Below are 116,840 nucleotides of genomic sequence, written 5' to 3'. Positions count from 1 at the left end.
GCAAAGCCTCAAAGAAAAATTAGAATTTGACACAGGCCTAACAGGAATTCCTGAAAGAGCTAAAAATTGATTTTAAAAATCAGATAAGAGTGATAGAGAAAAAAGTGGGAAAAGAAATGAGAGTGATGCAAGAAAATTATAAAAGAGAGGCGCACGCGCGCGCACACACACACACGCACACACCCTGAAGAAAATAACTTCTTAAAAAACAGAATTGATTGAATAGAATAAGATATACAAAACTTCACTGATGAAAATAATTGCTTAAAAATTAGAATTGGACAAGTGGAAGTTAATGACTCTATGAGATATCAAGAAACAATTTAAAAAGCCCAAAGAACAACAAAAGTAAGAAAATGTTAAATATCTCATTGGGACAACAACTGACTGGAAAATAGATCAAGGAGACAGAATTTCAGAATTATTGGACTAACTGAAAACTATGATCAAAGAAAGAACCTAGACATCATATAAGAAATTATAAAAGAAAACTTCCCCAGAACTGAACCAGAGGGTAAAATAAAATTTTTTTAAATCCACTGATTACCATCTGAAAGAGATCCTAAAATGAAATCCCCCAGGAATATTATAGTCAAATTCCAGAGCCCCCAGGTCAAAGAAAATACTTCAAGCAGCCAGAAAGAAATCATTCAAATATTGTGGAGATGGCTTGGAATATGATGTTCCAGAAAGCAAAGGAGTTGGGATTACAATCAAGAATAATCTGCCCAGGAAAACTTCCTTCAAGGGAAAAGTCCTTCAAAGGAAAAATAGATATTTAATAAAATAGAGGGCTTTCATGCATTTCTGATTTTTTCTAACTGAGATGAATAGAAGATTTGACTTTCAAATACAAGAGATGCATGAAAAGGTAAACATTAAAGAGATACCATAAGGAATTCAATAAAGTCAAACTATTTACCTTTCTATGTCGAAAGATGATATATAAAACTCCTAAGAACATTGTCATTATTAGGGCAGTTAGAAGGACTCTACATAGGTAGAAGCCATAGGAACGAGTCGATTATGTTGGGATGATCTTAAAAAAATATGAATGAGAAAGAGGGATGTACTAATAGAAGGGGGAAGGGAGAGGAAGAATTCAGAAAATTATCTTACACAAAAGAGGTAGGCAAAGAAGAGCTTTTACAGTGGAGGGGAAAATGATGTGTGTGGATGCGCAACATTTGAACCTTACTCTCATCAGAATTAAAATAAGGAGGTGGAGCATAATCTATTATGCTGCAGCTAAAGGTAAAAAAAAAAAGGCAAGATTAGAAATCATGATATCAGACAAAGCAAAAGCAAAAATTGACCTAATTAAAAGAGATAAGTGAGGAAACTACATCTTGCTAAAGGAATCACAGACAATGAAGTGATATTAATACTAGATATATATGCACCAAATGGCAAAACATACAAATTTTTAGAGGAAAAGTTAAATGAGTTACAGGAGGAAATAGTAAAACTATACTAGTGGTAGACCACAACTTTCCCCTCTCAGAGTCAAATAAATCTAACCTATAAAATAAATAAGAAAGAAGTTAAAGAGATTAATTGAATTTTAGAAAAGTTAGATATGATAGACTTCTGGAGAAAATTAAATGGCAATAGAAAGGAGTATACATTTCCTCAACTGTACATAGTACCTTTACAAAAATTTAACATGTAAGAGGGCATAAAAACTTCACAAATAAAGCAGAAAAGTAACAATATTAAATGCACACTTTCCAGACCATAATGCAATAAAACTACATTCAATAAAGGGACATGGAAGTATAGATTAAAAAGTAATTGGCAACTAAATAATCTAATCCTAAAGAATAAATGGCTCAAAGAATAAATCATAGAAACAATAATTTTGTTAAAGATAATGACAATAATATGACACTTCTCACACAAACAAAGTTAGATTGAAACAATTGGAGAAATATTAATTGCTCGTGGGTAGGCCAAGCCAGTAGAAAAAAAATGACAATTCTATCTTAATTAATTTACTTATTTGGTGCCGTATCAATCAAACTACCAAAGAATTATTTGGAGCTAGAAAATATAATAAAATTCATCTTGAAGAACAAAAAGTCAAGAATATCAATATGTGAAAAAATATGTGAAGTCAGCCTAGCAGCACCAAGTTTCAAACTATATCACAAAGTGGCAATCATCAAAACAATCTGGTAATGACTAAGGAATAGAGTGATGGATCAGTGGAATAGATTAGGTACATAATAAACAGTAGTAAATGATCACAGTAATCTAGTGTTTGATAAATCCAAAGATCAAAGCTTTGGGGTCACTTTTTCAGAAAAAAAATTGCTGAGAAAACTAGAAAACATTTCATACCATTTACTAAAAATGCTACCCGTCAGGTCCATGGATAAAGGGAAAGTTTATGACCAAACAAGAGATAGAGAGGTTCATAGGAAATAAACTGGATCATCTTTATACAAGAAATTAAAAAGCTTTTCCACAAAGAAAACTAATGCAGCCAAAATTAGAAGGAAAGAAGGAAATTGGGAAAAAAAATTATAACTAGTTTTTTTTTTCTGATAAAGGCCTCATTTCTCAAGTATACAGGAAACTGAGCCAAATTTATGAAAATAAGGGTGATTCTGCAATTGATAAATCATCAAAGGATATCAACAAGAATTTTCAGAAGAAAAGTTATCAATAATAACATGAAAAAATGCTTAGATTGGAGAAATGCTCATTAAAACAACTCTGAGGTACCACCTCATGTGTATTAGATTCGCTAACATGATAGAAAAAGAAAATGACAAATGTTAGAGGGGAAGTGGAAAAATTATGACACTGATGCACTATTGGTGTAGTTGTTAACTGTTCTGACCATTCTAGAGAACAATTTAGAATTCTGCCCAAATGCCGCCAGCAGCTGTGGTGCCAAAATGGCCGGAGATGGCCGAATGCCGTGGAGAGTGAAAAGAAAACATGGGCCAGGCAGAGGAGCAAAGAATAGCTCCGTTTATTTAACTGAGGGACAGGGCTTATATACGTTTTAGGCAAGCAGAATCAACAAATCCACATGTGAGGCATTTGTTATAATGAATGACTTCCTCGTGCTTAGTTCCCCTTTGCATGACTTCCTCAAGCTTTTGTTCCCTTTTGCCGTAAACAATATTGTGTTAATAGCCCACAGGTGGTGTTTAGTACATGTGTGTCATAGGGGTATTGGAGAGAGCACATGTATACCGAGGAGGCTTTGAGAGCCTTCATCCTGAGCAGCACGTGTATGCCGAGGAGGGGTATGGAGAGCCCACGTACCGAGTTATCAGCCCAAGGGCAAGAACAGGCATCAGGGAAAACCTGGCCTGTATCTATATCCCAGAATGGACTTTTGCAGAGCAGGCCCTCTACACCTAAACAGCCATAAAACCATGCATACCCTTTGACCTGGCAATATATTTATTAAATTTGTATCCCAGAGAGCTCAAAGAAAAAGGAAAGGTACATATGCGAAAATATTTATAGCAGCTTTCTTGTGGTGGAAAAGAATCAGAAATTGAGGGGATGCCCATCAATTAGGGAGTGGCTGAACAAGTTGTGATATATGATTGTTATGGAATACTTTAATACTGCAAGAAAGAATGCTCTCAAAAAAACCTGGAAAGATTTATATGAACTGATGCAAAATGAATGAGCAGAACCGGGAGGATATTGTACACAGTAACAGCAATATTGTAAGAATGATCAGCTATTAAAGACTTAGCTTCTCTGATCGATACAATGATCCAAGAGAATTCCAAAGAACTCATGATGAAAAAGGCTGTCTACCTCCAAAGAGAAAACTGATGAACTCTGAGTACAGATTGAAGTATGATTTTTTTCACTTTATTTTTCTTGCTTTATTTTTTGCAACATAATTAATATGGAACTGTTTTACATGATTTCACATGTATAATTGATATCATATTCTTGCCTTCCCAAGAGGTGGGGGAAGGACTATGGAGAAGGAGAGAATTTGGAACTCAAAAGTTTTAAATAGATGTTAAAAATAAATAATAAATTTATTAGAAAAAAAATTTTTTAATGTGGAGGAAGGTAGTCTAGGAGTGCTAAATTTCAAACTATATTACAAAGTGGTAATGATCAAAACAATCTGGTGCTGGCTAAGAAATAGAGCAGTAGATCAGAGGAATAGATTAGATTAGGTACAAAATTCACAGTAGTAAATGACTATAGTAATCTAGTATTTGATAAACCCAAAGATCCAAGCACTGAGAGCAAGAACTCACCATTTGACAAAAATTGCTGGGAAAGCTGGAGAGCAGTTTGGCAGAAACTAGGCATAGATCACCATCTTACACTGCATACCAAAATGAGGTTAAAATGGTTACAAAATTTAGACCTAGAGGGTGATACCATAAGCAAATTAGGGAAGTAATGGAAAATTTTACTTGTCAGATCCATGGTTTAGGGAAGACTTTATGACCAAACAAAAGTTACAAAGGATCATAGGAAATAAAATGAATAATTTTGATTACATTAAATTAATAAAGCTTTTGCACAAACAGAATCAATGTAGCCAAAATTAAAAAGAAAGCAGGACACTAGTGCAGGGTGGAGCTCCATTGAGGAAAAAAAAGGAAAGAAGAACAAATGTCAGTTAATAACAAACAAGACAAATACCCTCAACAACTTTTTACAAAATATATAAACTAGCAAATAATTATCAAGCTCATTCTTTTTTTTAAAAAATTAGATTTTTTATTTTTAGTTTACAACACTCAGTTCTATATGTTCTTGAGTTTCAAATTTTCTTCCCTTCCTTCCCTCCCCCCTTCCACCAAGAGGGCATGTAGTGTGATGTAGATTCTGTATATACCTTCTCATTAAACTTATTTACACAATAGTCAAGTTGTAAAGAAGAATTATGACCAATGGAATGAATCATGAGAGAGAAGAAATAAAACCAAAAATGAAGAGAAAAAAAAGAGAGCAAATAGTTTGCCTCAATCTGCATTGAGACTCCACAGTTCTTTCTCCAGATGTAGCTAGCTTTTCCCATCATGAGTCCTCTGGAGCTGTCTTTGAGCCTTGTATTGCTGAGGAGAGCCAAGTCTATCAAAGTTAGTCATCACAGAATCAATATGTCTGTAGTTGTGTACAGTGTTCTCCTGGTTCTGCTCCTCTCACTCAGCATCAGATCATGTAGGTTTTTCAAGGTTATTATGAAGTCTGTATCTTCCCCATTTCTTATAGCACAAAAGTATTCCATTACATTCATATACCACAACTTGCTCAGCCATTCCCCAATTGACAGGCATCCCCTTGATTTCCAATTATTTGCCACCACAAAAAGAGCTGCTATAAACATTTTTGAACATACAGGTCCCTTTCCCTCTTGTGTGATCTCTTTGGGATATAGCCTTAGGAGTGGTATTGCTGGGTCAAAGGGTATGTACATTTTTATAGCCCTTTGGGCATAGTTCCAAATTGCTCTCCAGAATGGCTGGATCTGTTCACAACTCCACCAACAATGTATTAATGTTCCAATTTCCCCACATCCCCTCCAGCATTTATTATTTTCCTGTTTTGTCATGTTAGCCAATTGGACAGGAGAGATGTGGTACCTAAGAGTTGTTGTGATTTGCATTTCTCTAATCAATAGTTATTTAGAGTATTTTTTCGTATGACTATAGATATCATTAATTTCTTCCTCTGAAAACTGCCTGTTCATATTCTTTGACCATTTCTCAATTGGAGAATGACTTTTATTCCTATAAATTTGGCTCAGTTCCCTATATATTTTAGAGATTAGGCTTTTATCAGAAACACTGGTTGTAAAGATTTTCTCCCAATTTTCTGCTTCCCTCCTAATCTTTGTTGCATTGGCTTTCTTTATACAAAAACTTTTCAATTTAACATAATCAAAATTATCCATTTTGCATTTTGTAATGCTCTCTTATCTCTTGTTGTGTCATGAATTCTTTGCTTTCCCATAAATCTGATAGGTAAACTATTCCTTGCTCTCCCAAACCACTTATAGTATCAGCCTTTTTTTCTAAATCATGAACCCATTTTAACTTTATCTTGGAACACAGTGTATGATATCGGTCTATGTCCAGTTTCTGCCATACCATTTTCCAATTTTCCCAGAAGTTTTTGTGGAATAGTGAACTCTTAGCCCAGAAGTTCAATTCTTTGGGTTTACCAAAGAGTAGATTGCTATAGTGATTGGCTACTGTATCTTGTCTACCTAACCTATTCCACTGATTCACAACTCTGTTTCTTAGCCAGTACAAGGTAGTTTTGATGACTGCTGCTTTATAGTACAGTTTGATATCTGGTATGGGTAGGCCACCTTCCCTAGCATTTCTTTTCATTAATTCCCTTGATATTCTGGATCTTTTGTTCTTCCAGATGAATTTTGTTATTATTTTATCCAGCTCTGTAAAATAATTTTTGGTAGTTAGATTGGTATGGTACTGAATAAGTAAATTAATTTAGGTAAAATTGTCATTTTTATTATATTAGCTCAGCCTAACCATGAGCAACTGATGTTATTCCATTTATTTAGATCTGACTTTATTTGTGTGAGAAGTGTTTCATAATTGTGTTCATATAGGTCCTGGATTTGTCTTGGCAGATAGACTCCCAAATATTTTATAGTATCTACAGTAACTTTAAATGGAATTTCTCTTTCTATCTCTTGCTGTTGGGCTTTGTTAGTAATGTATAGGAATGCCAAGGATTTATGTGAGTTTATTTTATATCCTGCAACTTTACTAAAGTTTTTTATTACTTCAAGTAGTTTTTTTAACTCAATTCTCTAGGATTCTCTCAGTAAATCATCATATCGTCTGCAAAAAGTGATAATTCAGTTTCTTCTTTACCTATTCTAATTGCTTCAATTTCTTTTTCTTTTCTTAATGTTAAAGCTAACATTTCTATTACCAACTGAATAATAGGGGTGATAATGGACATCCTTGTTTCACCCCTGCTCTTATGGGGAATGCATCTAGTTTATCCCCATTACATATAATGCTTGCAGATAGTTTTAGGTAGATGCTGTTTATAATTTTAAGGAAGACTCCCATTTATTCCTATGTTTTCTAGTGTTTTTAATAGGAATGGGTATTGTATTTTGTCAAAAATTTTTTCTGCATCTATTGAGAAAATCATATGGTTTCTGCTAGTTTTGTTACTGATATGATCAATTATGCTGATAGTTTTCCTAGTATTGAACCAACCGTGCATTCCTGGAATAAATCCTACCTGGTTGTAGTGTATTATTCTCCTGATAAGTTGCTGTAATCTTTTTGCTAATATTTTATTTAAAATTTTTGCATCAATATTCATTAGGGAATTTGGTCTACAATTTTCTCTCTCTGTTTTTACTCTTCCTGGTTTAGGTATTGGTACAATATTTGTGTCAGAAAAAGAATTTGGTAGGACTCCTTCTTTGCCTATTTTCCCAAATAGTCTATAAAGTATGGGAATTAATTGTTCTTTAAATGTTTGATAGAATTCACATGTAAAACCATGTGGCCCTGGAGATTTTTTCCTAGGGAGTTCATTGATGGCATGCTCAATTTCTTTTTCTGAGATGGGGTTATTTAGGTAATTTACTTCCTCTTCTGTTAACCTGGGCAATTTGTATTTTTGTAAATATTCATCCATTTCCCTAAGGTTGTCAAATTTATGGGCATACAATTGGGCAAAATAATTCTTAATTATTGTTTTAATTTCTTCTCCATTGGAGGTGAATTCACTCATCATTTTTGGTATTGGTAATTTGGTTTTATTCTTTTTTTAATCAAATTAACCAAGGGTTTATCAATCTTATTGGTTTTTTCATAAAACCAGCTCTTAGTTTCATTTATTAGTTCAGTAGTTTTCTTGATTTCAATTTTATTAATCTCTCCTTTGATTTTCAGTATTTCTAATTTGGTATCTAATTGGGGATTTTCAACTGTTCTTTTTCTAGCTTTTTCAGTTGCATGCCCATTTCATTGATCTCCTTTTTATCTGTTTTATTCATGTATGCATTTAGAGATATAGATATAAAACTTCCCCTAAGAACTGCTTTTGCCATGCATCCCATAAGTTTTGGTATGTTTTCTCATCATTATCATTCTCTTGAATGAAGTTATTAATTGTTTCTATGATTTGTTCTTTGGCCCACTCTTTCATTAGGATTAGATTATTTAGTTTCCAATTAATTTTTAATTTATCTTTACATGGTCCTTTATTACAAATAATTTTTATTGCATCATGATCTCAGAAGGATGCATTGATTATTTCTGCCTTTCTGCAGTGGATTGTGAGGTTTTATGCCCCAGTACATGGTCAGTTATTGAGTATTTGCCATGTACTGCTGAGAAAAAGTATATTCTTTTTCATCCCCATTCAGTTTTCTTCAGAAGTCTATCATATCTGCCTTTTCTAAAATTCTATTCACCTCCTTAACTTCTTTCTTGTTTATTTTGAGGTTAGATTTATCAAGTCCAGAGATGGGGAGGTTAAGGTCCCCCACTAGTATGGTTTTGCTGTCTATTTCTTCCTGTAACTCCCTTAACTTCTCCTCTAAGAATCTGCATGCTATACTACTTGGCGCATATATGTTAAATAATGATATTGCTTCATTGTTTATGGTTCCTTTTAGCAAGATATAGTGTCCTTCCTTATCTCTTTTAATTAGATCTATCTTTGCTTTTGCTTTGTCTGAGATTAGGATTGCTACTCCTTCTTTTTTTACTTCAGCTGAAGTGCAATATATTCTACTCCAGCCTTTTACTTTTACTGTGTGTGTATCCCCCGTTTCAAATGTGTTTCTTGTAAACAACATACTGTAGGATTGTGGTTTTTAATCCATTCTGCTATCTGCCTCTGTTTAATGGGAGAGTTCTTCCCATTCACATTCACAGTTATGATTATAAGCTGTGTCTTTTTCTCCATCCTATTTCCCCCCCCCCATTTATGGTTTTATTTCTCCCTTCTCCCACTCCTCAAAACTGTTTTGCTTTTGACCACCACCTTCCTCAATTTGCCCTCCCTCTTAATTCCCCTCATTTATCTTACCCTTTTCCCCTTGCTACTTCTTCCTTCCCTTCTGACCACCCCCCCTTTCCTTTCCCCTTTCCCCTTTCCCCTCCTACTGCCTGTAGGACAAGTTTGATTTCTATACTTAGCAGAGTATGTTATTCTCTTCTCGAACCAAATCCAATGAGAGTAAAGCTCATATACTACTCTTCTCCCTCCCTTCTTTCCCTCTATTGTCATATATTTTTGTGCCTCTTCATGTGATGTACTTTACCCTTTTCTACTACTTCCATACCTCTTCTCCCAGAACTCTCCCTTTATATCTTTTAATTATGTTTTTATCATTATATTGGTTATTTTATACTGACACCCACGGTCTATGTGTATCCCTTTCAGTTGTCATAATAACTGTACTATTCTCAAGATTAACACACACACACATATACATATATGTATGTATGTATATATATATATATGCGTGTATATAGATATAAAAAAACATATATAAAATAATATAATCCTATATAAGGATGTAAACAATTTACCCATATGCATTAACAAGGTTTGTGGGGAGTCTTTCCCCATTTCCATTTTTATATCTCTCTTGAGTTTTTTATTTGGGGATCAAATTTTCCACTGAGTTCTGGCCTTTTCATCAGGAAGGTCTGGAATTCCCTTATTTCATTGAATGTCCATCTCCTTGCCTGAAAAATTATGCTCAGTTTTGCTGGGTAGTCTGTCCTTGGTTGTAGTCCAAGCTCCTTTGCCTTTCAGAATATCATATTCCAATTTCTCCTGTCATTCAATGTAGAAGCTGAAAGATCCTGCGTGATCCTGACTGTAGTTCTATGATATTTGAATTCTTTCTTTTTGGCTGCTTGCAGTATTTTCTGCTTGACTTGATAATTCTGAAATTTGGCTATAATATTTCTTGGCGTTTTCAATTTGGGATCTCTTTCAGGGGTGATCAGTGAATTCTTTCAATGACTCTTTTCCCCCCTTGTTCTAGGACCTCAGGGAAGTTATCTTTAATAATCTCTAGGAAGGTACTGTCCAGGCTCTTTTTTCATCATGGCTTTCCAGTAGACCAATAATTCTTAAATTGTCTCTCCTGGATCTATTTTTCAGGTCAGTTGTTTTTCCAATCAGATATTTCACGTTTTCTTCTATTTTTTCATTCTTTACATTTTGTTTGACTACTTCTTGACGCCTCATAGAGTCATTAGCTTCCAGTTGCTCAATTCTAATTTTTAATGAGTTGCTGTCTTCATTTCGCTTTTGAGTCTCCTTTTCCACTTGGTTGATTTTATCTTTCAGGGTGTCATTTTCTCTATTTAGATTCTGAATCTCCTTAGCCATTTTGCCAATTTTACTTTTTAAAGATTTGATCTCATAAGTGGTTTTTTTTTCCATTTTTTCTTTTACCTCCCTAATTTGGTTTTTAAAATTCTCCTTTAGCTCTTCCAGGAATGCTTTTTGGGCTTGAGACCAGTTCTCATTACCTTTTGAGGTATCAGATGTGGGTATGGTGTCAATGCTGTCCTTTTCAGAATGGGCATTTTGATCTTCCCTGTCTCCATAAAAAGAATCAATGGTCCTCGGTTTTTTTTGTGTGCTTCTTCATGTTGGTTAGCTTTTTTCTGGATTTAAAATAGATTTCTTCTTTGGGGGCTCAGAGAGCTCTGTCCCAGGTTTCTTGTTCTGGGAATTGTGAGCCTAGTTATTCTCTTTGTCTGCCATGGCCTCGTTTCCTGAGGTGTGGGGGAGGGGTTGTCTGGCTGCCAGGAATCTCCTCTTCCCCTGGGGCTGCTCTCTAGCATGGGTGGTCTCAGCTGTTGTCTGTGTTGGTATCTGCCACTTCCCCTGCTTGTGCAAAGGTACCTCTGGGTTCCTGGTGTTGACACTTGCTGGCTCCACCCTTCTGCGTCTCAGGAGCTCCTGCTATATGGCTACTGAAGCCCCAGTTCTGGCTCTTCTATTTCAGGGTTTTCCTCGCAGTATTCTCTATGTCAGGGAGGGAGGGATGAAAGCCATTTACCTGCCCATTATGGCTCCCAGAAGTTCAAGAAGGCAAGTTTCCAACCTTTGGGCTGCAAGCCTTAGGAGTAGATGTCTAGTGGCCACAGGCGCTGTGCTGCTGCCTCCCATGGCTTCAACAGACTCCCATCCTGTGTTGGGAGGCCTGGGCATCTCTACTGGTTTCAGCACCTAGCCTTCTCCCAGCCTGGTTGACTGGCTGGTTTCCGCAGCTGCTTCCACTTTGGTGTGTTCTGGTGCAGCGACTTGGGCCGGATGCTCTCCCAGCCCACAGATCGGTCCCGTCAACCTTGTGGACTGTCCTGGCTTGGAAATTCGCCCCACTCAGTCTACTAGTGGCTTCTAACTCTCTCAAATCTGCTCAGATTCACTTTTTTAGAGGTATCTGACAGAACTTATGAGAGAGCTCCGATAAGACGCTGTTTTCTCACAGCAATCTTGGCTCTACCCTGTCAAGCACATTCTGAACACTGAATCTATCACCTCTCTATCATGACTCACATATTTCATCATTGGACCTCTGGAATCATGAAGGTTCATTGTATTGATCATAGTTCTTACAATTTTCAAAGTTGTTTGTTTATACAGCATTGTACAAATTCTTTTGGTTCTGCTCATTCTGCTCTTCGCCATTTATAAAAATCATCAAAATTGTTCATTTTTATAATATTGTTAAAGTATAAATGGATATTCTGATTCTGATTACTTCTTTCTATTCATAAAAGTCTTCCCATATCTTTTTTTTGATGGTCTGCAGCACATGGTGTTCTTTACTGAGGTGCTCAAGGTGGCTGCAACATACACTGAGGCACTTTTCTTGTATAAAAAATGGGCAGGGCTTTAATCAATTTCTCTGTGACAACCACTGGGACCTGACTGCAGAGCTTTAAGGCATAGTGTAGCTTTATATATTTAATGGTCTGTGGGGCTGATGATGTTTTTTTATTTTAAAGTTTTCTTTGCTCACAGGTAGGTAAGTCTCAGTAATACAGCACATATGATACAATTAAGAATACAGGTAAGTACAGCAACCAGTGTACAGTAGAGAAAAAGACTGCTCCCTAGAACCACAGTCCCAGTGGGAAGGCAGTGATAAAGACCTTTCTTTTATGCTTGAGAGAGAATATCTTTTTGCAATAATCTGTTGCCTCATTTCCTAGAGTACAATAGTATTCCATCACATTTGCATACCATAACTTACTCAGCAATTCCTCAATTGATGGACATCCCTTTTGTTTCCAGGGTTGTTGTTTGTTTGTTTGTTTGTTTGACAACACAATTTTCCCAGTTTAAAAAATTGTTTTAACATGTAATTGGGTAAAAAAAACCCTAATATTTAAAAATAACTACTAGAGAATCTTTTGAGAAGGGTTTTATTTTTGTCTTTTTGGTGCTTTGGCCTAGTGTTTTCTAGTTTTAGAGTTTCTGATTGTTCATTAGATTTACTCTAGCCCAGAAGCTATAACCAAGCAAGAGTAGTGCCTTGATCTGCTTTTAAGGCATTTCCAAGCTTGTAGTGGTCAAAAGACCATTTATGAACAGAGAGTCCTCAAAAGAAGAAGTCTAAGTTATCTATAGGTGTATGAAAAAGTATTCTAAATCATTAATAGAGAAATGCCCATTTAAACAACTATAAACTTCCACATTACCTATCACATCACCAAAGTTGGCAAAAGGGAAAATGGTAAGTATTGTGGTTGTTTGGTTGTTCTTTGTGCTTGAAGAGGACCAACATGACATCATTATTTGGGGTCAAGGTAGAGTATGTCCAACTGTGGTTGATCAGGCCAATACAAACTCAGAAGGTCTACCACAGGTCAGGCACAAAGAGTCCACATGAACATTTGGAGAGGAGATGTCTCCAAATTTGTGTGTCTCACATTTCTTTTTAGCTACTGCAATTCTATTTTGCTTGTAGAGCACAGCACCTTCTTTGATGCGAGCATGCCATGCTGAATGGTTCTGTGCCAGTGTCTCCCGTATCTCACAATCAATTCCAAAGTTCTTCAGCGTGACCTTGAGAGGGTTCTTATATTACTTCTTTTGACCTCCATGTGAGTTCTCTGTAAAATAGTCTTTTAGGCAAGTGTATATTTGACATTGGAACAACGTGACCACTCTATTGGAGTTGCAATTTCTGTAGTAGAGTTTAAAGGCTTGGCAGTTCAATTCAAGAGAGGACCTCAGTGTCTGGTACCTTATCCTGCCAGGTGATCTTCAGAAACTTCCTAAGACAATTCAAACGGAAGTGATTCAGTTTCCTGGCACGGTATACAGCTCTTTACAGTCAGTTAAAACAAGACCTAGAGGTAACTGTGGTTCAGATCATGAGCTTCTTATAAAATTCAGACTTAAATTGAAAAAAGTAGGGAAAACCATCAGACCATATAGACATGACCTAAATAACATCCCTTATGAATATGAAGTAGAAGTAATAAATAGATATAAGGTATTAGATCTGGTAGATAAAGTGCCTGAAGAACTATGGATAGAGGTTTGCGATATTTTACAGGAGGCAACAATGAAAATGTTCCAAAGAAAAATAAGAGTAAGAAAGCAAAAATGGCAGTTTGATGAGGCTTTACAAATAGCTGAGGAAAGAAGAGCAACGGGGAAAGGAGAAAGGAAAGATATACTTGACTGAATGCTGAATTCCTGAAAATAGCAAGAAGAAATAAGAAGGCTTTCTTAAATGAGTGATGCAAAAAAATAGAAGAAAACAACAGAATGGGAAAGCCAAGAGGTCTCTTCAAGAAAATTGGAGATATCAAGGGAAAGTTTAATGCAAAAATGGGCATGGGTAGGAACTTAACAGGAACAGAAGAGATTAAGAAAAAATGGCAAGAATACACAAAAGAATTATGTAAGAAAGGTCTTAACATAGCCTACAATCACAATGATGTGGTTACTGATGTAGAGCCAGAAATCCTGGAGAATGCAATCAAGTGGACCTTAGGAAGCATTGCTAACAATCAGTGGAGGTGATGGAATTCCAGCTTAGCTATTTAAAACCTAAAAAGATGATGCCGTTAAAAGTACTGCACTCAATATGCCAGCAAATTTGGAAAGCACAAGAGTGGCCACTGGAAGGTAAATGCCAAGGAATGACTAAATTGCAGAAAAATTGTGCTCATTTCACATGCCAGCAAGATTAATGCTTAGGTAATATGTGAATTGAGAATTATCAGAAGAGCAGAGGTTTTTGAGGAGGCAGAGGTACTAGAGACTAAATTGCAACATTCACTGTATTATGGAGGAATCGAGGGAATTCTAGAAAAAACATCTACTCCTACTTCATTGACTACACTAAAGCATTTGACTGTGTGGATCACAACAAAACATGGCAAGTCCTCAAATGTGAGTACCAGATCTTCTTACTTGTCTCTAGAGGAACCTGTATGAGAGACAAGAAGCACCAGTGAGAACTGATCATGGAATAATTGATTGTTTTAAGATTGGAAAAGGAGTATAACAAGGCTGAATATTGGCTCCTTATTTATTTAACTTACATTATGCGAAATGCCGGGCTGGATGAATCAAAAGCTGGAATTAAGTTTTCCAGGAGAAATATGAATAGTCTCAGATAAGCAGATGATACTACTCTAATGGCAGAAAGTGATAAATTAAGAAGCGTCTTGATGAGGGTGAAAGAGGAAGGAGAGTATAAAAACTGGCTTGAAGCTGAACATCAAAAAAAGAAGAAGAAGAAGAAGAAGAAGAAGAAGAAGAAGAAGAAGAAGAAGAAGAAGATCATGATGATCACGATGATTTTGACAACTGGTCCCTTCACTTCCTGGCAAATAGAGGAAGAATAAATGGAAGCTGTGTCAGATTTTATATTCTTGGGCTCAAAGACCACTACAGACGGCTATTGTAGTCATGAAATTAAAGATACTTGCTCCTTGGAAAGAAAGCTATGGCAAATCTGGATAGCATACTAAAAAGCAGAGACATCACCTTATTGACAAAGGTCCATATAGTTGTTTAAACAATCCGGCTAGCAGCTGCTGTGGGAGTGTAAAACCAGCAGCAACCAGCTCACAGAACACTGCAAGCCCAGGTTCTTTTGATCTGCTTTACTAAGGAAAGCAGCATTAAGGGGTTAACAATCTTACTTTAATCCAACATACAAATATCATTCACTTAGTTCAGGGGAAAAAGCCAGCACCCTGAAATTCAGAGAAAATGCAATCAAATTACAAACAGACCCAATACAATTCATAGTTACCAAGAAAACCATCAACATCTGAGTTCAGTCAGAAGGCCCTTAGAGTGGCTGCCCAGAGTCCTGTGCCTCCAGGAGTGAGACCCTTAAGCAAATAGCTCTGTGTTCCCTTTATGCTCTCACCTGTGGCTCTAAGAAGCTATAGCATGCACAGCAGCTGCGCCACAGTAAACCATTTTGGCAGATGGGCTAAACCAGGTGGAGGGTAATCAAGGGGTCTCAAACCATTGGTGTGTTGGGGGGTGTCTACCCCAAATTTGTGAAGACTTCCTCTGGTGGAATGGGCAGATGAGGACAATTTGTTTCAATGGCCATGAAGGCAGCTAAAGCAGGCACTATGTAGGGCTAAGAGGTTGGTTAGACATCAAAGATGCCAAGGTCATCCACTGCATCTCCAGACATCACCAGTCATATTGATTCTGTTTTGCCCCTGGACTGTGATGACTCTGGAGAAGAGAGTGAAGCCAACGACTTTGTGCAACTCTGCCTTACATAAATGCAATTTATGCATGAATCAAAAGATATCACCCATACCATTTTACCATTTTTACCTATCTCAAAGTCCTGTGGCAACCGTCAAGTGATGAAACAGCAGGTGCAGATACGTCTGCAATAGTCACAACCATGCACACAGAGGGCCCAGGCCGTAGGGTTGTCTTCTTACTGGAAACAGCAGTGGGATTTAGCAGCCCCCTGGGTATCTGAGCAACCTTTTAAGGATCACACTGCTTACCTCCTGGTGTGAGGAAGGGGCTAGAAAGGTGCCTTAAAAAGTGTCTGCTTACCCGATGCTGGCCTGATCACCTCAGCAGGGGATCCCACCCTGTGGTTGAAACAAAAACAAAAACAAAATGTACAAAAACTTCTGCAAGGATGATTCCACTTGATTTGACTCAGTACCATATATGTTTAAGAAATGAGGTATCAGAAAAATTTGTTGTGAAAATTTTTTATATTATTTCATCACCTACAATATGCTTTAGCAAAATGTACTTTCCCTGATTATCTCTTTTAATTAAGTCTATTTTTGCTTTTGCTTTGTCTGAGATCATAATTACTACCCCTGCCTTTTTTTTTTACTTCAACTGAAGTATAATAGATTCTACTCCAGCCCTTTAGTTTAATTTTTGTGTGCCTTTCTGTTTCAAGTATGTCGCTTATAAACAACATATTGTTGGATTCTGGTTTCTAATCCATTGTGCTAGCTGCTTCCATTTTATGGGTGAACTCATTCTATTTACATTCACAGTTATCATTACTATGTATTTCCCTCCTTCCTATTTTCTTCCATTTATTCTCCTCTATTTTTATTCTATCCCTCCTCAGAAGTCTGTTTTGCTTTTGACCACTGCCCCCCTTAATCCACCCTCACTTGTATCATCCCCCATGTCTTATTTCCTTCCTATTTCCCTATTAAGTAGATTTCTATACCCAACTGTGTGTGTGAGTGCATGTGTGCATGCGCACATGTGTGTGTGTGTGTGTGTGTGTGTGTGTGTGTATTCTTCATTTTTTGAACCAATTCTGAGGAGAGTGAAGTTTGAGCATTGCCTGCCACTCCCATTTATGCCTCCAATATAAAAGCTCTTCCTTATATGCCTCTTTTATGTAAGGCTATTTTCCCCATTCTACCTCTCCTTTCCCCTTTCTACCAGTGCATCCCTGTTTTTTATTGCTTCATTTTTATTTTTGAGATCATTTCAACATAATCAGCTCACACTCATGCCCTCTGTCTATGTAAACTCCTTCTTACTGTCCTAATAATGATAAAGTTCTTTGAAGTTACATCTATTATCTTTCCATATAAGAATGTAAACAGTTTAACTTTATTGATTCCCTTACAATTTCTCTTTTATGTTTACTTCTTTATTGTTTTCTTCAGTGAGTTTTTGTACCTCTTTTTCTTTTGGCCAATTCTGCTTTTTAAGGAGTTCTTTTCTTCAGTGAATTTTTGTGCCTCTTTTAAAATCTTATTTTCTTCAGTATTTTTGTACCTCTTTTACCAAGCTGTTTATTCTTTTTTCATAATTTTCTTGCATCACTCTCTTTTCCTAACTTCTCCTCTACCACTCACATCTCTCTTTTACTCTTTTGAGGAATTCTTGCTGGGCGTGGGCTTAATTAGCATTTTTCTTTGAGACTTTGGTTTCCCCACTGTTGTCTTCTTCTGAGATTGTGTCTTGGTCTTCCCTGCCACCTTAGTAGTTTTTTATGGTCAAATTCTTTTCGTTGTTGTTGTTGCTTCCTCATTTTTTCAGCCTATTTCTTGACTTTGAACTTTATGTTACTGTTGATCTCTGCACACTTTCTTCAGGCTTTTTCATGCTGCTGTTTTCAGAGCTCTCTCTGGGGGGCCGCAAATTTTCAGTGCTTCTGAGGTGGTGTGATCCAGAGAGAGGTGTGGTCACTGCTCTACTGATCTATGCTCTGGTCTTTACCTAGGAAGTGTCCTTGCTCTCCTGTAGTCCCAAGTGCTAGCATTCCTCTTGGCCTTGGAACTCTGACCAGGTCTCCTGTTCCTCTGCAGCCACAAGTGCTAGCACTCCTCTCCACCTTGGAACAGTGACCAGGGCCTCTATTCCCCCTTTTTTTTTTTAAATTGATATAAGGAATTAGGTTTAAGTTGTTCAGAAGGAAATGTTGGGAGAGTTTGGATGGATTGCTGCCTGTTCTCCACCATCTTGGATCCCCTCTCTCTGATTTTCTTTCCAATAATGTTTCAAATGCCTCTTTATTGTTTAATGTCATTTTTTTCTGTGTAATTAAGATCAGATTTGCAGGGTAGGCATCCTGGGCTGCCTCCTGAACTTCATTCTGTTCATTTCACTTTTCATCAATTCATGTAAGTCTTTACATGTTTTTCTAAAATAAATTTACTCATCATTTTTTACAGCACATATAGTATTCCATCACAATCATATACCACAACTTGTTTAGCCATTTCCCAATTGATGAACATCCTCTCAATTTCCAGTTCTTTGCTTCCACAAAGAGCTGCTATAAATACTTTAGAACATATGGGTTCTTTTCCTTTCCCCTGACCACCTTGGGAAACAGATTTAATAGTGGTATTGCTGGGTCAAAGAGCATACACAGTTTTGTAACTCTTTGGGCATAATTCCAGATTGCTCTTAAAAATAGTTGGATCAGTTCAAAGTTCCACCAACAGTGTATTAGTGTCCCAATTCTTCCACACTACCTCTAACATTTATCATTTTCCCATTCTAGCATTTTAGACAATCTAATAGGTGGGAGATGATATTTCAAAGTTGTTTTACTTTGTATTTCTCTAATTAATAATGATTTAGAGCATTTTTATGTGATCATATATAGCTTTGATTTTTCATCCAAAAATTTCCTGTTCATATCATTTGACCATTTATCAATTGAGGAAGGACTCATATTCTTACAAATTTGACATAGTTCTCTATATATTTGAGATATTAGATCTTTAACCAAGAAACTGTCTATAAAATCCACCCCCACCCCCGCCCCCACCGCATTTTCTGTTTTCTTTCTAATCTTGGCTACATTGTTTTTATTTGTGCAAAAACTTTTTAATCCTTTTTTCCTTGTGAGAAGTGTTCCTTCCTGCCCTGGAACTGTGACCCAGAACTATGTATGGGCAATAGTTGACAATTAGTGCCAGCTGTACCCAGTGTCAGCAAAGAGTCCCCTGTAATCTCTTTCTGGCCAATGGACCAATCTCTTTATTGTCTCTGGGCTGAGAGCTCCTGAAGCTGTTGCTACTGCCACCACCACTGTCATAGTTACCATCATTACCCACCACTGGTGCTACTTGTGCTCTGGACTGGCATGACCCTCAGTGTCACAGAACTCTCCTGCTGACCTCCTAAGTTGTCTTAGGCTGGAAAAATGTCTCAGTGTGACCTTTTGTTGGCTCTGTCATTCCAAAATTTGATATAAGGAATTAGATTTAAGTTGTTCAGAGTGAAATGTTGGAAGAGTTTGGATGGATTGCTGCCTGTTCTCCACCATCTTGGCTCCCCTCTCTCTGATTTTCTTTCTAATAATGTTTCAAATGTCACTTTATTGTTGAATGTCACTTTTTTCCTGTCTAATTAAGATCAGATTGGCAGGGTAGGTCATCCTGGGCTGCCTCCTGAACTTCATTGCTCTTTGAAACATATTATTACATTCCCTCCTAAAATCTCTGGTGGGTACAGAATAGTCTTCCCCTATTTTAATTTTCTTTTCTTTTGTATTTGAAGATTTTTCCCCTGATTGCTTACAAAACTTATTAAATTTTATCACTGCGTGTCTTAGCGTTTTCAGCCTTGGGTATTATCTGGAAGGAATCTATGAATCCTTTTAATTGGTATTTCATTATTTGGGCAGTTCCCTTCTATTACTTGCTGCATTGTGGTGTTAAGGTTTTTTGTCCTGTAATGTTCTGTGAATGACATTGCCTGTATACATCCTATTTTTGAGATCAGTGTGTTTTACTTGCATATAGTGAGCATATTTTTAAAAATATTATTTTTTGCTTCTCTTCTAGATCATCCTTCACTTCTGTGTATTTGCACTCTCAATCTATTATTCTTTCTTTTGTTTCTTTGGCTTCAACTTGCCATTGAAGATTCCAGTTTTTCTATTCTGCTCATTATTTTTGCTGGCAGGCCATAAATTCTGCTCTCATAATCCTCCTTTATCTTTTAAGCCGCTCAAAAACAGTGTATTGTAATTCCATGTTCTCACATTCCACGAGGTTCTTTGTCTCAACAATTGTTTTATTTTGAAGTACTTATTCATAGATACCTAAATTCATTTAGGCCATATTTCTTTCTGTTTTCAGCGTTTTCCCTGTTGATTTATCTGCTTATGTACAAAGTCTTTCAGTTTTCTTCTTCCTGAGATCTTGGTGATTTCGTTATTTCCCTCCTCCCCCTTATTTTTCCCTATTGCTTACTCTCTGACACCCTCACATCTGATGTTGGTTTCCCTGGAACTGGATCTCAATGCATCTCAAATTCCTGATGCCCTGCACAATTCATGGTTCACCAGTCTGTTTCTCTGCTCCAAATGACTTCTGGAGTGCCAGAACTAGCCCAAATGGATTCCTAGCTCTTTCCCTCAGGCTTATTGGAGTGCCTCATATGCCTCATACCCTACTTCCATCTCTCCTCCCCCAGCCCCAACAACTTGTTCCAGGGGCCTATCCCACTCTTTTTCTGTTTTCTGGCCCAGCACTAGCAGTTCTGAGAGCTGCCATGATGGCACTACAGGGTTGGTTTCTATACTTAGGGTCTCTTAGCTTCTGGGAGGAGAGTGGGATTGTGTCAGGTATTGAGCTTTATTTCAAGCCCAAACACATATCCTGCCCCTTTCTCTCTGTTTCTGGCTCTTTTACCAAGATCTTTTGCAACATAGATTGCTGTTCTCCCCCACAAGCTTCTGCTCTTGGAGTACTACTACAATGTTGGTGCTGGCTAACTGTCAGGGCCCCAGAAAACTTCTGCTCTGGGAGTGCTGCCACTTGTTAGCTCTCACTGCCTGAGCAAATTTCTGTACTTAGAGACCCAGTGTGGTAGGTCAGGTTCTTGGGTTGGCTAACTACAGCCTTGATGCCAATAGCATGGGAGGTTGGGGAGAGGTGTAGAGATAGTTCAGTGTAGAAGTTGGTTCATGAGTTCTTTTTGTTTTTACCTTCTTTTGGATTCTGGCTATTCTAAACCACAGAAACACCTGCCTTATTTTTTGCTGCATAATTTCATTTTAGAGAATTTTTAAAAGTCAGAAGGGATCAAAGAAAATGTCTAGTCTTTCATCTTGTTGATCACATGACTAGGAAGAGCTAATCTGATTTTAAAAAAGAAAAACAAATTCTAAAATAAATGACCGACTAGTATCAAAAATAAAAAAGCTGAATTAACAATCAATGAAGAAAAGAAGTTAGTATTAACAATTTCACACAACTACATATCAACAAAACAGATGATCTAAATTAAATGAATGGATATTTACAAAAATATAAAATGTCCAGATTAACAGAACAAGAAATAGAGGATTTAAATAATACAGGCTCAGAAAAGAAACTGAACAAGCCATAAGTAAGCTTTCAATGAAAAAATAAGTGCAGTACCAGAAGGATTTACAAGTGAATTCTATCAGACAAATAAAGAACAATGAACTTTAATGATTCCAAAGCTATTTGGAAAAAAAAAAACCAGGAAATTCCTATTTTTCAATTATTGTTAAAAAAATACTAGAGTCCTTTTGTAATACAAGGAAAATTAGGAACCCCTGAGAAACCCGTAGCTACTGACAAGCACCCCCAGAAAGAATGGACTCAGATATCTTTGGCATTTAGCAAACCCCCTGGGACTCCATGACTCCACCAAGGAATGTCAATAGATAAGACCATCCCACTGAAGGATAATCTGGCAGACCCTTTCTAGCAGATATCCCTGGGGCTCCATGACTCCACCAAGGAAGGGAAATGAGATTATCCCATTAGTATGATAACTTGACTGAATCTTTTGATCAGCCAGGACCTTTGTTCCTGTTCCCCCCACCCAGTGACCTGGCCTGTAGGTTCCAGGAGATAATTAATCACTGTACCCCCACATGTCCTATATAAGTCAAGCCATCACCCCAATACGTGGCCATTGATTTGTGGTTGCAGTACCCCAATGGCCGCCGGCTAATAAATTCTCCACTTAAAACTTATACTCTGTGGTGTGTCTCGCTTGCTTCTGGTACAACACTTTTATGATATAAATATTTAAGATGATAATGATTTCTTAGCTACCTTATTCCAGATATCCCTGACTTGTGACAAGGGTGGGTAACTTTTTCAGAAGTATCCTGTTGGTTGGGGCCTTCATCACTTGTGATTTATATCAATAAACCCTTTGTGAATTTCAAATACCTGGCAACATCCATCACATGGACCAAAATTTTAAGATCTGGGGGTCAATTCTTTCCAAGGTAGAAGGGAAACCTAAGAATTCTGGCCTTTATTCCTCTCCATTTTCCATCATCTTGGTATGGTACTACTTTAAGGGACCATTATATTTCTTGGAGTTCATTTGTTTGCCTGCCCTAAGCTATTACTTCAGTACTGCCTACACAGGGCTTTTTTAATCCTTCGGAATGGTCTAGTAATAGACTTAAGGCCAATTAAATGGTATAAAGTCCTCTGGAAGTTTTTTAGAACCTTGCCACAAAGGGATGGGATGTAGTAGAAGCAGCATCTCTCGCACATGGGCCAGGTCAGTTTCACAACATCCACCAAAGCCATTGCAACAAAGGCCAGACTAGTCTTTCCCTAAATAGGCAATGAAACTATCCTTGAGACTTAATTGTTCCAGGAAACTAAAGCTCATACAATTGAAATAGCTTCCTGTTCACCCAGGGCATAAGAATTCCAGTATATAAGGAATCAGACCCTCAGGCTTTATGGACTCCCAGCTGCTGTGCAAGCCAATACACCCTCCTCCCTATGGGGGTCAGAAGGAGGAGGTACATTTTTCAGAACCAAATGTCCTTCTCATGCTGTTACATAAACTTCTTTTGTTATATCCTATATAGTCTACATGCGTCACATTTTGTTTCAATCTTGAATGACTGACTAAATGACTGACGCAAACTATTTATTAAGCACTACTAATTGTAAAACACTGTGCTGAGCATTGAGGATACAAACAGAAAAGCAAGACAATTCTTGCTCTCAAGGAGCTCACAGTCCAAAGGAAATAAAACATAGACGTTTCAGCTTAAAAGTCATACAGAAAGGCTCCATGACTCTTAGGGTGCAATGGCAAAGAAGATGGCAATGTACTTTCTTGAATACATATCTATCGATAACACATCCTTTTCTGATGGTGAACCAGTTGACAATGCGAAGGTGTCTTTGATGGTGAGAATTTTCTTTTCTACTTTTTCAATAGCCATGACTGCAGAGGAAGCAGGGGCAGGAGCATCCACAGAAACATCTGCTGGGTTGTATCTCTAGAGATTGCTTCTGAGAGATGTGATTATTAAATAATCAATTATTGGGGAGATCCAGATTTTTTTTTTGCCACTTCCTAGATCCTCATGCTCTACTAGGCCAAGCCGGCATCTGAAGGACATTGTTGATGGATGAGATTGCCCAAATCCCCAGGGTATATGCCTTTTCATCTGGGGGAGGAGACCCCCACCCAAGCAGAGAACCTTACAAAGGATTTAATCTAAGGTGAATTCTGGTCCACTGTGTTTCACTCAGCCCGGTCTGAGCAGAGTTGGACCCCCTTTTGTCTAGACTGCCCTAGTTGGGGGTAGTCTGGATAAGAGAGAAGTCTGTTTGTCCAAGACTGAGGGATCAGAGTCCTGTCCCTCAGCCCCTCATTAGAATAAGCTCACCTCTCATTACGATATTCATTCTTTTCATTGTTAACCAATCAGAGTTGATTACCACTTTCAGGAATTCTCCCTCTTCCAAGGGCATATAAGTGTCGAGTGGGTTCCATGAGGGGTCTTTGGCATTGGAGAGTGCCACTGACTCCTTTTATCATTTATTGGCTAGCATGATTAATAAAATGACTAATTGCCCAGAAACTATATCTCTTGAACTTTCTATAGGTCACACTTCTCAGGATTATGACTATGGGGATTGTATTAGAAGCAGGACTTCAGGTCCAGGAGGTGTTGCCGTTCCCAAGACTCTCAGGCTTCCCTGCTTGATGACGGCAGTTGGTCATCAATTGGTGTTGGTGATGTTTGTAAAGCAAGGGAGACCGTTCTGCAGCATGACTTTTCTACTCTGTGACAGCTATGGGTATCTTGGGCTACTGCTATTCCCAGGGCTCTTGGGTTTAGTGTCCTGGGCTACGGCCATCGAAGTCTAAAAAGAGGTGGTAGTAGTACCTCACAGCTTGCAGATTGGCTTGCCTGCCCCATATGTAGCAGCTGGTAGCTCTTAGGGATGACCACTAGGCTCTTCTTTAGAGAAATTATTTCCCTACATGATGGCAGCAGGGACCAGTCAGTATTTGTTTTCTTCCTCCTGACCCCTTTCTCCCTATCCCATTTTAAACTTCTTGAGAACAGGGTCTTTTCCTTCTTTCCTTACTGAACTAACACTGTACCTTGCACAAAATTATTTAATGATTGTTGAACTGACTGAACACACTTTTACTTTTTTCACAATCCTTTGAGATCCACAGACAGAAGCGACTGAGGCCGAGAGAGGTCACGTGAAGATGTTCAGTCACATAAGCAGAATGGTAAGTTTCTCAAATCCAATGCTCTTCTGTACCGTTGGTTGCTTAAGTATAGACAGGGCACCCCCCCCCCCAAAAAAAAAATGGAAAGGAGAAACAACAGAGATGTACCAAGGTATTAAGGAAAACTTCCCTACTTTTGTGACTTGGACTAAATCACTTCTTTCTAGAATTCTTATTATTCATCTGTAAAATAAGAGCATTGGAGGGAATGATTTCCAAGACTCCTTGCCAGCTCTGAATCCTGTGGAATGAAAACAGCCCTGGAGAAGCAAAAAGAACCCATCACTTGGGTGCTTCCTATTGATTACTCATGCCAATATGAAAACTCTCGTCCTGCGTGACTCCGGGGCTGGTTGACTCCTGGGGTGAATACACAAATACCAAAGCTGCTGAAATCCTCGGAGATGAGAGAAAAGGTGGGGTCGTTCCCAGAAGGTGATGAGTCCGAGTCTGAGGCCCAGCTCTGACGCATTCCAGGGTGGGCGGGAAAACACGGCGTTACGCTAGTCCCGGGCTTCGCAGCAGCTCCAACCTCGACCCCACCCGCGCCCTCTTGCTTTGCCTCCTCTCTTCTGCCCTTCCCCCACGCCCTCAGGTCCGGGTCGGCAGCCCGGGTTCCGTCAGGACACTGCCCTCCTGTCGGCCCATGCGTCAGGGGGCGGGGGCACTACCGCTGCCACGTCGGGGCCGCCACGGCGCCGCCGGGGCGCGGGAGAAGCGCGGGGAGGGGAAGCCGGAGCTGAAGCGGAAGCCGGATGCGGATTTGACGCCTCGCAAGCGGGTGAGCTGCGCGGCCGGGCCGGTGTGCGGGACCGGACTGGTGTGCGGGACGCGGTTATGCCGGAAGGGTCGAGGCCGAGTTGGATCGGGGCTGGTTCGTCGTTCGCTCCGTGAGGTTAGGCATAGGGAGGATGCCGGGCCGGGGCCGAGAGGCGGCTTTAGGACCGTGTGGCCGCTTCTTGTTCTTCCCCCAGGCGCGGGGCTTGGTGGAACAGCCCTGAGGGCCGGGCGCGGACCGGGCTGGGAGCGGAGCCGAGGTTCCCAGCGCCCCCGGAGCTTCCGTCGGACGTTAACGACCCACGGCGCCGGTGTCGCTTAGACCGGAACTCTCAGAGACTTGGCCCGGAGCTGGGGGAGATCCGGAAGGGACCCGGGCGGGCGGGTTTCCCTGTCTGGAGGGAGGCTTCTCTGCCCCTCGGTAGAGCTGTGCCCTGTGCCCCGAAGCGCGGCTGTTTGTCCGGGGGGAGGCTTAAGTGGGCTGATCCGTGGGCGACCTCGGGAAGCCAGCCTGGTCAGTCGCTGACCCCAAGCTGTGCGGGCTGTGTTTCCCGTGGGGTCGGTCTGAACCGCGTTCATCTGCCGGGGGTTGGGGGTGGGGGGTGGGAAGGACGGGAATTGCCCGGGGTGGGGGGTTGGGATACGTGAGGCAGGATACCCTTTGTTCATTTTCACCGGCTGTTGAAACCACCCTGCAGACCCTCCAGCCAGCGCCTTTCCTCCATCAAAGGTGCTCTGTTTAGAAGGACCAACCTTTTCTAAGATTTTTAAAAAAGCAAATTGTATACATTGTAGGGGATGGGAGATATTCTCTTATATAAAGGAATATGCTCACCCGTTATTTAGTCATATTCCGGAATACAAGTTCCAGATGAATGAAGTTTATTACTTTAAGTGAAAGCATTAAAATCGTTTTAGAGATAGGAGGTATGTTATAAATATTCTAATCCAATCCCCGTATTTTACCAAGGAAACCGACCAGAAAGCTTTAGTGACTTGCCCCAATTTCACAGCTAGAGGCACAGATGGAAACAGAATTCAAGGATTTCCAATCTTTCTCAAATACCACTTTTCAAGACCGAGTAACAAATACCTAAACCAAGATTAAATATAGGCAGAGCTTCCCTGGTGAGGTGTTATTTGAAGTTGGCAGTATGATATATTGGAAGAAAAGCTTGACTGTTCACGGACTTTTTCTTCTCAGTTTTTGTATGTAGAGAGTCACCTTAGGGTAGTGTGTAGATTACTGGGTTTAGGGAAATCACCAGCCCTTTACTTAGTCTAAGTTCTTACCTGTGGTTGTTGGATGAATGACATGTGGGTTCTAGTTCTAGCCCTGCCACTAGCTAGCAGTGTTAAAGTGGACAAGTTATTTGACTAATGCATTGTGGTAAAACTGAGATAAAAATTCATGTTTTGTATATTATCTAAGTTATGGAAAACAAGACAGTGAATATTATTTGAAAAATATATAGTAATTAGAGGCAAGACCAATGGCCCATTAAATGCAAGACTGGCAGGAATTACAGGTGAAGGGAAGAACGGTATAGATATGTCAGAAGTAGATAGGAGTATATTGTAGGGGTATCTTATAGAATAAGTTTGAGCTAGTCTATGCTCCAGTAACTTTTCCTTTGGGGTTATGGTTACACATAATAGTTTTGTTATTGGAAAGAACACTGGGCTTTAAGTCAGGATTTTTGTTATAATTCTTCTAATTTGCTATGTGGTCTTGGGCTCAGTTTTTAGGCCTCAGCTTCCTATTTGTGAAATGAATATAAAATGATCTGTAAGGTACCTTCTCATGGTTGCCATTCACTAAGCCTATGTAGTATTTAAATAGTATATTAATAATAGTTTTAGAGCTGGGAGGGACCCTAGAGACCATCTGATCTAGTCAACTCCTTTTATAGATGAAGAAACTGAGGCCCAGAAGAGTAGTTTGCCCAAGGTCACCAACCCAGGGAGATAAGAGCTGAGATTTGAACTTCAAGTTCTTTGACTCCATATCTAACACTTTTCCATGTATCACATCTCATTTATCTGGGCCTCATTGGGAGGATGAAGGTGTTCCCTATAAAGTCTATTTTGTAGATGAAAGAAATTTATTTAAATGCCAGAACTTTTATTTTAAGTATCTTTTTCAGGAAAAATCTTTATAATTGTTTTGACTATTTATTAAGGTAATTTAAAACTCATATGAAAATTCGATTTTGTATTATGCTGGAATACCACAAAGCCTCAATACTCCTATGCACTTTTAGCAAAAGGAAGTATTGGAGAGTGGCTAGAGAGCTGGCCTTAGAGTCAGGAAGGTTGGGTTCTAGTCTTGCCTAACAACATCTTGGTTGTATGACCTGTGGGCAAGTCACTTAACCTCTCAGCACTCCGGATGATTAAAAAAAAACCAAACAAAAAACTTTTAAACAGATCTCAGGTTGAATGTTGTATAATGTTGAATATTGTGTAGTGTAGGTATAAAGATTTCGTAAGTAAAGATTTTGCCACCTTTCAAAAATCTGAGTAACATTTTTACTTTTGATACAGGATATTTGTATCTTTCATATTAGTCAAAATTCCAAAAGACTTGAAATGGTAGAGAGTTTCCTCTCTAGGAGTTCTCTGTATCAGTGAGATCACAGGTCTGTCAATACAAACAAACCAAAAAAACCCCAAAATAAAAACAAAAATAGAGAAACAAAAAACGAGCCTCCTAGACATTCCCTTGGAGGGTACACCCAAATGAGATCACAGATCCATTTGAGTATGATGAGTATACCATGATTTGATGGATAGAAAGCTAGACTTGTGAGCCAGGAAGATCAGGGTTCAAATCCTGTTTCTGCTGCATCCTGTGGGTTCAAATCCAGCATCTGCCGTACTGGCTGTGTGACTGTTGGTAAGTCACTTAATATCTTGGTGCACAAAGCAACTTTCTAAGATTTTAAGTTGCAGAGATGAGGAAAGTTTCCTCAACCAGGAGGTTCCTTATACCAGTAAATAAATTTCAGTAAATAATTTTAGTCCCTATTCTTATCCTTTAAATATAACATTGTGTGATAGGGCAGTTATTTTCTTTCTGCACCTGGAAAGACTGAAGCTTAGACAGGTTAAATCACTTTTGATTAGAGAATGCAAATTAAAACAACTCTGCAGCACCACTTCATACCTATCAGGTTGGCTAACATGACAGAAAAGGAAAATTGCCAATGCTGGAGAAGACATGGGATATGATATAGCTAAGATAAACAGTAGAACCAGGATTCTAAGCTAGGTCTTACGGCTCCTAGACCATTGCTGTTTTCACTATATCCTGCAGCCTCTAGACTTCTCTTTTTCTTCTAGGTACTTGCCTATGTTCTTTCGAATAAATAATTTCTGAATAAAAAAGTTTTACAGTACCTTTATAAATGTGTGAATGTAGAGTGCAACTGAAAAGGTTTGAAAAAATACTTTCTTATACTATTAAAAACATTTTTTCTTCCTGTTTTCCTGCAGGAAAACTTTTTTAGTAGCCCCAAACTGGAAAGTAAAGGAGTGGCCCTTCTTATTGGGGAATAAGACAAATTATTCAAGACAAATTATAGTATATGAATATAATGGCATATTTTAAAAATTAGTATTTTATTTGTTCCCCAGTTACATGTCAAGAAAATTTTTTGCATTCATTTTTACAAGATTTTGAGTTCCAAATTTTTCTCCCTCCTCTCCATCCTCTTTCCTCTTTTGAAAATGGTAGGCAGTTTGATAAAGTTTATACATGTGTTATCATGTAAAACTATTTCCATATTAGTCATAGTTGTGAAAGAAACAAATTAAAAAAATGAGAAAAAATAAAGTAAGTGAAAAAAATATGCTTCAGTCTGTGTTCAGAGTTCATCAGTTCTTTATCTGTATATGGTTAGCATTTTCCTTCATGAGTCTTTTGTACTTGTCTTGGATCATTGTGTTGCTGAGAAGAGCTGAGTCACTCATAGTTGATCATTGCACAGTGTTGCTGATACTATTTACATTATTTTCCTGGTTCTGCTCATTTCACTTTCCATCAGTTCATAAATGTCTTTCCAGGTCTTTCTGAAATCTGCCTGTTCATCATTTCTTGTTGCACAGTGGTATTCTGTTATATTCATATACCACAGCTTGTTTAGCCATTCCTGAATTGATGGGCATCCTGCCAGTTTCCAGTTCTTTGCCACCACGAAAAGGGCTGCTATAAATATTTTTGCACATATAGGTCCTTTTTCCTTTTTTATGCTGTTTTGGGATACAGACCTAGTGGTGGTATTGCTGGATCAAAGGGTTTGCACAGTTGGTTGCTCTTTGGGCATAGTCCCAAATTGCACTCCAGAATGGTTGGATCAGTTCACAACTCCACCAACAATGCATTAGTGTTCCAATTTTCCCATGTCTTCTCCAGCATTTATCATTTTCCTTTTCTGTCATATTAGCCAATCCGATAGGTATGAAGTTGTCCTGCAAAGTTGTTTTAATTTGCTTTCTCTAATCAAAAGTAATTTAGAGCACTTCTTCATAAGCTTGTGGATAGCTTTGATTTCTTCATCTGAAAACTGCCTGTTGATATCTTTTGACCATTTATCAGTTGGGGAATGACTTATATTCTTGTTCATTTTACTCAATTCTCTATATATTTGAGAAATGAGGCCTTTGTCAGAGACACTTGCTGTAAAGATTGTTTCCCGTCTTTCTGCTTTCCTTCTAATCTTGGTTGCATTGGTTTTCTTTGTATAAAAGGTTTTAAATTTAATGTAATCAAAATTATCTATTTAACATTTTGTAATGCTCTCTGTCTCATGTTTGGTCATGATCTGACAGGTAGACTATTTCTTGCTTTTCTAATTTGCTTATGGTGTCACCCTTTATGTCAAAATCATGCCAAAGGTCTGTCATACCTAACTTTTCTAATATTCTGTTTATCTACTTAGTTTTTTTCTTGTTTATTTTTTGGTTGGATCTATTGAGTTCTGAGAGGGAACAGTTGAAGTCCCCCACTAGTATAGTTTTGCTGTCTATTTCTTTCTGTAGCTCACTTAACTTTTCCTTTAAGAATTTGGATGCGGGGCAGCTAGGTGGCTCAGTGAATAGAGCACCGACCCTGGAATCAGGAGGACTTGAGTTCAAATCCGGCCTCAGACACTGGACACATGTACTAGCTGTGTGACCTTGGGCAAGTCACTTAACCCCTATTGCTCTGCCAAAAAGCAAAAGAAAAAAAAAAGAATTTGGATGCTATTCCACTTCGTACATATATGTTTAGTATTGATTATTGCTTCATTGTCTATGGTACCTTTTAGTAAGATGTAGTTTCACTCCTTATCTCTTTTAATTAGGACTGTTTTTGCTTTTACTTTGTTTGGTATCCGGATTCCTACCCCTGCTTTTTTCTTAAACTTCAAGTGAAGCATAATGAATTATGCTTTGGCCCCTTACATTTACTCCATGTGTGTCTCTCTGCTTCAGGTATGTTTCTTGTAAAGAACATATTGTAGGATTCTGGATTTTGACGCACTTTGCTATCTGCTTCCATTTTGTGGGAGAGTTCATCACATTCACATTACAGTTATGATTACTACCTGTGTATTACCCTCCATCCTAATTCTTCCTCCTGTGTGTCCTCTCTCTCCTTTCACCCTTTACCTCCTCACCAGTGTTTTGCTTCTGTCTACCACCTCCCCTGATCTGCCCTCCCTTCTGTTAGTCCCCACACCTCCTTTACTTGATCTCCTCTCCTCCTACTTCCCTGTAGGGTAAGATAGATTTTTATATTCAACTGATTGTGTATATGATTCCCTCTTTGAGCCAAAATGATTGGAGTAGGTTTCAAGTGATGCTTGCTGCCTACTCTGCCCCGCCCCCCTCCCAATCTTCCCCTCCACTGTACCTGGTCTTCATGTGAAATAATTTACCCCATTCTACCTCTCCCTTCTTTGTATACCCATTGTGCTACTCTTTCTCATCCCTTAAATTTTTTACATCTTTCCCTCAAATTCACCTTATATCTGTATCCTCTGTATATTCCTTCTCGCTGTACTATTAGTGATATAATTTGTAAGAATTACAAGTATCATTTTCCCATGTAGGAATGTAAATAGTTTAGCTCTATTGACTTCTTTATGTTGTCTTTTCTGTTTTTACCTGTTTATGCTTCTCTTGGATCTTGATATTGGAGGTCAAATTTTTGGTTTAGTTCTGGTCTTCTCCTTATGAAATCTTGAAATCCCATTTCATTGAATGACCATTTTTTTCCCTTGATACATTATGTTTTCTTTTGCCAGGTAAGTGATTCTTGGTTGTAGTCCTAGCTCCTTTGCCTTTCAGAATATCATCTCTGATCCTTTAATGTTGCAGCTGCCAAGTCCTGTGTAATCCTGATTGTGACTTCCCAGTATTTGAATTGTTTCTTTCTGGCCTCTTGTAGTATTTTTTCCTGGACCTGATAGTTCTGAAATTTGGCTATAAAGCTCCTTGGATTTGGGGATCTCTTTCCTGAGGTGATTGGTGGATTCTTTCAGTGCCAGTTTTACCCTCTGGTTCTAGGACATTAGGGCAGTTTTCCTTGGTAATTTCTAGAAAGATGCTGTCCAGGTCCTTTTGATTATGGCTTTCAGGTAGTCCAGTGATGTTGACATTGTCTTTCCTGGATCTATTTTTCAGGTCAGTTGTTTTTCCTGTGAGGTATCTTATAGTTTCTTCCATTTTTTCATTCTTTTGAATTTGTTTGATTAATTCTTGATGTCTCATAGAGTCATTAGCTTCCACTTGCCTAATTCTAACTTTTAAGTGTTGTTTTCTTCAATTAGTTTTTGTAGTTTCTTTTCCATTTGGCCAATTCTACTTTCTAAGGAGTTGTTTTCTTTAGTGGAGTTTTGTATCTCCTTTTCCATTTGGCTAATTCTACTTTTTAGGCAGTTTTCTAAGCAGTTGACTCTTTTTTCATAATTCTCTTGCATCACTCATTTCTTTTCCCATTTTTTTCTTCTACATCTCATTATTTTTAAGCTCCTTTTTGATCTCCTCCATGAGTTCTTTCTGGACTTGAGACCATTTCCCATTTTTCTTTAGGGTTTTGCCCATAGGTGTTTTGACGTTGTTGTTCTCTTCTGAGTTTGTGTCTTGGTCTTCCCTGTCACCATAATAACTTTCTGTGGTCTCAAATTTTTTTTTTTTTTGCCTTTTTCCTTTATTTTAAATTTGAGCTTTGCACCTGGGATGGAAGGAGTGCTCTCTCAAGCCTCTTGTGCCAGGGGCTGCAGGCCCTGGCTGTTTACCTGTTATTGTATTGATGTTGCCGTGAGACCCACAGGTGCCCTTGTGTCTGGTGCTGTGCTGAGGGGGTGGGCTGGGGAATGGTTGGCAGTGTTGGAACTGTAGGGGTCTGGCAGCTTCCTTTGTGCTGGGCTGAGGTCCTAGTGGTAGTGTCTTGTGCGTGTTGAGGCCTGGGTGGGGTGTTTCTGAGTTTCCCTGGGGCTGTGCTGAAGCGTATGCAGGTCTGGCCACTGGAGGATGCCCGTTCGGCTGTTGGAGCATGTGGAGATCTAGCCTAATTCCTCATGATGCTAGAGGATGCCTGTTTGTCCCAGGCTACACTGAAGCACGTGGTGATTCTTGGAGATGGAGTCAGCAGGTTCCCCTGCCTATGTTAAGGCATGTGGGGGGGTCCTGGTGTTGGTGTTTGCCTGCTCCACCACACTGGGGCTCAGATTTTCAGCTGGTTTGCTGAGGTCCCATGTCTGCCCCATCATCAAAAAACTCATGCATAATCTGTTTATTCTTGCTGTTGTCCTATACCTCTTCTGCCTTTTGCAGCTTAACTTGAGAGGGCTGTCTGCAATAGGTGCCCTTATTTCTTCTCCTCTCACTTCTTAACTGTCTACAATCTGCCTTCCAATCTCATCATTCAGTTGAACTCATTCACCTGAAACTGCTTTCTCAGAATTTACCAGTAATCACCATCCAGTCCCTCAGGTTTGAAACCTAGGCACAATGCTCCTAGGAGTTATTCTCAACGCCTCATTGTCCCTCACCCCCCACAGACAATCTTTTGCCAAGGCCTATTGATTTCACCTTTGTAGCCTGCTAGTGGGTCTGCCTGCCCTTCCCACTCCTTATCCACATCCTCTATTCCGCCACTAAAGTGATTCTCCTAAAATGCCGGTCAGGTCATGTCGCCCTCTCTACTCAGCAAACTGTAGTGACTTCCTCCTACCTCCAGGAGCAAAACCAAAATCCTCTGTTTGGCATTCAAAGACATTCATCACTTAGCCTCCTTCTACCTTTTATACTTTTATTACATCTTGTTCCCCACCACATATTCTTCAATCCAGCGACGCTGTGCTCATGGCTTTTCCATGAACAAGATGTTCCAGCTCTCAGCTCCAGACATTTTCTCTGGCGGTCCCTCATTCCTTCAGTGCCCTCTTTTACTGGCTTCCTTTAAGTAAGCCTCAACTAAAATCCCATCTTTTATGAGAAGCTTCTCCCAATCCTTCTTAATTCTAGTGCCTTCCCTTTGTTAATTATTTCCTGTTTATCCTATCTGTAGCTTGTTTGTATATATTTTTTTGAATGTGGTCTTCCACATTAGATTGTAAATTCCTTTAGGGCAGGGAGTATCTTTCTGCTTTTTGTATCACCAGTGCTTAGCATAGTGCCCATCACATAATTAAATATTGACTGATCCATGAATTTGTGCTAGCAAATCTCAGCTGAGGCCCTCCCCCACCCCTTTTTTGCAAGGCAGAACTCTTATACTTCCCTAATTAATGAGACCTGGATGAAGCTGTCACAAAGAAGACTGAGAGGCATTCAGATGGAAAGCAGAATCAAGAGACACAGAGACTTTAAAAGTGTGAGAAGAGTAAGTAGAAGCACCTTTTATAGACAGCTTTTCAGGTTTAGTCAAGAAAAGAAGGCAAGATCTAGGACAATAGCAGGTAGGAATCAGAGGATCTAGTAAGGGTTTTCAAAGGATGTAGGAGAACTTGAGCATATTTGTAGCTATCCAGAAAAGACAGGGAGAGATTAAATATTGGGAGGCAATAGAGTCAAGGTATTGGGAGGGAATTGAGGATACTTGTGGAGGGGCTGACTTGAATGAACAGAAGGACCGTCTTCTCATCAAAGACTGGAGCAAAGAAGAAGCTAGTGGCACAATTTCAGGGATTGAGAGGAAGAGGAAGAAAGCTCTCAGCAAGTAGCCTCAGGTTTTTTTGGTTGTTAAGATATGAAAATCATCAGAAGAGAGGGTATGGGAAGAGAATGCCATGAGAGCCTTGAAAAGAAAGGAAAGGTTCAGACCAGCTGCTATGTGAATGGGATAACAAAGGTAATTAAGAAGTGTGATATGATTGTCTTAATAGTGAGATTAGCATAAATGTATGGTATTCCCTGTCACTACCATTTAACCATTTCTTCCATTTCTATTCAGCAATTTGTAAGGAAGAGCAAAGGAGAAAGATGGTGTAATCCAGGATTGGAGTTTGGCCAGGCATGATTGGTGTGAAAGGACAGGGAAATAAGAGATTCAAGAGAAGAGAAAATGTACAGTTGAACCGATTCAAGGAAGATTGGGAAGGCAGGAGATAGTGATGGCATAGTACAAAGAGCTCGTGGGATTGGGCAGGGGTGGGTGGGGGGTAGGTTCTGAGAGGTTTTTTCAATACATCGATAATATCTGAATATGGAAGAGACTTTGAAATTTCATAAACCAACTCATGGGCAAATCTTCTGTCTTTAAAAATTTGTAGCCTTACTCATTTCTTCCACATAAAAAACTGGTAACAAAGGCATTATGGTGTAGTGGATAGTGTTGGATGTTTAGTCAGGAATACCTAGGTTCTTATCCCTCTTCAGATACTAGCTATAAGACCCTGGGCAAGTTACTTAACCTCTCTTCCTTATTTGTAAAATTGAGATGATAATAGCATCTATGTTACAGGAGTGTCGTGGGAGTCAAATGAAATAATCAATATATAAATACTTCACTAACTCGAATATAAATGTGACATATATATGTGTGTATATATATATTATATATAGTGATGTATAGGATTGAGAAATCAAAATTACTTAACTGCCTTCATACATTTTAAAAACTTAAATTTTACTGATTACTTTTTTGTATTATTCAAGAATTGTTTTGCTCTGTAGAAATATTAACTTTAAAAATGATTTTTTTCTGAGACAAAAAAGTTCTTTGTATAAATGATTATTTTTATTTCAGTCCTCACTGCAGTCATGAAACCTGATGAAACACCTATGTTTGACCCAAGTCTGTTGAAAGAGGTGGACTGGAGCCAGAATACTGCAACATTTTCTCCAGCCATTTCCCCAACATACCCAGGAGATGGCTTGGTTTTGAGGCCTCTTTGTACCGCAGATCTAAATAGAGGTAGCAATTAATTTCACATTTATTAATCATGCCTTGAATTGGTTTACTCTTATCTGTGCTGATCAAAGCCAGTCAGCATTGATACAGATGATAAGATTTAAGGTAAATATATTTATGATGTATTTTTGAATCTGTATTTAAATGTGCATGTTGAAATACTGTGTTGAACATTAAATTAGACACACAATGAAGATAATTCAGGAGGAACAGTAGAGATACACCTTTTCTCCTCAACCCTCTATTCTTCAGATTTCCTTTCTGCTGGGAGGAATACCACTTTCACTTTTTGCTTCTGTCTCCTCTTGAAATAGCTTACTAATATATGCTTTGATTTAAAAGGAACCATAGATCTCTTTTCAGGCTATGGGAAATTACTAAGTAGATAAGGTCGTCTTTCAACTTTTTCTCCAGTAACATTTTTCTCAGATTAAGCCGTGCTGTGGAAAAATCTTATGTAAAATGAAACTGATTATACACAAATTGTTTTCATTCACCAAATTAGGCAAACTGAAATATCTAAACCTAGAACAAAATGGTTGTCATGAACCTTAAAGTAAGTATTTCCAACTTAGAGCTAAAGAATATGATTTTTGATGAGGTCTATTTCTGTGACTACAAGAATAAAAAACAAATTTTGTCCTTTGAGAAAAAAGCATGTTCGTTTTTAAAAGCAGTTTCTATGTTTTGGATAGTGCCAAAAATTCTGGGGTAACTGAAATAGTCATGTATTGTGTGATAACTGGTGTCATTTATGAATGCAATCCATTCATATTTTATTTCTTGAAAAATATAGATGCTATTTTAAAAAATAAATATTGCCCTTTGAGAGATGTGTGATATTTAAATGCATTTATGGCTTTTTGGAGGGGTGGGTAGTGGTGGTAGGAGTTGTGATTACATGTAATAACATAGACCTAGGTTTTAGTTTCTTCCAAAATGCACCTGTGCTTAAAAAAATTATCATTTCATATGAAATTTTTTTTCTGAACCAGGATTTTTTAAGGTACTGGGCCAGCTGACAGAAACTGGAATGGTCAGCCCTGAGCAATTTATGAGTGAGTACACATCTATCTATGTTATTTGAAAAGGAATAAAGGGAAGATAAGTTGTTCTTTGTGTGGGCTTTGTTCTGCTGCAGTATGTCTACATTTGGCAAAACTGGGAAAACATAAATAGAAAAATAAGTATTCGTTATATGTGGCTTACTTTAGTTGAAGGTTCAAATACAACAAAGATGACTGATATGTCTTTATCTTTCTACGTCTGTGGATTGATGCAATTCTTACCTTTGCTTGGGAAGTTTCTTACGCTGTATAGATATCATAGCATAGGTTTTATTGAATGTGCCTTATCAAAAAACAATAGATCTTTGTTTTAAAACATTTTTTAAAATGTCATCTCCATTTGAGACTGGGGTACAATTCTTCTCAATCTCTAGGTCATTTTTCATAATAGATGATTTTTTTCTCCACTAATTCAAATTTGAATCTAGATGGCAAAATATTCTAAAGTGCTCAGTAGGCAGAACTAGTGGTTCTGTGACCTACTAAAGTTATATATCTATCATGTAATGATGTCTTTTCCTATTCTTGCAGGATCATTTGAGCACATGAGGAAATCAGGGGATTATTATGTTACAGTTGTAGAAGATGTCACTATAGGGCAGATTGTTGCTACAGCTACTCTGATAATAGAACATAAATTCACCCATTCATGTGCAAAGGTATGCTTCTCTCATTCTGGCCTGTGAGAGTAGGTTTGACATTCCTTGACAAAATGGGACAAATGTCTTGTGATTCTAGGCAATTCACTTAATCTACTTGAGCTAGCTTCCTTTAGCTTTAAAAGAGGAATAATACTTTTTTTTTATTTTTATTTTTTATTTTTTTTTGGAATAATACTTTTAATCTTTTACCCTATAGGGTTTCATGACAAAAGTGCTTTGTTAATTTTAAGTGCTATAACAAATATGAATAATTTCCATGAAATGTATCTTTTTTCAGTGACTTTTGTAAATTAAAAATCTGTTCCCCTGGAAAAATTTTTAATCCCTAAATACAGCAAAATATGTAACAATTGAAGTTGGTCTTAGTGTATGCTGATAAGTACCAAGAAAAACAAGCATGGATTGAAGTCTGTAAGGACTGCATGGACCAAAAAAATTCAGAATTGAGTAAAGAAAAAGATCAAGTCATGTGTATTTAAGTCTTAGAAGCGAGTATCTCGAATACTTAATAGGGAACTATTGCTACATTTGTTGGTACCTTTAAAGGTAGCAATACTCTTCCAAAAAGCCTTATCAGTTTTAAAGCATCGATTAATGGTTCTGAGGAGAGTGAGAGTTCCTGAGCACCTGAAGTCAGGGACAGAGTGGGAACAAGGTGGCAGACTCAGGCTGACAGCATGTGGCTGCTGGGTTCTGTGTGAGTTTCAGTAGCGAAGAGTTTCTGTAAGGCAAAATTATGACTAAATTATTGCTTTTTAAAAGGCCAGTTGGTGCTAAATAAGGCATCTTTCTATGATATAAAGAAATCATTTAGGCCCAGAAAGGTTAAGTAATTTGCCCAAGGTCACATGTGTCATAAGTAACAGGGCTGGTATTTGAACCCAGGTCCTCTGATTCCAAGTCCAGTACTCCTTCCAAAATGCTGTAGTGGCTCCAGGCATATCATAGAGACTATAAAGCTGTACTCTGGTAGCGATGCCATATAAGCTTATAAATGATACACATTTCTCTTCATTTGACTACTTATCAAAGTGATGCTACAATGATGACTGTTAATTTGCTAATTTATCAGACAAAAGTTTTCTTTTTAAACTAAACACAAGGATAAATATTTTCACAGAGAGGAAGAGTAGAAGATGTTGTTGTGAGTGATGAATGCAGAGGAAAACAACTGGGAAAACTGTAAGTATTTTGCTACAGAAACAGTATCAGCTTTGTGTAGATTAGGTGTTCTTCATACATAATGAATAAGTTATTGTCAAGACTGAATTAGGGGGAGAGCTAGGTGGCGCAGTGGATAGAGTCCTGGGCCTGAAGTCAGGAAGACTTATCTTCCTGCATTCAAATCTGGCCTTAGATACATAGTAGCTGTGTGACCCTGGGCAAGTCACTTAACCCTGTTTGGCTTAGTTTCCTCATCTGTAAAATGAGCTGGAGAAGGAAATGGCAAACCACTCCAGTACCTCTGCCAAGAAAACCCAGAATGGGACCATGAAGAGTTGGATACCACTGAAAAATGACTCAACAAGAAAACTGAATTTAAGAATTCTTACAAATTGATTGTTTAAATACCTCATTTGAAGTTATCTGTTACAGCTTTTATGTTCACATTTAAAACAAAAAATATTCATCAAGCTAGTTTTAAAATTACGGTATAAGGTAAAATGAGCAGTACTTTTAGGTGGCACCTTCTGATATATGAGCAATGATTGGCAATAATTATTAGCCATGACCCAGAGAACATTGTAATGTCACTCTATGATTTTAGAATCCTGAAACAGACCCAGGACTTACCATGCTACCATACTGTCTCTCTTGGCAAACAGTTTTCTAAAGACCAGCCATTTAAATCTATGGTAAAGCAGAAAGGGCAGCAGGTTTAAAGTCATAGGATTTGGATTCAGATCCTGGCCCTGCTGCTTGCTATTTGTATGACTTTAAGGTTCCTTTCAGCTTTAAGTGTGATACACTGTCTTTTAAAAAGATTCACATCTGTACTTAATGTATATGAGAAGTACCATAGGGATTTGAGTAATGGTCCATTCAATTTAGTCTCAGTTGGTACAGGATACAAATGTGGGAGGAATATGATTATTTCCTATGACATCAACTTCAGATTTAGAGATTTATCAGATAGCCTTAGTAACCCATTATAGATTTATCATCCTTAAACATACATGTGCATGTATACATATATATTCAAACCTATTTATAATTAATTATAGGAGTACTTTTTTTTTTTTACCTTTTTTAAGATTAAAGGAATTAAGAGGAATGGAACCTCTCAATGAGAAGACACTAATTCAAAGAGAAAAAACTACGAGGCAGAGAAAACTGTTGCCTTAAGAAAATGATGTAGACACACAAGGAACTTCTTGACCAATTTAAGATTGTTTTAAAAACAAAACTTAAATTTTTTTATCAGTGCCTTTTAAAATTGGATTCATTCCCCAATTTTATAACATTTTTAAAAGGATTCAAGAGGAATACACCAACTTAAATTTTTAAAAGGTATATAGAAGATGAATACAAAAACAGGGCATTGGAGTACTAATTCTAGGATGGTTAGAAACACTAAGAACAAGAACATGCTTAGTTATATTGAAATAAATGACCACAGGTGGTTTGTTTAGTCATGTCCGACTCTTCATGACCCTATTTACGGTTTTCTTGGCAAAGATACTGGAGTGGTTAGTCATTTCCTTCTCCAGCTCATTGAGGAAACTGAGGCAGTGACTTGCCCAGGGTCATGCAGCTAGTGTCTGAGGCTAGAGTTTTGAACTCAGGAAGGCAAGACTTCCTGACTCCAGGCCCAACACACATTGCAGTACCTAGCTGCCCTTGACCATGCAAAGTAGGAGCTACTCAACTTTCTTAATATCTGTTTACTTTTTTTTTAAGCCCTCTAGAATTTTACTTGCTTCAGGTTCCAACTAATTATAGATTAGGTTTTTTTTAAACTAGTTTTAATAGTTCAAGTATAAATATTTTGGTTTCATTTCTAGTTCATGTTAATTTGATTAAAAACATGCCTGGTGAAACCTCAAAAGTAATTGGAATTTGTTTTTAAAACAAAGTGCTAAAAACAACAAAAACAAAACTTTATCCACAGAATTGTTTCAGTAGATCTTAGAAGCATGAATATGCCCCTTCCTAGAATGAAGTTCTAAAACGCAGTCTAAAGGGTTGTGTTTTTATTCTTAACACTGATAAGATTTTTGTTTTGTTTTTTGGCAAACTTAAAATATTTGCAGCAATTCAAAAAATACTACCATCTTTATTTCCTTAAACCATTTCATATTTTTTTGCATATGCAAGAGGAGTGACATCTGAAAATCTTGCAGTTGATATGAAGGTGGAGATTTAGTTATTTCATATATAAACTTTAATCACATCTTATATTTGGATTTTGAGAAAATTCTTTGAAAGCACAGAATTTAATTCATTAAAATGGCTGCCGTCAGAAATTCATCTGTCTTTCAAAAAGCTGTTCAAAATGACCTTAGAGTTTATTCTTCTTTTTCAGGTTATTGTCAACTCTTACACTGCTAAGTAAAAAACTGAACTGTTACAAAATCACCCTTGAATGTCTTCCACAAAATGTTGGCTTCTATAAAAAGTTTGGATATACCGTATCTGAAGAAAACTACATGTATCACAGGTTTCTAAAGTAATGATAGCAAGGATCATTTTTAGAATGAAAGCAAAGAAATTTATTGCAACTAGGCTATTCTTTTAGAAAATCAAAGTATTTTATTGCTACAAAACCAGTGACACCTCCCCTTTCCCCCATAAAATATCGGACAAAAATTTTTAGTCTACAAGTTTGGCATATTAGAAGATTAAATTGGATTGGTGGAGCATGCTCTGATAATAGACTATAAATGAATGTTATGAAGGAGAATACTTTTAACCAAAGGAATATATTTTTAACTTGAAATTTTTCCTGTATTTTTCTAAAGTTGGGTTTTATTCTTTGTAGTCAAAGTATAGAGTATCTGTTTACTATCTTCTTATTAAAAGAAAGATTGTGGAAGAGAATATACTGTAGTGTACAAAAATTGTTAGATCACTAGTTTCTTTAATCATAATAAAAAACTGACATGGGTTTAATTGCAAGCTGACTTCTTAATAAACTAGCCATGGTAACTCATTGAACACATATTTATTAATAATGTTGACAAATATCAGATGATCGCTTTATAAAAAAAATTAGGAACCTTCCATTTGAAATACTGTTATTTGACAAAAAACCTATTGAATATATTGGGGGGAATGATGAGATTCAAAGTAAGAAGTAGCTGTTTTATCTGTGAAATTTCATGTAGCTCATTTTATCTCCAACCACATCAGTATAATTTGATTAACACTGAATCTAGGTATCTGTGTTTGATAGAGATAGTACACATTGTCACAATCTGTTTCCCTCAATTCTGAAAAACATCTATCTCATAGCTTTTCATTGATGCATGCAACATCAAGTCTCACTACCCTTTTGACAAACATTTTATGGAAAAATCACATTGCTTTTGTTGCACTCATAAAATTTGATGGGGATTTTCTCAGTGATAACATGCACTTTTTAGTATTTGCTTTTTTAAAATTTTTAGTATCAAATAAAAACGTACAATTACTATTCATGTGAATAGTACTCGATTGATAGAATTGTAAAATTTTTCATGTTTCCTTCTAATAATTCTTGAATTTCTAGGTCCTCAGGTAATGGTCAGTGTTATTTATTAGCTGTTTGCAAAGTAATTAAAGATCATCTGTTTTCATCATTTGCTATTGTATCTGCTTTGCTTCTCATCCCTACCAAGATGGCTAGTGCTCTTCTGGATATACTGTTTTTTAGATTACTTTTAAAGAACCAAGTATAACAGATTCATAGAAAGCCATAAAAGCCATCCCACTTTTATGAAAAATCAAAATGAACTGATTCACATAGTTGAAGACGTGAAATAATAAGTAGCTTTGTCATGTTCATAGGTGCTTATCTTATTAGTGAGGAAAACATGCTGGAAAAAATGAAGTGGCACCAAAACAAAAGGAAAAAAAATCACACCCAAGCTGGAGATTTATTAAAACTTTACTCTCAATGATTCATATCACTAGACCCTCTTAGGCATGCAGTGATCCAAGAGAATCTAAATTCTAAGCTATAGACCTAGGAGGATAATTCAGCTGGTATTAAAGTATTTGAAGGGCTGTGACAAGGAAGAAGGATCAGATTTATTCTGCTTGAGTTCAGAAGGTGGAACTAAGCAGTGAACAGAAGTTGCAGAGGGGCCAATTTTGACTTCCCAGTAATTATAGTTATCCAAAAGGTAAATGGAATGCCTGAAGTGGATTCTTCTTCAGGTACTGGTTGGTCTAGATGGTTCCTGTGGCCTCTTCCAACTCTGAGTTTCTGTGATATAATTCTGCTTTCTATAAAACCATTTGTATAGTTTTGTCTGAGTAAATATAACATAAAAAAACAAACATCAAAATGGTCAGCTTTGGTGATTTCATTCACATTTTTACATAACTGGAATTCTGGACTACATTCTTAGGAAGGGTACTTAGAAAATGCGGGACTACACTACACACAATATCAAACAGAAGATATAAAAACAATAATTTATTCATATATCAGGTGGCTAAAATCAACTTTAAATGAATAAATTCTTTTTTTCCAGACACAGTGGCACAAGATGCTAAATCTATTTTGTACTGAGTTTAATAGTTTCACAAAATAAATTTTTAGTATTTTGTATGAGGACTAGTAGCCTCTTGCACTATGGCATTCCTATACACTCAATATTTTGTCCAAGATACATTTTGTTAAAAGCAGAATAAATTTAAACACATTACAAAGACAAGCTGTACTTTCTGAATTTTGCTGCATAGTAAATTACAACTACATGTCAGTAAAATGTTAGCAATTCAGGATGCACCTTGAACTGTGAGGTATGACATCTCCCTATAGGAGGAAGCTAGCATGTAAACCTGAATATTTTAAGTGATTTTTAGCTGCCATGAAGGGGTAAAAAGAAACTCCAGCATTCAAAAATCATTGAAATCTAAGAGTCCTGGAAATTTTTTTTTTGTAACCAAGTGAAAACTTTCCTTTTAGGAGTTTCAGTTACCAACCATTTCTGAAAGCACAATGATCCAGATGAACACTAATAAATTTTGTATTAGTATGTAATAACTTAGACTGGTCACCGTTGTAAAATTATGCAGTTGGTTGTAGACATTTACTGTACAATAAATTGAGGTCCTGATATGTATATCCCAGCTTTCCAACCCAACATATTAGCGAAGTGTTTCAGATTTAACTCAGTTGAATCATTATGAATAAAAAGTTAAAGACCTTTAAGGGGAAGGAAATATTTAACATTTTTAGACAATAAACTCTTGGTTCTCCTGAAGGATAAGATTAAAAAAAAACTAACATTCTGCTTCAGAAGTTAATTAGTGGTGAGATATTAGCAAAAGCTCTCCATTAAATTTCTCACCTTATAGAAGTAACCAGTAAACAGAAAATACTGCCTCAACTTTTTCTAGACTAGAGAAAGTACCATGAACAAAATGACCTATTAGAAAGCAAGAAAAAATTTTGATTCCAACATTTGAAACACAAATCACTGGTAAAATGTTACTTTCTTCTGCAATAAGAATAGTAAAGTAGATTTTCATGCTGCTGTGTGCATATGTGCCTGTGATGTAATTTTACTTTAACTTCACTTGTGCCTACATATGTCCTAGATGGGGCATTAAGTCACATGGGCTGAAAACCCTAAAGAAAGGGCCATATGTATTCAACAAAAAAAATTATAATGGATTAGTTCTCAGTGCCATAGGCCTAGTTATTTTCTTGCATCCAATTCAGATGAAAAATTTCGATCATTAAATATCAATGAGAACAAAGGAATCACAAACTAAAGTTGGAAAAATGAATGGAAAATATTCCGTGAGGGAAGGAAACAAAAAGTTAAACAACATTCAACAGGAAGATGAAACTTAGAAAATCAGTACCAGAATGAAGTTTTCCTGTAGGCGTTAATTTCACTCTCAAGACAATGACAAGTCTGTGAGACACTTTAACTTAAGAGTGCTACAAAGGCACTTCAGTGATAGCATGTAATAAAACAGCAAGAAAACCAAACAGGATAAAAATACCTAAACAAATATTAATGGGTACATTTAAATATGCATTTCTCTAAACTACTGGAAAGCAGTTTAATAAATAATATAGTAATAATAAACTAATAAAAGGAAAGACAAAATTTTGATAGAGAAGTCTGAACTTTTGGGCCTACACGAAGTATTTTTAAAAATTATTTTAAGTGCAAAATGACTACAGAATGAAGCTGCAGTATCAAGTACTGAGAATATAACTAACAATAAGGGCTAAATGACATTTATTAATGCTGTAGTGATCCACTTAAAGCAAAAATTGTTACCTGACATAACCAACTGGATTTTGGTTAAGTCTCCAAGGAAAAACTAAATGTAATAATTAGCACTAATGCTTCAAAATAGAAGTAGTAAGAATTGAACACGCTAGATTACTATGTGGTTTTGTAAGAGTTATGCCTTTTTCAATGATGATTTTAGGTATTTAAAAGACTATATAGTGCATATGACATTCACAAACTGATTCACACTTTCATTCATTCATAGGAAGCCAAAAACATACCAACCAAGTGGGACAACATAAAATATCTTAGTCAAGCTGAAATATTAAGTAAAACTATTCTCCCAAAATGTTGTATGTTTTAATAATGTATGTTTTTACTGGCATTATTCACGGAGTTTAGAGAGGGTGGGGAGAAGGATGGGACAGAAACAAAAGGAGAGTCCAAAATAACAAGGCATAATAGGTACCTACCAGAGAAAATTCATTAAGCACTCAAACATAAATACTGAGAGAAGCGAAGAGTGGGTTAAGTTTTGTTTTTGCTATCCAACAAAAATAAAAAGGTGAAAAGAAATTTCACTTCTGTTTCAACGTTCTGGAAAAGCCATACATGCTATCTTATAACCTTTTATGTTTGCAAGTTCAAATATTAAAACCAAAGACCCATAAAATGTGCTTGTCTAAAAGACTTAATTGATCCAGAAACCATTCCAAAGGTCACTGCAAAGAGAAGCTTCAATCTGAGAATCTTATACTCAAAAAGATAGCACAAAATGGGTTGGGAAGAATGTGGTCCAAAACAATTTGCTCAAATTTTTACCATAAGCTTTATACTTCCAGTTTAAAAACTTAAGATATCTAAAAATAATAAAAATTTTTGCAAACATTTTCACTGCTCTGAAGTGCTATCCAATTTGTAGGCCACAATAAAGCTAATTTTAGAAATAATAGAAGGCACTTTTATATTTCTTAGAATTAAAAAAAAAACCCAGTATATTAGTGTACATGTCATAACCTGTATTTGGAATAGTTCTGGACGAAAGAAAAAGACTAGACGCTTTTCCAAAGAACACAGATACGTCTGGCTTTCACCAAAAGAAAACCCAAAAAGGAAAATTCACTTGAAACGTCTAACTCAATCTTTTTTTCAAAAACACCAGTGCTACAGACTTGGCAAAAGGAGGTATTTTCCTCTTTTCAAAAAATGTTTTATATAGATTAGATTAGCCAATGCAGCGATGAGGGAAGCTGAACCAATGACATGATTTGAAGTATATTGCAGAAGTCCAAGGAAAGTTTCCAAACATGAAGAGGTGATCAAGGTACATAAACTTTTACTCAAAATGTGGCAGATTCTTGCATTAATATTTCTGTAAGAAGTTCTACCATAAAACTGAATTGCAAAATTATTTTAAAAATGTATAAACACAAAATGAATTAACAAACTTTTCTTTAGTAAATTGTTATAAATTACAAATAATTTTTATAAACAAGTCTCCCCAACTTGCATTTTGTTTTAAAGTAATAACTTTATATCATACAAATAAAGACATTTTCAAGTATGAAAAGTGCATTATTGCAATAATACTTCTTTGCAAGTCCAAAAATCTTGTTTTATAATAAAACTGTAAAGTGTAAAAAAAAAAAAAAAGAAAACAATCAGTGCCATCTATTCAAGAAGTCCATCATTTTCTTAAAATGTTGCTTAGCAAGTTGCAGAGAAAGACATTTGGAAGCAACATGTAATTGAAAAGAAGCTACTTGTGTTTTTCTCATTTTACATTATTAATGTACTTTCCCCTTCACATACAGGAATTCAAACACTATATAATGTTGGTCTGAGGCACCATCATCCATTCTGAGCAGCAGCAACTTGCATATTTCCAAATTCCTCCTCCTCTTCATGTGTACGTTTCAAGCTGCCTGAAATTTATAACAAACAAAACATAAACTGGGCTTTTAAATAGTTAAATTGTCAGCAAGCATTCAGATGTTGCAGGAAAGTCTAATCCCATGTTCTTAATAACTATGAAAAGCCACTGGGAGACTAAAGACTTGCATGGCAGAGAGTAATGTTTTTTTATAACTTCTAATTTCTTATGTGAGATATCTTAAAAATTGTGTCTTAAAGTACTTTAAAGAAAGCAATGAATTACGGTTTTATAATGTTTTGGACTTTTGTACCCCTAACAACTGATTTAAATCAAACCTTTCTATCAGGAAGAAATATGGAAAGTCTTCTAGTGTTTTCAGGGATTTGGGGAAAAGTAATATTGAATTTAAGCATTTCATGTTTTTTTTTTGAACATTACTTTGCTATGGCAGTGATGTATACAGGATATTAGGTGCAGCTGTAATCACTAGTGCCAATGGTTTCATAGTTGCTACTTTCAGATGAGGAATCTACTATGTTCAGGAAGTTTTCTGAGATATAAGCATCTTTTAAAAAATATCCTTTCAAATATGAATCATTCAACTCAATAAAAATTTAAATTTTCCATAACTATTTAGAATGCTCCCTAACACAACTGCATAAGAAATTTCTTTATCTCAATAAAAGAAAACTGCCGGAATGGAGGAACAAATTAAACAGATCAGGAGAGGCAATCTCATCAGTAAATTGTTTTGCATTACAGTATGTGCAGTAGTTCCAGAGAATAGTTCCTAAGGGTTGTGTTACAATGAGGTAGTTACTGATGAATATCCTACATTAGTTCAATGGGAAGATTCAAACATGAAAATAATTGATCTTGCATTCTGATAAAATATAAGAGATTAATTTTTCATTTCTCTTTACCAGCAGAAGGATGGTTTACCTACTTTTATTTTCTAATATTCATTTTCTTGTTGCTGTGTAGTATAACTGTACTAGAAGTCAGAAGATCTGAATTCTACACCTGGTTCTACTACTAATTATGTGACACATTTAAGTTCTCTCATTAAGTGAGTTTCCTTATCTACAAAATGTGTATTTTTTTTTAGAGGGGGAGGTATACATAACTATAAAGTCAGCCTTTAGGATGCAGAGTAGTTGTCCAATCTGCACTGGTAAATTTTGATCACTGAGATGAGCTCTCTATGCCAATATAATCACAGGTCTGGAAAAAAAAAAATCAGGGTTTAACTATCACCTGCCAAACCTCCCCAAATCCTAAAATATTTTAACCACAAACTAGTTGTGCTATATGGAAAGAAAATAGCATAAGGAAAAAAATTTGTGGTCCACACCTGTGATTTCATCTGCACAGGAAGCTCCCAGTATGTAAACTTCTTCCACCAATGCAGATCTGCAACTTGTCCACAACTGAAAGAGTGACTTGCCCATTGTCACGCAGTATGTAACAAAGAAGCAGATTATAAGGCCATCCCTTTATCCACTATATCACATTTTTCCTCTCAAGAAATTAAATCAAGTGAAAATGGTTCACTGAGGACCATTTTATTTTATATATAAATATATATATATATAAAATATATATATATATTTATATATATATATTTTATTTTAATAGCCTAGCACAATGGCAGATAATGAATATCACTTAATTCATATTTAGCTTAGAAATCATCTAATATATCATCTGTGGAAAAGAAATGCATTTTAGTAAAACTTTAATGGAATTGCATTATAGGAGACTTTCAGGAGTTCTTAATCTTGGGGTCCATGAATTTGTTTTAATATTTTGATAACTATTTCAATATGATTGCTTTCCTTTATAATATATAAATTCCTTTATGCATTTAAAGAGTTCATAGAATTCACCATACCAGACTGACAAAAGGGTCTGTGACATAAAAAAAGGGTTAAGAACCCTTGCCCAATTAATTGATTAATCAAACTGACTAATTAGGTGGCTAAATGTTTTTTTGGTCTACTCTAACATAGGGCATGACACCAAAAGTTGACAGAAAAAATATTCGTTCTGATGGACACCTTACATATGTAATTTTCATAATGATTCACTAAAGAATTATTTTTTGGCAACTTTCTGTTCTAATGAAGCAGTTTTCCTCACCTGAAAGTTGCAACTGCTTAGTATTGGTTCAGATGAGCAAAAATAATACTAGTTTATATCACCTTCCCTGTGAGCTTAAGAGAAAATTCTCACCTGTAGTACCAGACTGAACAGATAATGATCTTTCCAGTTGCAGTGGTGACATCATCTGTATTGTTAATTTTGCTAGATAAATGGCTTCATATTCCTATTTGAAAAAAAAAATTACTGTAAATGTACACAATGAATTCTTCCATGCCTACAATAGCAAAACATATACAACAAATTCTCCATTCTATAATAAGGTATCTGGCTGAGATTTATAGTTGCTAAAAACAAATATAGACTTACAAATAGCATCACACCATTTAATAACCTAACAAATCAAGGAGGTAGTATGAACTAGTGATCAGCACAGTAAGGAGACATAACAGCCAAGTTCCAAAACTGTATTCTCCACTTCCAGTTAGCTGGCTATATGGGCTTAAGCAATTCTGTAGAATGGGGATAACGCCTGTCCTACCTTTTTCACAGGATTGTTAAAAGGATCCAATGAGATTATGTGATATTAGATGCTACCAAATTAATATGGCACAACTGACAGACAGAAATCAACACTGGCTTTGCAATTTCCTTAAAACCAAGAAATGTGAATCAAGTATATTTGACATCAATCAAGCATTTATTAAGTGCCTATATTTGCCAGAAACTCTGCTAAGTGCCAAGGAAACAAAGACAAAAGTGAAACAGTTTCTGCACTAAAGCAAAGGGAACAACATATACATGTAGGATCATACAAAATAGTAACCTTGGAGAAGGCGCAAGCAGTTACAGGTAAAAAGAAAGGCCTCATACAGAGAACAGAGCTTAAAATGAGGATGAAGGAAGCCAGGAATTGATTATAAGAGTGTGTTGGTAAGCAAAATGGGTTCTCAGCACTTAGTTCAACAAGTGCCCTTGAAAAGTTTGGTCTGTTTCCTTTGAGTAATTCAGTGTATTTCATTGAGCCTTACTAGGTGCTAAGCCCCAGGCCCAAACCCCTATTAGGTGTAAAACCTTAGTGGGTGTGGATTGGCAACTAAGGTGGGACCCAAGGTGGGGCTAACTCCAGGGAGGGCCTAGTTTACATGTCTGGGACAGCAGAAGCTTTTAGACCACGTGGGTTTAAGTTGCTTCTTTGTGACGATTTTAGGTCACGTGGGTGAGTCGCATGTGTGACTTACCCTTGACGCTGAAAAAGATATAAAACCAGAGGTTGGCCATCTCTTCTTTGGAGCTCTTTCCCGCAGCAGTGGTGGTGAGTGACTGTGGGCCAGCCCTTGTTATGAGCTCCCGGGCTGAACCTAGATGTTGGTAACTATGAATTATATTTGGTCTGTCTGTTGATGTTTGTAATTTGTAATTTGCTCTGAAGTTCAGGGTGCTGGCTTTTTCCCCTGAACTAAGTGAATGATATTTGTATGCTGAATTAAAGTTAGCTTGTCAATCCTTTTAACCTTGCTTTCCTTATTGAAGCAGTTCAAAAGAACCCGTGCTGTTGGCAGCTTTCTGGGTGCTGGCTGTGGGTGGATCTTACACCCCCACAGAAGCTGCTAGCCAGATTGTTGAAACGAAGAGGAGGTAAAGCATTCCAGGCATTGAGAACAGTGAGTGCAAAAGCACAGAGGCAGGAAATGGGGTACTGCTCATGAGAAGCATGAAGTAGGCCTATATGGCTGAATCGTGGAATGCATTGGGAGAGGTAACGTGTAAAGGCTAAAAAAAATATAGGCAGGGCTATGTTGTGAAGTTTTAAATGGCAAAGGAATTTATATCTAATAGGGAGCCAGTGGAATTTACTAAATGGGGAGTGGGAAGTGGGGCAGTAGTGTTTGACGTGGTCAAACCTTCACTTAGAAAAACCACTAGCTCTGTGGAGGATGGATTCAAAATGAGAGAGACCAACTATTGCAGTAGTTCAGGAAAGAGGTACTGAGGATCTGAAATAAGGTGATGGCTATGTAAATAGAGAGCAGTTAGATACAAGAGATGTGGAGGTGACAAGATTTGTCAAATGAACAGATGTTTGGCATAAAGGAGTGAGAAATTTAGGATAATAGTGAGATATGAACCTGGGTGACTAGAAGAATGGTGATGCTTTTGATGAAAATAGGAGAGTTTGGAAGAGAGGTGGTTTGGGAGGAAAGATAATGGATTTGGTTTGGGACGCATTGAGTTAGATGTTTGAAAATCCAGTGTAGGAAATAAGGTAATGCATTGAGCATGTACTTGTACTGAGTATATTTCCTTATTTATAATTATACAAACTACTGTAATAAATATTATATACATTATAAAATCTTCAAAAAGTAAAAATTCTTAAAAGGATTATATAAAGGTGAATTAATATTTGATCCCAGAGTCAAAGGGGAGCTACTGAGTAGGGAACTAACACGGTCAGATCCTAGGAAAATAACCTTGAGAGCTGTATGGTAGGTGAACTGAAGAGGAGAAGGACATGAGGCAAGAAGACTGATTAGGAGACTATCACAGGAGTCCAGAAGAGAGATGGTGGTTGTGTAAGTAAAAAGATGACGACAGATAGGAGATGTGGAGCCAGAAACAAGATTAGGAAACTGACTACTATGTGCCCTCAGGTTGTGAAAACATGAGTGACTAGAAAATTGGTGGTGCCCATGAGAGTTAAATAGGGAAGTATGGTAGACAGGCATATTGGAGAGAATGGTAACAATGAATACCTATGATTAAGATCAAAGCCTGCTCATCCTATGTAACCTTCTGATCCACCCAGAGTGAAAAGGGGTGAGGCTCTCATTTGTCTCTGTCTTCCAATGGGTACCTACTGTTGCCATAAGGTGATATAGGGGTGGGTGTACTGTTAATGGAATAGGAAGATCTTTCTTGCCCATTAATAGCCAATGTGACCTGCCTGAATCACATGAGCGTGTGGTGGGACCTTGCTGAATGGGTGAAGCAGGAAGTTGGAATGAGATGGAGCTTGGAGAGAGGAGGCAGAGAGAGCAGAGCAGTTAGCCTGAGTGAGAGAGGGAGTGATTTTGCTTAAGGGAGTTTGTTTGTGGGGAGGACAGATGGAGGGAAGGCTTGGGGATGTGCTCCCTACACTGATGATGTGTACAGATTTCTTTGTTGCTGTGATGGATTTGGCTTTCTGATGTTTGAATAAATGTTTTGGTTTCATCTTCAATGTAGAGAGTCTATTACATCTTGCAATTCAAACCTGGGAATTAGACTGTATATTCAAAGCAGCCACTGTGGGTATCACATTGGCGATCTAGGGGGTGAATTTTTTTAACAGCACCTGCAGATTTGCTGTGGGCAGTGGTTAATTTAGGTTATAGCTTTCCTAACAGGCTGAAACTCAACTCAGAAAAAAGAGGGTAGGGAAAACTTGTACAACAGAGGGAAACAATGGAGTGGGTGTTTCTAAGTTTCAGGGTAGCTTAATGTCAAATGTCTCTAAGCTCTATCTCTCATCTATTACAGTTCCTTTAAATGAGGTTTTTTTGTTTCAAAATTAAAATTTTGTTTCAAAAAGACCTTTTGTCTTTTTGTCATCCTGTATTTCCTATAATACATCATCCTTTATTTCCAGATATAGCCCTCCCTTCATGACTTATAATGAAGAGTTTTTTTAAAAGGTGGGGGGAAGTAGATCAGCAAAACTAAACACCGCATAAACCACTGTTATACATCCACAGTTAGGGTCCCACCTCAGCAAAAAAGGAAGAGAGGTACATTTTCTTATCTCTTTTTTAAGGACAAGCTTGGTCACTGTAAGTACCTAGTGTTCAGTTTTGGTTCAACAAGGATTTTAAACTGGTTATCATTGTAATAAAAATAAATATATATATTAATATATATAAATATATATTAAATATAATATATTATATAAATATATAAAAATAAATATATAAATATATTTTATTATATATTATATATAATATATATAATATTTTATATTAATTAATATTAAATTAAAGTTAATATTAAACATTATATATAATATTTATATAATTGTATATAAAATAAAAATAAATATATATTAATATATAAATGTATAACATATATTAAATATAATATATTATATAAATATATAAAAATAAATAAAAAAAATAAAGTCACAGAATTTCAGATTATGGAAGGGTCTCAGCAACCATCTAATCCAAACAATAACCTGTAAGAATCCCCACAATAACATAGCTAACAATTAGTCATTCATCCTCTGCTAGAAAATGTTCAAAGGAGGGAAACCTATGACCTCTGATGGAATTCCATTTCACTTCAGGATGGCTCTAATTGTTAAGTTTCTCTTGGCATCAGGTCTAAACTGAACTCTTTGCTCCTGATTATGCCTCCTGGGCCACACAGAACAACATTAACCCACCTTTTACGTGACAGCTTTTCAAATACTTGAATATAACTGTCATGTTTCTCTGAGTCTTCTCTAATGCAGGCTAAACACCTCCAGTCTCTTCAACTGCCCCCTCATTTGTCAAGGACTTAAGGTGCTTCAGCATCCTGGTTGCCCCCTCTGGACATTTTCTAGCTTATCCTCCAACTATGGCACCTAAAACTGAACATTATACTCCAAACAAGGTCTGGTGAGGGCAGAGTAAAGAGAGACTATTAACTACTTATTTCTTAGAAGTTATGCTTCTCTTAATACAGCTCATGACTGTATTAACTTTTATCTGCCATATCATACTGACTCATACTGATCTTGCTCCCAAATCTTTTTCAGAAAAACTTAATTCTGACTTCATCTTCTTAGTTGTGAATTTTTTTGTATCTACATGTAAGTTCTTGTATTTTTCTGATTTCATTTTATTCATTTTAGCCCAATATTTTAGCCTGTTAATATCTCTTTGGATCCCGATGTATCTAGGGTGTTAGCTATCCTTCCCAGCTTATCGTCATCTGTCATATTTGATGACCATGCCAATTATGTTTTTATTCAAGTAATAAAAATGTTAAACGTTTATAAAAAATGTTAACCAACACACATCCCTAGGGTATACCCTTGGAAACCTCTTGTTAACCTGACATCAAACCAATACTCAACAAGTATTTATCAATTTGTCAATCAACATTACTCAATCAACAAGTACCTACTATATGACCTTTAGTTAGAAAGCATTTATTAAACGCTTATTATGCGCCAGGCACTGTGCTAAACACGGGGCATATAAGCACATAAAAGGAATCAATTTGTTTCTGCAAAGTGCTGACATCTGTAACTATTCTTTGATTCCTGCTCATCAGCTTGTTTGGACTCTATCTAACTGCATTACTGTCCAGCCTGTATCTACTGATAGTAGAGTAAGAGAGATACTATAGTAATTTGGTGGAGTAAATTAGTGAGATATTATAGTACTTTAAAGATCTTAGAATCAAATACAGCACTCAAGCTATAGCCTCAACTACATTGGCAATGTTACCTAATCAAGCAAATGCCTAAATGAAGAATAAGAGGAGTGACAGAAGTTACCTGAAGCTGATGGACAAATCCAGCATTAGGATTAATACAGAACCTTCTTTCTTGAACATATGTAAATGCCTCCCTTAAAAATAAAAATAAAAAAGCTAAAAAAGATATACCTTTAAGTATAATGAATTTATAATTTTTTGAGAAATACTGCTTTATAAGATAAAGTATCATTGCAGAGTGATGAAATAGAGAAATCAATGGATATGATATCAAGCAGGACCTGAATTCAAATCCTGCTGCAACAATTATTAGCTATATCAACATTAAGCACATCACTTATTTAACCTCATTTCTTATTTCTCTCATCTGTAAAACAAGGTTAATTCAATTTACACCACCTACTTATAGGACTGTTATGAAGAAACATCCCACACTATGATTATCGCTAAGACCAGTTTTCATGTATACTCACATCATATTTCTATCTAGATAGAAGACTGAAAATTTATCATGAGTAGAGTGATACTTATAGTTTGGGACATAACCAATGTGGAAATTCATTTTGCTTGACTATTCATATTTGCTAAAAGGGTTTCTCTCTCTCTCTTTTTTTGGATGAGGGTGGGGTGGTCAAGAGAGAAGGACTATGAATAGGCTTCCAAAAAAGGTGAAGAGAACAGAAGGCCAGAAGGAATCACAGACAAGCAGGGAGGCTTCGATAGTTACATGTTGAATTTATTCTATACTTAAAAAGCAAAGCAAATGCTATATAACAGAAATTTGCAAATTTCATAGGCAAATGAATCCCTCCTTTTATTCTACGATATAAATGGAAATGTTTTATTTTGTGTTTATCAAGTTCAGAATAAATTTTTTTAAAGAGGGGGATTATCTTGGATGAGAAAAATTAGCTACCTATATTTAAACAGAAGCTACACTTCTTTTCAACCCTAAGTCATAGTAAAACAAAATGCAATCAGTCTTTAAAATGTTTCAAATGCAAAACATTTATTGGCTCACCAAAATATTTTTAATCTATCTGTTCAGTACCAGTGTGGCATACAAAGAGCCTTCTATATGTTTTTATTCTCCTTTTGATGGAAATTTAAATGGCAACGTTAAAAGTTCTCCTAACAAACTATCTTACTCCTGTCAAGTAAGCTGACCACAAAGTCAAATGTAGGTAGGTGATCAATAACTGTAATAGCACTTTTCTCGCTATGTAGACCCAGTCAATATTATGCCAAAGTTCCTTTTTGCTACAAAGACTAAATTAGGCTGTGGAATACTTTCTTACCTGTATTTCACTCCAAATGTTTCCATAATGTATGCAATAACTAAGGCAGCACTGAAAAGAAAAATACTTTTAGGATAACCAGTCAAAATTACTCATTAATTAAATACTTTACACAAAGGGTAGCCTCATACCTTCTGGAAATTCCAGCATTTCCATGGACAAGAACTTTTCCTGCAAAACAAGAATTTTGTATTCTAGTAGACATATCTGGATCATCAACTAAAATATACTAATCATTTCATAAAGATAATTCACAAAGAAATAGTCCCTCTCTTTAAAAAAGGCTTTTAAAAACAAAACATACTTCTTTAATGATTTTATTTAAGAATTCAAAAGCCTCTTCAACCCATGATATTTGTACAAATTTACATACTGAGTTGGGATTTTTTTTTAATGCAAAACATGTGATCTTATTGTATGGGGAGGCCCCATGAGGAACTTCCCCTACCAAAGCAAATCGATAGTATAATATTATAATCAAACCATGATAATGCTGGACACAGCAACAAAATTCTATGAAGAGTTAAAAAAAGCTCAGAAAACAAAAATAATCAACACTGAAAAATCTCCATCCTTGTAAAAATGGCAATAAACTTGCTATATTTTTTATTCTAAATCAGTAGCAAAGCAAAGGTGTTTAAAAAATGCTTTGAATCCTCTCCACTGATAATTTAAATTAACTAAGGAAATAAAATAAGATTTACCTCCTGTTTGTAAACTTCCATCAATAAATTCTTTAGTCTGAAGATAAAAAAGTTGCAAAAAAAGAAAACAATTAAGATCTACAAAAAATAAATCACATATAATTGAAAATAGCAGAAGGATATAAATATTTTAAAAATAATAAAGTTGCAAAATTTGGAGGAGTTTTTCATTTCCAAACATTTAACAATGACTATTTTAAAGTAACTAACAAAGGCTAACTTTGTTCACTTGACAGGTTAAATTCTACCAACAAAACAAAGATCTACTGAATGGTAGCATCCCCAAAAGACTATCCATAAAAGACTTATTTTAAATAGTTTTAAAACAAAAACATCAAATATATTCAAAATCCCTAGGGAATGAATAATTATAGTTATATGAATTTTCCTGATAACTGAAGACAACAAGGAAGCTCATGGTAAGTAAAAAGTCTGCTATATATCACAAAAAAAGACTTATGAAGGATAAGCAGAATAAAAAATGTCATCAAAGTAATGCACAAGTGAAAATAATGGGCTAGTCATATGACAAAAGCAAGGGCTAACCAAAGGAGAATCCCTGTGTTTAACTGATACCCTTGCAATGTTAGGTGGGAACTTAGGGGAAAACATGGATAAGAATCACGTTAAGATCAACTGGCATGCAATCTGTATCCTTAGCAGGAAATATACACATCAATGAGATCATGGGTGCGTTTAAGTATTTTACTTAGTTTTTCAAATGCACACTAAGTACACACTATGTTCTATCTTGTTTAATAGTATAAGGACAGGGACTAGACCTTTGATATCAGGGGTGAAATTCCCTCCACCAATGAAGATTGAAATCTTTTCTGTAACTTACAGGAGCTGCCTGGAGAACACTTTATAAAGTGGTTAAGTGATTTGCCCAGAGTCACACAGCCATTACATCAGAGGTGGAACAGGAGTTGAGGTCATCCTGGCTCCAAAGCTAGTACTCTATCTCCATGCCATGCTTCCTCATTAAACAGTATGGTCAATTAACAAGTATTTATTAGGCGCCTACTATGTGCCAGGCACTGTACTGTATATTAAACAAAATATATTTGCTTTTGGATGGGTCAGTGTCATCATTATTAAAAATCATGATATGCTGCATTTAACTGTGGATGATGTGGCAGATAGAGCTGAATAGCTATGGCCCCAGCAGAAATCCTCTCAGGCTCTTGATGACAATTTGCTTTGTGGTCATTTGTGTCTTTTTCATAGAATGAAACATATAAGGGGGCATGATTCCCTAGGAAGTATAACATAGCTAATATAAATGAGTGAATCAAAGGTTGTAGTCTTCTTTCAAAGGTTTTCCCACTCTCCAGAAGTTAATATTAGCAATGCTACTGATGTCCTGATTACTGAAAACCATTAAAAACATGTATGATTTCTATAGCACTAACACAAAATAGTGTTAAAGAACTTCCTTGTCAGATTGTACCCACTATTCTGTTTCCCATCTACTATTTCTCCAGGGTATGTGACCATCTTAAGAATCTGGGCGAAGGTGCTATGGAGAATTTACTCCAACATTTAAGAATGTTTCATCTCCGTCATCAGATTACAACACTACCTTTATTTATTTTTAAACCAGGTCTTCCTTTCTCACCCAAACTAGAAGTACAACAATCACTCACAGGCCTAATTTCTGCTGACTGGCATGGAAGCTTTGATCTGCTTTATTTCCAACCTGGGGTGGTTCATACCCTTCTACGCAGCCTGGTGGGCCCCTATTCCAAAGGCTCACTATATTGGTGCTGGACTTAATTTGGATACCCAATCAGCTCTTGCCCACTGCAAGGCTAAGCAATCTACTAGTCTTAGACTCCCTGGCAGCAGGGTTTGCGGTGCCTTCATATGAAGCCAGATGACAATACTTCTGAAAACTAAGTCAGTTTTTCCAAGCTCTCAATAATGTTCAGAAACAAAGAACATTAAAAACTTCATCTTTAATGTTATAGCTTTTCAAAGCACTACCTAAACGCTGAACCAATTTCCTCATCAAAACTCTTAAATGGTACCCTGTGTCCACAGGTTGAATCAATGAGGTAACAGGTGGCAGTCAGGAAGATGTTAAAGATATTTCCAGATGCTTCTTCAGGGTGAACATTACCACTGCCTGGCATTAGGAAAAAGTTACCCTGTCACTGATATGCCTATGGGCACAGTGATGCCCTTAAAAGGCTGAGATCTAAAATGACTCTGTCCATACACTCTGCAGAGGTGTCCTAATTTGCTTTTACTGAGGTACAATGATAGCCTGAGACATAAGTAGCCATGTCAGAACTGTAAAAACAAATTATAAAGTGAAAAGCTCTTAGCCTCTGAGAAAATACTAACATAACAAATAAACCTATGGATGTTACTGAAGTTTGCTGTAATGCTGAAGATATTAAACTCTTATATATACCTGGTTCTATGACTCCATCAATAAGCCAAACAAATAACAAGCATTTATTAAATGCTAACTAGGCATGCAATGTGCTAAGTACGGGGAAGGCAAGGCAAAGAAAAATAAAAATAATCTCTGCCCTCAAGGAACTTACATTCTAGTGGAGAAGACAGTTTGTTATCAAAAGATGTAGAGAGGTTAAGAAGTATAAGGATTAAGAAAAGGTCATTAGGTTTAATAATTAAATCACTGGCAATTTTAGAGAGATCAGTTTCAGTTGGGAGTAATGAGATTGGAAGTCAGACTGCAGAGAATTAAGAGTGAGAGGTGAGGAAGTAGAGGTGAGTCCTTTATGTACTTAATTACAAACACATTGTCTAACCTATTGGGATCTATTGAGATCTCTGGCTTTCTGTCATCTGCATTTTTGATAAGCACGTCACCTGTGATTTTATTCAAGTCACAGATAAACATGTTAAAAGTACAATGCCTAGTACAGATCCATGGGGCACACCTCAAGACTTCCTTCCAGAATTGTCATATAATTTAGATTCAGACCCAATAACTATCTTTTAGGTGTGCTTGTTTAAACCAATTCTGAAAACAATCAAACTGTACTACCAGTTAGCCCACATATTGTTAATATACGGTAATGTTATAATTCCCAAAATGAGGATCAAACTTTTCAAGTCAATGTGATTGATGAAGAAAGTTACTCATCAACTGGCAACATAATCAAGGGTTTCCCACAACTAGTAATGCTCCAGCAAAATTGGAGCTAACTCTGTAGTAGGGGAGGGAATATCCACAACAATGAGTTTGCAGGTCCAACAACAGAGCAAAGAATATTTTTTTTTGGTAGCCTCAGTACCTAGCATAATCCATAGCACAGAGTTTGATATTGCTTGTTGATTAATTAATCCCCTTAAAAATCAAAAAAGGAAAACCACAGTATACCTTTGGTTTCCTTGAATAGGCCATCCTTAAAAAGTGAATATAAACTGGCTTTTATATAATGCATATATGCACCAATAAATTTTAATAACCAATGTAATTTAAACATTCAAGAAAAGTTTGAAAAAGTTACTATAACCCTTAAAACACTAGAGAATTATGAGTTATTATTACTGGATTCTTCAAGAAAGGCCGATTATTTCCTTAGATAAATTTCAGAGTTCCATTCAAAACTAAGTTACAGTAAAAGTTAATTGTGATACATACCATTGGGAAAAAACGTATTATATTTTCAACTGGATTATCTGCAATATCTAGTACCAAATACCTGAAAGTAAAACAAGCAATTTAGAATTAAATTATCTTTATGCAAAGGAACAAGAAACAGTTACTAATGAACACTTCTTAAACCTAAACTATAAAATATATTAAAAGAATGCAAAATTTAGCAGAGGAATAGAATCAATATTCAGTATTCATGTTACATTTAATATTGCTTCATAAATATTCTCAAAGTATTCTTTTAACATATGATAAACAACATCTTTTAAAATCAAATGACATACAGAGGTTAAATATCTTAGTCAAGTTAAAAGATAAAATTGAAAGATACATTTCTCTTTGTTCTCAGGCCTAGTCTAATTGATTTTTTAATAACAGTATTTTTTCTCCAACATGTCAAGACAATTTTTAGCATCCATTTAAAAAAGATTTTGAGTTCCAAATTTTTCTCCCTCCCCCCTTTCCTACTAATGATTTTTTAAAAAGCATATAACTTCTTAAAAGGAACAACCTTTGTTGCTGCTTTACTTTGTATCCACAGATCACAACATATAAGCTCTTAATAAATGCTTGTTGACAGGACACCTCCCAAGTTGGAAGAGTAGGAAGAGCCCAGCTCTCTGTCACAACTGTTTTGCAAAATCCTAGAATATGCACCAAACCAATTCTTGACGGGGGATTTTAAAAAAAATCACAGTAGGTAATTTTTCCAGCCTAGGTCATCATACGCAGACCGAAAAAAAGGTCTGAGGACACTGGAGAAGGGGTCTAGCCAGGGGCACACCCATCAGAGCCTTCTAAAACAGAAACTGAACTAGAACCTAGGGCTGTGTATTAGGGTAAGAAAAGGTCCAGCAGGAAGGGGACGTATGATGCAGTTCAGGGAACAGTGCAGCACTGTTGCTTAACTCCAGAGATAAATGAAGACCAAGAGTGGCGGTTTCGGGGAAGGAACAGTCTTAGGCATTAGGCTGTGCAAGAAGCAAGTTCAGAAGTAAGTGGCAGCTCTGTGACTCTGACCTAAGGAGCATATAGTAAGGTCTCAAAACCAGCCTCCAGCCTAGTCTGAAACCTGAAAACAACTGCATAACCATAGCAAGGAGCTCAGATCAAGGAGTAACCTGCAATTCTGTCTCTCTGTTCTACAGTCTTCCAACTAGCTTAAAATGACTGGAACCAGTGACAGCAGCAGTCTACTGGAGCTCCAAGCAGGGGCAAGTCCACAATGATGTTGCTGAGGCCCAAACACAAGTCAGCTTGCAAAACAGAATAGTGATCAGACTTTGCCCTGGAATAGATCACTCTGGGCACAGTGAAAGTTGGCCTGAGCAGCCCTCAAGATCCCTGAAGAACATAGCACTCAATATCTGAAGAAAGCAGCAGAACCTAAGAGAATAAGGTTCAGACATCCTCTCCAGAAGTGTGTAACAGTGTCAGTCCCTAACATAAAGCCTGAATTTGGGAAGCAAAACTGGAAGAAAGGGTTAAAAAAAAAAGATCCCATCATAAAGAGCTATTATGGTACAAGGGTTGTCCTATATATACATACACACATACATACATACATACATATATATAAAAACACTGAAGAAAGAAAATGACTTCAAAATATGGGTACAGTTTCAACTAGAATTCTGGGAAGAGATGAAGTAAGAAGACATATTACCTACATCAGATTACTTGCTATCTTGGGAAGAGAGGAGGAGAGGGAAGGAGTAAATTTAGATCTCAAAATCTTACAAAAAATGATGGTTGAAAACCATCCTTTACATGTAATTAGAAAAAATAAAATAATATTTATAAAAAAAAGAGATGAAGCAAGAGTAATGTAAAGACTTTGAAAATGATTTTATAAATGAGAGCCCTAGTAGAAAGAACTGAAAAAAAATTGAAAGCTATATTGGAAAAGACTTGCAAAAATTTAAAGTTTAGACAAAACCTAACCCAACCAAAAAAAGTGCTTGAAATTTTGAATGGGCCACGTATAAATTAATGACTCCATGAGAAAACAAGAAACAATGAAATAAAGTCAAAATACTAAAAAAAGAAATATAAGGTATCTTTTATCTTGTATAAAAAACAACTGATCTGGAAAACAGATTGATGAAAGACTATTGAAGAATAATTGGACTACCTGGAGACTATGACAAAAAAAAAAAAAAAAAGCCTAGTTACCTTATTTTAAGAAACTGAAAGAAAACTGCCCAGGTATCTTATAACCAAAAAGCAAAGTGAAAACTGTAAGAATCAACCAGTCAGTATCTCCTGAAAGAAACACTAAAACGAAAATTCCCAGGAATATCATAGCCAAATCCATAACTTCTAGGTCAAAGAAAGAACTTTGCAAACAGCCATAAAAAGAAATCAGGTACCAAGGAGCCAGTTAGAATCATATAAGATTTAGCAATCACCCACTATAAATAGGATCAGAAACCTTGGAATATGACATTCTCAAAGACAAAAGATTTAGGCTTATAACCAAGAGTAACTTATCCAGCTGTAAAGATAGACAACTTTGAAAAACTTAAAAACTGAGATAATGCAATGATCAGCCATAATTCCAGAGGGGCCCATGATGATACTTACTTTATCTCCTGAAAAAGAGGTGATGAGCTCAGGGTGCAGACTGAGACTTACTTTTTTTGGACATGGCCAATGTGGGAGTTAATTTAGTTTGACTATGTATATTTGTTACAAAGGGTTTTTTCTTTTTAAATTTAATGAAGGTAAGAACTGACAAGGAGAAAAATGAAGACTTGTTAACTGAAAATAATGTAAATTAAATTTTAAAAATGTTAAAAGATACTTTGAAGTTATTATTTAAAGGATGCTTCCAAACCATACAATTTTCATATTGGATTTTCATTTCCAAATCTCCTGGGTTACACCTAAAACGCTAAAATAATATGCAAATAAGACTATGTTTTCTTGACACACAAAAATGGGACATTAACTATTCTCATTACATGAACAGGAATATATTTGGAAAAAAATGTTACATTGCAAGCAATCATTGCAGAAAAATGCTAAGGCCAGTAATCTTCAGCTTTGTAAACATTTAAATACATTTTAAACTTACTAAAGTATTTTCTAGACTCAGAAAATTACCTGGAGCCAGAAATAAAAATAGGTCATTCTTCTCTGTCTTTCAGTTGTTGGTTGTTTTGTCAATACATCATCTGCCTCCCAGGATGCCCAAACTTCCCTCAGCAGTTCCCAACTCCTTTTAAGTATTTTTACTTCTCTTCTAGGACAATCTAAGAAGAGGTTCTCAAAGGTTGTGCCTCCAATTTCACTAAGTGTGCCTTGAAATCTTACCTCTCACCTTCAGCTAAAGTTTGCTACTTGTTCTTTTTAGCTTGGCTTTCTATCCACATGTTCTAAAGAAAAAAACAAAATGGTAGAAGGGAGAAAGAAAGAGGAACCTCAAGGCCCAGGTAATGAGTTTGGAGGCTCTACTACTCTGGAACCATTTTCCATTGCCATCTTAAAAGTTCAGCATGCCTTGATTCCTTTTCTGTTAGCAAAAGAAATTCGAGAACTAAGGTTCTAGAGGGCAGAAAAGACAAGGGTCATGAGACTGAGAATAAAAAGTACTCCTCTAGAGGTAGGAAAGCAAAGTTCAGTTTGTGAACATTGTACTCACATTCAAGGATCTCAGGGTGACCAGAAGAAGAGTCTTTGTACTCTATTTTGAGTGGGAAGTTTATCAAGGCCCAGAGAAATGTATATAAAATAAATAAGAGTAATTTGTCATGAAATGAATCCTACCTAGGAGATCACCTCCTGATATAATGAAAATCTGCCAAACCTCCCTACTCTTATTTCAGACATGGTAAAAGTATTGGTCAGTTTTGCTTTTATCCTCTCTTTTTTAATCTGTTAGAAGGGATGGGTCTTTGGGTAGCACCTGAAATATATTGTAAAAACCAGAAATCACTAAAAATAAAAATTTTTAAATTTGCCAAATAAGATTCGAAGGGACTATAAAAAAAAATAAGGGCATTGTAAAATGTAAGAAACCACTGTTATACAGAGTATATTTAGTGACCTCATACTTAAATGCTAGGGCAGCTAGTTTATGAAGTAATGAGATACTGAAATACTTAAGGGTAATATTATTAAATGCATTATTGGTCTTCACTGGAATATAAAGTTTTTCTTAAGAAAATCTGGCATTTATGTAGGTGATGATTGGCCTTAAATACTAGGGTACTGAAAGGAAGCTTCTGTGCCTGAGGGGTTTGGTAACAATGATATACATTATCTTTAAGTAAGTAGTGTATAACATAAAATGCTGTTTCAGAAAATAAATGATTTAGGTTAAGAAGACACTCTTAATTAATTTATTTTAAACTTTGGCAAACCCAAGTATATAAGATCACAAATGATCTTGATTTCAAAATCATCTGGCACAAGTTACTTTCCTATGAAACCAAAGAGAAGACCTTTCAATAAAGCTTCACATTCACCACAACAAGCTTTTATTAGATTTTCTGATGCCTAGTATGTGAGATGTTGAATCCCATTTCCCAGCTCCCTCCGACCCCAAATTACGCCTACACACATTTCTTACCTAAATAATTGTTGAAAGTTTGGTTTAATAAAGTTTGCTTCAATGTTCTGTCTTATACATATTACATGGGTTATTCCATGTTTCTGTAGTATAGGTAGCTGTAAAAAAAGTACAGAAGTTTAAAATATGAAATGTCTCCTTAAACACACATTTAAAATCCTTAGAATATGGAGTTCTCATGCTCTGTATATCTCTGTTGAGGGTAGGGGGAAGAGCGCTGGTTTGCTGTGTACTAATGCCAACTGTCACTAATAGGCTGCCAAATCCAAAAGCTCCTGGAATAGACCAACATGTCCCTGCTTCCGGTCTAACCTCTGCAGAAAATGTCCAAGAAAGCAACCTGTTCCTCTTCAGGTGCTGTAGTCCCAAGCTCATCAGCAGCCAGAGCTACTGAAGGATGTAGAAAAGAAAATCTCAACAACAAAGTCCTTGGTGCTATCAAATGGTTCAACATGAGAAACAAATATGGTTCTATTAATGGGAATGACATTAACGAATATGTATTACCACTTGCTTGGCTGTTGAATGCTAGGGACAACTGGGCTTTTTCATCTGACTTGCAGTTAACAGCTCCTATATGCATTGTCTTCTACCATCAAAGTAAGATCCTTAAAGCTACGGCTGACTTCTTTTCTGTTTGTATCACCAGCATTTAGCAAAGTGCTTTGCATATAGCAAACCTTAATAAATACTTTTTCTTTCATTCATTCACAACAGAAAAACCGGAAATGGTGATTACAGTAACACAGTTTAGGATTACAATAGAACTAATACAATGAATTTTATAGACAATTAAAATATATCTCACACAGTGACATGCAATAAATACATAAAATTTCTGAGCTGATGAGATCTTATTTTATAAACTGAGTCTCACCACAATGGCTTTTCTAAACCTTTTCATTCCTTCTTAAACCTCCCACAGCCCCTCCTTTCTTCCACCCCCAGTTAAAAGCTCTGTAACTTAGTTCGCTTAAAAAAAAAATTGAGACTGCCAAGAACTGGTGCTTCTCTCCCGTTCCTCCTTATCACTTTGCCACTTGGTCACCACTGAAACACAAAACTGCACATTAACTTTTACATTGATTCTCCAGAGTTCTCAGGAAGATGACATTTACATTACTGACATGATCATCACCACCACCATTGCTACGATTTATATAGCACCTTTGGGTAAGGTACTATGCTAAGCACTTTATAAATATGATCTCAATTTTATCCTCACAATAACCCTAGTATTTTATCCGCATAGTAACCCTGATAGGTGTAGTATTATCCCCATTTTGTAGCTGAGGAAACTGAGGCAAACAAAAATTAAGTGATTTTTCCAAGATTAAGAAGCTAGTAAATATGTGAGGTTGAATTTGAACTTAGGCCTTCCTGGATTCTGGCCCAGTGCTCTCTAGCCACTACACCACCTAATTACCACCCTTGTATTTTTTTCAGAACCACAACGAGTAATTTTTGCGCTTGAGGAAAGACAAAAGAAATAAGTCCTCAGGTGGGATTGGCAAGACAGAAACCTAGGGATACCAAAATGAGCAGGTTTATTTTATCCCTGTAGATCATCTGGTACAACTTCTAACCCATTTATAGAAATTTATTAATAGAGTTATCCCTTCCACATTGCAGGAGTTAGAGGTGCAGCACCCCTGTGAGCTGGAAAATTTGTGTAAAAATTTTTAACCATCACTTCATACCAGAGAAGCAGTCTGAATTATTGAGGTTTTAAAAGATAAAATATGTTGATATTACACAGTACTATATATGCTTCATACATTTCTAAGTTTCTACACTTTTTTTGTGTTGTATGCTGGCCTTCACATGTCATCTGCAGCTTCTGCAAAATTTCCATTTAGTTTCTTATGCTGATCCATATATATCAAAACCTTGATGGGGAAAGCCACGATGTGGAAGGGATAACTGTACATGCTATATACAAATCACTGTGCAAGGTAGTGGATATAAAAACAATCCCTTCCCTCTAGGATCTCTACTAGGAAATATAACATCTAAACAGACAAATATAATATAGTTTGAGTACGAAGAGAGCACTAATAGAGGGATAAGGAAAAACTTGTAGGAAGTAGCACATGAACTTAAACTTGAGGAAAGCTAGGGATGAATATGGTTGTATCAAATGAGTCAAAGTTGAACGAGCCAATTAATAAAAGATGATATATTATGGCCACAAAAACATAAACAACTCTGTAAGGCTTGAAAGCACTGAGCAACAGAATGAGTAAAGATGACTTTAAGAAGTCTAATGATAAAAAGCATGTTTCTGACTTCTTGTCACAGTGAGCATGGAATAGAGGTGTAAAAAGATATAAATTTACAATACTGCCAATGTGTTGATTTCTGTAGCGTGACTACTTATTACATAAGTATAGTTAGGAAGGGCTTCTATTACAGAGATGTAAAACAAACAAACAAAAAAAAGAAAGCGAACAGTTATCAATGAAACATTTTAAAATACCCAGAAGAGGGTAAAAGTTCAGAAGAGGACCTCAAAAAGAACTGTTTTGTAACTATTACATTAAAATTAATATATGCTTTTTAAAAAGTATATGTTAACAGACGTTAACAGTTTTACATATAATCCTTTTATCTGTTCTTCATAGTTTATTGGTGTTTAAAGTCCACAGAATAAATTTAAGAAAAAAAAAACAGAACACTAGGGATACATAATATTTAATTTAATGCCAAATTAGAAACTTGATAAAGCCTATAAATATTTTTGCTACATAGCTGAGATCTGAAGAATTCCTAGTCTAGTAATGTCTATTAGATGACAGTACTGATAGCATTTACTGGAAAAGAATCAGCAGTTATCACACTTTTGATACACTAAATATATTTACTAAAAAGAAGAGACAATATAAGGTGGTGCAATGGATAGAGTGCCAGGCCTGGAGTCAGGAAGACTCATCTTCCTGAGTTAAAATCTGGCTCCAGAAACTTACTAGCTGTATGACCCTGGGCAAGTCGCTTTATCCTGTTTACCTCAGTTTCCTCATCTGTAAAATGAGCTGGAGAAGGAAATGGCAAACCATGTCAGTATCTTTGCCAAGAAAACCCCAACTGAGGTCATGAAGAGTTGGACATAACTGAAATGATTCAACAATAACGAAGAGCCAATGTTAGCCTTTGACAATGCATGTCAAAGGGCTGACTAACATCATAATTAATTCCCTATCAAGAAGTTTTCAATATAACATGCTGAGGGAATTTTCCCATGGGAATATATTTCTGACTTTATGCCAAATTCAGGGTCAGTTTGGCTAGAATATAGAGTATATGAAGAGAAGTACTTTGAAATAAGCCTGAAAGGTATTTTCATGGAAGATGGATTGGAGAGAGAAAACACTGGAAGCTGGGAGTACTTACTAAGAGTGTATTATATGCTAGGCCCTAGGATTACAAAAAAAGGAAGGAAATAATTTCAACTCTCAAGGAACAATGCAGCATAAATGTAAAGTAAATACAAATATACAAAGTAGTCACATACAAAGCAAGGTGATAGGGAAGGCCCTAGCAATTGAGGGGACCAGGAAGAGCTTCATGGAGAATACGGTCCTTGAACTGTGTGTCTTAAAGGAAGAAAAGGATTCTTTGCAATGGGGATAAGGAAGAAGTACATTCTAGGAATGAGATGAGAAGATGAGAAACAAAGAAAGGAGATGGGAGGGTCAAGGGGTGAGGAACACAGTGTAGTCACTTAACAAGTGTTTATTAGTACTTATGTGCAAGGCACTGTGCTAAGTCCTGGGGATACTAAGGAACAGAAAAATAATGTCTTTGAGGGACTTAAAGGCTAGAAAGACAGGCTGGGTCCAGACCATGGTTTTAAATATTATCTTAGATGCAACAGGAAGCCACTGGCATTAGAAGAGGCAGTCAGATTTGTCCTTGAGGAAAATTTGGTAGGATAGACTGGAATAGGGAACAGTATCAAGGCAGGGAGACTGAGATGCAATGAAAATCTAAACTAAGTGAGTAGTTGAATGAGTGGACAAAAGAGGTCAGATCTGAGAGCTATTGTGAAAGAAGAAACAAGAAGTGACAACCGACTGGATACGTGTGGTAACAGAGTAAGGAGTCCAAGATAATGGCAGAGAATACTCTAGAAAGACGGTATCTTTGAAAGAAATAGGAAAGTTTGAAAGAGTGTTTTGGGGAAAAGACTGAGACATATTGACTCTGAAACATCTCTGGGACACTGATCTGAAATGTCTGATAGGCAACTGGTGATGTAGAGACTGGACACACATATCTTGGAGTCATTTGCAAAGAAAGAAGTTTAAACTCATGGAATCTGATGAGATTACCAAGAGAGAATAATGTAGAGAGAAAATAGAAGAGGAAGTAGGAGAGAAACTTGGGGAACACCCACACAGTTAGGGGGCATGATATGAATTATGAACCAGTAACAGACTTGGGAGGAACAATCAGACAAGTAGGAAGAGAACCAGAAGAGCATAGTGGTAGTAACACACAGCCTTAGAGGGTAATGAAAAATGAACTGAGAAGTAGGGGTGGGGGAGAGGGGGAATAAGCAGCAGAGGGAGGTTTGGAGATAGGTTGGGAAATATAATGAGTTGTTTTTATTTTAGGATTTCTGTGTGACATTCAGCTGGAAATGTCCCATATGCGGTATGGTTCTGGAGTTTAACAGCTGAATTCCTAACCATTCCTTAAAGGCCTACTCAAATGGTATCTCTCCCTCAAGAAGCTTCTCTTCCATCACCCTAGTCTTCCCCCAATAGAGTAGAAAGAGGACTAGCTCTGGAGTCAGAGGAACTGGGTACACATTCCACTTTGACCTTTATTATCTGTGTGACCTTTCAGTTTCCTTAACTGCAAATGAGGAATGTGGCCCAGATGGCCTCTGAGATTCCTTTCATCTCTAATTCTATGCTCCCTCAGACCTCTGTAACCTTACAAAGCACAATATAAAGTAATATTCTGTGTTATAGTCAACTGTTTTTCAACACTACTAGACTACACTGAGTATGACTTGAGTGCACTGACCATCTTTCATCTAATCTCTATCCAGAGAAGCTAATACAATGTCCTGCCTGTCAAATAATAATTGCTTAACGTATCTCAGTCCCTTAATCTCTCTGTGCTCTGGTCAACTCTAAGACTAAAAGCTGCAGAGAAGGTGCTGACCTGTACTAGTTGAGGAAATTTCTTTATTTAGGGTGTTCTATACCAATGAAATCACAAATTTAGTCTCTAACCCCTACTATATAGAAATGGTATATATTAAAATGGGATTCTATACTTTTATATCTGTAATCACACAAGCACACTCATTCACTTTGGCTCTCAAGCCTTTCTTATTTTATTTATAATCCATAGTATTCTAACAGTGGTTCCAACGATATTTTCCAAAGTTGGGGGGGGGGAAGCTGATAATATATTTAACTGCCTAAATACACACAAGAGAACATGAAAAGAATGCTTAAAAGCTAATTCTTGTATCCTCATGATTTTTTTCAGATCTGAAGTTTAAGTTGTGCAAATATTTATCTGCGTACCTTCAAGACAATGAAGTTCAAATTAAGCACTTTAAAGGGGAATTTTAAAAATTATATTTCTTACCTCTAAAGAAAAAAAATCAGCATAAAAGAAAACTGGGACAATTAATCAGGAGCTAATTTCAACTTTAACATTTAACTTTATACCAGCCTAGCATAGAACATTTTTCTAAAGTGATTTTTATATTTAGTTTGTTTTCTTTGTTCTTTTCAATAAAACATTAAGAAAACAAAAAAGCAAAATAATACATTTCGGCTGTGGTTTTTAAGTCATTTTAGTTGTGTCCCCAAAACCCTATTTGGCGTACTCTTGACAAGGATACTGGGGTGATTTGCCATTTTCTTCTCCAGTTCATTTTACAGATGAAGAACTGAGGCAAACAGGATTAAGTGACTTGTCCAGGATTACACAGCTATAAATTATCTGAGGCTGCATCTGAACTCAGGTCCTCCTCACTCCAGGGCCTGTATTCTATCCACTGTGTTACCTAGCTGCCCTCATAAATTTAGATACAGATTAATTTGTAGCTTTATATAAAACTATAAAGCTTTATAAACAAAAGTGCACTAAGATTTTTTGGGATACCATGTCTATGCACTGTCTCTACAGCCCCCACCCCCAAAAGATTTCTTGTGTTATTAGGATAGCTTGTAACAGAAAATTTGGTTAATAAATTATCTCTATGAAGATAACCTAAAAAAGTCATACCTTGCTCTTCATAGCTGAAGAATATGGGCCCAAAAACAATCCAGGTAAAATTTCCTAAAAGAAAAATTAGTTACAATTACCAACTTAAGTCCACAAATACTTATCAAATTTAAGTTTAGGACAGGAAGAAAAGCTTCTAGTCCAATCACTTCATTATACAGATAAAGAAACAAAGAGGCCAAGAGAGGAAATGACTTGCCTGAGGTCACACTATTAGTTCAGTAGCAAAGACAACATTAAAATTCAGTCCCTGACTCCCAAGCCAATGTCTTTTCTACTAAATCACACAATTTTTATATTATGTTCACTGATTTGAGAGTTCTTACGGAAGTACAAAATACGTTCCAAAGCTTTTTGTTATTTAGAGCAACCAACAGCTGAAACAAGTAACGAAAATGTGTCCTATATGCTAATATTAAAACATTAAAACAGACTTTAAACCTTACCTTTAGGAACTATATTTAGAACTCATTTAAACAGCTAGTTCTAATAAAAACATTAGATATGTAAGAATGCCATCTCCATATCCTCATAGCCTCTTATTTTCCATTCCTTGCTAGATTCTATGATTGAACTGGAGGAAAAAAACCAAATTCCTTTTTAAGCCAATTCAAAAGCATTAAGGACATTGTGATGGCAGGAATATAGTTACTACTGTACACTCAACAAAAACACCATACATTTAATATAAAAATTGTATCTTTTGAGTCTAAATAGGCAGCCTCAAAAAATGCTGGTGTTAAATACAGGTATCCATTCTACATAAACTCAAAGCATCAATTTATGAAGTCAGAGACTTGAGAGAGCAAGTAAATATTTACTCTACAAAAGCTGGAGAATTCTCACCCTGGTTATGTGTTAGATGATAGTACCTACTCCCTAAATGTAATACAGCAGTACAGCCCTATTAAATATCATAAATATTTGTACCAAAAAGGGAGAAGCAAATTGAAAATGACTGTGTCTTATAATGCATGCTTCCCAACATGTAGGAAAGCTAGTCAATAACTTAATTCCTTTCATATCAAAAGTTTCAAATTCAGTATGTTGAGGGATATTTTCCCATAGGAAATTAGGCACAAGAGAAGTCTGCTAGAATTAATATATGACCTAATGTTTTAAATGGTTATAATTATTCTCATTTTACAGAACTGATTTACTCAAGTTCATACAAATTAGACAAGAAAATCTGTAGCTGAACCTCAAACCTATTTTCTAATAATCAGTCAAGATGAAGTCAACAGGCTTATTTTCTAATAATTAATCAAGATGATGTCAACACTGTAATACTTTGGTCTACATTCTAAGTAGAAGATCATTTACTCTCAACTGGGCTGGTCATCTGAGTTAAGGATCTGATTTACTTTAAGCAAAGGGAGAATTAATGCATTTATGTGACAAACCTGAGCTTTAAACTAAACAAAAATTAAATGGACTTAAGGTTAACATCATACCTGCATCTCTCGCCTCATGGGATAGGTCCAATCCTTAAAAACACACACAAACCAAAAGTTAAGTAAAAATTTTCCCCTAATTTAAAAAGCAAAAAAAAGTTATAAAGCACTATATGACTTTTAAAAAAATTTTGTTATATATAGATTATTAGATAATAATTTTATTTTGGCAATGCTATTTACAAGTACCAAGAAACAATAACTAAAATATGTAATTAGAGTGAACTTCTGGAGATGCGATTCTGATCTTATTAACAGTACACAGCAATATGTTATCATTAATCATATTCAAAAGACTAACAATACTCAAAAGTGTTTCAACATTTATCCTAAAATTACAGTAGCAAAAGAACCAGAAGTTGAGCCTAGATCCTTTCATATTTGATCCCATCCTCCTCCCAGTGTTCTTTAGAAAAAGCACTGAGGAGAGGGAGTAAAATAAGAGGAAGATGACCAGGATTGTAAGACTACTGGAGATAATACCAGGATTGGTAGAAGGAACTGGACCTTTTTGGAAGAAAAAATTTAGAGTGGACAGGATAGCCCTCTTCATTTATGAGGGGCTGCTAAATGAAAGAGGGATTAGACTTGTCCTTCATGGCTTCAGAGTCTCCAAACAATATCCAGCCTAGTGTAAAATTGTAGATGCTCATTTATTAAAGAAAACATTTCTTCTTTTTCTATTTATTTGCTTTGCTGTGTTGTATACAAATTCAATAGCTTATTGAACATTACTATTACCTCTGTGTTAAAGGCAATCTTCTTTTTTCTTCCATCTATTGCCATTAAAATTTTAATATTTTATTTTTCCCAATTAACATTCATTTAAAAAATTTTTTGAGCTCCAAATTATTTCCCTCCCTCCCCCACCACGAGAAGGCAAGCAATTTGATATAGTTATACATGTACTGTCATACAAAATATATTTCCATGTTGGCCATGTTGTAAAAGAAAACACAGACCAAAAAAAACCCCCAAAATAAAGAAAGTAAAGAAAAAGTATGCTTCAATATGCATTCAGACTCCATCAGTTCTTCATCTGGAGATGGGTAGCATTTTTCATCATTAAGTCCTTCAGAAATGTCTTGGATCACTGTGTTGCTGAGAAAAGCTAAGTCATTCACAGTTGATCATCATATATTACTGTTACTACGTATAATGTTCTCTTGGTTTTGTTCATTTTGCTTTGCATTGGTTCACATAAATCTTTCCAGGTTTTTCTGAGAGCATCCTGCTCATCATTTGTTATAGCACAATAGAAACCATCACAATCATACACAACAACTTGTTCAGCCACTCTCCAATCGATGGACATCTCCTCGGTTTCTAATTCTTTGCTATAAATATTTTTGTACGTATAGGTACTTTTCCTTTTTGTTTTGTTTTTTTTCCTCTCTTTGGGATATAGACCTAGTAGTGGTATTGCTTGGTCAAAGGGTATGATGCTTTGGGCATAGTTCCAAATTGCTCTACAGAATGAATGAATTAGTATACCACTTCACCAACGGTGCATTAGTGTCTCATTTTTCCCATATCCACTCCAACAACTGCTACTTTCCTTTTCTGTTATATTAGCCAAACTGATAGATATAGGGTGGTAGCTCAGAGTTGTTTTAATTTGTATTTAGAACATATTTTCATATGATTATAGATAGCTTTGATTACTTCATCTGAAAACTGCTTGTTTATACCCTTTGACAATTTATCAACTGAGGAATAGTTCTTATTTCTATAAATTTGATCCAGTTCTCTACGCATTTGAGAGATGAAGTCTATATCAGAAAACATGCTATAAATTTTTTTCACATTTATGATTACTATGTGTCTCCCTCTATCCTATTTTCCCCATTTATCCTACTCTTGCTCTCCTTTTACCCTGTCCATCCTCAAAAGTAGTCAAAAGCTTCTGAGTAACACCTCCCCCAATCCTCCCTCCCTTTTATCAGTATCACCCTACCCCATCCCTTTCCCCTCCTACTTTCCTATATGGGAAGACATATTTCTACATCCAAGTGAGTCATATATTATTCCCTCTTTGAGCCAATTCCAATGAGGGTAAGGCTCATATACTCCCCCTGCTCTCTACCTTCCCCATCACTGTAGAAGCTTTCACACTACCTCTTTTATGTCAGATTATTTGCCCCCTTCTACCTCTCCCTTTCCCCTTCTCTCAGGGCATTCCTCTTTCTCATCCCTTAATGTTATATTTTTTAAGATAATCATCACATTGAACTCATACCTATGTTCTCTATGTATACTCCTTCTAACTGTCCTAACAATGAGAAAGTTTCAAGGAATTATAAGTATCACTTTCCCATGTGGGAATGTAAACAGTTTGACCTTTTGGAAACCCTTATGATTTCTCTTTCCTGTTTACCTTTTTATGCTCCTCTTGAATCCTGTATTTGAAAGTCAATTTTTCTATGGAGTTCTGGCCTTTTTATTAGGAATGCTTGAAAGTCCTCTACTTCATTGAATATCCACTTTTGCCCTCTGGAATATCATATTCCAAGCCCTCTGATCATTAAATGTAGAAATTGTTATGTCTTGTGTTATCTTGAATGTGGATCTACGATATTTTAATTGTTTCTTTTTAGCTGCTTGCAATATTTTCTCCTTAGCCAGGGAGCTCTAGAATTTGGCTATGTTATCCCTGGGAATTTTCATTTTGAGATCTCTTTTAGGAGGCAATTGGTGGATTCTTTCAATATCTATTTTACATTCTTGTTCTAGGAGATCAGAGCAGTTTTCCTTAACAATTTCTTGAAAGATGATGTCTAGGCTCTTTTTTAGATCACGGCTTTCAGGTAGTCAATTAATTGTTAAATTATCTCTCGTGCATCTATTTTCCAAGTCAATTTTTTCCCCAATGAGATATTTCAATTTTCTTCTATTTTTTCATTTTTTTAAATTTTGTTTTATTGTTTCTTTATATCTCATAAAGTCTCTAGCTTCCAATGGCCCAATTCTAATTTTTAAGAAATTATTTTCTTCAATGAGCTTTTATACTTCCTTTTCCATTTGGCTAATTTACTTTTTAAGGTGCTCTTTTCTTCAGTGAATTTTTGTATCTCTTTTTCCACTTGGCCAATTCTGCTTTTCAAGGCACTTTTCTATTCACTGGATTTTTGTACCTCTTTCAGCATTTGGCTTATTCTGTTTTTTAAGGTGTTGTTTTCTTCAGTTTTGTTTTGTTGTTGTTGTGTGTGTGTGTGTGCCTCTTTTACTAAGCTGTTGAATCTTTTTTTCATGATTTTCTTGCATCACTCTTGTTTCTCTTGGACTATTCTGTTTTACAAGAAGTTGTTATCTTCAGGGTTTTACTGTGCTTCTTTTTACTAAGCTGTTGACTTTTTTCATGATTTTCTTGCATCACTCTCATTTCTCTTGCCAATTTTTCTTCTACATCTCTTACTTGATTTTTAAAATCTTTTTTGAGCTCTTTCATTGCTTGAGACCAATTCATATTTTTCTTTGAGGTTTTGGATGTAGCAGTTTTGACTTTGTTGTCTTCTGAGTTTGTGTTTTGAATTTCCCTCTGACCATAGTAACTGTGGTCAGGATCTTTTTTCTGCTGTTTGCTCATTTACCCAGGCTATTTCTTGACTTTTAACTCTATGCTAAAGTGGGGTTCTGCTTCCAGGGTGTAGAGGGCACTGTGCCAAGCTTCAAGGTTTTTTTGTGCAGCTGTTTTAGGAGCTAATTCTGGGGCCCTTAAGTTTTCGGTTTATTAAAGGATGTATGATCTAGGGAGATGTGTGTATATTATTCTCCTGGCCTTTGCTCTGGTCTATGAATGACCACCAGCTATCTTTTCTGTCCTGTAACTGTGATCAGGGTCCCAGCTCCCCTGAGGCCACAAGCTCTAGTGTACTAGTGTTCTCCTTGCACTGGAACTGAACCCAGGACTTGAACCCCAACCCAAGTATGGGCAATGCAACAGTGTCCTGCCCTTGATGCCAGCACAAAGGACCCCTGTAATCTCATTCTGACCAGTTGTCTGACCTCCTTACCATCTGTGGGCTCAGAGGTCCGAAAACCACCACCTGGGTTCAGTCCTCCAGCCTCTTGTAAGCGCCCACAATCAGCAGTGTCCCTACCTCGCTGCTTCTACACTCATCCATTGTGTGCTGGTTCTTTCTTGCCCGCTGCTCGCTGCAGCACAGCTGGGTCTGGCATTCCTTATCCGCAGAGGTTCCCTAGATCTTCCCCAAGTCAGATGCCCAACTGTGGCTGGGGCAGAGGCAGCCTCTCAAACCAACTAATCCCAGGGCTTTCCATTTGTCTTAAATTGTCTCACAAAAAAGAGGGAACAAAAAGCTTTTACAATGGAGGAGAAGGGGGGAGAAGAGGGGGCGTGAGTGAACTTTACTCTCAATCAGAATTGGCTCAAAGAGGAAATAATATACATACTCAATGGGGTACAGAAATCTATCTTACCCTACAAAAAAGTAGAAGGGGAAGGGGATAAGAGAAAGAGGGGCAGATGGGAGGAAGGGGTAGTCAGAAGCAAAACGCTTTTGTGGAGGGACAGGGTGAAAGGAGAGAGAGAATGGAATAAAAGGGTAGAGGGAATAAAGGGAAATAGGATGGAGCAATAGTGACTGTGAAAAAAAAATCTGAAGCAAGTTTCTCTGGGCCTCATTTTGCTAACATACAGAGAACTGTGTAAAATTTATAAAAATAAGAGCCATTTCCCAATTGATAAACGATCAAAAGATATAATCAGTTTTCAGATAAAATAATTAAAGCTATCTATAGCTACATGAAAAAATACTCTAATTCACTATTGATTGGAGAAATGTAAATGAAAACAATTCTGAAAAGGTACTACCTCATACCTATTAGACTGGCTAATAGGAAAGAAAAGGTAAATGACAAATGTTGGAGGGGATGCGGGAAAAATGAGACATTAACGTGCTGTTGACAGAGCCCCAAAGGGCTATAAAACCATGCATAGCCTTTGACCTAGGAATACCACTACCAGATCTGTATCCCAAAAGAGATAAAAAACCAAAAAGGACCTATGTGTACAAAAATATTTATAGCAGCTCTTTTCTGGGAGTAAAGAATTAGAAATTGAGGGGATATCAATTGGGAATGGCTGAACAAGTTGTGGTATGTCACTACGACGGAATATTATTGTACTATAAGAAATGATGAGCAGGATGATCTCAGAAAAAACCTGGAAAGACTTGCATGGGTTGACGCAAAATGAAATGTACTGGGTACAAAGTAACAGCAATACTGTAAAATGATTAGCCGTGAATGACTTAGCTATTCTCACAATACAACAATCCAAGACAACTCTGTGAAAAATGCCATCCATCACCAGAGAAAGAACTGATAGTGTCTCAATACAAATCAAAGCACACTTTTTTTTTAAACTTTCTTCATTTTTCTTGAATTTTCTTTTGTCTATGTTTTCTTTCACAACATGAATGTTATGGATATGTTTTACATGACTACATATATATAACCTATATGGAATTGTTTCACTTCTCAATGGAGGGGGAACAGGGAGGGAGGAAATGAGAGAATTTGGAACTCAAAGTTTTAAAAACAAAAATTGTTTTTACATATAACTGGGGAAAAATTAAATACTAAATAAATAAAAATAAAATAAAATTAGCTTTCCTTAACATGAGAAAAAGTGCTTGACTTGCCATTCTTGTTTCCAGAATATTTCAATCCCAAGTAGGTCACTATCCCCCCACTAATCATACTTTCACCACTCTCTTAGTACCTCCCTCTCTAAATCTCTTGTGTAAATCTCTTCTCCCTTTTCTGACATTTTGTCTTTCAACACTACATCACCCAGTTTATCCTGTCTTCTCAATCTAGTTTTAAAACTATAAATTGAGTGGCTCAGTGAACACAGCACCTGCCCTGTCAGGAGGACCTGAGTTCAAATCCGGCCTCAGACACTTGACACTTACTAGATATGTGACCTTGGGCAAGTCACTTAACCCTGATTGCCTCACCTCCTCCTTCAACCCTCTCCCTGCCCCAAAAATACCCCAAACTACAAATTGTTCAGTTTTACTAAGCCTGTGCAAAAGTCATGGGTGATAGCGTCCACAGTTCAATTCTTCCCTTGTGCTAGAAATAGCTAATCCTTTGGCTAAATAAGAAATGCAGTACACCAAGTTAATACTTCAACAACCTTTTTCTATGTTGGTTGACTTCCAGCTTATCACTGTCCTTCCCAAAATGTAGTGCCCAGAAATGAATAAACACTCTAGAGGTGGTGTGACCAAGGCCAAATACGTTAAGACCATCAACTCACCAATACTGCTCATCTCAGGTCTATTACTGCAGCCTCATATTCCATTAGGATTTTTTTTTTGCTGCTATATTATCATCACACTACTGACATGTTTCACTATCAGATCATTAACCCCCGCTCCCCATCTTTTTCAAAATGATATTCAGCCATACTTTTCTATCTTGTTCTTAAAAAAAAGCTTTAATGACAAATTTTATCTTCAGTCATTTCCAAGTACTTTCACATTGAACCCTCCCCTCTCCTGTGACAAAGAAAAACAATCAAGCAACAAAATTTAATACAGAAACCTTTCTGAGACTATGTTCTGTGCCTGTAGTACCCCCCACCTTTCTGCCATGAGGGGACAAGGTATGTTTCTTCACCTCTCCCTTATGGACTTTACTTCATTACTTCAGAGTTCAATTTCCTTTTAGTAGGCCTGACCTGACTCAGACTAGAGGGGGACTGGCCTATGCCTGATAATTGGAATGAAAAGAGACTTGTAGATCATTCAATATTAACAAAAGGATATTTACTTAGCCACAACAGAAGAATATTCAACAAGGACATATACTAAGGCCACCCGAGCTGGAGTTGCCCATTGTGGTCCACTAATCAAACACACTTTTAAGTTCCTCATGGCTGTTTTCTAGTCTAACAACCAGGAAGTGATGTCAAAAGCCTGTAGTCCCCCAAGCTGTTCAGTTATCAAGAAAGGCTTCAATATCTTTCATGAAAAAATTTGGCCTTAATATGCATTGGGGCACAGGGTTAGAACATCGCTCCAACCATAATCATTACAGTTCTTGTGTATGTCATTCCTTTGGTTCTGTTTATCTCAAACTACATCACAGATCAAAGATTCAGAGTAAGAAATAAACTTTGCAGTCAATCATATCTATTTTACAGATGAGAAAACTTGACAATTCATAAATTTTTTTTTATTTCTGACCTCAGAATTTTCATTCTCTTGAATTCTTCATATTTTTGATTTACTAATGTACAATAATATTAAATTTCTTGAAGTTCTTTGCTACCACAAAGTGCTGCTCTAAACATTAAGGTATATACTGAACCTTTTTTTTCTGTCTCTGACAGTTTAGTCATTTTTCTTTTATAATTCCAATATAATTGTAAATCCGACATAATTTATAATTCCAAATTGATACTCAAAATAGCTTCATTACTTTACAACTCCAACAATAGTGGGTGGATTGAGCCTGTCTTTTCAACATCTCCAACATTCTCTATTGTCTTTTTTTTCATTTTTGCCAAATGACATAGAGTGAAGTGAAACATTAGGGCTCTTTTAATTTGCATTTTTTAGCTGATATACACTATCCCTTTGAGGGAAATGAGCCAATCTAGAGCAGCTCTAGAAGCTCTTGGACAGGATGGGGCATTACAGCAGGGTGGGCTTAAAAAATCCACCAGTGTCCCCCCTAAATTGTTCTCCATCCCCTATACTCAGCTTTGTGTAAAACACCACACACCTAACCCACTTGAGAGATGGTGACATTGACTTCTTCAGAAACCCGGCTGAAACAGATACATTAAATTCTAGCTAGTCACCAGATTGAATACTCTCTGCCTATTATTTAGTAAATCATGGTATATTATTAGTTGCCAGGTAGTATTCATAGTACTTAACAGTGAGAGTGGTTGTAGAGAAAAGATGCTTCGTTAACCAACTGAGCTATGGTATTGAGCTACTTGACTTGATTATTTGGAGGCTGAAAAAAATACAGTCTAAATCTTAACAGCAGTTTTAAAAAAAATCCAAATAATAAGATCCCTCCGATCACAAAATGGTAAGACGTAATATGAATTAAAAAAAGGCTACTTTAGCTTTAAAAAAAAAGGGAAGGGGCACGAACTGTGAAAAGCTGCTCCACGGGACAATCCCAATAGATAAGAAAAGTTGATAATTATAAATGACCACATGACTACATGCCCCTCAATGCTACACACTTATTCCTTGTTGTATATTCTGGATATCAGACTGATATCCATTCATCACCAACTGGTGATGTTTGATGCAAATATTTTCCCCATTTTATCTCCTCTTATAATTTTCTCTTCGCTGCTTTTATTCATGTTTTTCATTTTATGTAGTCAAAATTATCTTTTACAATGTCCTGTTTGGTTAAGAATTCTCCCTCTAGTCATAATTTCACTAATACACATTTCTGTTTTATAACCAGATGATCTCTACTCTATAACCTGAAATCTCGTTCATATTTTATCTCATTATTTCTCATACGATTTCAGATCATTTCTTCTTCTAGACTAATTTTGTTATCTTGTCTAGTTCAAAAAAGTCTACCTTTACTAAATTATTAGTACAGCACTAAATTTGTAAGTTATTTTAGGCAGTACAATCACCTTCACTAAACTGGCAGGGCACAATCCTGAGTAGTAAATCTCTCTACAATTAATTATATAAAGTGGCTTTTTATTTTTTTGCCAGTCTTGCAACTATATTTCTGTAAATCTTATGTCTTAATAAGATAATTTCCATATATCTTCCCTGTTGTGTGGTTATTTAGAATGGTTATTTCTCTTGACATCATTTCTTTGGATTTTTTTGTTAATACAATTTCAAAATTCTGATTTTTATGGTTTATTTTGTAGGCTACTACAAAGAGCTTTTCTAAGCACACCATTAGGTCATTCACAAAAGGGACAGTTTTGACCCCTCTTTGCTCATATTTCTATCTTCAATTCTGTTCTTCTCTTACTACCAGAACTAATTTTTAGTGAAATAACAGTAGTACGATGGGGAATTTCTGCTACACACTCCTCTTTTCTGAGAGGGTCTTCTTCCCTGCTCATCTGAAGTTACCTGTATACCACTATCCCGTAAAAAGATTCGGCTTTTCCTGCAAAAGCAATCCCCGCTACATGTATTAGTAATGCCACTGCATCCTCTCTTCAGTAAACTGCCTCCTCTATCATCCCTTCTCACTTATCTTCAATCTCTCCCTGTCTACAGATTACCTACAAACATGCCTATGTCTCCCCTACCCTCAAAAAACCCTCACTTGATCTATCTGTATCTATCTGTCAGTTACTGTCCAATACCTCTCCTACCTTTTGTGGCTAAATTCCTCAGGAAGGCCAGCAAGTGTCTCTATTGCCTCTCCTCTTATTTTCTTAACTTTCTATAGTCTTGTTTCTGACCTCATCTTTCCTCTGACACTGCTACCATCTTGGTTCTGGAGGGCATCATCTCATAACTAGATTGTTGCAATAGCTTCATTAATCTGCCTGCCGGACAGATAATCTTCCTAAAGTGGTCTTCTAAAGCACAGACTTAAACACATCACTGCCCTACTCAGTAAACTCTAGTGGCTCCCTATCACCTCCAGGAACAAACATAAAATCTTCTATACGGCATTCAAAGTCCTTCATAACCTGCTTCCTTCACCTTTCCATTCTTTTCACACTTTACACTACACCCTTCCCTTCACCCATGTACCCAGCCAAGGTACTCCATCTCTCAGTTGTGGGCATTTTCACCTGATATCCCCAAACATAAAATACTCTCATCCCTCCTCATCTTGCCTCATGGCTTCCCCAGCTTCCTTCGAGTTCTTGATAAAATCCCACCTTTCACAGGGAGCCTTTTCCAATCTCTCTTCAGAACTAGTGTCTTCCTACTGTTTATTTCCTATTTATTCCACATCTATCTTGTTTGTACAGTCATTTGCATACTGCCCCTCCCAAGATTGTGAGCTTCTCAAGGGCATGGACTGTCTTTTGTCTGTCTTGGTATCCCCACTGGTCAGCATGGTATAGGTGCTTAATAAATATTTAATGACAAACTGACATAGTAAGCCCTTAATAAATGCTTGTTGACTTGACTTGAAATATGATTGGAGAGGTAGTTGGCAGCTCAATTGTCTTAAGATTCCAGGCTAATGAGTTTGTATTTTATCCTAGAGACAGGAAGTAGTCACTGATGGGAAGGGGAGGGTCAGATTTGTTTTAGGAATATCAATTTGGCATCTGTGTGGAGGACAAACTGGAGGCATGGAGATCAATTAGTAGGCTTTTGCAATAGATATGGCAAGAGATGACAAGGGTCTGAACTAAAAAAAAAATTGTATGCGTGAAGAGGAAAAAAATTCCAGAGGTATGGAAACAGGATCAACAAGACCTAGGAATTGGTTGAATGGGTAAAAGGGGAAAGGTTAAAAATGGGGGGGGGGGGGGGGGGGAGCTAGGGTTAACTCCAGGATTTGGAATCCGGAGTTTCTGAATCTTTAAAATGGGAGTGGTAACTGTAATAACTATCTCACAAGCCTGTTAATAAAAAAATCAAATGTAATAAAGCATATAAGATGTGTTGTAAACTTTACATATAATGCAATATCAATATAGCTAAACTACTAAACCCCTCTCAGATCTTTTTCACTTCTCAATCTTGTACCTGTTTCTGAAACCAAGAGTAAATATCTAAGCTCCTTGAGGGCAGGTACTATTAAATTTTTTTTTTTGTATTCCCAGTGGCCAGAACGCAATTTATCAAATTTACTCTAATATTATATTTTGCTCACCATTCTAACTTGCTGAAATCTTTTTGCATCCTGATATCCAACATGTGGCACTTGAAGTTAGTTTTTCATGGTGCTTTACCATTCCTAAACTTGGCAGGCATTTTAATTCTCCTTCATGTCCTTTTCAATGCCTACTGCTCTACCTCAAGGGACAGCTAGGTGGTGAAGTTGATAGTGTGGCCAGGCCTGGAGCCAGGAAGATCTGAGTTTAAACCTGGCCTCAGACATTTACTAGCTGTGTGACCCTGGGCAAGTCACTTTACCCTGTGTGCCTCAGTTTCCTCACCTGTAAAATAAGCTGGAAAAGGAAATGGCAAACCATTCCAGTATCTTTACCAAGATAGGACCACAACTGAAAAATAGCTATACAACTTTACCTTACCCTTCTTCCCTTAGGGTCTAATGTTGTCACTCAAGTTATTAGTTGATCATTGTGATAGCTCAAATTTTAGACATAAAGTATTTGCCTAAAAGTCCTACTGTGTAAATATCCAAATAAGGATTATTACATAAATTTCACGTTGCTTAAATGATTTTTAAAAATATAACACAAATGACATTATAATGCTTTCAGTTCTTAATAGCACCCCCCAAAATTTGCATACTTAAGACATCTATTACTTATCTTCCTAACCTCGTAAAAGGTTCTTAAAAACAACTGACTATACTGCAAATGTTACTTAGCTCTTTTTTTCCACAAGAAAACAAGGATTTAAAAAACTACTATTTTTCAAAGTCTTCCTAGGACCTAGGTAAATTGCTAGGTAATGACAGTAAGAAATTTTAATGTGCAGCAGTGAACCAAAATGTGAAGAGGTGATTCTGATATCAAAAGATAAGCTGTCATGACAGAATATCTAAACTTAATTAAAAAAAAAATCTGATACAGAAAAGCCTAGACGTGGTTCTACCAATACACATTCTTGAGTTACTTTTTTCCTTCAGGCCTTCTGATTTCCAGAAGAGAGCAAATGGTCAAATAACTGCACACACCAGGCTCATCTTGAAATAATTCTTTCATTTGTTTTCTCAAATACATTTTTAGGTTCAATTTGGGATTTGCAAAGTTTTGGTCGCTAGTAATATTAGATTTCTTTCTAGCATCATACATTCATACTTCTGAAACCAAGAAATTGTTTCCACATGTTCACTTAGACTTTAAAGAAAAATCAACTGTAACGTGCACTTTAGGTAAACCACAACAAATACAGTAAACACAAACAAAAGGTTTGGCTACGGAAGCATTCTGAAATATCTTCAAGTCACCTTACTCCCTGTGTTAGTCTCAAAGAGACAAAAATTTTAGATGGAAATTCTTAATCATCTCCCTCCTCCCCCAATCAGAATTCCACCAAACTTTGGAAAATTACAAGTGTGCTTGTAAAGTCCAGAGGCCTTTGGCGACAACTTTGGACTATCTGCCCCAGGAGGGACTGGCCGAAACCGAGCCTGGCTTTCAATAGGGAAGAAGCCCAAATCCTTAGCCTGGCTACTGCCTGGCGAGAGGAGCGGTTTTCGGCCACGCTCGTCTCGGAGCACCGCAAAAAGAGGCGCCAGGAGGGAAGACAGCGCAGTCTGACCCGCTCTCTGTACCCGCCCTGGTCCGCGGAGAGGAGCGATCTAGGGGGGGGTCATCGCTTCAGCTCAGAAGCGACCCCCGTTCGGAGGAGGTGTGTGGAAGGAGCCAAGCTGAGGCCTGGGGACCGCCCCTAGGCCGGACTGTGACGGCGTGAAGGCCTACCTCCGGCCAGGCAGTTGCCTGATACTTCCCGGGCCCTGACTTACCTCGGCATCTTCTTTGGACTGCGGTAGGGTGGGAAACTCCAACTTCACGTCCTCCATTGCCCCGGCCAGCTGGCTGGTGTGGTCCGGAGGGCCACCCGGCTGTCCAGCCCGTAACCCTCAGGCAGGTAGCGACTGCTGCAGCAGACAAGACGGCCGGGGTGGGAGGGGGGAATGCAGGCTGGCTACTGACACACGAAGGCCACTAGTTCCCGGACACTCCGGTGGCGGCGACGGCGGCGCAGCTGAGCGTTGGGTGGCTCGCGCTCCGCCGCCATGCTGTTCCTCCTCACCCCACCCCCCTACCCCGCCCCTTCTGCCTCCTGCACTCCGAAGCGGCACGGTTCAGTTCAACCCGGCCTAGGCAGAGCCCTAGACCTCCCACCTCCCGTCCAACCAACGCAGGCCCACGTAAAGTGCGGCCCTACCCTCCCGCCGCCGAGTGGCGCTGCGCCGGCCCTGGCCACGCCCCTCCTCCAGTCCGGCCGGCTGAGCTGACGTAGACGCGCGCGCACTTTTTCCTGCGCGGGCCGCGGTTGGGGAGGCCGAACGAGCGGACTCAGGAACTAGGTCCTGGAGGAAGCTGGGCGGCCGGGCTCCCGCTTCCTAGCCCAGGAGTGCCAAGTTAAGCTTTTATCTAATTGCCTAAAATGCCGTCCCACAGGATGACCCCAACTAAATGGGAAAATTAAGGAAGTGATGCTAGCGTTTAAGGTGAATCTTGGGTTTCTTTTTCTCACTTTGTGCCGATTGCCCCACCTGCCTCACGCGCATGAAAAGTTGTAGCCTCAAGTATTTCCGTTCCTGTTTCCATAAGAGCACAAAAGAACTAAACCCATTTTAGTAACTTCAGTACATCTCGAGAGGCGGCACAGTCTGAGTCATGAAGAGGGGTTCAAGTTCTGTCTCTGACATTATGGCTTTATGACCCAGGGCAAGTCACTTAACCTTTCAATGGCCCCAAGAAACTCTCAAGACCATAAATGGCGAAGCAGATAGGAGATATCTATTGGCAGATGATGTCTCTACCAGATCTCCGGAAAAATGAAATAAACTTAGTTTAAGAAAGACGCAAACTGCGTCTTGCAAAAATGCCACACTACTCATGACATGTAATAAACTTTCTGTAGAGTTTTTTAAAAACTAGCATAAGTAGTGAAAATATCCTTAAGTAGTAATGTGAAGGAGCGTAGGGAGATGCCGCTGAAGAAACCCCTTCAACGACGCAAACTGGCAACTCGCCTTACTTTCCGATCTCGAGTTTCATTTAAGTGGCCCTTCACTTCAAGCTGCCAGTACAGGTCAGTCATGCCTTGAACTTTTGTGACTAACCTCTAGTCTGATATCTGATGGACTTTTTTTTTTCTATTATGCCCATCTTTTTTTTTTCTTAAATATTTATATCGATTGCCTAAAGTGTCTGAAGGAAAAATTAAATCCCTTTCCCCTCTCAGTTACAGTAAGAGTGGCAAGTAACTGAATAGAGGAAGACATATTTGGACTACAGTAGATCAGTTTATGTTCACAAAGAAAGGGAGATCCTTTGGTCTATCCTTATTTTCCTGAAAGGAGGCCAAGAGTTAAAGTGACTAGCCCAACATTATACCAGCAATAGGCGATACTTGATCTTTTCCTTAAGTTTTAACTAGAAAACAATCCTAAGAAAATTTAAGTTACCAAAATATTTAAATAGCTTGCATTTTTTCAAGATGTAGCACCATATATTTTATGTAAGGGTTGAAGAAAAAAGGTTACCCCTTACTATTAATGTTTTATTATATCAGAGTCAAAATCTTTTAAAAACAGCCAACTCAAAGTAGAATGTATATGATTTAGCTGATTTTTGCCTATTAAAGCTAATTAACTAAAGTAAAATTTAAACACTTTTTGAGTAAACTGGAGCAGGAAAAAAATAGTTTCAAGGATCTATGATCTGGGGTCCATCTCAGAATCCATCCCAGGCAGCCCAGTGGTGAAAAGAAGCAATAAAAAAAAAGGCACCCGCCCACCCCCTACCCCTAACTCTAGCCTCAAGGCTATCCCCAAATCAGGAACATTGGCAAGAACTTACATTGCCAGGGATGCCTCCCCACCTTGTCTTCTCTCTTCATCCAGGCTACTTGACTCCAAGAGCCTGGATAATATAGAAGTACCACTTGTCCTGCCACTGAACCCTCAGATCCTCTCCACTTTATCATCTACTCTGCTTCTATTCCCAGCAGTCCCCAGGCACTGCTATCTTAACTACTTACTCAACCTAGGGATCTCTGGACCCTGGAAATCAGCTCCATTGTTGCACAGTTAAGACTTCAAGACCTTTCCATTTACCTTGTGTTCTATTCCAAGGTGAGCTTCTTGTGAACAGAGACTCTCAGTTCTACCATTTGTTATCACCAAAGCTTAGCCCATAATAAATATGCCTTTACTTTTGAAATCGAAGTAAAATGAGACACTTGCAGAACATATGACAATTAACAAAAAGGTTTACTTAGCCTTGGCAGAGGAAGGAAATTGAGCAGGAACAGACACAGAATTGATTTATTTGGGCTCAGTTTTATTGCCTCCATGTTACTCATGATCTGAGGTCAGAAGCCTGAGAAAGAAGCCAGGTGACTATTGCTGCCCCAGTTTTTGTACATATGGCATGAAGAATTAAGGTCTCAGTACCTTTTTAAGGAAAAATCAAAATAAATGAATTACCGTTAACACAGAATTGGGATTACAAACTTATTTGCTTTATGAAATGTATCTGTTAGATACTATTAAGTGTCTTGCACTGTAAGCAATCCCAGTTTATTTTCCATCCAGTCCTCTTTCTACCACTCTTTGTATGTGGAAACTGTGATCATAGGATCATAGATTAAGAGCTGTAAGGGATATTAGAAGTCATACAGTCCAACATGGAAGAGTTTTTTTTTTTAAAGGGCACAAAATACTCCACTGTTTGAAGGATGATTTAGTTTTAGTAAAACTGCAGTTTTGAGCAAATGATGTTAAATTATCAAACTAAAATTATCATTTTTTTTTCATCCTCAGCATTTTCAATCAGTATCAAGTGACATACTTCTTTATAGCCTTTACTGTCTTATTATGGGAAGATTTGTGCACAATCTTTTTGGGTCAACAGTTAGGAATATTCCCTAAACATATTAAGGTGTGCTCCATTAGCAGGTTGTATTTAGGTACAATCAAAGTACTAAATTCTTCCATAGTTTAATAATTACTAAAAACAAAAACAAAAGCCCAACACTTTTAATCCTGATGGGGACAAAAAAAATTTTCCCCCAATTCAGGCAAGGTTAATTTAAAAACATTTTTTTTTTCATGGAAGGATATACTACATACACAAGTTGATTTGAGAGGCACGGTAATGCATTATAATGTAAATGAGAATCCATGATTGCTGACAGTACATTTTGCTTTAAAACCAACTTTTAAATCCCTCAAATTCAAGAGACACTGATTTGGGCTGTCATATAAAACTTACCAAAGATTGCAAAAAACTATGATGAATGTACTCTCAGCCAAGGCTACTATGTTAAGAAGACTGAATCAAACAAATTTTATTCAACTCTTTGGGATGAAGAAAACAAGTAAAATAATATAAAATGTCATTTAAGAAATGCTCTTTTAAAACTGATTCCTCAAGTCATCTCATTATTTTACAAATTGCCCACAAACTATTTCAAAAATTCTTATCCAACTCATCTCATTTAATTTGCTGCAATATATGCAACATTGACAAATATATGGTCTTTTGTGCCAGTACTGTACATAGAATTAAAGAATCATTACTTTATATGAAATATGCTTTCAATGAGATCATATCCAATAATACATTATTTTCCTCAACTTTATTTTTTTATTATGCTAATATCTTTTAAGAAGTATAACTTAGACAGGTTTATAGTCTAGTTTAGATTCCAACTTCTTAGAATCAGCCACTTTTCTGACTGCTTTCATGAAATCTTCCTGTACTACAAAATCATGATCAGCACGAATTGCAAACATACCTGTGAAGAATAAAGTAACATAATTAACAATTCAGCTATTAATTAAGTTATTTCATTTTTTTATATTTACTTTTTGTCATCAAATGCCAACATATTAAAAAATGAAGTATTTTTTCCAATCACAGAAAGTCTACCTTTTCTCCTCTCTTCCCACTGAAAAAGGGGGAAAACCCCCCCAAACTCTTCTTATAAACATCAAGTGAAACAAACTGCCACATAGATCATGTCCAAAAAAATGTCTCAATCTATACTGAGTCCACCACTTCTCTATTAAGAAGTGGGTAGCACATTTTGTCAGGAATCCCCTGGAATCATGGATAGTAATTGTGTTGATAGGCATTCCTAACTTTCAAAGTTGTCTTTATAATACTGTTGTTATTGTATAAATTATTCTCCATCAGTTCATACAAGTCTTCCCAAGTTTCCCATCCCCCCTTTATAATTTCTTTCAGCACAATGTATTCTGTCCCATTCATATACTATAATTTGTTCAGCCATTTCTCAATTTATGGGTACCCCCCTGAATTTCCAATTCTTTTTCCACTGCAAAAGGAGATACTACAAATATTTTTGTATATATATGGGTCTTTTCCCTCCTTCTTTGTTCTCTTCAGGGTATAGACTTAATAGTGGTATAACTGGGTCAAAGAATATGCACAGTTTTTGTGCCGTAGTTCCAAACTTTTTCAGAATGGCTGGACCACAGCTCAATCAACAGTGCATAAATGTACTTGTTTTTCTATAGCCCCTGCAGCATTTATCATTTTTCTTTTTTTGGTAAACTTTGCCAATCTGACGGTCTGATGTAGAACCTCAGAGTTGTTTTAGTTTGTATTTCTCTAACTGATTTAAAACATTTTTTTTATATAGCTATTGGGAACCTTAATTTTGTCCTTTGAAAATTTCCTGTTCATACCCTTTTACAAACATTTGTCAGCTGGGAAATGTAGTGCCAATATTTTTACAGAATCTAGTACAGGCCAAGAAATATTTGCATTTTCCCCTATGAATGCTCAAATGATCAACTGGATTACCAACAGGCAAGCTTACTATGATGATTTGCCAAATTAAGGTCATACACCTGTGTAGTGAAAGAACTAGGAGTAATATTCCATGTTACTAAAATATTTTAGTGCTCCAAGTGCTGACTATAGCCTGAATTTGTTTACAGGCTAAGAGTGCTAAATCTTATTTCATTTCCAATATCCCTTTTATTTCTTTTAATTAAAAAAAAAAAGGTCACCTTTTCCTACTCCTAAAGGCTTTGGCATTATTCTGGGACTAATTATACAGTTGGTGAACTGTCTAGCATCTTCAGTGTATCTTCCTGTGGATGACTTCCTACAGGCAATTTAATTGATTATCTTAAACTTTACAAGGTAAAAATCAAACCAATTCTACTTGTTAGCATCCCTGTTACAAATTTTTGAGCGAAGAAACTAAAAGTATTAGATTATGTTATTTCCTAGATTTGGGGATTTAATTTACTTAATACTTCATTTACTATGAATGATCATAATGTAAACACAATTATTTTCATATCAAAATCAAGTATTTTGCTTGTAATTTATTATGTTCATAGACTTAAAGCTCATTAACTAATTCACAATGCCACATTTTAATCAACCTCAGATTCTTGTACATCTTGTTATCTGCTGTTTTTATTTTCAATCACCATGATATAAACAATGCTTCCCTCTCTTCTTCAAGTTTTTTCCATAGGAAGAAAAATACAATGTTTCCTATTTGTGCATATGTTTATGATAAGCAAAATTTGGTGAAGTACTAGAGCTGAGCAACTAAAATGAAATTAACCCTACATATATAGTACAATGAAAAAAAGTGTTAGGCTGGTAGTCAGGAGAACTGGCTTTCAATCCTAGATCTGACACTTAAAAGCTGTATGATCACAAGTCACAGAAATAGAGCTAGAACAGGTAGATATCTCAGAGGTCATCTACTCCTACTCCTTCATTTTACGGTAGAGGAAACTGAAGGCCAGAGAGATTAGTTACCTCGTAATACTACCCCTCCTCCCCCATTTAAATTCAGCTGAAATTTTAAATTTTAAATTCATCTTTGTTCTGCCCCTGTATGCTCCTGTTTTGTCAGGCTCCCCCTGCCATGGCCACTCCTCTTTCTTTTTACTATTAGGAGACACCCTGTTTTCCAGAGCTAAGGCCCAGCAAGCAAACTGTGTCTTGAGCTTCGCATAACAATAATCCTTTGCGGCTCACCCTCTGGATGATCTCAGACACAGCAAAATCCCAGAATTGTTTCACACCAGTACCAGGTGGTCTCTGAACTCAGAGAAGCACCTCTATAGTACCCATATTCTAGCCATGAAGTTCTACTATGAATCAAACTTATTTCATTGTTGCTGTCACCTCTCCATTGTCAGGGCCACAGCCATTGGTATAAGTACTGAGATTTGACCACACTAAAGTATGTTTCCTTCTAGAGGGGGCCCCAGCACATGTGTCTAGTTTCCCTCCTTCAATGGAATAAAGAAAGCCTTTTGCTTATGACCACTGTTATCTCTTTGGTTTTGTTTTATTTTTAGAGTGAACTGTAGTTTTGATAACCTGTGTGAGCTCTCTGGGTTTTTTTTAGAGTTAACAGTGGTTACATGACCTCTGTGACTCTTTGGTCATTTGTTCTCAGGGTTGACAGTTTCAAGTGTGTTTCTTATATATATTATTGGATTCTATTTTCTAATCCATTCTATCTCCTTCCATCTTAGGTGTATGTTCATAACTATTACTGTTAATTGCGTATTTCCCTCTATGACATCTTGTATATTCTCTCTCCTAGCTTGAATCACTCCTTTATAAAGAAAAAGGTGGTAAAACATGGGTAACACCAGTAGTCTGTAATTGAAACAATCTGTTTCACCTGAGTTGTCCCTCTTAGCCTTCCTCCAACTCCCAACCTCTTATAGCATTTTTTACTTTCTTTTACCACTCCATTACTGATCCTGCCTTATCATCACCACCACCACCACAAATTAACATTTTTATAGCACTTTAAGGTTTGCCAAGCACTTTACCAATGTTGTTTCACTTGATACTCACAACCACCCCCAGTGGTAGGTGCTATTATTACCCCCCCTTTACAGATGAGTAAATGAGGAAACTGAAGAGACAGAGGTAGACAAAGGTTAAGTGACATGCCCCCGGTCATAAAGCTAGTGAGTGTCTGAAACTGGATTTCAACTCAGGTCTTCCTAACTTCAAGTTCAGTTCTCTTAGCCACTCGATCACCTTCCTTTCTCCTCCTCCGTCTCCACTTAGTTCCCAGGTGAGTTTGTTTTTAAACCAAACTTCATAGTGTTTGTTCCCACTCTCATGTTATATGTGTTGCATGTTCACACCACTTCCTTTGTCCTATCCAGATAAAAGTAACATTCATGGGAAAGCCCATGAAGAATAACTGGAAGATGACTGCATGGTACAACCTAGAGGACCACACCCCTTCTTCGTAGTTTGTATATTCTTTTATCACATGTGAAATAGTGAATTTCCTCCCCTTGTTCCTCCTTTCCTCTCCAGTACAATCCCCTATCCTTCAAATTTCTTTCTCCTAAGGCTATCAAAACAAAACAAAAGCACCTCCAGTCCTATCTTATTTAACTTTCTCTGACCCTTGAAGACTTTGATTTTGACATTTGTTTCTTTTTCCCCTATTAGAATGTAAACAATTCATTATCATATAGTCCTTTTCAATTGATCAATGTGTTGCTTAACTTTCTGTATTTCTCTTGATTCCTTCATTTCAAAATTTCTACTCAGGTCCAGCCTTTTCATCAGGAATGATTGGAAAGACTCTATTTAATGAAAGGTCCTTCTTTCCCTATAGAATTTTCCTCACTTTTTCTGGGTAAGGTATTCTTGGTTCTAAGCCTCCATCTATTGCTTCTGGAGTAACATATTCCAAATCCCCTATTCTCAAATCTTTTTAATCTCTTGCTTCGTTTCTTCTAGTACTCATAATCCTTGTGGCAAAATAATTTTTTTCTCTTTAGTCTCTAGTTAGACATGTTGTATTCTTATTCTTTTCTTATGGGTTTTACCTTTTTTTTTTTTTTTGCAGAATTGTGCCAGTCTCTTTGTGCAGTCCTAGATGAGTTTATAGTGATTTCTTTTTGGTTTTCTGCATCACTGCTCTCTTTTGGATACATTTGTAGGGATTTGTGTTTCTCTAGGTTCTACCATGCAGCCATCTTACAATTATTCTTTATTTTCTTCTAGCTGCTTATTGACATCCTCAGCTCTATCTTACCCTTAAAAAATTTTTCACTTGCCCCTGCCACCTTCTTAAACTACCCACCTTTACCTCTGCTACTTATACTTGCTAACTTTACTTACCTTTCACTTAGCTACTCACCCCCTGGCAATTTATTTAGCCTCTAACAGCACAATTTAACTTAAAAGAAATCTCAAAGGTGTCACATTAATTTTCTTAATGATCTCATGAAATAATTACTATTTTAAAAACAAGATGTTGGTGGCACAAAAATGCCAGGTAGACTGAACATGGGGATCACAAAGCAAGTCAATGCTAGAACTAAAAACAGGATATAGATAACCAGTATTTATAGAAATTTTACACAGAGGAATTCACCATTTTCTAACCCAATGCCCTGCCCACTCTAGTTTCATAAATTGCAAGAATTCATACTTTTATCAAATTACTGAAACAGAAGATAATGCAATTTGAAAAAAATCTCTTACCCGCTTCAGTGCAAACATTTCTCAGATCTGCTCCATTAAAGCCATCTGAGAGCTTCACAATTGCTTCGTAATCTAGTCATAAAGAATACTGGAAATTAACCAAGATTATATTCAACCTCATTCCAATACTGAAAAGTTAGACTAAATTTCCTCCACTGAAATTACCAGGGGAGGTTTTTCATTTTTATTAACATGCCATAAGAATATTTAAAATTACCAAATTTATTATCCTGGATTATACTTTTTAGAAGTACAAATCAGCAATAATTGAGGTTTTAAATTGGAAAATAAAATAACTTACAGAACCATAACTTGTTTTAATGTATTAATTTGTATTGTTTCTAAGTGCCCCTAGCTACTTGAGAGGTAAAAGAGCTAAGTACTTTGTTAGTACAACAATTGAGGGACTTGGTACATCAAAGAAAAACAAAAATGGATAGGGATGAAGGATGCCCAGTAGCAATTCAGGGATGTACTATGCCCATTGGCAATGGTGTATTATTTTTGTCAGCCTTGTTGAAGACTGGCAATTCCTATTTGCTATTATGAAAGTAAAAACCATTATTAACTATAACCCTTAACTGGGATAAAATTTATCCCAAGATCAAGAGCTCTCTGTTCAAAGATTTTCATAACAGTACAGTCACTTCAGTTGTTTCAAAACAAAAAAAAAGTTCATTGTTTCAAAGAAGTGTTTTCAAAACTAGAATTGTTCCAACACAACTGACATATTAGGGAACATTCTGAGCATAACTCGAATTTTGAATTTGCTTCTCTGAGACTTCTCCCTTGAGAAACAGCAAGAATACAGAAAACTGTACCAATTCCTAACTCAAAAGCTAAACTCCTCCTGAGACACCCACTTCTACAATGTAAATCTTTTTCAAGATAAATTGCTGTATTTATTATATATCTTTTGCTATAGCAGGCCCTGTGAACAGAGAAGGGCTGCTTCACAACAACACCATTTCCAGTGGCTCTGGACTTGCAGGAGGACTCCTGCTTGCTTGCTCCTGAGTCTTGAGATGCAGGCAGCACCTGAGGCTACAGATGTGGTCACTGATTATTACAGTAGTTTACTGTAACATTTATATATTTCTTAACCATTTAATATGTATAAAATTATGTTACTAAGTTCCTGATTGAGTATGTTAACACCAAGGTTACAAACTTAGGAGATTGGAAGAATGGTAGTGTCACTGACAGAAATGGAAAAAGTTACCAAAAGGGTAGGTTTGGGGAAAATATAGTAAGTTGTGTTTTCGACATAAGTTTGAGATGTTTATGGACATTTAATTTAAAATCTCCAACAAGTAGTTAGTGATGTGGGACTGGAACTGAAGTGACTAAGGCTTGAAAGAAAAGAGTACTCAACAATGTCAAATGCTGCAGAGAGATCAGCAAAAGATTGAGAAAAGGCTATTAGATTTGTCAATTAATAGACAACTGTTAACTTTAGAGAGAGCAATTTCAGTTTTAAGTTGGAAGACAGATTGCAGGAGTTCAGAACAGAGTGAGAGAAAGAGGAAACACTGAGTATAGACAGTTTTTTTTCCCCTAGGAATTTGGTTAAGAAAAGAAGGCAAGACATGGGATGATAGCTTGAGGGGGCGTTAAGGTCTTGTGAACATTTTTTTAAGGATGAAAGAACCTCAAGCCTGCTTGTAGGTAGCATGAAGGAACAAGCAAGTGTAGGTAGCATGAAGGAACAAGCAAGTAGAGTTTCTGATAGTTGGGGGTCGAGGGGATTGAAGGAGTAATCTATTAGAGAAGATGGGATCAGAACTATCTCATTATCAGATAATGGAAGAAAAAAAGGAGAGCTCCTAGAAAATGACATATCTCAGTAAAGTATAAGTTTAAAGGGTGCATTGAGAAGCCCTTGGAGAAAGAAGAGTTCTAGAACAATCTCAGCAGGGAGTAGGATTCTGAATCAATTATGGAAGAATAGAGAATTGTCTCAGACATCTCTTTTCTCATCGGGCTGCACTCATTTTGGATTTCTTTGGCTTCTTCACCATGGCACCAGGTTAGGTACTTTCCCTTCCCCTCTATATCTTCATCCGTTTTCAGCTTTCTTTTGTGTTGTCTTTCCCAGTTAAGTTTCTTAAGGGCAGTGACTATCTTTTTTGTATTTTTATCCCCAAAGTTGAGCACAGTGCCTGGAGATAGTAGGCACTTAAATATTTCCTATGACTTTGATCTTGTTGCAGTGAGGTTACATAACAAAGCTATGACATAAAGCTTAAATTTATTTAAATGAAATAGTTACCAAGCAAGTTTTATTGGCTGTATTTAAGTCCAAAGTTATTTTTTAAAAAATAAAAAATTTAATTTTTTGAAAGTGCAGATCAATGTATCCCAAAACTTTGGAAGCACAACTTCTTCTCTGTTATATACAGTAAGTGAATTTTGGCCAACAACAACAAAATACAGGCATTTAATAAGAAACCTATTAAGATTTTTTTAAAAATGTGACAACTAAGAGAGAAAATTATGAAATTTACATATTTGTAATATTATAACTAAATTAAGGTAAGAGGAAGCTTTATTTCTAATCTTTTTCTTAGACTATACATGTATCATTATTCCTCAGAGATCAGTCTCAGCCAACATTTTATTTTACTCTGGTGGGAAAAATATCTTAACGTACCTTCCTCCCTCCATAAAAGTTATGGTAGTTTTTCCTTAAAAATATATTGAGAGGAAACTAGAAATGTGATTGGCTCAGAAGATTAAAAGCTATGGCTACTAACATCTTTCTTGCTTGGCAAAACAACCATGATGGACAGTCAGAGGAAAGGGAGCCTCACTCAGCTGAGTTGAAAGCCATGGTATCCTCATCGTATATCACTCTTAGTTTGGCTAGGTAAATGTCCCAAGTGGTGCGGTGGATAGAGCACTGGACCTAGAGTCAAGAAGACCTAAATTTAAATCTAATCTCAGACACACACTAGATGTGTGACCCTGGGCAAGATACGTAACCTCCTGTTTCCTCAACCGTAAAATGGGGATGGTAATAGCACCTACTCAAATGAGAAAATAGGAGGTGCTATATAAATGTTTGCTTTCTTTCTGCTCCTCTTTCCTTTTGATAACTGTTAAATTACTTACAAATCTCTCATTTTATTTCCATATCAAATCTAATTTACCAGGGGACTGGCCTGCCTCAGGCCTACCCTAAAAAAATACTTTAATTAATTTGTAAAACACACACAAAAAAAAACAGATTTTAGGTTATTTTCATACCTATTTCACCATGTTTTGTGATAGGACCTGCATGAATCTTCAATATGTCTAATCTTGCTTGTTCATTTGGTAAATCAATATCTGAAATTAATAAATATTTGTTTAGTTGATTTTAAATTTTTTTTAAAAGGCTGTGAAAGAAAAAGAAAGGAACATATTTTAAAAAGGAAAAAAAAACTAACAACTGAAACTAACTTACGTATTTTTCTATCTAATCTTCCTGGACGCAACAAAGCAGGATCCAATGTGTCTGGTCTGTTTGTAGCCATGATCATTTTTACTCTGTGTAAAGTATCAAATCCATCCATCTGATTCAGTAACTAAAAAGAAATCGAAAACCAAACATTTAATACTTTACTTGCCTGATACCTTGAAATGTCTTCCTCTAAGCATTAAAGTTGCAAAGTGACATAAGGCCTAAATGGCTATTTCACTATACCTTCTTTTCTATTTTGCACAGGAGACTTTTTCTTCTCAACATGTCAAGAAAGCAATAGAATGGCAGATGCTATTATGAAAATTTCTGTACCAGAGCCAGCCTTCATATACTCAAACGTAAAGTTCAAGAATTATAAAACTAGAAGTACACATTTAAATGACAATGGAAGTATAAGAGCACTATTTCCTTTCAAAAGGCAATAGTGTGTGTTATGTATAAGTGAAAGAAATAAGATATTTATATAATTGAAAAGAATCAACTATTTAGAAGTATTTCTATAAGGCTTTGTTGAATAAAATTTCACAGGAAGAAAATTACACTTTAAAATACAAGTTTAATAACAGATATGCATTTTCCCAATTTGTATTATTAACTGATAAGATGCTAACCACATAAAAATAAATGAAAAATCTGGGTTGTTTTTAAACTCAACTTATTAAGAGACAATTTGTAAATATACACTTTCCTCTGAACAGGTTCAATTTATTTTAAAATTTCATACCATTCTTATAAGGCAGCATACTTTGCAGTCATACAGTTAGAAATCTGCCATGCTGATATTAAATTACACTTTATTTACTTCCTAACTGCCAAATCCAAGGGTCCTTTCCAGTCCTTACACTCAACTTTTCTGTAGCATTCCATACTTATGACTACCTCTTCCTACAAAGAAAGAGAAGGGTGGAGAAGCCAAGGGATTTGGCTTGAGAGACATGGCACACATTAGCTTCTCCTCCTACCTCCTGAACTGCTCCTTCTGTCTCTCTACCACCCTTTAGGGGGCTGCCTTTGGTCCTCTTTTTTTTTTTAATCCCTCTCTCTGGCAATCTCATTTACTCCTATGAATTCAACTACCATTTTTACGAATATATCTCCTGATTCAGCACTTACCTCTCTTGAGTTCCAAAAAGACATCTCTAAATAACTACAAGAAATCTTGACTTGGTTGTCCTATTAACACCTTAAATTCAACAGTCAAAACTTACTGCCCTTTACCTTTTATCTGTTCCTCCTCTTGATTTCACTTTTTTTGTCAGTGTCATCATTCATTCAGTCTCAAATGTTTGAAATCTCCTATTTATAGTTACTACACTGGTATATCCCACATCCACAACATCTCTCACATCTGTCCCCTCTTCTCTAGTCCCTAGTCTAGCCTAATCCACGTCCTCATAATTTGTCTGGACTATAATAGTAGCTTTCTCTCAGACCTTCCATTCACCACCATATCTTTCTTGCAAACAGCTCCTTATGCACAGGCTTGGTCATATCACTTCTCTGCTCAAAAAATCTCCAGGTGTTTCCCTTTTAATATGTCTCCATTATAATAATCAGTATTTTTGGTCCACTCACACTTACTTCTAGTAGTGAAGCAGAAGGAAAAATTGTTATTATGGTTTTAAAATAACTTTCAAAAATATATAGCTTATTCTTTGCCACTAATGTCTTAACACTGATTTGGAATCTGAAAGTTAAATGTTTTAACCATACAAAATTATCAAAATAGAACCAGACACTGGCAAATGAAAAATTTTTTGTTTAACCAATCAGTTTCAAATTGAAATCTGCATTTAGAAATTTGAAATTTTCAATGTGTTGTTAGTCTCTAAATGTGGAATTTTAGGAGATTTTAATGCTGTTTACTTTAATAACAAATGTAAACAGACTTCCTTATAAGTCCTTTACAAAACCTTACCTCCATTAGAGTTCTCTGAATTTCTCTATCAGCTGAAGTACCCTCAGAAAAACGACGGCCACCTACAGTGAATATAAGTTTTAGAAATTTATATGTATTTCTGTTTCTTTTCATATCTAATTACTTACCAAAATAGAATTTATTTGGATAAACAAAACAACTTTTTAAAAGTTACACTGTCAAAGTTAGAACTAATATACAATCTTTAATTTTACATTTTGTCAATGTTCCTTAAATACAAGTTTATTTGTAACAGCCAAAGAAGCTGAATATTTAATTCCCCCTGTCTGTAGAGAACACCATAAAAAAAATAGGGGAGGAAAAAAAAAATCAAATTTCTTCAGAATTTCAATCAAATACTTCTAAGCTAAGCCTAAAATAAAATTTGAAATTAATTCATCTTACCAATAGCATCTATTTCATCCATGAAAATGATGCATGGTTGGTGATCCCTGGCATAATTGAACATTTCTCTGATCAAACGAGCACTTTCCCCAATGTACTTGTCTACAATAGAACTGGATACAACCTGATGAAAACAGATAAATGAGATTAAAAAGGGCAAAAACATTTTTCATTGCGAAAACCATACAAGGTATGACAAATTTACTTTACCTTTAAAAAATTGCAGTCCAGCTGGCTAGCAACAGCTCTTGCCAAGAGTGTTTTTCCTGTTCCTAGGAAGGATATATAGAATGCCTGTTAACTGTGACTAAATTCTGATAAATGTTCCCCATTTATCATTTTCTTGCACACAGGCCCTAGTGAAAGCCCCAAACATAATTCTATTGCCAGGAACACACCTAAACAGATTTGTAAGTACAATATAAATGAAACCCATTCATACTTTCATATGTTTAAGTCTTTCCGTAAGTCTTCTATGCAGGCTCCAATACATGCTGGTCATGAAGACTCCAGAAAGCCATTACCTCCCCATTACCCTGGCAAAGAGGGAAAGCAAACACAAGGAGAAAATACACTGTCTCTGGAGGAGGGACATTGTTGCAATAACTCATAACAGCTTCTCCATTTCCCTTCATTTGTTGGTGTCTCTGTTCTTTGTATGTCTCCAGAGCAAGAAATGAAAGTTTCTATAAATACTCTACTACTCCATTTGAATACAAGAGACAAAGGCACTCTAGCTTAAATGAAATGGGAGTTTGATAGGGAACAGAGTTCTACTGCAATTCTCCAATAGTTTGAGGGTTTCCTTAAAAGCTCAAAGAAACGGTTAAGTAGACCACAAAAATTACAGCATATATAATAAACACTCAAAAGTACATACTGACCTGGTGGTCCATACAGCAAACAACCTTTTGGAGGTATTATTCCTACACGCTGGAATAACTCAGGGTTTGTAAGGGGCAATTCTATTACCTAAGAAAAGAGTAAAAAGGTACAGGGGAGGGACCGTGTTAATAAGATTGCAGAAATGTTATGTTTCATTAAAAACCTCTTTCATATAGATACTATGCATAGCTATTGCTGAATGTTTTGTATTAGTATTTCTATTAAACATAATTGAATATTTTAAAAATCAAAATTTATAGAAACAAACTTCAAGACAGGCATATTATATTAACTATTTTGAGACCATCATAAAAAAAATTAGAAAAATAGGGAGTGAACTGACTAGACTGTTACAAAAGACCACCATTTACGGAGCTCCTCAAAGTTGGTATTGAAAACTCGTTTTCTACACTAACTGATGTAGAAATGTTGATTGACGTTTATATTTAGCCAACAGAATCCATAAGACAGAAGCAAGCTAAAACTATAGGATTCACCTGTGATCTACATTCTCATGCTGTCAGTTGTCCAAAAGATGAAGAGATTATCAAAACACTGGGAATCTGATGGTCTAAGTACCGGGAGTATGGGAAAGCCTTAAGACTCATAAATGGGCAAGAGATTGCAATTGTCAATTCCATACAATTTGAAGCATAACTAGCAAAATTCATGACACGCTTGTGTACTTTGGCCAACCCTTTGAGAAACGCTGTTCTATGGAGTTCCTACTTTCTTTCTGTTACACTGGCATTAAATTCAATTTTATAATACTATCAAGGTGTTTCAAGACAGGAAGCTGATGAGTGGAATAGGCTTTGAACTCTTAAGAGATTGCAGGGATACAGATTAGTAAATGTGGGAATAGGTATCAAATTATAATGAAATCAATAGGAAAATGTAAGTCACTTTACAATTTTTCAGGATCTATTCTGTAAATCAAGATAAATCTATAATTGATTTCACCCCTAAGAGGCTAAAAGAAAAACCACTCCTAGAGTTATTTTATTAAATAGCAGGAAATTAATAATATATTTTGAAGTATAGATACCTACCTTATTATTATTCCAAGGTTGAGGGAGAATATTATAGGATTAATGCCAACATTAAATTACTTTAACAAAAAGCAATTATAATGTAAAATAACCATGCTGTAGAACAGGACTTTTTCTTTGGGACATAACCTATGGTGGGGAGCTCCTGCCAACGTAAACCAGTACCTTCTCTGTAACTTATTGTTTTAGAAAGTTGTCTGAGGCTCTAAAATATGAGGAGACTTGTCCAGAGTCACACAGACAGTATGAATTCAGGTCTTCCTGACTCTAAGATCAGTTCTCTACTTCTTTACTACATCATGCTACTTCTTGAATGATAGTTAACACTTTAGGTTTTTTCCCTTTTCCTCCTATCAAAGAGACTTTTTCTGCTATTCATTTGTCTCCAAATGACCTAACAACATTAATATTTTTTAGAGTTAGCTTTCTCCTCTCACAGCTATAGATACTATAAGTGACCACCATTTACAACAGTACTGTCATACTGTTACTTCCTTCTGGCATCCTAAAACCATGACTATTTAATGTTAACTTTAGGAAAAACAAAACCATACCTCTCTTAATTCTCTGATTTGTTCAGATAGCCCTCCAATCTCAGAATAAGAAACGTTCCCAGGGTCTTCATGAGACATGTTGTAAACCAGTGGATCAACTTCTCTTGGCAAGTATCTATAATATTAAAAAAGGGGTGGGGGACTCTATCTTATGAAGAAATTATTCAAGACAAAATGTTTTAAAATGTACAAATAAACAGTCATTTAACTATTACACCCTCTTTTTAATGAGCTGGGATTTTATAGATCTATCCATCAAGTATAGGTCAGTTTAAATACTAATAATACAAATTAGTAAAAAGGAAAGAGATCAAGTGTTTTTTTCTTATGTGATCAAAGTAATAAATTATTTTAGATAAAATTTTACCTTCATGAAAATAAAAGGATGAACTATAACAAAGTGGATTTTGAAACCTACCTCATGATAGTTAGTGTAGTCATATCCAGAGCAACTCTTGTCCCTGGCTTCAGCTTACTCTTGTCAAGCTAATTTTGTAAAGGAAAAGTGTGATATAAACATTAAATGAGGCAAAAATAAATAAACCCAACAACTTATGTGGACATTAAAAGGCTGAATTTTAGAAACAAAATACATATTTTTACTCCTTCATTTGCAAAGAATACTGTTATCACGGTTTAACTTTTAGCCTGATGGAAAGGCATATAACAGAAATTTCAATGTATATCCCATCCTCAGTGACAGCCTGAAATAGTGGTGAGAAAGCCAGTGCCAGATTCAGAAAGATCTGAGTCTAAGACTTGCTACCTGACTTTGGGGAAAGTCATTTAACTAGTCAGCGTCCCTAGAAATTCTCTAAGACTAAAATTACGAATGGCTGCCGATAATAATAATAGCTAACATGTATAAAGTACTTACTTAAGGATGGCAAACTTCACACATATTGTCTCATTTGATCCTGTGTGATCATGTGAAGTAGAGAAATAGTGATGCAGGTGTCATTGCCTTCATTTTACAGATGAGGAAATTTGCCCAGCACACACAGGTACTCTGTGTTCCTAACACCAAGCTGTCTATCCACTACGCCATGCTGCCTCTTGACAAAAATATTATTTTTCTACTTCCTATAAATATTGAACCCTTTTCTACCACACAAAGCTGTGCCATGGGTAACAGAACTGACAAATTAAATATTGTGTTGACTTTTGCCCTATTCTGTGCCCCAGAACAACAAAAACATTCTTGAGAACTGAAGGATTTTTTTCTGAAAGGATGTGAAGAAGGAATTAGAAAAATAAGAGATCATAGATCTACAAATTTAGCACTGGAGGGTTGTCTAGAACAGCCTTTATTTTACAGATGAGGAAACGGAGGTCCAAAGAGGATAAAGGATTTACCCAATGGAAAAAAAGTAGTAAGTGGCAAAAGCAAGATTCAAACCCTGGTTCTTTGACTAAAAATCTAATATTCTCTCCTTTGAAGCACACTGTCATTCACTAATTACTACAGTAATTTGGTTAATGAATTTGAAAAAATCGGAAATATTTCCCAAAGGATATTTTTCCTCTAAAGTAATATTTTTCCTGCCTTCCTACATAATAAGTTTTCTCCTAAGTTGAATTTTTCAAAATCTTGCATTCTTAAAGTAAGTATGAAAGCAAAATAGTATAAGACTGTTGCAAAGAAGAAGACTGGATGTCCTTTACATCCTCATTGCTTCCTACATTCCAAAGCCTAAGGGCAGATTATTTTTCCATGAAAAACACAGTAGTGGCCACATAATAGCTATATCAAAACAATCAGTGAAATTCCTATGAAACTGTTAGCTTTTATTCACCGTGATACAACCTAGACATAAAAATCCAAAATATTTAAGATTTATAAAAATATCTGTTGTTTCCCCCCACTCCCTCGGCCTAATATCCAAGAAAAAACCCAAGCCATTACCAGCTAAGGTTAATGTGAAACTTTTGAATTTTCCTTCTTCCTACTGATGATTACCTATCAATAAAATCTTTTTTATTCAATCTAGACAGTCTCTCCTATCTAAGTGGCTAATGGGAGAAAAAATGGAAACAAAATGACTGAATGCAAAGGTATTTGCTTCTGTAATTCCATTTCAAGGCCTAAAAACAAATTCATTTTGGGTTATCTATGTTATATTATCATTTAAGTATATATTATAATACTATGGTACTCCATTATCTGAAACCAGTAAACTGATTCTTTTTATATTTTCTCTACTGGGACAGTCAGAGCATAGATGAATTAAAGCTTTCTAGAATATCTCTAGTATAGCTCTTTTGTATGTCAGAAAATATACTAATAGGAGCTGAAGAGAGAAAATTGAGAAGGTCCTAAAGCGAAAGAAAATGAAGAAGAGAAGGAAAAAGAAGGGAACTGAAAGACTAGAACTTGAGAAAAAAATGAAGTTCATAAGACAGGATAAGAGGTTATGTGAGACCCTATTACTTAGATAAACTTCAGTAGGTCATTCTGCCTTTCTTGTCTCAGTTACCTCATCTAAGGTCTCTTTCAGCTCTTAATATATGATCCTAGTTAATAAAGTGAGGAATCACTAAGGTGGAAACAATGACACCTCCCATCCAAAGATTCCCACAAGAAGTTTACACCAGAAGAATAGAGAATGCAGCCAACACTGCCAGGAGAATCTTGCAAGTGATCTTAATAGAAACTGGGATATTTCTATTTCTGCAACAGCCAAGTAAATGTTGTCTATAGTCAAAGTACAGATTGGTCTCCCTCCTAAGAAGAGAATACCTGTCCACCACACAGAAAGAATGCAAAAGATTTTAATATAACAGTGAAAAAACATCTATAGAAGCAAAGACAAAATCTGACCTCTGTTCAGAGGTTGGAGGGAGGACAAATAGCACATAAAGAGAAATGGAAAAAGCACCTACCATTGAATTTAAATAATATTAGATTCTTCCCAAAGAGGAAGGGGCAAAGCTTCAGAAAAGGATGAAGCTGCTTGAGTTAAAGGACCAGGGTTCAAATCCTACCTCTGACACTAGCTATGTGACCTTGGACCTATCTCTTACACTCCCTGAACCTCAGTTTCCTCACCTGTAAAATGAGAGGGTTAGACTACATGGCTTCTCAGATCACTTCCAACTTTAGTTCTATGACTCTAATACTCCCATGGAAGAAACTATCCAGTAAGGAACAGAATTAATCCTATGATCCCTATGAAGACGAAAACTGAGGAGTGATGATGTTGAGTGACCCTCACCGAAAGGTATTTAAGGCAGCTATTTGTTGACCTAAGAAAAGAAAAGCCTGCTACTTTCTTCCTGGCTCATGTACTCAGGATTTGACAACTTCCCTACACTTGTCAAACCTGATTAGCACTATCTACTATGTCAGAAACACAAATGATACCTCCAAAAGAACTCTAAAAGCACTGCTAAAGATCATGAAGAATTGGGCAATACAGTGAAGATCTTGGTGGACAGAGGTAGTATTATCTTCAGCTAGCAGCTGTAATGAAAAGGGCCTTAGAAGAAAAAAGCAGACTCTGGAAAACAATTGATTATATTCTCCCTCCCTAAGTTTCAGATATTTATTCATCTGTTAAACCCAACATGATTTCATGCAATATGAGAGAAATCCCACATTTCCTTATTTTATCCTCCAAGTAGAGGATAAAAGAGGTAATGAAGTCGCTCCTCAGAGTTCAAGCCCAGGAGCCAACAAAAAACCATAAAGGAGGTCTCACAGCCTCCTGTCCTGGCCCTAGAGCCCATGCCAGCATTAGGCAGCCTCACAGGCACCAGAGGTGGACAGACAAAAGACCAAGTAGCCCTGATGATGCTGCACCTGGTCCAGCGGCAATATTCTCTTCTCAAAGAAGTCAACCTTCTGACACCAGACATGGTCTTGGAGTCTGAGGCAGTGCAATAGCTGGTTCAGCATGAGAAGACAGTGCCAGTCCAGCCAGAGGGATACCTCTGTCCTAGGAACTATCCCCAGAGCAAACACCTCTAACATATTCTGGCCCCAGAACATGAACAAGTCATCTGAGTGGCTTTTTGCCTATCCCGAGGTTCCCACTTTTTTCAACTCTCTCACCCCAAAGCAATCAGGCACCAAGGAGGTGAAAAGAGGAGTCAAGTCCACCTGAGCTGAACAGCCACTCTTCCTCTAAAGTGGGGTCCAAAAAGCAAAGGGAAGTCCTTGCCCCACACACACAAAGAATGGTTCTCTGCCCTAAGCAGGACCTTCCCCAGGACTCAGAACCCCTAAGATGGAGGTTGCATCCACTAGCCTCTTTCCCTACCTTTGCTCAGCTACCATCGTCAAAAGCCAGGTGCCCTGGGCCCATCCTCTATGCAGAACGGCTCTACTCCCCGCAGTCTACTTACTCGAGACCTCAACACCACCTGATGGGACCTTCTTGAAGCCCACTGCCTCTGAATTCCTCAGCTGGGAGAATCTTTTTGCTGTCTTGAACAAGATGGATAAACCCTTCATCCCCAGGGGGCCCATACCACTATTCACCATGAAGCATCCCAAGACAGCATTTTCCCTTCATGGGGATTCTGCCCACAAGAAGAGACGCCTTTTGAGGTCCTGAGCCTCCTGTTCATTGGTTTTCCCCCAGGGATGGAGTCAAATCACCAGACTCCACAACAGTACTATGGAAAAAGTCAGGAGATCCCCTTGCCATCCCAGAGTCCTCCTCTAGTTCCCCATGGATAGGCAGACAGATGAACAGGAAGGACACAGCACTGGGGTTCAGGGGAGCCCCACAGACTGGTATCCAGTCCAGCAGAGGCAAATCCATCATCAAGGGGTCCTGAGAATGGGTTGTGTCTCCTGTGCTTATAAGCTTTAGCTCCTTCTGCCCCATGCTTGGCCTAGCATTTTATACTTCTTTATCAACTGAAGATCAACTGACAATTCAACTCCTCATGGCGCACACCTTCCTAATTAATTCCATCGACACTGCCTTCTCTTCCTCTCTCATGCTCTTATCATAACCACCTTGTACTTATATTCACATACATGTATAATAGTATTCTTTAAAAAAATGGTTGTACAGATTGCTTTTATTTTATGCATTTAAAAATATTCTGAGAAGGGGTCCATGGTTTCACCAGACTGCCAAAGGGATCCATTACACAAAAAAGAGCAAATGAACACAATAGTACAGTGTCCGACAAACCCCAAAACCTCAGTTACTAGGTGGTTTTTTCAGTCGTTTTTAAGTCATGTCTGACTCTTCATGACTCCATCTGGGTTTTTTTTTTGCCAAAGATACTGGAGACATTTGCCATTTTCTTTTCTAGATCATCTTACAAATGAGGAAACTGAGGCAAACAGGGTTAAGTGATTTGCCCAGGGTGACACAACTAGTTTAAGTGTCTGAGGCCAGTTCTAAACTCAGGAAGATGAGTCTTCCTGACTCCAGATCCAATGCTCTGTCCACTGTGCCACCTAGCTGCCTAGTTACTAGGTAAAGATTCAGAATTTGAAAAAAACTGCTGGGAAAACTGGAAAGCAATCTGGAAGAAATCAGGTATAAACAAACCATATATGAATCAATATACCAGATATCTAAATTGACTTAGACAATTTAATCTAAGGGGGGAGAGGGAGAGGACAACATAATAAACTAATTGGAGAAGCAACTAATTGGAGATAACTGGATGGGAACCAAACAAAGGATAGAGATGATCCCAGAAGATAAAATAGTCCATCATAAAATTTAAAAGATTTTGTACAAACAAATCTAATTCAGTTAAAAAGAGAAAGGAAACAGGTAACTAGGGAAAACATCTTTATAGTAAGTTTTTCTGATAAAGATTTCATATCTAAGGTATATAATAACTGATTCACATCTATAAGAATAAGAGCTATTCCTCAACAGATGAATGGTCAAAAAACATTTCCTAATAGATAGTCAAAAATCTTTGACTAAACAAGCAGTTTTCAAAGGCAAAATAGCCAATCTATCAAAAACCATATGAAAAAATGTTCTAAATTACTAATAATCAGAGAAATGCAAATTAAAGTAATTTTAAGGTTCCACCTCACACAAATCTATTAGCTTGACAACGATGACAAAAGAGTAAAGTCATAAATATTGGAGAGATGATGGAAAGAAAGGCATACTGGAAATCAATTTGGTACTATGCCCCAAAAGTTAAACTGTGCAAACCCTCTGACCTGACTATAACATTATTTGGCTGCCTATTCCCCTGCCCCCATATTTTTAAAAATAGCAGCTCTCTTTTGTAGTGGCACAGAAGTGAAAACTGAGGGGGGTGTCCTTTTGAGGAATGGCTAAATTAATTGTGGTATATCAATGTACTAGAATATCATACCATAAAAATGATGAAATGAATGGCTTCAAAGGAAACTGTGAACACTTTTATGAGCTGATACAGACCAAAGTGAACAGAACTAGGAGAACAATTTATACAATAACAAAATTACAGAGAAACACAACCTTGAAAGAATTTAGAACTCTGAACAACACAATGATAAACTACAAGTCCAAAAGATTTAAGATGACACAAGCCACTCACAAAAAGAGATATACATATTTAGACATGGTCAATGTGGGAATTTATTTTCCCAGCCAATGCAGTCATGTACTAAGGGCTTCATTTTTTATTTTTAAACTTGCATAAATGGGGGCAAGGGTACGTGAGGGCCACACGATCAGTATATTCTGGAGGGACAGATTAATTAAGCTCCCTCTACCAATGTAGACCAGCATGTTTCTCTGAAATTTTCTCATCTTAAAGAGTTGCCTAGAACATTGAGAGGTTAAGTGACTTGCCCAAGACCAAATAGCCAGTTCTCTAGCTACTATCCCATGGTGTCTATATTATTGGGAATCCATGACATTTGTTTTTAAGTACATGAAAGACTGTTACACGAAATTGAGTTTGTACTTTTCTGCTTGGTCCTATAGGATCAACCACTGTTAGCCGCAAAAAGGCAGATTTTGCCTCAATGTCAGGAAAAACTTCTGAACAATATAAGTTATACCTTACTAGAGGTCACCAGTTGAAAAATAGGTTAACTCTTTGTTGAGAATTTTGTAGAAGGTTCAGATGGTGGCTTGACTACATGGCTTCTGAAGTCCTTTCAAGAACTTAACTCACAATTACAGAATCTCAAGAGTTAGTTATATCTTTACTATTGCTTCCAAATGACTTTCAAATAAAATAACACCCTTTTAAGATATTTGACTTTGTTATGAAATACAGGATTATGACTTAATATTGAAGTATATCACATAGGGAAAATTTAGATCATGTATTTAAGCTTTATAATTCTTAAATGAACGAACTTATAATCTTTAAATACTACAAAGTCCTATTCCAACAGGGCAGTGTTCTTTCATTTGTATGATGGCACTGTGGTTTCATTATAGCTTGCAATTCCAGCAATTTAATAAAAGAATTCAGTGTGTACAGTGGTAGCAAAGTGACTGCCCTAGAAGGCTAAAAACTAGTCCAGCTGTGGCCCAGCACTAAGGTCAAGAATTTGGTGAGCCTAGGAATCACCTCTTGCAGTAAGTAACAGCCTCCTAACTGGTCTCCCTGCCTCAAGCTTCTCTGAGCTCCAAATCATCCTACATACAGCTGCCCAAGCAATTTTTCCAAAAGCTTAGGCCTGGCAATGTTACTCCCCTACAAAAACTGCAGTGGCTTCTTATTACTTCTAAGATCAAATGTAAACTCCTCACATGGTATTTAAGGCTCTTTCCTACATGGCTCCTTACCTTCCCAGTATTCGTATATTTTACTTGCCCCTTAGGGTAATAAGCAGTATCCTAACCCCTGCTTCCACACAAGTTAAGCTAGTTTTTCTTTGGTATGCTAGTCCTTGAGATTTGGTTGATTCAGGGGACTAAAGGCCCGGGCTGTTGACAACACTTGCTGGTTGCCTGAATGCAAAACAAGCATAAAGAGCTAGAGGAAGAAAGCTTCACTCAGCTGAATCAACTTATAGTATCCTCAATGCCTATGCTTATTGAATATCCTCCTGCTGTGGTTGATTAAATTTTTTTTTTGCTAAATGCTGAATGAACTATGATTGTCTCATTTTATTTCAGTATCAAACATGAGCTGCCAGGACATGGGCCTGACTAAAATAATATTGTAAAGGATGGGGGAGGGAAGGTGAGGAAAGAAGGTCACTCCCCTTCCACCCCTTCCCCCACTGGGAGATTATAAATTGCCCGTGGGCATACAGCACAAAGTGAGGATGTTCTTTTAAAATTACATTCTGAAGATGATTTTGGTAAACTGTCTTGTAAGCTGTTTTGTCCCTGGGCCTACTAGCTGGAACCCTCCATATCCTTCAGATTTTCCCAGATGCAATTTCCCTTCAAACCAGCCAGGAGGAATTGTATTTGAGGAGATTGAAAGCAATGATTTTTCCCCTTCACTGAAAAAAAAAACACCCAACCAAAAAAAATACCTAAGAATTAGATTTGCTCTGCTATCTAGTGCTAGAACAATCATAAACTACAAAGACTGTCATCACCTACCACATGAATTATCATTTATAAATATGTTGTTTAGCCTTGGGACTCAGTCCTTCACAGGGCTGATTCAGTCACTCCTTCAGGGAGCTGTTAAATTATTTTGTTTCTGTTTTGGTTTTCCTTTTCCTTCTGTAAGCACTGCCTAATCAGGCTTCTTGAGTATCAGAAGTCAGGGGTGACTAATAATGTCCCCAAAGTTCTCTAGACTTTACCACCAAGGGATGGAGTATTGTAGACACAGAATCCTAACCCCTACCTCCATGCCAGATAGGCTAGTCTTTCCTTAAAAGTTATTAAGACCATCCTTGAAATTTTGCTGGTTCAAGTGAATAAAAGCTCAGTCTGTCAATATTTCTTTCTTATCACCTAAGCACAGAACAACCATGAAGAGCTCCACAGTTATGACTAGGTAAATCTTTTGCTAACTGTTGAATGACCTAATCATGCCCCATTTTATTCTAATATCAAACCTGAGCTACTAGGGTACTAGCTTGAGTCAGGCCGAGCCCAGAATGCTTTCACAGTACAATCCAGTCATATTAACCTACTTACTGTTACTCACATAACACTCCACCTCTAAGCTTTTGCACTGTCTCTGATACCTGAAATGCTCTCCTTCCTCACCACTGCCTCTTGGAATCTTTGGTTCCTTTCAGTTCAAGTGACATCCAGAGGAGGCCATTCCCGGTCCATCAGTGCCTTGCCCTCCAAGGTTACGTTGTGGCTTCTCTGTAAGTCTTTTATATCCCTACCTAGTATATGCTTTCTCTCTCATTACAACATAAGCTCCTTGAGGGCAGACAGTTTTGTTTCACTTTTGTCTTTGTATCTATAGCACTTAGCAGTGTTTGGCACAGAGTAGGTGATTAATAAATGCTTGATGACTGCTACTTAATGTATCTTCACTTATGAGTGTCTTCACCAATCACCTCTGTAAGATGACCACATATTGTAATAACAAAATTATCTGGCCTACATTTTTCACTCTTTTAATTATTATCTTCTAATGGCAAAGAGCTACTTATTTAGTAAGACAATTATAAGTTGATATCATAACTAACACAAAGAAAGTCACCTTCAATACCAATCTTTCTAAAATCAAAATCCTAAGCTACCAAATTTTCCCAAATGCAGCTTACACCAGGCTATGAAGGGAAGTAAAATGGAATGAGACTTGAAAGATAGGTGGGAGACAGAAATGTGGAGGCCTTTAAATACCAAACAGAAGAGTATGCATTTTATCCAGAAATAAGAGCCACTGAGGCATCTTAGCAAAGGAAGTGGCACAAGAAGGAAGAGCTGTAAGTGGAGCTATTGGAATTAGTAGGCTATTGCAACAGGCCAGGTGAGAGGTTATGTGAATAGAAAGGACAATGGATATAAGATGTTGTGGAAGTGTAAGTCCTGGTAGCCAGATGAACATAACACTAAAAGAAAGAAGAGTCAGAGTATGAGTAAGTTTGCAAATCTGATTGGCTGACTGATTTTAAGGAATAGTGGTATCACTGACAAATAAAAAGTCGAGTTAGGAGAAAAAGTCGGGATTTTGGTAAAAAGATCTATTTTGACATGTTATGTTTGGGAGTAGTGTAAAAGAGAACTAGTGATATGACATTAGAACTTTAGAAAGAAATGAGAAAAGAATCAATATGTATATTTGGGAGAGAACTGCATAAAGGTCATTGAACCCATGGAAACAGATAGAATCACCAAGGCAGGATGTAGAGAAAGTGGCCCCTAACAAAGCACTAGAGTATAGCCATGTTTAGAGGAAGGGACGTGGATGACTATAAAACAAGGTATTCAGTAAAAAGAATAGTTAAAGAGTTGGGAAGATAATCAAGAAAGTATTGTCATAAAAGCTGAAGAAATTGCCTTCTCAATGGGTGGGAGAGGGGCTGGAAAAAGGGAGAGAATTTGGAGCTCAAAATTTAAAAATGAATGTAAAGAATAAATAAAATTAAATAAAAGATAAAAGGAAAAAAAAGTATCCAGAAAGGCATATATGGTTAGTAGTGTCAAAAGTTCCTAAGAGGTTAAAGGCTAAAGACTGAAAAAAAAGCCATCAGATTTAGCATTTAATAAATTACTGATACTCTTAGGAGAGATCAGTTTTAGTGGAGTAGTGAGGTCACAATTCTGATTGCAAAAAGTGAAGAAGTTAATAGGTGAGGAAATGAAATTAATAGCTTCCCAAAGTGAACAATAAATTTGGTTTCACTGAATAGTATAAACCTTAATAGTGCTTTGAAACACAAGACTGGAAATTAAGAGTTCAAATCCTGACCTCTACTAACTAGCTGGGTAATTTCGAATGTCACCCAACTTCTGCATGCCTTAGTTTCCACATCTAAAAAAATGAGGGGAAGCTCTAAAATTTTATTATTTCTAAATTCATTAAGTTCACTGAATATTTGGTCAAATAAGAAAAAAGTAAAACTGAGTTACCTGACGCCGACAACCCACAACATATCTTGGTCCATTTGTTGCTTTAACAATGACTGGAAAAGAAAAAAGGCCAGAATCATTTTTTAAAGACATTTGCAAGAAGCAATACGGAACAATATTCCAAAAGTCTCAAATTGTGCATATGCTTTCATCCTGATATCCTTATTAAGGAAATGGCTAAACAAATTCTGATATATAAAGATAACGCAATATTATCCTTCCATAAGAAATGATGAATGGGATAGATGCTGAGACACCTAGGGGAAGTGATGCAGAATAAAGTTGACAAAACCAGAAGGAAAATTTATACACTGACTACAATACTATAGAGGACAACTATGAAAGACTTAAAAACTCTGATCAAGGCAATAATTAAGCACAATTCCAAAAGTCTAATGATAAATCATATTTTTCTCTTTTGGCACAGAATAGACTGTAGGTAACCAAATGAGAGATATATTTTTAGACCAACCAATACAACCCAAATTTATTTTGTTTCATTACATCCATTTGTTACAAGGCAGTGATAGTTATGGAAAATAAAAGAAAAAACATCATCAAAAAGTACACACTAAAGGAAGTTCAGAAAGGGCAATATGGGCAATGCTATGTTAAAACTGAAGTATGCAAAAAATTCCCGAGCTATATGTGGTACAGTTTTTCTTTCTGACCTTGTCATATATGGAAATGTCCATGTTTGTTCATGACTGTGAAGTTCATAATATGGACATATACATATGCATAATGTTTTTAAAAAGATATCTGCAGGAGGGAATGTTACTTTATTTGAATCATCCAAATTAAAAGTGACAATTCAGAAACCATTAATTGAAGGAAAACCTAACTTGTCAAATTGTTCTTTTAAACTATTTGATATATTTCAAAGGAAAAGTATATTTCTGTATTATTTTGGATATTCTGACTACCTACTTACTTACATTTTTCTTCTGTTAGTTGTTTAAGCACTTCACCCACAATCTACAAAAGAAAAAAAGTGTTATTATTTAATGTAATTACCTGCAGAAGCCAAAATTACAACCAAATCAACAACTTACCTGCCCAACACTTTGTAAGGCCTTCAGATCATTTTCAGACTTTTCATATTGCTTGGTAAGCTCTTTCAACTGTTCTCTTACTGAAATAAAACAACCAGTATATTAAACAAGTGTTTACAACTTGAAAATTTTACTTAAATATATTTGGTTTAGTTTTTAATAAAATCTAAAGCACCTTTATGTATCTGTGATATAACAAATTCCTTACTAAATACTGAGAGATTATACAAAGAAATATCTATTAACTTAAGTCTGTTTCTAATGAGTGATTGTTGATTTTAAGTCAAGTAGCAACCCGACTTTTAAGGGCTATGTGTTTGATGATCTTAGTTGTTTCCACTGGCTAATGGGTTATCTCAACAATGGTTGTTTACAGTTTACTGACAGATTAGGAATGATAGTTTTCATGCCTCCCACTCAGAATATGTCATATCCTGATTAGTCTGCGACCCAAGCACAAGATTCTGCTATTCAGATCAAAGGAGACCAAATGCTTAATAAAAACAATTTGTGTTAAAAAATGCTGACATCCCTTTCGTTTAGGAGATGAATGGTGGGCAAAAAGCTAAGTGCATTTGGCGATTAACGGGGTCCAGCACCAGGAGCCTTAGCATGGACTTTTTCTATTTTTTGTCAGTTTGTTTTCTCCCAAACACACACACACTCAGCTACACTCCTGGGTGGGAGCTGTGTAAGTAAGTGTTCTCCCCTTGCCCGGCGTTCTTCATTCCAAAGCTTCTCTCCTTGAACCTCCGGCTCCCCTCCCCCGGGGCCTACAAGAGTCTCTCTCTGGCTTCGGGAGCCCAAGCCGTCCTAAGGCCCAGGCACCTTCCTCACTCTGCTAGGCCTTCAAGTGCAACGGGCCGGGGCCCGGTCCGCTTCTGCCTCCTCGGGCGGCTTCCTCCCGCGCCCCCGGGGCTCCGCAGCAGCCAGGCCGCAGCCGGCTCCGGGCTGCCGGGGCTCAGCGCACCATGACAAAGCGCCTGCTGCTACTGCCCGGGTCTGGCAGTTCAAGAGACTCCCCAGAAGGCGGCCTCCCCTCGGCAAAGAGAGCAGCAGGGAGAGGGGTCCAAAAAGTCCCTGCGAAGGCGGGATACTTACACTCTTTGAGGCGCCCATCGATCTCCTTGTGCTCAAGCAGCTTCTTACGGTAGTCCTGAAGAGCCTTATCTCTCGGGTCCGCCATGATGAGAAGACGCCTCTCATAGGGGATGCTGGGAATGTCCATGGCCGCCAGGGCGGGGGGAGAGGGGCGGGGACGGGAGGGGAGGAGGAGGGAAAAAAGGAACTGACACGACACGCCCCACCCCTCTACCCAAGTTCCCCCACCCAGGTCTCCTCCTCCTCCTGCTCTTTTCCCACCGCCCGCCCTCTTTCCCAATAGGCACTTCGGCTTCCAACGGGCAGGCTAGACTCGTCCACCTGCGGAGCTGAGCGGCTGACCTCCATGTGCACCGTCCCCTGCTGGTAAGGGCTGCAAATAGCAACAAGTAGCTCGTGGGCTTCCTCCGAGGCTTCCAACATACCCTGACTCCTGCTGCTGGCAAAAAGGGCTTTGCGTTAACAGTGATTTAAAAAAAAATCAGAGAAACAAAGAATGCTTTTCCAGATATGTCTCGGATGCCAATCATCTTATACAACAGCATAACCTTATTTTTAAAGTGCTTAAGGCTCTGTATAATAGTACTTGGTAGCACCATTTCCGAAACTTAGGGTTTTTCCCCTTTGTACACAGCTTGCATCATTACTAATTTCTTAGCAAATCACGAAAGTCAGTCATCCTGAAAGTCAATTAGTTGCCTCTGGGTTGTAATAATAACAGTATCTACATAGCACTTGCTTACAAAGCACTTTAAATACATAGGCACCCTCTCATCCCTGCCTTCCCTCCCAGGTGGCACTGGATCCCCTGGAAGGCTCAGTCACTGCAGTCAGTAGGTCTGTACCTCTAAACTCACAACAATCCACCGTAAACATTCCCCTCCAAATCATCCCCCCCTTACCCTTTTGTAGTTAGCCTCAGGACACAATTTATTGTTGTTCAGTCCTGTCCACTCTTGGAGAGCCCATTTGGGGTTTTCTTGCCGGAGATACTGGAGAGGTTTGCCATTTCCTTCTCCAGCTCATTTTACAGATGAGGAAGCTGAAGCAAATAGGGTTAAGTGACTTGCCCAAGGGTCACAAAGCTAGTCAATGCCTGAAAGCACATTTGAACTCTGACTTCCTGACTCCAGGCCCAAGAATTACCTCAAAACAAAGGTATAGTAGGAAAAAAATAGCAACAGAGTATCTCCCTCATAATCCTAGGAGGTATTGTAACAGCAATATAAACAGACTGGCCACTCGTAGAGTTCATTGTGGAAAAGCACATTACTAAAACAATTTAGAACTCCAAAGTCCCTCCTTGCCTAATGTCTCTCATGATGTTCTCACTCAGCTCTTCATGGGATATAGCATATTTCTGCTGGATAAATCAATGCAATGGGCTATTTGGGCCTGCTCCTGGGAAGGGCATGTGTCTCAAATGCTTAAGCTTGGCCTCCATTATCTCCAACTTCAGACTCAGCCAAAATCCTGACCTAGTTTGCTAGTACGCATTTTTTAGGAAGAACCAGAGCGTATCCTAGGACCACCAGGAGCTTCAATTCTCAGGCCAGATATCTGTTGAGCAGGATTGCAGCTTCAAGCACCAGCCTCTCAATTCCTCTTGCCAACTTGACTCTTCAGATGTACTCCTCTCCATTGACATTGCCACAATGTTTCTGCTATAAGATGTCATTGTCAATTGAAGGATGGGAGGAAAGAGAAAGAATCCTGCCCCTCCCCTCCCCCAGCCCCCTTGCTTTCACTGTGAGGCATAACAGAAAAAGTAAAAAAGCAAATTGTCACCTCACAGCTGACTTTTGCTTTTTGAACTCCACCAGGGGCATGACTGATCCTACAGATAGCCAATGGCTGTATTTCTCTATTCCCAGTCAGTTGTTTATCGATTAGTCAATGCTCTATGATTCTATCAGGTTTAT

The 116,840-nt window shown here is 37.0% G+C and overlaps 3 protein-coding genes across 5 annotated transcripts; 1 reads left to right on the top strand and 2 right to left on the bottom strand.

The window, feature by feature from the left end:
* Window positions 1-25,147: 25,147 nt before the first annotated feature.
* Window positions 25,148-42,187, top strand: GNPNAT1 (glucosamine-phosphate N-acetyltransferase 1). 3 transcript variants are annotated; one of them, XM_036748508.1, is made up of 6 exons: window positions 25,148-25,276; window positions 35,513-35,680; window positions 36,673-36,735; window positions 37,276-37,403; window positions 38,527-38,588; window positions 40,933-42,187. In XM_036748508.1, the coding sequence occupies exons 2-6, from the start codon at window positions 35,527-35,529 to the stop codon at window positions 41,078-41,080; spliced, it is 555 nt and encodes a 184-aa protein (XP_036604403.1). In that variant the 5' UTR covers window positions 25,148-25,276; window positions 35,513-35,526; the 3' UTR covers window positions 41,081-42,187. The 3 variants fall into 3 exon arrangements, with proteins under 3 accessions (XP_036604403.1, XP_036604401.1, XP_036604402.1); XM_036748506.1 differs by having other exon boundaries at window positions 25,249-25,390; XM_036748507.1 differs by lacking the exon at window positions 25,148-25,276 and adding an exon at window positions 33,934-34,147 and having other exon boundaries at window positions 40,933-41,525.
* Window positions 42,188-43,112: 925 nt separating this feature from the next.
* On the bottom strand, window positions 43,113-85,230 carry STYX (serine/threonine/tyrosine interacting protein). The gene is made up of 11 exons (XM_036748505.1): window positions 84,800-85,230; window positions 72,185-72,217; window positions 70,731-70,784; window positions 64,476-64,573; window positions 59,885-59,945; window positions 56,260-56,296; window positions 55,687-55,726; window positions 55,556-55,606; window positions 54,319-54,391; window positions 48,924-49,017; window positions 43,113-46,737 (listed from the first exon to the last, which is right to left on the bottom strand). Exons 1-11 carry the CDS (start codon window positions 84,854-84,856, stop codon window positions 46,664-46,666), a joined length of 672 nt encoding a protein of 223 aa, XP_036604400.1. The 5' UTR covers window positions 84,857-85,230; the 3' UTR covers window positions 43,113-46,663.
* A 2,099-nt stretch (window positions 85,231-87,329) lies between these two features.
* On the bottom strand, window positions 87,330-115,065 carry PSMC6 (proteasome 26S subunit, ATPase 6). Its single transcript, XM_036750388.1, has 14 exons — window positions 114,919-115,065; window positions 113,818-113,897; window positions 113,701-113,740; window positions 112,763-112,815; window positions 102,241-102,308; window positions 101,823-101,937; window positions 100,216-100,303; window positions 99,542-99,603; window positions 99,332-99,455; window positions 98,927-98,988; window positions 96,991-97,111; window positions 96,792-96,872; window positions 93,543-93,614; window positions 87,330-88,809 (listed from the first exon to the last, which is right to left on the bottom strand). The coding sequence occupies exons 1-14, from the start codon at window positions 115,043-115,045 to the stop codon at window positions 88,691-88,693; spliced, it is 1,212 nt and encodes a 403-aa protein (XP_036606283.1). The 5' UTR covers window positions 115,046-115,065; the 3' UTR covers window positions 87,330-88,690.
* Window positions 115,066-116,840: the final 1,775 nt, after the last annotated feature.

The sequence above is a fragment of the Trichosurus vulpecula genome, chromosome 3, assembly GCF_011100635.1.
Source record: "Trichosurus vulpecula isolate mTriVul1 chromosome 3, mTriVul1.pri, whole genome shotgun sequence".
In the NCBI taxonomy this organism is placed as follows: Eukaryota; Metazoa; Chordata; class Mammalia; order Diprotodontia; family Phalangeridae; genus Trichosurus; species Trichosurus vulpecula.
The sequence above is the reverse complement of the archived record's forward strand: the minus strand, read 5'-3'. Positions and strand labels throughout refer to the sequence as shown.

Bases quoted from the DNA above. Each gene is read 5' to 3' on its own strand.
- GNPNAT1 (XM_036748508.1), top strand. From the start codon at position 35,527: ATGAAACCTGATGAAACACCTATGTTTGACCCAAGTCTGTTGAAAGAG. The intron at 36,736-37,275 runs GTGAGTACACAT...CTATTCTTGCAG, and splicing joins CAGCCCTGAGCAATTTATGA to GATCATTTGAGCACATGAGG. The intron at 38,589-40,932 runs GTAAGTATTTTG...CTTCTTTTTCAG, and splicing joins GGAAAACAACTGGGAAAACT to GTTATTGTCAACTCTTACAC.
- STYX (XM_036748505.1), bottom strand. From the start codon at position 84,856: ATGGAGGACGTGAAGTTGGAGTTTCCCACCCTACCGCAGTCCAAAGAA. The intron at 56,297-59,884 runs GTATGTATCACA...TTTTATCTTCAG, and splicing joins TAATACGTTTTTTCCCAATG to ACTAAAGAATTTATTGATGG. The intron at 54,392-55,555 runs GTAAGAAAGTAT...TTTATTTTTAAG, and splicing joins ACATTTGGAGTGAAATACAG to GGAGGCATTTACATATGTTC.
- PSMC6 (XM_036750388.1), bottom strand. From the start codon at position 115,045: ATGGACATTCCCAGCATCCCCTATGAGAGGCGTCTTCTCATCATGGCG. The intron at 113,741-113,817 runs GTAAGTTGTTGA...TTTCTTTTGTAG, and splicing joins CCTTACAAAGTGTTGGGCAG to ATTGTGGGTGAAGTGCTTAA. The intron at 99,456-99,541 runs GTAAAGTAAATT...TGTTTTCATCAG, and splicing joins TGGACTGCAATTTTTTAAAG to GTTGTATCCAGTTCTATTGT.